We start from the raw sequence: 144,179 nt of genomic DNA on the forward strand, positions 1-144,179 counted from the left end.
GAATGATAATCCAAGAGGGATTGCCGAAAAACCAATGTACCCACAAAGAGTGACTGTTTGGTGCGGTTTATGGGCCGGCGGCATCATTGAGCCGTATTTTTTCCTAAATGTGGCCGGTCAGGAAGTCACTGTGAATAGTGTTCGCTATCGTGAGATGATAACGAACTTTTTAGGGCCCGAATTGGAAGATATGGATGTGGACGATATGTAATTTCAACAGGACGGTGCCACTTGTCACATAGCTAACGAAACAATGGCTCTTTTGCGCGAAAAATTTGATGGCCGAATAATCTCACGTCGCGGCGATGTCAATTGGCCGCCAAGATCATGTGATTTGACACCGCTGGACTTCTTTCTTTGGGATTATGTGAAAGAAAAGGTGTACATCGACAAGCCAGCAACAATTCAAGAGCTAAAGGATGAGACAATTCGGCACATTAACGGCATAGATTCTCAATTATGCCTTAGCGTCATCGAAAATTTGGACCATCGGATGGAGGTGTGACGTCGAGGCCGCGGCGGCCATTTCGTCGATATTTTGATACGTATTTGGGCCATACCAATATTATCATAATAAAGAAAAGTGACAATAATTTCCTAAAAGAATTGTATTTTATTCAAAATCAACGCCGGCCCTTGAAACTTAACCAACCTTTATTTAGCTATTTATGAAAGTTAGTGAGGTGGTGTGACGGGAATATGTCGAGTTCGCAAAACTGCAGGCGTGCGTAGTGTATTAGACGAATGTTTCGCGAACTAGGGTTAAAAGTAGCTCATTAGGTGGAAATATGTCTTTGTAATTGCTTACTTCTTTACTTTGAAGCCATTTTTCTGCCATTTCGGTTTTTGTATCATGACACTCTTGCAGTAAAAGAGCGATATAAGCACCAACAAACATTTTTTTAAAAACATTTTATTTTATAATAATAGGGGATAGTGATAAATTTGATTATTGCAAGGTGATAGTAAGCGTTCTAGAGTTTTCTAGCAAAAAAAGTACTCCAATTGGTTGAACCATGTGTGATTTGTTGCAGTTAGAAAATTAATTTTATGACTTTTTAATAAATTTTGGCTTATAGACACGACTTTATCGTAAGTTTAAGCAGTTTATATAGGAAAAAGCCTTCTAGGAAAGACTAGCAACGAAATAAAAAACTGTCTTCGCAAATCGAAGCATTCTGTGCAAGTTTTCTAGCGGATGTAAGTGCATATGCTGGGACATTATTTTGTAAAATGTAGAAATATGCAAATTTATAAAATTTTATTTTTTAATCCTGGCATAACTCTGCATGTGCATGGCTTAAATTATGAGATCCTTTAAAAAAAACAGTACTAAAATGTGGGTGAAGAACTAAAAATGCACACCTACTACAACTGAGCTCTAGTATCGCGCGCAATGATGTCACTCTGCTATAAAATACTTTTCGTTTTCTCATCATTGTGTTCGTGTTTGTTTATGGGTGTGAGTGTGTGCGTTTGTGAAGAGTTTTATTACTACATTGAAACAACATTTTTCTACGGTTGCACTTACCTGCTTCATAAAATCGTAGTAGTAAAGTTTCAAGAAACGTAGTAAACATTAACGTAAACACGTAACACTATAGGAAACTGGAAACCTATGTATGCAGTTAGTTAGTTATTGAAGTGGAAAGTTTGCTTGCTTTATTTTATTGTTGTGAGATTTTTATAAACTATTTATTACCTAAAGTTGCAATGCACACCAATTTTTATATGATTTTGTTTTTGGCTACACAAAACTTTTATTTGTTGTTTCCCCTTCATTCCAACATATCTCTAAAAATAGCTCCTATACAGTTATTGTGAGTTAAAAATTTTAACTCCTAGTTCAATAAATATCCGCCTTCTCCTTCTCCTTTTCTCATTTCTCAATATCAACTACAGGGGCTTGTACGTGCGTGTGTGTGTGTTCATTATCACACGGTACATCCATATAAGAATAGTATATCATCTAAATCTTTATAGAGATCCATTTATAGAGAATCCGTTAGAGAATTGGTTTGTTGTAGTTATAATGGTTACACTTACATACACATATATGCATACATATACAATATATTGAAACTGTACATTTACTACTTTTTAAAAAGCTTTGGGATTTGTTTCGTTCTAAGGTACAAGAGTTCTACGAGAGAGTTTTCCTTTTATTGTTATCTCTTTTTTTGTTTCTTTTTCTTTTTGTTTTCTCATTTTTAGTTTTTGTTTTCATTTTAGCATTATTGTTTGTTCTTATTGTTGGTTCCGTTTTTGCAAATAATCTTTTTAAAATATTTATATATGGTATTTTGTCTCTTTCTTTTGGATTGTTTTGTTTTCATTTATTTGGAGAACGTTTATCTATTTTAAATACATGTATGTATCGTTATTACAATATATTTTGGCTGCGGAAGACTACAATGTACACACATACAAACATATACATATTTATATTACACACATTACATAAAAACTTACATTTAATTGTTTGCAATATGCAAATTTGTTTGGAAGTCTCTTAAGGACATAAAAGACTATGAAATTATTGGGGTGCCTACTTATGTTCTTAATATTTGTACGAAATTTTAGTTCTAGTACCTACCACTACTGCGTTAATATATGTAAGTATAATAATTAGTAAAGTAGAAGATGGGCTGAAGAGGCTGGCTAAGTAAATGTAAGGGTTTTTATGCATTAAATTAAAAAAAATAAAAAATAAAAAATGTATAAAACTTAAATATTATATCAAAATTTTAAAAAACCACTTAAGTAAAATTGAAAAAAAAAAAAAAATGCAAAACCTTGAATCCTTTTATTAAAACAGATATCTATCTACATACATAAGTTATGGCAGGTTTGGTTAGGCTTACGATTGATTGGCTGGTATGAGTTATCCATGAGCAATAAGTGTCAAATAAATAGTATTTGATAAACTATTTTCTACTACATAGACATCTCTTTAATTTGAAGGCAGCTTAACGCCTAACGCTTTTTTGTAGTGCCAGTTACTTCATTTTATATTAGTTATTACAGATTTTTCATTTGTCCTTCCCAAATAATAAATTTTAAATAAGTGAAGTGATCAAGAAGGGAATGCATGTTTTTTTGAAATTTTTCAGGACTACTTAAATTAAAAATGAGCTACTGACTTTGATTTTTTTAGCTTTAACATTACTTCGCTCAATCATTTTCTATCAAGTGTGGAAAATTTATATAGGCCTGTTTTAATTTTTCTGTTGCTTGAGATCGCTTAGTAATTTTCTATACGTTTCGGTACGCTCATTCCGCATTTGGTACTAGGAATTTCGCATAGTTTTAGAACTTTTAGAAAATTAGTGCTGAGACAACCTTACAGTCTCCTTAAAAGATGCTTACAGTAGCTTTACAGTATCCCCATAGTATCTCTATAGTATCCACAGTATTTTTACAGTATTCTTACAGTACACTTACAGCAACTTTGCAGTGAAATTTGATGCCCGTAAAAATCAAGTTATTTGACATAATTTGTTGTTGTTTGAAATAATGCTACACAGTAGCTAACTAAAAGAGTAAAAGTTTATAAAAATGTTTAAAAATTTAAGTTTTGGAGGTGTAATCAGTTTTCTAAATTTGTGGCGTGATGAAAGACTTTTATTGCCAGATTCGGGTTTAGCGCACCAACGCCCTTAGAAAATTACTTGCTTATATCAAAAAATATTACGAAAAAAATTCCACGCGTGAGAAAATAACATTTGTTTCACAATAATTCGAATTTGAATTTGATATATTTTATTTAAAACATATCCATATACGAAAAATAGCAAAATAACAGCAAAGGCGCAAGGCCATCGGTTTGTTTCTCAATAATAGCAGCGAGGCTATGGTAAAGTTTTGACAATTCAGTTATTTTTTATTTCATTTACTTTATATTTTATTTCTTTTTAATATTTTTCACACTACAATAAACACAATTTAATCATAATTTTCTTAATTTGTACAAAATTAAAAAAGAAAAATTAAAAAAAAATTTCTTTGAAATTTCAATTTTTTTAATCAGAGTCTTTGGAAAAGTTCAGGGTATGCAGTTTTTTTGTCCATTTAATTTTTTTGACGATTTGCTTTCTTTTTTTTTGACGGCATTATGCAATTTTTTATACAATCAATGCTTGAAAGTTTTTTATTTGGAGAAAATTCACAAAATCGCAATCTATGCTGCTTCAGACTTTCACTTCATTATACCAAAATTCTGATTCAAAGCATTGAGATTTTGATGAAACTTTTTTGAGCTTTTTTTTAATTTTGAAACATTAGGTTATTTGGTTTTTGTTGTAGTACTTTTCTAAATACAAAACTCAAAAATAATGTAAAAGTGGCTCTTACAGCCCGAAAACTTTTGCGTGCCATTTCTGTGCTCACAATTTCCCTTAATGGCTTTCTATAGCAGCTGATTTTTCGAAAACGTAATTTGTTATAAAATTTCGATAACAAATCCGCTTTAAGCATAAGTATATTTTTGTGAATACCCTCTAATTCATTGTTAATTTTACCTTATAAACCGTTCGGATTTGTTTATTTGTAAATTCATACAGTTTTTAGGTATATGACGCTGCCCTTCCTCTCCAGCCCACTGGAGCGTGTAGTTTCAAATTATTTATACAGGTATAAACCAGCTATTAGAGAAATTCACTTAATTTTTTTAAATCACATTTATAAACTTTGATTAGTTAATTTCTTTTCTGCTTTTTTTTGTTCTTTCTAAGTATAAAATCAAAGTAGTTTTTCCCATACTGCCTCATTAGCGATTTACTGCGGTTACTAGTTATTAGTTTGATTTCTGCAATTTTTTTGAATTTATATTTAACTAATCCTATTTTTAGTATTAATTTTCAACTTCAATTTCAATTTTAAATTTAAATTTTAGTTTTTGTTTTACTGATTGAAAGTCTCAATACATCAATTCACTGGTTGCTTTTTCGTTTGTTTTTACAATACTACAATTAATTTTTGAAGCTAAGTTTAAGTACTGGAAAATATAATATAGAACAGTAAAGATTGCAAAGATGTTTAGTCTAATTTCAGATTAACAGTAAAATTTCTTATTTGGTTAGAACGCATTACCCTCACTTCTCGGTACCCAATTTTAATTGCTTTGGCCCGGACAAGAGACTGGTTGTTTTATGTGCTAAGTAAATTTTTAAGCTTTTACCAGAGTGTCAATAATGACTTCGAATAATTAAGCCAATTTTGCTTTACCAAAGTTGTAGCTCTTTCGACAAATAATAAGAATGGAAAACGTCATCATTGGCTCACCTGTTAGTCAATATAAAATTTTTTATTTAAACTCTACACTGGTTTAATTCATTATTTCAGTGCTTTAGACATATTTTTTACCCTATCTCCCCATTTTGACTTAGCGTTTTTAAATACATTTTTGTTATAGAAAAATCCCAAGGTCAAAAAGACTAAAAGCACTTATTTATTTTTTGTTAATTGAAAGAAGTAATTATATATATTTCAAGCTCTTATTCAAAAAAATTCACTCACTTCTAATAATTTAATCAATTTGTGATGCATTTCCGTTTGTAATTTTTATTTATTCGTAAAATTTTTTTATTTTAATTTTAATTTTTATGAACGTTTAAATGATAATAAAATTATTAAATAAACTGAAAAAGAAACTCAGCACTAGCAACGGATGCTTTACTATTTACGGGAAATTTACTATTTAAGTAAAAAAATTAAAAGAAATTCAGCTCACATTCTACTTCCGCTTTCAGAAAATGTATGTATGTACATACAGTCTGTGTCAGAAAAAAGGAATCGAAATTATTCATGAAATATAAAAGATATATATTCAATTTTTTTTTACATGAAAGAATGTACAAAACTACGAGTCGCATTTACTCAATAAGCCGTGTAGTCTCCATCGTTGTAGAGTATAGCCTGGCATCTTCTTCATGCTTTGAACCAGCTTTTCCGCGTAGCTCGTCGACAAACAGGACTAGATTTAGCGAACTTGACTTACGACTTGACGACTTGCTTTAAATCATGGGCTGGCCCTCCGGCAACATGCGTTTTCATAGTTCCCAACACATTTTCAATGGGGTTGGCATTTGGGGACTGGGAAGGCCAGTCTAATACTGTGACGCTATTTTCTTGTTATGATGTTTCTCAATGTGTTTTTCTGAGAGCAGTGGTTTTGATGATGTGGGACGGTAGGATATGTTCGCCTTCTTCAGTCGTCGTTCGATGGTGTTGATACTCACATCTATTCCCTTTTTAGCAAGAACTGATCGTGCTTTGCGAAGTCACAAAGAAGGGTCCCTCTTAAAAAGTTTGACGATCTCTTCATCCTGCTTTTTTGTCATCACTCGCTTCAAGCCGCGCTCGGAAAATTCATCAACATTTTTGTACGCTTTATACCGCTGATTCCATATCACAACAAAATTTTTTGATTTTTTAATTACTTTTGCAGCCGCGGCGTAAGATAATTTCGGACCTTTCGAATGCGTGCATAAAAATACCGCCTCAAAACGCTTCGCGTACTTCTCACTCACTTTTGTTTGGTTGTGTTTACGGGAAAGTTTCGAACGACACTAACCTGAATTAGCACTGGCGTCGTAGCCCTTGCGTGGGATTATTATGCATCAAAAAGCAGAACGAAATATATCTTGAGGTTAAAAGAAAAAAACCCGTTCTTTTATTCCGACACAGACTGTATATGGATATAATTGGCGTTTTTACTCTTTTGCTGGGGGTTGGGTGGAGTTCCTCCTCCATTTGTGGTGTACCTCTTGATGTTTTCCCCAAATGAAGTGACCTACAATTCCACACCAGCTACGAACGGCTGGTGGCTTTTTATGAGGAACTTGTTCATGAAATCAGAAATACACTTGGAGGTTTCCCATTGCCTGCCGAGGAGCAACCGTCATTAGAAACAATTATTTCTATCGCTTTGCACTTCAGAATGGTAGTAACGCATCCACCCATTCGGCCACGGCCACCACCGTAATGTTTGATATTAAGAATTGCAAAGCTCGAATAATAACCACACTCACGTACCATATAACAGTAATATTTAAAACGGCGAAAAATGTTATTTTGACAAAACAAATACCAATGGAAAGAATGACATAAAAGAAAAAAATAGCTACGTAACAATTAAACAAAAAGAAAAAATAGTTTTCAAAACTCTCTAAGAGTTTCGTCTTAAAAAACAAGTAGATTTTTAATGAATTTATAACAAAAAATAACGACGTATTATTAAAGTACATTCAAAAAGTGACCTATTTCTTTTAGGTGGCATGTTGACAAATTAGTAAATCTGCACTTCACCGCTAAGGAGTTTCTCCAATTGGTAACAAATGAAATGAGTTGAGATGAAAAAGTTTTATTTTATATTGTGATTTAAATTAAGCTTTCATTTAATCAATATTTTCAAATAATTATTTAGTTTAAACATTAATTATATAAAATTTTTTGTAATAAAAGAAAGTATAGGGTGGGCTATGTAAAATTCGCTTTTTGAATTGGCTATAAAAAAAAAACTAATCAAAATTTTTTCAACTTGTTTTTTATTTTGAAGACCGAACATTGCCATTTATGAATGAAGAATAATATCGTTCAAATAACTGCCACGACTGGCTTTACAGTAGGCCATTCGATCAACCCAATTTTTAAGCACATTTTCGATTGTTTGGGCTCCAATTTCATGAACTTCAACTTCAACTTAGATTTCGTGTTTTAAAGCATCAATCGTCTCTGGATGGTTTGCATAGCATTTGTCCTTAACGGCTACCCGACAAAAAATAGTCCAACGGGCCTAAATCACAGCTCCGAGGCGGTCAATTGATATCGGAATTCAAAAACGGTAGCCAAATGTTCGATTGTAACTTTGGCAGTGTGACAAGTTGCATCGTCCTGTTGAAACCAAATGTCGTCCATGTCATCCTCTTCAAGTTTTGGAAACAACTCGTTGAGCATGTCGCGGTAACGCTCGCCATTTACTGTAACCGCGGAAGAAGAAGAAGACTCCCCACTTTGGAAATAGGTTTTCAATATTTCCCAATTTTGTTCAAGCGTATAGCGTCCCATTTCGAAAATGTCAAACCCTTAGGTAAATTATGAATACATTTGACATGTCATTTGTGTTACCACTTTCAAAAAAATAGGTGGTTCAAAAAGCAAACGCTATGTGTCCCACCATGTATAACTGCCGCCACAAAGTTATTAATGATTTCTTGAACTATCGTCAACTTAAGCACAAACTGAAATAAGGTTTTGAGAAGTTGGTTAATGTCAAATAATAATATTAAATGCTCAAAGTCGACTTGAGAACTACGAGTTTATCAAACGTTAGAGAATTTGTTTTTTGTGTTTTCCGGGAGTAACCAGGAATTTCTAAAGAACTGTCTTCACTTTTGCCTTCAATTATACAATTTTAGGTAAGAAAATTGTTCACAGAACTGATCTATTTAATTACAAAAGATGTGCTTTTCTTTGTGTTGGTAAGTAAATTAAAGACTGACCGATACTTATAGTAAGTGTTTCAGTGGCTTAGAACTTCAAAAGAGATCTGTTTTAAAGAATTTTTTTTTGTTTAATATTTCAAAAGTATGTACTTTTAGTATAGCATTTTTGGAAGAGAATGAGCAGTTGTCTAGCATGCAATACAAGGTGGCGCAAAATTAATCATCGAATTTTGTTTTTGAGTAACTTTTTTGTTGAATGCAAAAAAAAAAATATTAAGAGTGATGGAAACCTTGCTTTGATCTTTACGCGCTCCAGTGCTTGTCTGTTTGTATACTATTGCTGCCAAATATGGTTGGCGTACGATGACATTTCCAAAAGTTGTAAATGTTGCACATTATACGGCGGAAGGAAAAAAAATCCTTTAACCGAATCATCTCTGCCTTTAATACGAGTATATTGTTCTGTTTACCAGTGATTACGGTCAAGAGAACAAAAAAAAATTCTTTTTTAATAACTCCTTTTTTTACGCAAGAATTTAGTAGAAACTAGGTTGTTTTATGGGGGGATGGTTCCATGTGTAGAAGTCCACGCAAGTGGGGAAAGTTACTGATCGCCATTCACTTGGGAGTGGCCAGGACGATTCTTCTACATATGGTTCAAGCAGCTCACAACGTCCGGGATTAGCCCACGTATCCTCTGGTTAGCTTTCGAACACCCGTTCGGGAGTGAGCTAACGTGAGAAGGCGAAGCATCCCAGCATAGCTGGTTGTGCGCTGGGTCTGGGACCCGCCACTTAAAACCGCCACCGAATGGATACAAACGCTCCGGCTTTGAAAGTATTCGATGCGGTACCAGCTGGTGGTAGTAGAGGAAGAGGAAGGCCTCCTCTGCGTTGGAAAGATCAGGTGGAGAAGGACTTGGCTTCACTTGGTGTGTCCAATTGGCGCCGGTTAGCACGAGAAAGAAACGACTGGCGCGCTTTGTTAAACTCGGCCAAAATCGCGTAAGCGGTTATCGCGCCAATTAAGAAGAAGAAGGAGAAGGTTGTTTTATGAAGTGCCGGTGATAGCTATGTAACTCTTATGTAAAGTAATTATTTTTTTAAATTTTTTTTATTTGCTATATAGTATGAAAAGGGGTAAAAACTCATTCACCGTGAATTAATATTTTTTTAAATACTATTATATTCCTGCAAGGCTTTAATATCGCTGCTACTCGTATCTTTTTGTGATCCTTGTTTATATTTTATAACTTCCTTAGTGCTCGCGTTTGCATTAAAATAGGTGTCGAAAGCTACCCATTATTTCATATATTTTATATTTATATGTACACATATTGGCATATACTACATCAATAAGTTCTCATACTTTTCTGTTTTCTGTAGGAGATACCGTCACTGCTCACTGAGCTATCATCGATGCTAAACAAATAAAAACTGAAATTTTAATTGTGAATAAAAAATAAAGTGGAAAATATAGAAAATTATTTTTCTAATAGTGGTTTCACCTCGGAAAACTATTGTAAGCCTCCGTGTGTATTTTTGCCATTGAAAAGCTCCTCCCAAAAAACCATCTACCGTTCGGAGGTCATATACAAATTTAAGTCCCCCATACGAAGAACAACAGCAAATCGCACACCACAAAATGTGAGAAAAGCTTTGCCAAATATATTATATGCTTACATAAGAGGGCATAAAGTTAACCACCCTCATTTGTTTTTGTATAACTTTTTTACTAATTAAAATATAAAAAAGATTTTGAGTGACGGAAATTATTATTTTGACCTTTACACGCTCTTGCTGTTTACTATGATTGACGACAAAAATTATAAATCGAAAGTTTTTTTTTATCAATTTATTAGTTTTCCAACATCAGCTACTTTTTATAAAAATATAGCTAATGTTTATAAAATATAATGAAAATGTGGTCGGCCATACTAATCTAAGTTTAAAACAGTTTCATAAATTTTTTTTTTTTGTAAAACTTTGGTACACAGTTTTATAGCGCATTAAATTCTAGTATAACAAAGTGCAAGTTTGAAGCAGTTAGCAATCCTCGCAAATTTTTTATAATTTTTTTTCCTGAAGCCGTTGTGTATTTTTGCGAGCCTTTTTTTTATACGGAGAAAATACAAAACATCGTCAGAAAAAAATGATCACAAATCAAGAAAAAATGTGAGCTAGTTCTAAATTGCACTTTATTATACCAAAATTAAATGAATTATTAAACTGCGTATCCAAACTTAAAAAAAATTCTGATAAAATATTTAAAATTTTGTTGACAATTTTTTGAATTTTTATATACTTTTATAAAGTTTCAAACTTGAGTTATTATGGACTTTGTGAAAATGTCATCAAAATAAACTACATATTTATAAAAAATAATTTAAAAAAAAATAAAAAAAGGCCTGACAATATGTGGTGGGGCTTTTGTATTTTTATTTTATATTAACCTTAATACATTTTATATTTACTACAAAAAACAAAAATAAAAATAATACTAATAATTAGTATTGCGTTAGAATTTATTACGAACTTACAATTTTAGATTTCTCTCTGAATTTATTAAAAATATTTTTATTTTTCAAAACACCCAGTCTTTTATACCCGGCCAGCTGCAATTCTTTTCATTAAACCAGATTGGCTTACATCCTGAAAATAGTCGTATACACAGGTAAATAGCTTTCTCGCGTTATCAATTTCACACAAAGTTCAATCCAATCAGTCACATAGCCAAATTATGTCTAATCTTACCTCTACAAGAACAAATTTGAAACATAGTAGCTCTCGCTCTAAATGTGAATAACCACAACTGCTTTCACTTGCAATTTAAAACATTCGTAATTCTTCTGCAGCTTGAACCTTTACAAATGACTAACAACTTTAAGTTACTTTCCTTATCATTCATGGCTATTCTGGCTTCATTCGAGTAGACAATTAAATTTTTATATTTTGCATTTATTCTATTAATCAAAGTTTTGAAATTTATTTTCTCATTTTTCATTTTAAACAGCTAATCATAGGTATATTATTCGTTACTTTTCTAGCTTATTTTTTATACATATTTTCTAGTGTAGTTTTTCTTCTATTTTATTCAATTGTAAAGCTTTCGTTTCCTCAGCGCATTCATTTCGTTAAAGTAAAGCATGTCCAACACTTTGCCATTTCAAACTTTTCTCTTTCAACAAACTTTTAACATTTTACACATTCTACATTTTTTAGTGAAATTTGTTTGTTTCGTTTTCTTTTTTTTTTTGGTTCCTCTTTTTTTAGACGCAGTCCGATGCCACAAAGGAAGTGGTTGGAAACTTCTACTATGGCATTTGGCACAAAAATGGTTCAACTTTTTCACTTTACACACTAACACAGTTGCACAGATTCTTCTTGTAGCTGTTATTAGAAGTCATTGTGCAAGCCTAAAAATATGCTTGTACTTACAACGATTTTGTGTATATATAGCCCGTTTCACTTGAATAGGCACAGCGTTTCTCTTAAGGTTTCAGAAAAAGATTTTTTCTTGTTAGTTTCAAATAAACTTAGTTTAGGTTATCTTTTCGAAAAATTTTTAATTTCGAAGAAATGTGACGAAGAGAAAGAAAATACCTTGAACAATTTGTTTTTATCCGCGGTTTTAATAAATTATATGAATCATGATTATAGCGCTGCGCAACACTGGGTGCTGCTCAACATTAATAAACGCGAATAATCATGAAAGATAATATCTGCAAGATGAACTTGCTGTAGGCAGTCCTAGTACAGAGGTTAAAGTTTTAAAATTTTGGGTAAAAGTGCGAATAGTTTACCAAAAACTAAAAGGAATTTTACTTTATACCCCTGTTTTAAAGAGAAATATTGTGTAGCATATTTTAGTCCTATATCTCATACCTGAAAGGGCATTTTCACACGTTCTCCAAACGTATACAATGACAGTTCACTAAACCGGCAGTTCGAGGATTAAAGTGTCCCGCAGAAACTTTAAGCAAGCAAAAATCTAACTATGAACATAAGGGTTGATCAAATTTCAAGGAAATAAATGTTTGCCTCCCTACAATGCATAGGTTGATATAAAAGTAAATTTGAAGCAATTTTTCCTAAAAAAATGGCTTTAGATCGACGTATTTTTATTTTTTTTTGGAAGCCTTAAAGTGCGATGCTCATATTGCGAATTTATTATTTGGCCCTTTGACTAATTTATTATTTCGCCCTTTCTTTTTTTTTTTTTTTGATTTTTTTGTTTTGTCGGGACAACTAGCAGGTGTAGCACTCAGACATTAATTAAGTCCATTGTACTACACTTGGATTCCCTTGTAATTTTCTTTAAATCTGCCCGATCTCCGAAGAAATCTGAGTAGATCTTGTGGTGCCAAGGAGCCAAGATGGTCGCTTCTTAACACATCAGTGCCAAAGACCTCAAACCTGATTCGAGCGAAGGCGGGGCAGACACACAGGAAGTGGTCCGCCGTCTCATCCTCTTCTTCACAAGCTGGGCAGAGTACACTGTTTGAGATGCCCAACGTTTCCAAGTGCTTTGCCCACAGAAAATAGCCCGGCATCAGCCCAACCAGCCGTCTGCACTCCCCTCTGCTTAATGACAGAAGGGTTTGCGACAGTCGATCAGACATGACAGGTAACATCAGTTTAGTCCATCTGCAGCCTCTCTCAGCCTGCCAAGTTCGCCCTTTCGCGCCTGACTTCACTATGCTTAGCTGATATCACAGATCATGATCAAATTAATTTAGAAATTTTTTATAAAATTTGTTTGTGATATCAATCAGAGAGTTTTTCTCTCTAAAAAGCCTACGAACTTGTCGGAAACTATATATCAAATCTAGCATCACCTTTATTCATCATTTTCCTTCTTCTTCTTCGTTTTTCTCTAATATAGTTAAAACATTGTTCCGCGCCTATTATTGGAATATTTGAATAGAACTTCACCATGGCAGAGTAAAAAGCTCATTGCTGTGAAACAGAGTTATAGTAGGTAGAGATATGCTTCTTCTTCTTCTTATTCTCATGAACATTTTTTTGACATCTATTATTATTGGGGGGAAAATATTAAGATGCGAAAAAGACATAGAGTCGATTAGTTCAGTTAAACACCCAAAAAGGACGTACGCGCCATTTATTTATTTTTATTTTTTAAACGGAATAGAAGACTTTTGGGTGTCAAGTTGTTCCCAATAGACGAATTAGTTCTTTATAAAATATTTTGTGATAATCAAGGCACATTAAACAGGAATCAGCAGTAAAGCAAACTCAACCAGAGCAATGTATCCTGTTTTTGCCTTTACTCTCTGGAACGTCAAAATCTGTAAACAAAGTTTGCGGAGAGTAAATTAAACCAAATTTAACAATTTGGAGACGAAGTAAATAGAAAACAATTACAATTGTTACCCTACTGTTGTTGTCTGTTGAATTTGCCTTTTGTCTGGGGGAACCAAAATTTTAAATAAATAAAATTTTTTCTTTCTACATCCGCCTCTTACTTAGCTAACGCAGACGCTCATATTTACAACTTTTTACTTTATTTGAGAATATTAAAGAAAAAGTTTTTTTGCTTGTGTTTTGTTTCGTGTTTTTATTTTGCTTATGAACTCTTCGAATGGTGTACGAAGCTTTTCCCTCGATTGAAATGGTTTGAGTTTCTGGGCTCTTGTGGAAATATCAAGGCATACCAGTTAGGATAAAAATCTCAATTGTGATCGTGGTGAAATATGTCATCTTGTAAGAGCAGAGGTTTTTATATAAAAAATAAATGAATAATTGGCGCGTACACTTCTGCTAATTGTTTGGCCGAGCAACTCTTCCTATTTGAGGCGTGCGTCTTGATGTCGTTCTGCAAATGGAGCTTTCAATATATACCAACGTATTATTCATCTTCCTGATTTGCGCGATAATCGTTAAGATAACTTTGACTGAGTATAACGAAGTGCGCCAGTCGTTCGTTGTACTAACTGGCATAAGTTAAGCACACCAAGTGAAGCCCATTCAGTCTCCATCTGATCTTTCCAACTCCAAAAAGGAGGCAATGCTTTACCTTTGGTACCACCAGCAGGTACATCATCGAGCTATTTTAGATCTGCAGGATTTGTATGCACTCAGACGACTTGACTTAACAAGCGTAGCCGGTGGATCTTGATCTGGATCGCAGTTTTTTGTCTATGACCCGACGTAAAACTCATAGAGCTCGTTGTTTCTTCGTCCGTCTGAGATATACGCCGTCGACAACATGCAAAGGTCGAAAAATCTTTGACAGAATCTTCCTTGCCAGCATTCCCACGGTAGACTCCGTGCATTATACAAAAAGACGAGTGTGATAAGAGACTTATAAGACTTATAAAGTGTGATTTTTGTTCATCGCGATAGGATTTCACTACTCAATGCCTACTTGCGCCAAATTAGCACTTTCTATATGATTTCAAGCTTTCATATTCAAGTAACTCAAATGTAAAACTTCACTAAAGTGTGGACCGAAATAAGCAATGCAAGGTAGGTATGCGAGTATTCTTTCTTTCCATCACTTTTTCTCAAAATTGCATATTTTTCCAGATTAAATGAAAACTAGGGTTTTTTGAAACATTCACGTAAAGGTAGATGTTTACTTCTCGAATAGAAACACTGTACCTATTCAAATGGAGGGGACTGTATGTGTGCGCATAGTGTAGATTTGTGTATTTGTGTTTGCCTTCGGGTTATTCTCGAGACCCATTCTAATGACCTATTGCAATGCGTGAGTATTCGTGCGCATCTGAGTGAGTTTCATCGTTTATGCGCTATATTATTTCTACTACAGTTATTTTCGCAAAATATTCTGCTTCAGATGAAAGTTGAATCTCTCGCATCAGGTTTATTATCTGCGCTGCAACTAGCCGGAATGTAGCGCTAGAGTTTCTGCATTCCATGTTCCAAGTATTTGTGTGGATGTATAGGTATGTGCATGTGTTGGTGAATTATGGTTTGTATTGTTTGTTATTTGTGTATGTATGTGTACGCACATATGTGTGTTGTTTGGTGTTTTTATGCATAATTTAGCACAGCAGGATATAAAGCGCCAAAAATTTGTTATTGTAGTTGTGGTGGTAGTTCATTTCGTTGTAGTTGTTGTAGATGAATGGCAATGATAGCAATTTGAGTAGCATTGAAAGCAGCCAAATTTACAAGCAGAACAATTAAAATACGTAAAAATTAAAAAAAATATAGTTAAATTAAAAAAGTAGAAAAATGAGAGAAACAGAGAGAGAAAGAGAAAAAATAATTAAATTATGATTTATTTGTTTGCAGTTTTTAGGATTATGTATTGAAGCTTATTTTCTATTCTTTATTTTTAAATTATATTCGAGCTGTTCTATTATATATGCACGTAATAATGAATTTACTATAAATAATTATATATATGTATGTATATTGTTCACTGAAAAAGTATAAATACTCACAAAATAAATTAAGGTTAAAGATAAATACACGCATACACTCACGCACATATCTCTAGAAACGGAGACATTCATATTTTCATGGCGTTTCGTTTTGTGTTCATGTTGTAATTGTTGTTGCATGATACCCAACGAAAAATATTAGTAGGCTCAAGCGGTCATTTATAGTAAAAATTCAGGGCGAAATATAATTTCTCTGCAGTATGTTCACGTTTGTAAACCACTTTAAGTTATTCAAAGATTCAGTTTTTAATATATAATAAAATAAATAAAAAATACAAAAAAGCAGAAATACCAATATTAAATCAATTTTTTGAATTATCTATTTTCAGGTAAACACTTGTTCTAGCCTAATTTCGGTTTTCGTAAAAGGAAAAAAAACTAATAAAAAAACCGGTTAACCCTTTGCGATCGGCAAAATTTCACTGATGGGAGTGCCAGCTATTCGGAGTTAATTTAGCTTTTCGGAGTTATTTGTCCCTTAGTGCTTCAAAGCAAATATATGGATATGAGAAAACACAGAATTCGTTGAAATAGTATAGCTTTCTACCGACCCCGGGAATATTTCCTTTCATTTTATTGGCATCTTAAACCAGAAGATCTTACTGGACACTTCAATATTTTGAACAGGGTTCAACATGCAGTATGCATAGCCCTGGCGAATGACCACACGGAACCCGTACTCAATTTTATAAAGAGATAAAAGGTTATCTTCCCGTTTAGGGAAGAGTGGAAAATTAGCCCAAAATGGCTAAATGATGACTCGCAAAAATTGTACACAGATGGTTCCCCAACGCTCCAAGGAGTAGGAGCAGGAATAGTGGGGCCCAGACCACACAAATCCCTAACACTAAGTGCAGATAGCACAATTATCCATGCGGAGCTCTTCACTCTAATGGAAACAGTGGAAATCGTATCCAAAAGAGAGTTCGAGAAAGTAAAAATTAAAATACTTTCGGACAGCCAATCGGTTATCAAAGCCTTGAATAGCTTCACATTCAAGTCAAAAGTCCTAATAAAGTGTAACAATGCACTCAGCAAACTGGCCACTCATAATCAGGTCTCACTGATTAGGCTACTAAGACACGGGGGACACGAAGTAAGCGAGAAGGCAGACTTTTATGCCAAAAAGAGGCAGAAGGGCTATTTATTGGACCAAGCCCATTGGATCCCAAAAAATGGATCCAAACTAAAGTCAGGAAACACTGGAACGGCGCGCGCAAATAACATTAATCACTCAAAAAGTTTTTGAACTTTAATGCCAACAGAGCAAAATCTGCTCTTACCCTAGATAAAAAGGGTCTCAGATAACTTTGTGGAGCTCTTACAGGTCACTTTGCCTATAATAAACACTTTAACACAATGGGATTATCTAGTACAATATCGTGCAGGTTCTGCTGTGATGAAGAGGAGTATATGGAACTCTTAATCACCAACTGTGAAACATTAGGCCACAGGAGACACAAAATCCTGGGCTCGTATATAATAGAGGAGAAAGACCTACAATTTCTCCCTCCTTAGGAGCTCCATTTCTCGGTATACTAAATAATTATAATTAAGTAAATAGGGGCGCACAATAGATCAATCTGGTCGCAGTGCATATAGGCCTTAACCTAACCCGTACAACCATTACCATTACCATTAGCATGGTATCTTGCCGCCAGACTAACGTCACTGACTTTTTCAACGACTTGCCACTGTGGCGGCATCAACCGCAAATCTACATATCTTAAAGAGAACTGGGAAACTGCATATTTGCTATTTCTGTTTATGCAGACTTTTCGTTCCTTTTTTGCAGATTTTGTGTAAGAAGATTTTTAGTGAAATTTTCCAAGGATTAATTTCGGGAACACTTTAAGCCTATGCTAACCTTATACATGAATTATTTTTCAAAATTCTGCAAACATGATTCAAAATGACCCTATTTTCGAGGGCGCTAATGGGTTCATATATTCTACAAAAATATTGCTTGTGAAATTTTGATAAAGGTGTATAAACTGAGTATTTCCCTCAGATAAGCAGTTTCGCCTTTCTCACTTTTTAGTAAAGCGCTTAGGTACATAATTTAAAAATTAATTAGGCTATCAAAAAAAAAATGATTTGGGAATGCAAAAAATTAGAGTTGGTGTCATTGCGCCCCCAAAGTGGCTGTTGCACTGTGTTATTCAGTGGAAATTATATGATTTACGATCAATTTTCTACTATCTTTTGTACTGCTGAGAGAAAGTAGAATCATTGCTCTTCTAATATTAGAACCAATTGCTCTATTAGCTGGCACTCATCTAAAGGATTCCTTATCAATTGAGATCTAATGGAGTTCCAGGTAAATCCTAATGGTTATACCTTCAGCTGGAATAACATTGGAAAGTTGATATTATGATACTCAACGGTTATCCAATGTATCGTAAAAAAAATTTTTTTAAAGATACTTTCTAACTGTTTCTACAAAAATATTGCTTGTGAAATTTTGATAAAGGTGTATAAACTGAGTATTTCCCTCAGATAAGCAGTTTCGCCTTTCTCACTTTTTAGTAAAGCGCTTAGGTACATAATTTAAAAATTAATTAGGCTATCAAAAAAAAAAATGATTTGGGAATGCAAAAAATTAGAGTTGGTGTCATTGCGCCCCCAAAGTGGCTGTTGCACTGTGTTATTCAGTGGAAATTATATGATTTACGATCAATTTTCTACTATCTTTTGTACTGCTGAGAGAAAGTAGAATCATTGCTCTTCTAATATTAGAACCAATTGCTCTATTAGCTGGCACTCATCTAAAGGATTCCTTATCAATTGAGATCTAATGGAGTTCCAGGTAAATCCTAATGGTTATACCTTCAGCAGGAATAACATTGGAAAGTTGATATTATGATATTCAACGGTTATCCAATGTATTGTAAAAAAAAATTTTTTTAAAGATACTTTCTAACTGTTTCGTGATCGATTTCTGAAGAGTACCTTTTAACAACCCTTTCGGAGGCATTTGGCGAAAATAATTTCTTTGGCTACGCGCGATATACACATGCCCCACAAAGTCTGCGTTCACCCGAATAGCCTTCTTAAATTTATTAAAAACAAAATAGAATATTATGATTAAATTGAAATCTTTACAATTTGTTTATTCACTACATTCCCAGCTTTTAAGGGGGGGAAAAAACAAGATTCCCCACTTCACTTCTTAGATAACGGGAAAATAATTTCAGCAGCATGTAAATGTGGCTCCAAAAAGTCTGCGTTCAGCCTGTTTATTTTAATGATACCGTTAATTTTAAGATATTTTTCCTTGTTTATATTAATTTTTGATTGCGCATTACTTCGACTGAATGTTAACAAAGCTTAGTTGAACATTTTATTTATAACTGGAGATAATTAAAGAACATGGAAGGAAAGGGAAAAGAAATAAGCGTTTCTGAGAGGAAAATATTGTATAATAATTATAAAAATGTGGAAAGACGGAAAAAGTTTCCGAAATATTGGAAAATGGGAGAACGTATTCCTCTATTCAGCGAGTTGTAACAAATTTTCGGCAAATTGGAATTTTTACATCTAAGCCCAGGTCAGGGCGTCCGAAAAAATTATCGACCCGGGAAGAGCGTTCTATAATCAACTTGCCAAAGGTTAACCCCCGGATTACAAACTCAAAATTAGTTGAAAACATAAATCTAACATTTAAAAAAAGTATTTGCGCTGAAACTGCCAGAAACGTTCTACGTCAAGCTGGATACCATGGTAGAGTCGCCCGAAGAAAGCCTTTCGTTTCACTTGTGAACAGACGTAAACGCATTCAGTTTGCTAATGAGTACATAAATAAGCCTTCTGGAAAAAAGTAATATTTTCAGACGAAACTAAATTTTGTAAATTCGGTATAAAAGGCCGTCAAATTGTTTGGCGAAAACCTGGAGCTGCTCTTGAAAAGCAAAATGGATAAATGGGGATACTTGAACATACTAAAACGGAATTTAAAGCAATGTGGAGAAATTCTCGGCTTGTCAAGAACATTTTGGTTTCAATAAGATAACGACCCGAAGCACACAGCCGAGATCGTTAAGCTTTGGCTCTTGTACAACACCCCAAAACAGCTTAAAACACCGCCACAGTCCCCAGATCTTAATCCCATCGAGCATCTGTGGGATCTATTGGAAAAAAGAATTCGTCAGCAAGCGATTACTAGTAAAGAGGTTTTTCGGAGTGTCATGCAGGCAGAATGGAGGAAGATAACAGCAGAGGAAACAGAGAAACTAGTAAGTTCAATGCCAAATAGGCTGAATGAAAACCTGAAGCAACGTGGATATCCAACTAAATATTGGATTTAATTTTTGCATATAGCATATCATGTTTTTGTATTAGATTTTAAGACTGAAGGACTTTATGGTCGTTTTATTTACTTGTTGCAGCCATTATTCACCGTTATCTAAAAACTTATGTGAGGAATCTTCAAATTTATTTTTGTTTTTGAAACTTAAACATATAGTAAACATATAAATATATACAAATTTATAAAAATTATAAAATCAGGTTGTGTGTTTCATTCACTAAAAAGTTATTGTAGGGTGAACGCATACTTTGTGGGGCATGTGTATAGCAGTACACGAATTATAAATTGCTTAAACAATTATACAACATATCCAATATATATTTCTCATTGCCGCTTAATAAGTGCAGTTAACACATTATTTTTTAAACATCCCTTACACCAATTTAGACTTTTGTAATGTTTAAATTCTCGGAGATCTCTCTAATAAACGAACTTTCTAAAAAAATGTAGCATACAGTTTCTAAAAGTAGATTTTTTTTAAATAAATATTTAAATATTTTTAGTAAACGAAATATGCATGTTTGCAGAAATTTGTTTCTGAAATTCTTTCAAATAATTTGAGCGAAATATTATGTAGTAAGCTCTTTTAGCGCTTGTGTTCTTAGTTTGGGTTGCTTAAAAAATTGCTTGATTTTATTAAACCAATTAGAGACTCGCTAAGCTGTCTTGCCGACAACCGAAATTAATAATTTTGCGTTTACAGCAATGGCGCGCTCGTACACACATAAAAATAGGCACAAGCATGTAGGCAAAAGTCATTGCATACATTTAGGAGTAAAATGCAAGATCTTTGGCTATTAGCTTATGTTTAGTTTTTTGTTTGGAAAATTATCATACGTCGTGAAAATATATAAAATGAGGTCAGCTGGATTGAAAATAGAGAAAAGTATACCTTTTTTGTATTTGGTTGGTTAAAAAAACTTTAGGAATCTTTAAAAAAATTCTTTCATAATCTTATTTTTCAATCTTTATATAATATAAAGAATTTGTAAAAACATATAAAATATAGTCCATCAATCAAAACGGAAAAAAGTAGGTCTACTTTTACTATAATTCTCAGTTTTTGCTAGTTAAAAAAATTGGATTTTTTAATTTTTGTTTGTTAAAAAAAAATAAATATTGGCAAGTTTGGGATGTGGATTGTCTTGTTTAGTGTTTTAACAATTTTTTAAATTTTATTTACACATATTTACAGAAGCTGGTTCGATTCTTCGCAGAACTAAACAATTAAAATTAAGCACTTAGAGGCGCCTATAGGCCTTAGCCTAACTCTTTAACTTACTACGGAAAGGTTCTCACTCCTATATTTGTAACTTTACTGAAGAACCTGCTGGGTTCTTGAAGGTTTATTCATTATTATGGCATAAGTATACTGAAATGGGAAATTTTTCTGAGGTTTAGTTGGAAAATGCTCTTTTTTAACTTTCCTCAAGTGATAAAAAAACATATTAATAATTTATATAAAATTGCCAGTATTTTTTACCAGGTAGTTTGAAAGAATGCCACAGCTTGAGTACTGTTTTATGTAATCTAATTTAGAATTATAAAAAAAATTGCTAAATGTTGCCGTTATTACGCGATCTGCAATGTATTATCACCATCTAGTATTGCTGATCGCCGGAAGGAAAAGTGCTGAAAAGGATTTTGAGCTAATTTTGTTAAATAAATTTTAACATACATACGTATCTAAAAATTTGGTTAGATTTAGTTTAGTAACAATGGTGATTTCTCTGAAATAAGCGGAAAAATTAATAAAATAGAAAACAAAATTGTTGTTGTTGTAAAAAATGTGAATATCTCATGAAGACTATTAACCCTTACTGGCCGATTGGCCCCGCTACGGGGATATCAAAAAAACTCAGTTTTCATTTCATTTATTTATCATCGCTGTAGTTTTCTTTAACAAATATTACAACTTTCTACATCCCTAGTTGGTTGATCATATAAAATTATAAATCAAGTAAATTTATTTAACATACATATATATCGGACGCCGTATCCGAATCGATTGGTGCGTGGCTACCGTTCGGAATTCACAGAGGGAACGCTGGTTCGAATCTCGGTGAAACACCAAAATTAAAAAAAAAAATTTCTAATTCTAATAGCGCTCGCCACTCGGCAGGCAATGTCAAACCTCCGAGTGCATTTCTGCCATGAAAAAGCTCCTCATAAAAATATCTGCCGATCGGAGTCCGCTTGAAACTGTAGGTCCCTCCATTTGTAGAACATCAAGACGCACGCCACAAATAGAAGGACGAGCTCGGCTAAACACTCAAAAGGGTGTACGCGCCAATTATATATACATATATAAATATATGGAGTTTATATCTTAGTTTAAGTTTTAATCCTTGTAAACGTTTTAGAATTTCGCCTAATTTTTCGTCGCCTTATGGGCGAGTATTACAAAAAAACTCTAGGCCGTTACGGGTTAATATGCGATAAAGTTTAGATAAAATTGTGCGGAAAAACTTATTCTTCCAAATAAAAAAAAAATAGATTCCATTCATCGAATTCTTCTAATGTAAATAAAAAACGCTTGACTTGATTCACCTATTCACGTAACTGCCTTACCGATGATCGCTAAAATAAACATATGCGCTGCACCCGGAAGTGCTGCTCTCAACATGTGATGTTTTTGAAAAATCTGTTGCATACATTTAGGCAACATTTTTCGTAAATAGTTTTATTTTTTGCACCAGTTTTGTGTTCTTTATGGAACGTGATGGATTAATTCATTACCATTTATAAATTCATTGCCTACATTTAGGGGCCTATAATAATTTCAGCGCGAAACAAACGATTGAGCATCAAGATTTTTAATACTATTGACTTGTTTTCTTAATTTTCGTTTTTTAATATGCATTATTTCTTTATAAAGTTTTTACTTAATACAAAATTTAGAAAAGTAACACAAAATCAATTTCATAATTAATTAATAATAATTAGTAACACAAAAGTAATTTTTTCCTTGATTGTTGCGCATTTCTTCCTTAACAAACAAAAAAGCAAATGTGCATTTCTTATATGGAAAAAATTATGTCAAGAAAAGAAAGATTTTTGGTAGGCAGCTGGTTTGAAGTTGTTAAAAAATATTATAATTTTTCTCCTTCACGTTGTGGCATATTTTTTCCATACCAAAAGAATTTCGTGCATTTGTTATAAAGAGAAAATTTCCCATACCTTCAAGGAAAAAAATAATAAAAAACTAATGGAATTTCGCAGCAGCTTCCAACCAGCACTTAATTATACTAAAATCTTATAAACTATTGTATTAAACTGCATACCAAAAATTTTCCCAGAAATTTTCCTTAAAAGTAGAAAGTGGGAGAAAAATTTGTGCAAGTTTGCTAATATTTGTAGAAAATTTGCTATTTGGATTTATATGGTTTTTGTCAGGCAATGAGCTGCAGTTTTATATAAAAAAATGTTGATGAACTTTCAAAAAGAAAAAGAAAAAGAAAAAAAAACAAATTTAAGTTAAGCTGAACAAAATCCTGAGTTGCCATCGTTTTGCCCCCTAGTGTAGGTGGCGCTACTTCTTGACGCTCGCTGTCACAGATTACTGCGTGCCTTCTCTAACATAAATGATCCATTTATGAAATCCAAAGAGGCGCAAAATTAATGGAATAACTTTTTTACTAAAAACAAAGTGATTTTGACTGACGGAATACATTATTTTGACCTTTACGCGCTCCATTGCTTGCATGTTTGTATGGTGCAGCAGTCGAGTTCACAAGTGTTCGTAAATATGATTTACGTACGATGCCGTTTGCAAAAATTATAAATCTTTCGTTAGGGTGAATAATTTTGCGCCACCTTGTTTATTGTGGAATCAATTGAATGTGAATTGCATTTTTTCTTTTATTACAACAAAATAGTTTCTAAGTGTAAGCAATTCATTCACGATAAATTCTCGGCGGTTTGAATAGCAAAATATGAGATTGCCTTTCATGACCAATATTTTTCGTTGAGTTTCAAGTGTTTCATATTATATTTTTAGGCATGCAACGGAAGTTCCATATACCGTTGTGCCAAATGCATCAAGTTTGCTTGATCTAATATTGCGCGCAATTCCTCGTATTTACAAACAGTCCAACCTACTTTCTAAGTACTTCGCTGCTCATCATTCATTTACACAGATTCTTTGAAGCTCTTATAATTCCTCCTTTTATATTTAGAGATTTTTTACAAATACCTAGTAACACGACACATAATTCAATGGTTTTTGTCTGTATACCTTGGAGGTCTACCTAGGAAAAATACTTTTTGTCACAATAAAGATTTTTTTTTAGAATTAGTTAACAATTTCCATAAAGCATTTACGTTTTTTTTTCGCATTCTACTCTTACGTTATCAAACCATATTTTCAACATCAAGTGGCCAACCCAAAAAGGCGCGTCAATCTCAGCCATTTTTCTAACGCAACTAAGTGGCAAAAAAGGGTGGACGCGCACTTTTGAAAAGTAAGGAACTTGTAAACCGTGACAGAGAAAACTACTTTCATATGTATCTTCATGCGTGTTATGCACACACACACTTCAATAATATGTATGTTTACATATGCATGCACTCGGACAGCTGTTTGCATTTAATTAACAACAACAACAACATTCAGTTAAAGCATTTCCTATTTACAAGTGTTTTCTTTTTGTTTGTCTTTTGCTTTTCGTGAGAGAAAATAAGGAAGCGAATATAAATACAATACATGTACAATACATACATACATACATACATATGTAGTCGAAAATCAAAAGAAAGAAAATAAAACCGAAAACATAGATGGATAAGGGAGAAAATCGCTAAACTTATGATTTTTATAAAAAACATTTACTTTTTATTTATTTATTTATTCGCCAATTACTACTTTTACAAATTTACCGGATTTAGTATTTTTTTTAACTTTACTTATTTTTTTAAACTAATTATTCTTATTTAGGCTAATGAATCTCGTTTATTTATACATAACATTTATAATTGGAAAACATCGCTAATTACATATTAATTTATATTTCGAAAGGCAAGAAAATATTTTCCTAATACTCACATTACAGGTAATTTACAAATAATTTTCAATGCAAAATTAAAGTAATGCAAGATTTGTTTTACAATTAATTGCTTACATGCACACACACAGAAAATTTTAAATACACACAGATTTTCATGAATTCATATATGTCAAAAAAAAAAAATTAAATTGACTTTAACATTGAATTTATATACAAATTGATACATAAATATCTAAATACTTACTGGGACAAATCATATTTTATACTTTTTGTTTTTATTTTACCCACCAAGACCAGAGTTAGTATGCGCACACATAAAGTTCTAAACCAAAAGTGCTTTACTAAAGTTTTGAGAGTCAAAAAACAAAAAAAAGAAAAAAAAAATATTTATATAAAATAGTTTTTTAAACCTTAAAGAAAAATATATTCTGAATTTCAGCGGCGGACTGCAAGAACCAGCGATATGAAGTGGGCACACAGTCATGGGAAAATTATCCATTGAGAAAAGCTAGATACAACAAAGGACCCAATGACCTAAATAGACAGTCAACAGTCAGTTTACAGTCGATCAAAAAATAATCAAGAACGATACAGTGAAATCATGGGTTAATCTAGAACTCCATACCAGTCTTTTCAGAAGTAGTCGTGTGGTGAAAAGAATTAGCCGGAGTAGCCGTACGGTGAAAAGAATTGAGAAGGTGAGTCCAATAACATACCGTTATCCGGCTCTCAGCGAATCTGACAGAATCAGCGGAAAGTCTGACGTTGCCGGGGTTATGCATCGGTTTAGTGATATACGAATAAAATAAAAAAAATATCACTTCATTGCCGTCTGAACAACGACTGATTAGACTACATAGATTGTACATATTCACATGTGTGAAATGATCATGGGTTACTTCTTAGTATAATTTTACATCTTTACTCATTAAGTACTCATGCTAAAATCTAGCCACCAGATCCTTTGGCTGAATCCTGAATCCTTTGGTGTCACTTTGACAATGGACTTCAACATTCTTTCTAGCCGGATTTTTGTCTTGATGCTGCCATCAAGTCATGGTTTGCGGCGGGGGTGGTTAGGACCTATTCACAAGTTATTTAGAAGCAAATTATTTAGAAGAAAAAGTATGAAGGCCCATGAAAAATTACTATTCGAAATTGCCTTCATATATATAAATTATTATTTTAACTTGAATAAAAAACTATTGTTCGTGTATATTTCAGAGGAACATACAGTATGCGTCAGAAGAAAAGAGCAGGCTTTTTCTTGTAACTTGAAGCTATATTTCGTTCTGCCTTTTGCTGCGTAGTAGTCGCACTCAAGGGCTACGAGGTCAGTGCTAACTCAGGTTAGTGTCGTTCGAAACTTTCCCGTAAACGCAACCAAACAAATATGAGTGAGAAGTACGCGAATCGGGTGGTATTTTTATGCACGCATTCGAAAGGGCCGCGGCTGCAAAAGTAATTAAAATATCAAAACAGTTTGTTGTGATGTGGAATCAGCGATATAAAGTGTACAAAAATTTTGATGACTTTTCCGAGCGCGGCTTGAAGCGAGTGATGACAAAAAAGTAGGATGAAGAGATCGTCAAACTTTTTAAGCGGGATCCTTCTTTGTGACTACGCCAAGTACAATCCGGTCTTGCTACAAAGGGAATAGATGTGAGTATCAACACCATCGAACGACGACTGAAGAAGGCGAACATATCCTACCGTCCCACATCATCAAAACCACTGCTCTCAAAAAAACACATTGAGAAACAATAGAACAAGAAAATGGCGTCACAGTAATGGGCTGACCTTCCCAGTCCACAGACGCCAAAACGCATCTTGCCGGAAAGCCAGTCCATGAATTAAAGCAAGTCGTGCTTCAAATTCGCAAAATCTGATCCTCTTTGTCGACGAGCTACGCAGAAGAGCTGGTTCAAAGCATGCCGAGAAGATGCCTGGCTATATTCGATAACGATGGAGACGACACGGTTTATTGAGTAATTGCCACTCGTAGTTTTGTACATACTTTACTGTAAAAAAAATATCTTTTATACTTCATCAATAATCGGGGTTCCTTTTTTCTGACACAGATTATACTTGTTTTTCTATTTTCTGAGGCTTTTATACTTTTTGGCTTATACAGGGCCCGCCATCTATCGTTACGGATTTGAACTAGGTATTATTTGAAGAATGGTAACACTTAGCTGTCATCTGATTTGACAGGAAATTAGTTTTATTCTTCCGCTGAACGAAAGTGGTTGTGTATACGCTCAAAGAACGCCAACAAGATGGCGCTACTTGGCACACAGCGAGTGCTACGATCAATCTTTTGCGCACTGTCTTCGAAAATCGCATTATCAGCCGAAATTCTGATATCGTTTGGCCGCCTCGGAGCTGCGATTTGACGCCGTTGGATTATAATCTTTGGGGTGCCAGTGTTATGCCAACAAACCAGCAACAATGGATGTACTGAAGACCAACATACGCGATGTCATAGCTGAAATACAGCCGCATACAATCGAAAATGTGTTGAAAAATTGGACCGATCGTATGGGATGGTGCATGGCTAGCCGAGGTAGCCATATGAATGAAGTTGTGTTTCATCATTAACCGGAAGGATTGCACTTCAAAAAAAAAAAAAAAACAGTTTGGAAAAATATTGAGTAGTTTCTTTTTTATAGCATTTTTAATTCCGTAAAGTTATATGGCGACCCTTTATATCTTTTACACAAAGATTTTGTCTGAGAATACCCCTATTGAAATTTTACGTCAATTAATTTTTTACAGCATCAAAAAACCTCTAGCAAACTCCCAAATCCTATTCTGTTAAGGTTTTCCAAAAAAATGAGCCTGAACGACCCATTCGTGAGAGAGCTAGTGAGTTAGAATGTTCTACAAAATTACTCCCAGTGAAATTTTACTATATGTAACCAAACTGCATATTTCGCTCCGGTATGAACTTTAACCTTTTTTCACTTCTTCTAAAAACCTTCAGGCATGAAATTGCAAACTTAAAATTCTATGGACAAAAAAGTTACACCTACTAATGTAAAATTTAGAGGTTTAACTATATGAGTCTAGGTCTTTCATCTGAATAGGAATCATAATGCCTCCAATAATACTATTGCTCCGTGTAGTATTACAACCAAATACGTACTCTTGCGATTCTCATTTTGCATGACCCGCTCTCTACTGTGCATACATTGGGGCTTTAGCATTTTGGTGCATGCTGAGTGAGAACAATTAGACAATCGGTTCATTACTAATAAAAAGCTGTTAAAAATGATATTATTAGTATATGTGTAAGCTTTGATAAAACACTTTTGATTCGACTTAAATTTAAGTAAAATGCATAACTTGGTCTTAGCTTTCTAATTTGCATACCCTTTTCATTGGCTTTTTCATAAATATATCGACAATTCCTAAAATTTTAAATCTTTCATTGATCATTAAGTATATTTTTTTATTTAAGTATATATTTTTTAATTTATAACAACTATTCTGCTTAAATTACATTTGTATTAGTATCTCATATCATTCGCTGTTTTTAAATTTAGAACTGTTGCGGCGATCTTAAAGACTTTCTGCGTATTTAAAATACTTTAAAAGTGAGTGTTGCTGAGAATAGAGTACAAGAAATAATAATTGAAGGTCTCTGTGAAACCAATGCGAAATGGTGGCCATTGATATTTAACAATATTTTTAATAAATAAATCTAACGTTGAAACATTTAAAACAGCTGGTGTTCTAACAGCAACAGCAGAAATAAGCAGGAGTATAAATGAATAAAAAGGTGTTACGAGAGAAAAAGTTAGATGACCAGGAAATCTCCTTCTTCATGTATTCTCACGAGGTCATATAATTTGTGGGATTTTTTTCAAAAGTAGCGCAGGTTCAAGAGTACTGTAAAAAAGGGGAACTAACTTCTCAATATTGAACTATCGACGCTTACATAGAAAGTAACTAAAACTTATTGCAATTGCTTTAGGTTAAAAGGTTGCTCACGAGAGAGCACATTTTCACGAGATATCAGACTCATCGCATGTGATACCATTGTAGAGGGGAAAAAGGGCTAACAACATTAAAAAGAGGATACGGTAAAGGTATGGGGATTGAGGGTAATGAAAAGCAAGGAGAGTACGCAATTAAAAGTTTTAAGCACAAATCGAATTCAGGTGTATAAATAAAAGCTATACTTTTATGCGACTTTTTCAAGTTGACTTACAAATGGCAAGTGCGAGGTATGTATAGTGTGCTATGACTTTTACTCATCAACTTTGTACAACTAAATTACGTGAGATATTTAAGGGGGGAGGGGGTCGAGTCAAATCTCATCTAATCTTACGTTGGAGAGAGGGGGCGGTCTCGGCAAATATCACGCAATTTTTTTTCTGATTGAAACAAAAAACTATACTATTTTGGTCCATTATCCAGATTGTACATGCTTAAGATTTAATCTTAAGCGTAATCGTAGTATGATTAAGATCATTCACTAATTCGTTCGAAAGAAAATAATTTCATTCATACTTCGACGTTATACATTTATTTGCTCCATTTCTAATACACCTACCGATTCAACCGCTGAATGCCTTTATCAGTACGCCTTATGATCTCTATTGCCCAAGTATACGCATTCTGCAGTACATGCGGTATTTACTTCGCATCTATCATAAGAGCTGCAGTGCACAGGCGAGCAGCTCACATTGCACCAGTTAAGCAAGCGCGTATGTACCGCAAAGTGCGACCCTCATGGATTGTCGAAAGACGAGCTAATGAGTTACTGTGCGCAAGCGTCAACGGTTTATAGTGGATAGATCAGAACGAAGTTGAAGGAGCAGATGATTTTACTGAAAATTATATGGACATGTTGGTCCCAATAGTCTCTCTTGAAACCGCGCATGATTCTCCATGGACTGAATTAGAGTAGATATTCTTTTTTTAATCGCAGTAGTTACGATTTAAGTCTTCTACGAGTATTGTTAAATTTTTATTACACTTATAACTCTCAGCAATATTGATTACTAGTCTTAACTACAATCTAACGCGTTTACATAAGAAACCCACATTTTGAAAAATCTCACGTGAGATTGGGGGATGGGGAGGGGGCTGAATAAAATCTCACGACATCTCCTCAGGGGGGAAGGGAGGTACAGAAAATTGAAAAAAAAAAACACCTCACGTAATTTATGGACGTCCCTAAGGTCCACAAAACAATCTCGGTACTTGTTTGAATGGGCTTTGGTCGGAGATTTTTGTTTGTTTACGCCAATTTCCGGCCAAACCTAGAATATTGACTGGAAAAATTTCAAAAAATTGATATATGTGTAAATTTTTCGGGTTACTGAGTCCGAATTCATTATTCATTTGTCCTTGCGGGGTCAAATTGAAGGGCATATATATATTTATATCAGGCACAAAACCAACGCAGATAAACATTTTCTACGAAGGTAGATTTTTTACAGAAACCGGATCTGATGTCTTCTCCTATACAACTCTCGCTGTGAGAAATTTACAAACTTCCAGATTACTGTAGTGTTTTTTAGGCTCAGATTTATGCAGTGGAACTGGCTGAAAAAGTTGGTAAACATGGCGTACCTAGCGCCTTTAAAACTAGGCTGCGATTCAGATTTTTACGCTCGCAATGACTAGGCTCAGGCTGTTGAAGATCCACTCAATTTTTTCGTCAGCCAAACATCAATCTATATAGGTTCCCAGAACACAATGGCGATGTTTCGGAAAATGCGGAAGCAGATGTATGGGCGAGGAAAGCTTCTGAGGCATAGACTGCGTGACCTATTCCAAGCATGATATCAAATCTAAGACATCTGCTAGATCAGATTTTAGCAACAGGTAGATTTTTATATTTTAAACTGCGGAGTTTTGCTTTATCATCAGCCATCATATCCGGGAATACTACAGGGCTATATGACCACTTATATGACCAGAAGCTGTAGAGATAAAATAGGCGTAGAATCCATTCGGTACTTCTTGTGAAAATGCCCTGCATGTCAAAGAATGTATTTCAGTTTACAGGGGGACCATTGGGTCCATGGTATTTAGGCTCAGTTTCGTTGGAACTTATTTTGGAACTTTTTGCGTTCATCAAAATATCGCCAAAATGATATAAGTATATAGCAAACCATTAGTATTTTGATTGTACCGCCACTTTGCTGATACCACTTTGAGGGAATTGAGGAATCGACTCTTGTTGATCAGGTGCTCGGCGCACTCACTTAAGGCTACAAAAAGCTAAATAGCTGATATCGTGGCACATATCTGGTTTTTTTTCGTTCACCTTACACTTGTAAAATCCCCTAAAGTGTTGCTGTGTACTACAAGAGTACTCTTTAAGTACAATACCATTATTATTATTTCATTTTTAAGAATCCCTAATTGCACCCCATTTCGCATGATTTGTTAGCAGATTTCTCAAAATAAATTTAAACAAAACCAAATACCAGAAATCCTGTTAAGTGAAAAAAGTAATTTCTAACAAGGATTTCTAAGTAAATATAGAGCACAGTTGAGTTAAAGCCGGAAGATTGAGAAGTAAAATTATTATTAGCAAGAAACACCCTGTTTAGCCACTGTATACCAGGCGCGTACCTTCACCAGCGACGGTGATTCGGATGTAGTCGGCTGATGCTGCTGCAACTGCAACTCACTGTCGCTGACTGTGCCTCTAGTGGAGCGGCCAGGGTGGGCGAAAAGAGCGCCCGGCGCTCTTGCTGTCACCACCGTCATCCCGCCTAAGCTGGTGTTACTCGTGTAGCCATTTTCGCTACACCCGCTCGAAGTGGCAGTTTTGATGGTTGTTGTTGCTGTGGTCATTGCGTGTAAATTTTGATTTATTTGTATATTTTGATTTCTTTGCTGTTGATCCAGCAATTGTTGTTGCCTTTGTGATTGCGATTGCGATTCACATTCAAAAGTGATGGTTGCCATGTTGGCTGCAGTGGTGGTGGTTGTGTTGAAATCCAAATTAGTATTGTGTAATGTTGCTTGCCTCTTACAAAATAACTGTTGCTGTTGCTTTTGTTGATAGAACGTTGGCGGCACATAGTCACATTGCTGCAGCAGCAACTGCAGCTGATATGCATTGTGTAGTTGTTGAGGATGATGGAAGTGATAGGGTGCGGACTTGGGGCCCACTTGCGGACAGCGATAACGCACCGCCGCACTGACATCGCGTCGTGACCAATGCACACCGCTTGTGCAGGTATTCGTTGGTGAAATGTGCTCGCCTGCTCCGTAGCCACCAACTCCAACAGCAACTGCGCCACCGCCACCGACACCACCGCCACCTCCACCACCACTCCTTCTCCCGCCTTCGTTGTCATCCACTCCGCCACCACTCCAGCTCACCTCTTTGCGCGATTTACTATTGTGCCGCTTGCTACGCTGTTGCTGTAGTAATCGGCTCCATTGTCGTCGCTGATATGGACGCAGATATCGCAGCTGTAGTTCGAATTGTGGCCGCAGGCAGTGATGACACATAGAAGAGAGTTTTTCGCTAACTGCTTCTTCGTTGTCGCTGTCACAGGAGGCAGTGGAGGCGTCGCTGCTGGAAGTGTGCCATTTGGAGGCTTCGGCACTGTGTGCAACGGTACGCCGCTCAATTTTTTGGCTGTTGTTTGCTAAATTTTGACTTACAAGTGCATCGATTTGTTGTGGCTTCAGTTGTAGTTTTGTCTGTGGCTGTGGCTGTGCTTTATCTGGTAGTTGTATTTGTAGGGTTTTCTTATTCGACTTACGTTTATCGGGGTTTTTACATTTGTCGCGCTCAGCTTGCGCATCCAATGACGTTTGTTGTTGTTGTTGCTGCTCCAGTTGTTTCTGCTGCTGCTGCTGCTGACGTTGCTGTGATGATAATGATGATTGTTTGCGCCTATTGCGACTACTACGTGTACGACTATGATTAGTTCCGCCGCCAGTGCCTACCTTACTTCTACCTCCTGACGGTTGTCTGCGTTGCCGGTGACCGCCGGCGCTCTCGTCTCGTTTCTCCAGCGGATATGGTCAGAACGCTGAGTCGAAGACGGACATTGACCGTGATATAGCTTCGTCACTTCGACACGTCTCCAGAAACTCGTCCAACGTCACAACGCCATCGCCATTTTTATCCATTTTCTGCAAAGAAAGAAGAAGAAAGGCGAAAGATATTATATTTATAATTTTTTTATTTTATAATGATGATATTGTAAAAGCTTTTTTATGTATGCAAATAAAATTTAGCTCATGTCGATGTGTAGCTGGAGCGCAAAATAACTCAAAAACATATGCTCAGCACTCTATAAGAGGGAAGAATTCAAAATAGAGTTTGTACAGTTAATATTTTTTTACGGCAGTTCGACTGTTTATGAGAAGCTTCTTCAGATCGTCACAATTATTATTATTTGGCTTTTCTAAGCTCGACGTTAAAAAAATTATAAAAGAACAATAATAGATTTTATAGGGGCTTTCAATAGGGACTTATCACAAACTTTGCTGACGTCAGCAAAGCTTCGGCATTTCCAATTATCGAATTCATAACCGTTCAGCCCGATATAACCGATATAAGGCTTTGCTGATTACCTGGCATCCTCGCGAGAAATATGAATGTTCTAAAAGAAGTATTCCATACACTCCAAATAAAAGCAACATTCTTTGGATTAAAGATCAATGAAAGCAAAACGAAATACCTCGCAAGACTTAACATGCTGAGAAAAGCGCCAGATCTTACAATTGGTGATCATAAATTTGAAAGCGTGGATAAAATTAAATATCTAGGACTCTTTCTTAGTAGAGCGGATGGCACAACAATTGCTATTCAGGACCGTGTGCAAACTGCAAACAGAGCATATTTTGCACACGTTAAAATGTTAAAAAGCAAGCTCTTGAGTGGACGAACGAAAATCAATATATAATATATAAAACACTAATTAAGGAAGAAAATTGTCTCTGTCGCATCAGATATAATAACGAGGTAGAAAAATTCCTACAAGGCAAAAACGACGTGCGGTTTGTTAAATCGCAGTGCATCCTATGGTTTGGACATGTTTGCAGAATGCCAGCCGAAAGAATAACTCGAAAAGTTTTGGATGCACGCATGTATGGTGAAAAGCGAAGAGGCCGACCACGAAAAAGATGGTTAGGCGACGTTGAGGATGATCTATGAAGCATAGGAGCGACCAACTACAATAGCATGAATATGGGCCGAGATGCATGCAGAAAAGTAATGGAGGAAGCTAAAGCTCACACCGAGCTGTAAGGGTTCTGCATGATGATGGTGATGACAAATCGTTCAGTCCAAGATTTTTACCCAAAATTTATCCCAATATGACTGAAAGATACCCAGTTTTTAAGAGCGGAGTGGAACTGGACCTGTTATGGTACTAATTTTTGGATAGGTACTTGCTGCGTTATCTCACTGCGACATCCATTATTGGATATATACGTTGGCTCGTCTTTATTTACAACCCGGTTTACTCCTTTTTATAAGCTTGGCCTAAAAATTGTAACTAAAAAAACCCACGACTATCCTAAGTTAAAGTTAAGCTTAAACAATTAGCACAGGGACTTATTGATAAGTTTTCATAATTTTGTATTTGTTCCCCACTTGCGTGTAAAAACAACAACAGTTTAACGACGATAAAGTGACTTTTTGTAGCCGCTTAGCTGATTATACAATATTTTGCAGACAGTGGAGTTAGATGACAGTTTGAGCGACATGTGGTTAGAAGGAAGAGGATAGTCTTTTGACTGACCTACGGTGGGACAAATGGTTTTGAATACTTTTTGCAAGGATGCTTGGAAAAGCAGTGCAATTTGATAACAGTTTGTAAAAACGAAAATAGTTCAATTCAAAAAAAGACAAGAATGCGGCATAAAAGCATTGTTTGAAGTATTTAACCATCTGAAAAAGAAGCTAGAATTAGACCAAATTATATCTGGAAGTGTTGGTGTAACACGATATGCTGCAAGTGTGTGGGGTGTCATTACGAGATACATTCGAGGCATCATTTATCTAATAAGTGATAAAAAATTCAACTGGAAAAAAGGTCTGAAGGTTTGTGAGTATTTGGAGCTGATTGAAAGAATATCGACGATATTTCGATTCACGCTCATATTGGCGTTTTGATTTTGAGCGGAGTGTAGAGACCCAATGATGATTGTATTGCAAATCTTTAGAATGTTGGCACAGGAAGGCCAATTTTTCGCTCTACCATGCTGAAAGATTCTTGGAAATTGTAAACCTGTTTTATCAAGTACTAACAAGTTAATACCAATTAGAGATTTATGAGTCAAATGGGCTTTGAAACAAAAATTATGAATGTGTGCTATATAAAAATGTGGCCGCCGATGAACAGCTATCGACCTTTCGTCGCGGGTGCCAATTCAAGCAATATATGGGCAAAATATGCGCTTAATTAAGCACCAAAATTTGTTTTTGAATATTTTTTTTTACTGAACACAAAAAAACAAAAACATATTATTTAAAGCAATAATGGATTTTTACAATTTTTTCTGTTAAGTAGAGCAAATTATATCCATCCAGTGTTAAAACTTATTTGTGCCCATTTTATCACATTTTCCATGATTTTTCGCAAGATTTCTGGTGATGACCCTTCGCATTTCTATCGAATATTCTCCTTAAGGTTTAGGATTGTCTGAGGCATCTTGGTATAAACCCACGGTTCCAAGTACCACAAGGAAAGTAGTCTAGGATCTTACTGGAGATTACGAGACCTGAAAGCACTTCATTCATAATATCCATTGTGGTTCGAGCTGTGTATGCAATCACTCTTACCGTGCGAAAGCCGCACCACATAGTGGCTTTGAGTGGCGCCTCGTTGCTCATCATGATTTTCGACACAAAATTGTTCTATTTGTTATTGAGACTGAAGATGGCTTGATAGTAATTTACATGCGACTGACGGTAAGTGGGTAACGTATGTAAGAATTTGACTAAAATTCGCTGTAGGGTCGGTCTGGTGATGCCCACTTGCGTGGCCCGTCGCATGGTTGATGTTTCTTCGTTCTCAGCCACAGTCGCGATATTCTCGGCCGAACGTTCAGACCGGTGGCGTCCACGCTCTGTAAGTTTCGTATGGTTCAATTCTGTTCGAGTTGAGTAGCTAAGCCGCGGAGTGTTTGACCAGTTGGTGCGACACGTTTAGGAAATCGACGTCAATATTCTCGCTGCGCTCAAAACCACCGACCGATTATTGGCAAAAAATTTACATCTCATTCCACGCCCTTGCGGAGTGCCTTGTTTGTCTATTTGTATACCGCAGCTTAACAATTCATGAGTGTCAAATATAATTGACGTACGATGCTATTTGTAAAAATTGTACCATCTTCCAGTAGGAAGAATTCGGAGCCATCTTGTACCATCAGAGCCCGCCCAGTACGGTATAAAAACATGGTTACTTTGTGGCGGTAAGATCAACATTGGTTTGACTGTGCAGGTTGATACAGACATACATGGTTTATACAGTTAGAATTTTCAAAAAATTGATTTTTTTTATTTTACTTTCTTAATGTAAATATATTTAAGAATGCACACAGAAAATTTTAAAATCGTTCCGGTGAATATTTTCGAAGTTACACGCAAATTTGGAAAAGCGTTTCAGAGTGCTTGAAAGTGCTTTTCATACTTTAAACGCTTTTTCCTCAAAATGGTGTTTTCAAAGTCGGTGACCAACATTACTCGAATACGGCTAAACCAATTAGTCTCAAATTTTAAGACGAGCTTGTTAAATATATTTTTTAGTAATTATTCGAAGATTTTTTCTCACCGATAAATATTTTTTTCTATACACAATTTAAGGCCGACATTTTGGTCAAAAATCGATATTTTTTTTTTGAGGAACCGCCATTTAACATTACTTTAACGAAATCTGTTTGGTTTCTTAATTTCAGAGCATCCAGTTAAGAGATATAGTGGCTACCGCAAATATCTTTTTTGAAAGGAGCTCTCTAAGATCAGCTGCAGCTCATTTCCAAATAAATATTTACATAATATGTGTACAAATTTTTGGATTAATAAAGAGTTTTCTCAAAAAAACATCTGGAAAATTCGCTTTACTACTAAAACTAAAAACTAAAAATTTTTGAATTAACTCTGCAAATTTTTAATACGTGAAATTTCACCCATGAGCATCTTATGTGGGATTTTTGTTGAACATCGTCTGAGGAATAAATCCGGTCGCAAAACCCAACAAACCTGGCCCACGATTGCCTTATCAAAAGGTGTGAGTGGTAAATGTATAGCGAAAAACTTTCATTGCTCAACAAAGTAGCTTAGTGGGCCAACAAAATGAATAGTTACTTTTTCTAATGCCACTCAGTTCTTCAGATATCTGCTTTGTACTGGAAAATACAATTTAAAAACTCATTAAATAATTGTACTATAATCTGAACTTTGTGTGAACAAATTCCATTCCATTTTCAAATCTCGCTGCATACCACTTTTCACGGCATGTTTATATTATATTTGAAATATTTTCCCGCTAGACACTAGCGGAATATTAAAAAGCGATTTCTTTTTAATATTAGCAGCGAGTTTACCATTCATAATTCACTAAGCCCCGAAGTCATCAAATCTAAATCCCATCTACCATAGAAAATAATTTATGACACAATTTACCGCTGTTGCTCGCAAATAATAAATATGTATGCAAACAAGAAAAGCCAGCCAATTAGCGTGAAACGAGAATGCATAATATAAAATGAAAAGCTCTCAATGTCAGCTCAGACACGATTTTACTCGAAACGGCAATGAGATTGAGCATGCCAATTCGACGCTTCGTTGGACGGCAAGCCGCATTGGTCGCCATTTCCACAATTCACTTCACTTTCTGTTTTCGCTGCTAAAACTTTATGCTTTGACTTTTTTATTTATTTCGTTTATGTTTTATGCTTTGTAAGCTCAGGCAGCCTTGTCTGCAGCATTTTCAACAAATATGGTACTGCTGCTCTACACACTCACCTGGAATATGTGGTCGACTTTGCATTTGATTTTCTCCTCTTCGGGACACTCGTCCGGTAGGCGTCCCATCAGTTCGTAAATGGCAGTCACAATATCAGTCATTTCCTCCCTCGTTATGAAGCCATCGCCGTTGATGTCGTACAACGAGAATGTCCAACGGAGTTTCTCCTCCACAGAGCCGCGCGACAATATCGAAAGTCCTTGAACGAAATCCTGTAAACATAGGAAAAACAAAGGCCAATGGATAATGAATAAGCGCCAAAAAATACTGTAAAAGCAAATAGCAAAGAGAAGTGAGAGAAAAAGCATTTGCGTTCAGTAAAAATTAAGTTTTTCTTTTGCAGCCAGTCGGCCCTGTCCAGCATTTGTGCTATTCGTATTGGTATGAGCAGCTGCTGTATTTTAACCACAGATGTCTGCTATTCATTATCAACATTTCTTATACTTCTTTAGTCTTCCCGCCTGCAGTGTGGCCGCTGGCAAATATTTGGTTCTTTTTCTTTGTCGTGACACTTTGAATTGCGTCATTTATTTTTATCGCTTAGAAAATAGCGAATTAAATTACCGCAAACAGACAAATTGAAATAAAATGGGCTTTAACGTATTTTGGGTGATATTGTAAGTAAAATACGAATTGATGCAAATATTAGAGTGTTAGTGGGATTGCAAAAATAATGTAAACAAGCCTGCAGATGTTACAGCCATTTTGTGGGACTACGAGCCATAAAGATGGAAGATTTTGTGTACAAGTTAAATACTGTTACTTTTTGCCTTAAAACTTTTCCTTGGCTTCGAGGCGCTGGATTAAATGCATTAAAATAGAAACATTTGATGTCACCGATGCACATGAATGAAGATAATGATTCGAGAGTGGTGAATGAAATACCGCGCATGAATGAGAAGCAGAGCGATGTTTATATTTAGTTCAACAGTTTATTAGCGATTGAATTCAAAGTATTGCATAAAGTGGATTACCATAGTCTTCTGTACATTTAACATTTAATTTATACAAGTTTTCATTAAAATTTAAACCTCGGAGTTAAAGAAAAAAAATTGATAGACAATTTTAAAGCCCGTGCGTTCGTAATATGGAGAAAATTAAAAAAGACCGCCTAAAAAAAATTATTATATTAATAGGATGTTTTAGCAACATCAAATTTATTCTTTATTGTATTGAAATTAAATAAACTATAAAACTGCATACCAAAAACCTCTCTAGAAACTCTAACAAAAACAGTGCAATTGGGATGGCAAAAGAATGGAATTTTAAATTTTTTTTAATAAAATCTGAAGATTGAATTTATATGGTTTTTGTTAGACCGTCTAAGAAATAACCATAAAATATTAATAGGATTTTAGAAACAGCAAAATTATCCTTAGTTGCCCTGAAATTTAATAAATTATACAACTGCATACCAAAAACCTTTCTAGAAATTCTAAACAGTGGAATTGGGATGGAAAAATGATGGAATTTTTTAAATTGTTTTATAAAATCGCAAGATTGAATTTATGTGGTTTTTGTTACACAATAAACTATAATTTACAACAAAAACTAATAAACAGTAAAAAAAAGAGACCCAACTGATCAAACTGTTCTCCTTTCCTTTTGCCGCAACATCAGTGCATTAAGAGTTACCTCTTCAAATACGTTCTTCAAATAATATTCAACTGCTACGAAATTAAGAGAAAAGTTATGCATGGGATAAATCTTAAAAAAGGCAAGAATAGCTGAATGTTTGGCTGGAAAAAGTATTTACGCTGCAAATACGAACCAGTCAAAAACTAATGGTTTCCCCATATTTATGGGATGTTGCTATATACATATGCTATCACAAAGAATCTAAAAGGAAAATATCGACAAGAAAACTTTGCAATTTGTGAGATTACATACTTATATACGTACATAAGCCCTTCATTATATTTTGTATGTAAAGGGTGGTTAAGTTTCAAGGGCCGCTATTGATTTTGAATAAAATACATTTTTTTAAGAAATTATTGTCATTTCTCTTTATTATGATAATACTGGTACGGCTTAATTACGCATGCTGGCACACCTCCATCCGATGGTCCAAATTTTCGATGACGCTGACACATAATTGAGGTTCTATGCCATTAATGTGCCGAACTATCTCTTCATTTAGCTCTTGAATTGTTGCTGGCTTATCGACGTACACCTTTTCTTTCAAATAACCTCAAAGAAAGAAGTCCAACGGTGTCAAATCACATGACCTTGGCGGCCAATTGACAACGCCGCGACGTGAGCTTATTCGGCCATCAAATTTTTCGCGCAAAAGAGCCATTGTTTCGTTAGGTGAGTGACAAGTGGCACCGTCCTGTTGAAACCACATATCGGCCACATCCATATCTTCCAATCCGGGCCATAAAAAGTTCGTTATCATCTCACGATAGCGAACACTATTCGTAGTAACTGCCTGATCGGTCGCATTTTGGAAAAAATACGGCCCAATGATGCCGCCAGCCCATAAACCGCACCAAACAGTCACTCTTTGTGGATTATCATTCGCCCAAATGCGGCAATTCTGCTTATTGACGAATGCACTGAGGTGAAAATGTGCCTCATCACTGAAGATGATTTTATTCAAGAAGTTCGCGATATGCACTTTGATTTGAACGCCCGTTATCATAATGAGCCTGCATAACTTTAACGCGCTACTCGATTGTGTATCTTTTCATGGTTTAAATTGAGATAGTCTGAAATTGAAAAATATTAAATGAAATACAGAAAACAACTTGATGTTTAGGTGTGGTTCACATTCAAAATCGGCCCTTAAAATTTAACCACTCTTCATGATGTTAAAATTTTTTCTGTCCAATAATTTATTCGATTTGAACAGTCGATATGACTCCACTAAATTAGTTTTTGAAGGGCACCTTTAAGGAAGTTTTTGGTACGGAGTATTTTAAAGTCAAATATCTTCGTTGCTTTTAACATTTTTATAATTTTTTTCTTCAATTTCTTAGAACAAAATAAAAGTGTATTAGAAAGAAATTATTTGATAAAATATTTTTATTTTTTAGTTGAACATTTTTGCGAAGCTTTTTTGTTTCCGTTATTAAAAAAAAATTAAGTAAACTTAGGAGAGGTATTTTCCAATAATCACAAAACAAATTCTCCAAATTTTCAGTAAAAAAATATAACTTTTTTCCAAATAAGTATAGCCGCTTTTAATACATTTTCTATTTGTAAGCCAGTCGAAAAGATGTGTGGAATGGTTTATGCTTTTCTCACATCTATCAACTTTTCTAAATAGCTGCTATGCACGGGACCACACGTCATGAGCTCAATATGCCTTTGAGACGAAACCAGCGCCGCAGTTGCGAACTTTATGCTCTTAGCTCTAAAACCGTAAAGTGTTGCTGTCGAAGTAGTCCATTTAACTTTCGTTGATACAATTTGTAAATAAGTTCCCATTTGCGGCCGTTTATATATATATGTATATATATATACACCCTCTTTGTGTGTTTGGCCAAGCTCCTCCTCCTATTTGTGGTGTGCGTCTTGATGTTGTTCCACAAATGGAGGGACCTACAGTTTCAACCCGATTCCGAACGGCAGATATTTTTATGAGGAGCTTTTTTATGGCAAAAATACACTCGGAGGTTTGCCATTGCCTGCCGAGGGGCGACCGCTATTGGAAAACACTTTTTCTTCATTTTGGACTTTCACCGAGATTCGAACCAACGTTCTCTCTCTGAAATCCGAATGGTAGTCACGCACCAACCCATTCGGCTGCGGCGGCCGTTTACTAGAAGAAATTTTGAGTTTTTTAGAAGTTTGATCGAAATCCACCTTTAATTTATGATAATCGCTTTTATGTTGCTTTACAAATGAAGGGACCTACAATTTTATACCGCTCCCGAATGGGAGAGGATTTGTTATCAGAGGTTTTTTTCGTGGCAGAAATATATTTACCGTTGACTGCTATGAAACTGCAGCTATTAGAAAATACAAATTTACGATTTTGTGTTTCATACCGACAGCGGTTTTCGAACACGAGCTCTACTGAATAATAGTCACGCACGAACCCATTGGGATACAGCGGCCAGCAGGACAGTAGTTCATTCAAAAATATCTCTCTAACTACTTTAGCCAAAATTTAATGCGATAAAGTCAAAGTTGGTCCATCAATTATTACAAAAGACGTTATGCTTTTGTGCCAATAGTATCATATAAAATGTTTGACTGGAAATCCCAGTATAAGTTCGCACGAAGCCGAACTTTTATATACTCTGATCAGTCCTAATACAAATTTGGCCAGATTTGCTAATTGCTAATATAATATATCGTTATTTTGACATTTTGGAAAATAACCGTTATATCGTGGATGGAGTTGAATAGCGTTCGATTTTGATCGTACTCAATACTAACCTACCTTGTGATAAAGAATATGTGCATTAACTGTTCCACCCTTGTGCACGCAAAGGCGAACGACAGTCTTAATTTTTGTCATGATAAGTTTACCACTCTGGTGTGGCATAAAAGCAGTTAAAAACCAAAGAAGACGAGTCAACCTAATGCACACACATAAATAAGTATTTGTTTATGTGACATTGACGCTTAGGCGGGCTCATATCTACTAGTAAACTGCCGTTACCCTAAGGCGGTACTGTACAACGAATCTCCCTTTCCAAAACGTCGAGTGCTGTCTTTACTATGGACAAAGTGCTTGTCAGACATTGTTGTATATTGTTGTTGTAATAAAATGTTTTTTTCTTATTATCGCTTTTACCACCACATTTTAGACATTGCTCCTTGGCGTTGTAGTCTCTCTTTTCATTACCTACGCCAAGCTCTGAAGGTGAATGTTAACACTGCCGCTTATTTTTGTTCTATTTGTTGTTGCATTTATTATGACATGAAAGTATATTAAATTGAATTATTTAGGAAGTACTTGAACATTATAAAATGGCAAGGAATTATTTGTGTTCTTGTCGCAGTGACGTCAGTGAGCAATAGAATATCAACCTTATCCACTCAATATAAACATTTTGTTCCTATAACTACGCCAATTACAATTATTTTTAGAAGTGTACTGTAAATGGGAGTTCGGGAATGTTGATACAAAGCTGATGAATACTGTAACTGGTGCATATTTTGTAAAAATTGAATATTACACTTATACTGCGTGCGAGTTCGTCTAAGTTGTTGCCTAACAGAGAATCGTCTTCAATTACTGAAAAGTATCACGCAGTTTACCAGCTGGTTCAGTAAATTGAATAAATGCAGGAAACCTCCATTAGAGTACCAGGCTAAAATTCGGCACTTATAGAAGTGAGCACTATAGAAAAACCAATTGAACACAAGCAAGAAACTCTGCCAGAGTGATATGGAAGGAGCTTTGAACAATGTTAGGCTAAGAAGCAGTTCTGAGTAAATGGATTATTTGAATGTTAAGAACCGGGAAATTTATAGCTGAAAATGGTAGTCGTACCACCAGGAGGTCTGCTAACAGAGGTACCACGCAATGAGGCGTACTGTCGCTCCTGCTACGGCTTCTGGTTGTCAGCAACATTCCCTCAACCTTCAATAAAAAGGGAATTAGAACAATAACGCATGCGGACGATGTGGTGATAATAGGGATGTTCCGGAATATAATTAGTGCAATTATGAAGGAAGTATTGGAATGGGCTGCTACGTGAGTATAAGTCCAAAGTAACCGGGCTTGAAACACCAATTTATATATTACAAAAAGTTTTTCTCATAGCGGTCACCCCTTGGCAGGCAATGGCAAGCATTCGAGTGTATTTCTGCCATGAGAAAGTTCTCATAAAAAAAAAAAATCATGTGCAGCATCGTACACGTGGTAGAAGTGAAACTTCTGTGTGTGAATGAGTGTGAATAAGAGAGAGAAAGAGCGAGAGAGGAAGAGAAGGAGACAGGGATAATTTCAAAAGAAATACAACAGTATAAAATTTGTGTAACCAAAATTCGATTTTATTAACTATATATGCATTATGCTATTATCTGTTGGTGGTTCAATTGGTAATACTGATATAATTGATTTGTGATAGTTGAAATATGAAATATATGTACGTGATTCAATATTTTCTAGATAACTTGTGAAAATTGCATCTAGTGTAGTTCCGGATTTTGTTGTTGATTCTTTAGGGTTATTGTTTATCTGCAAACCGAATCTTTCTCGAAGAAATTGAATCAACGGCAAATAATCATTGGATCCGAAATTTACGTTGAAATCTCCCCCGAGAATCAATGGAATTTTGTCTTCGCCTTTTCCAAGTGCATTTGCACCTGCGTGGCTGTAAACCAGTAGTGAGCGGTGAATGAAATATATTATGTCATCAAGATTTTGGTTCGGTGAGATATAGATGGCGGCTATGGCAATAGTTTTTCCATTCAGCGTTTGACATTCTGCAATGCAAACATCGCCAACTGGTGTGACTGTTGATGAATATGACTGAGACTGCCTTGCAGTCATTTCCATGTTTGGTGTGACGATATTTACGCTATCATCTTGATTGTGGTAGATTGCCATACCACCAGCTCTAACATTTAGTCGCTTATATTTGATGACGCAATTGAAATTTGGTATAGGTACTAATATCCTCGTTATCGTTTAACCAAGTTTCGGACAAAAGTACTATACTCGATTTGCGGATGACAGAGTATATTAAATCTGCAGAATGTGCTCGTAGGCTCTGAAAATTAAGAGTATATACAGATAGCCCTCTTCTCTGAGTCATGAAATCGATGATTTGTTTATCCACAGTTTCCAGTCTATTTAACGAGACTATCGTTACGTACCGGAATTCATCTTGTAAATGAGACATACTGACTGATGCTCGTCGACCATAGTAGAATCTAAAATCATTTCCGTTCGTTATAATCCACAAGCCTTCAATATGAGTGACTCGGGATAAAGCAACGTAAACTAATGATTGCGAATGTTTTTTATCACATTCGTAAACAACTTCAGAATACGTGCTTCCCTGAGACCATTCGTCGCACAAGCACAAACTAATGGTAAATGTGATCGTTTAGCGTTAATCGTTTTGTTGTTGTTAAGCGGGATTGTTGATGTGCGTCGTCCGATTGGTACCGCTGTTTTACTGATATTATGCGCTGCAACATGACCAGCAACTTTTTTTCTGATTTTTTTTCTCTGTCGCGTAACATTATGATGTATAGCTCTCCTTCTCTTTCTCTCTATGTTATATATCTGTATACTCTGTCTTACAACTCTCTGTATAGCTCTCTTTCTCCTTCTCTCTACGTTGTATCTTTTTTTCTCTCTTTCGCGTAACGAAATCTCTAAACGTTACATTTTTTCCAATTCACTCTCCATTCTTAGCGTAATTTTTGACACCAAATTTAGTTGTACATCCAATATCGAATATAGAGCTAAAAAAGCAAATATAGCGCTACATACCTGCAAAAAAATACTCTTGCCAACTCAACCAAAAATCTTATTCTGGTCTTACATTGCGATTGTGAGGCCTTTTATTACTTATGGTTCACGCGTTTGGTGGTCTGCACTCGATAAAAGCTGCAACCATACCTAGCTCGGGAGAAAGATAAGGTTTGCAAACATCGGGTGTATTTTGCTCGAGTCCAGGCAATGCACTCAACTTACTCACCCATTTATTACAAATAGATTTCCATATTGAATGCACATCTAGTACGCGTGGTTTGGTTGAAATATATTAATTTTTGTTTGAGTTATCGTGCGCGCTGATATACAAATATGAATAACTCCATTCTTCTCTTCATTATCAGCATTTTCGGGTACATATGTCTATATCTATCTCGATTCCTTTATGCTGTTACATACTCTATGATCAAAAAGTACCGGAAACGGTACCGCGAACCGCACACGTAGTCCACTTTTTTTCTGTTGGTAGGACTGTAAGACATACATCTGCCACTTATGGGAGATGCTGTACGTTGTAAACAACCGGATATGTGGGCAAAACATTCTTGGATTTTGCATGATGATAACGCGCCATCGCACCGAACCCAAATTGTGCTGGATTAACACCAAGTAAATACCATCGTGCAAGCACCGTATTCACTTGCGCGACTTCTTTTTATTTGCCAAGTTACACTTCCTGGAAGGAAATTTCAGTCGGTCGGTGATCAAAGAGAATGCGACGAAGGAGCTGAAGGCCATCCGTTCGTCGGGCTACCAGGGGTTCATGAGGGACTGAGTTAAACGTTGGCACATATGTGTTGCTTCAGACGGGCCATATTTTGAAGGAGATAAAATAAATTTGCCTGAAATTTAACTTTGCTTTGTTTTATTCAAACATTCCCTGCACTTTCTGATCATAAGGTATACAACAAAATTATAATATTCCTTGGCATAAGTAAGTAGGTATGAAAAAGATCAAGGAAGAGCGTCTTTTTTGTTTTTTGGTTTTTGATACAAAATATGTAGAAAAATTTCATCAAAAGCAAAAATGTGTAGAATGTGTGATGTATATGAATGTATAAATTTTTGGAAATTTTATGTTTTAGCAAATTGTAAAAATTTTGGTGGAGAAAAAATTTATCGAGTTGCTTTTAAATCTTGGCGGTTGCGTATCAGTTGCAAAAAGTGTAAAAAATAGATAGCTAACAAGAACGTCTTTTAACATTAAATTTATGTTGTTGAGAATCGTATGTAATGAAAATTTACAAGGGCATTTTTATATTATATTTATTGTATGATAGTCAACAAAGCCGGAAACCAGAAACAAAAACCAAACACGTTGACAAAAGTTGAGACAAACTTCAATATACAATATTATATAATATTTTTCTCCTATTCAGTAGTCATTATTTCTGTTTGTATTCCTTCCCCCTGGAAGTGCTTTCATCCAATTTTTAACGAGTTCACAAATGCTTGTTTCTTTTTATTTATTTTTAAACGCGACTCTTTTCACTTTTCATTCTCCTTTTCTGTTTACACTTTCATGCCACACCAAGACTGTTTTGAATAATGTCTTTACTAAATGATAACAAGACATGGACATAAATATTTTGATGACTGTCAACACTTGAAGTTTGCGGTATACTCGTATTTACAGTCACGGGGATCTCAGAGTGGCTATGCGCACACACACTTGATTCAGGTTGACTATACTAGAGTTGAAATTTATGTGGGAAATTGCATGACTTTAAAAACGATACGTATGATTGATGGTGCTGGGGACGCTATAAAAGTAACTTTTAGGTGAAAACTGCTTGACACCCTTAAGGCATAACTATATCTATGAAAAGTAATTATTTCATGTTTGTAACCAGTTTTAGGTAGATATATTTTATTTATTGAGGTACGTGAGCTACCCAACTCGTTCTCCATTGGTAATAAAATATTACAAACTCTAACTTCGTCTAGCAATGCAAGCAAACGTAATTTGTGTATGTAAAAACAAAAGCTGATTTAATTTTTCTATATGTCATTAAACATACTTTTTATTTTTATGTGTACCTTTTATTAGTTTACTACGAATGTATGCAATTAAAACTCTCAAACTAGAATATCATTCATCTTAATTAAGCTTACAAAATGAGATTTACAATTTCACTTTATTATGACTTCTGTATGCAGGAACTGTAATGAGTAATAAATAGGAGAAACCTTCGACCATTTTTATTGCTTACATCCCCCATATCGTTAAAAGTATGACCTAGGCGTTTGACGTCTCTCTTTTTAAGTACCTACCTAAATGACGCTTCAAAAGTAGAACTGAAAGAATTGTTAAAATTCACGGAAAGCTTTGGTATCTTAAATGATTTCGATTTGAAGTCATAAAGGAGCGGATCAGGTATCACTAGAGACCAAACGCTTTATGAGTGGTTTCAAGCTCGCTGAATTTATTTAACATAACCTAACTAATACCGGGCTTAAAACACCAAATTACAGAAATAGTTGTTTCCAATAGCAGTTGCTCCTCGGCAGGCAAGCAATGCTATGAAAAAGCTCCTCACGAAAAACCATTTGCCGTTCGGAGATGACTTAAAACGAATTTCCTTTATTTAAGTTAAATCTTTGGCCGTTTACTTTATGAGACAAGCGTAAACATCTTGTGCCTTATCGTCTCCGCAGGTATCTTGTGCTTTATCGTCTCAAGGGTTAACTATTTAAAAGTTGTGTTCAGAGTGTCTATACTCGTATAGCAATACTTCGACTGACTTTTTCAATTTATTTGTGAATTTTTTTTAAGAGGCAGCTATCTCTAAAAAATATAATATATCTATAATAATAATTTGTAAAAAAAAAATATTTCGAATAAAATTTATAGCAAAACATATCTACAATAATAATTTATAAAACCAATTGATCAATACTATAGTAAAATGGCTTCTTTTCGTTTGATCAGAAGAGTAATTTTTAGTTTTCCCAAAGCTATGTATTGGCCTATATTTCTGAAAGCTCTGAATCAGTAATACTCGTACACAAAAATTAAAAATGTCTTAAATTTACATGATTTTCAACAGAAGCTTCCGATTCACAACTTCTTTCCTCGCTGGAAAACTTTATATGCAACTTAGAAGCGACATGATTAGGCCAATGTTTCCAAGTACGAGGGTTGACTTTTATATGTCGGGATTAGAGAACAAAAACAAATTTTAATCATCGAAAATCTCTTTATTGTTTTTCAAAATATTCTCCATGAAGATCTATACACTTTTGCATGCGTTTGAACCAATTGTCGAAGCACTTTGCCACTCTGAATGAGGTACCTCCAAAACATGCATTCTGAATGCCGCAACCGCCTCTTCAGGTGTCGAAAAACGTTGACCTCTCAGTCCGTTTTTTACGTACGGGAATAAAAAGAAGTCATTCGGTACCAAGTCAGGACTATACGGCGGATGACCCATTAATTCGATGTTTTGGGTGCTCAAAAATGCAGTTGTTTGAGCCGATGTGTGAGAGCTCGCATTGTCCTGGTGAAGAGTGATCAGTCTTTGGCGATTGGTTTTCCTAATTTCTTGGAATACAACTGGCAAAAAAATGGTTGTGTACCACTCAGAATTTACTGTTCTGCGTTGTTCTAGTGGTACGGTTGCGACATGTCCAGTTTTTCCGAAAAAACAGGCGACCATTTGCTTGGAAGTGCTTCGTGCGCGAGCAACTTTTGTTGGATTTGGCTCATATTGAAACACCCATACAGTCGACTGCTGTTTACTTTCGGGCTCATACGCGTAAATCCATGATTCATCACCTGTCACGATGTCATAGACGTGTTTCGAAGCCCCGCGATCCTATTTTTTGAGCATTTCCTTCAACCAATCGACACGAGCCTTTTTTCAGCGATTGACAAATTGTGTGGGATCCAACGCGAACAAATTTTTTTGACAGTCAAATGTTTATGCAATATTGAATGTATGCTGGTCCCACTAATGCCTAAGATTGTCTCAATCTCACGATAGGTCACATGACGATCTTGCAATATCAGTTCGCGCACAGCATCAATGGTTTTCGGAACAACAACTGATTTTGGACGACCTTCACGAAGTTCGTCTTGGAGTGAACTACGACCACGATTGAATTCACCATACCATCGATAAACACTGGTCCTTGATGGAGCTTCATCGCCAAAAAATGAATTAAGTTCATCCATGCAATGTTGCTGAGTTAATCCACGTCGAAAGTTGTAAAAAATAATCGCACGAAAATGTTCACGATTTAATTCCATTTTTGGACCAAGATGAATCTTTTAAGTTACTATAAACAACACAAGTAGCGCTGGTATTTCAAAACGTTCTATGTACGTAAAAGCCAAAAAATGTCAAGCTTTGCGATACAGCTGTCAGTTGCCAGATTGCAATACCAGGGTTGCCAAATCCCGACATATAAAGGGCACCCCTCGTATATCATAAGTAGGGTTATTTTTTTGCTATATATTTTTACCAAATGTAATCGTTTCGTGGCCAAATGGGTCGGTGCGTGACTACCACTCTGGAGTGCGTAGGTTCGAATTCCCGTGCAAGAAACAGCAAAATTAAAATAAAAGTTTTTTCTAATAGCGGCCGCCGCCGACAGGCAATGGCCCACCTCCGAGTATGCTTCTGCCATGAAAAAGCTCCTCATTTTCCGTTCGTAGTCGGCTTAAAACCGTAAGTCCCTCCATATGTGGAAGAACATCAAGGTGCTCGCCACAAATAGAAGGAGGAGCTCGGCCGAATAACAAAAGAGTACGCACCAATTATTGGTTTTGTTTTAGATAGGCCAAATGATAAATGAACAAAATATCATTCACAAACAGCGACATTTAAGTGACCCAAAGCAGCAAAAAACTTAACAAAAAATTGTACTAAATAGATGATGAGAAATTTGTGTCTAGAAGAGAGAGAAGATAAACTCACTAGTAAACTTTTGAACTAGCCAAAAAAAAACAGGTAAATATCAGCAGTAGCGGATTTTCATAAAAAAAGCGAATACTCTATAAAGCAATAACTATGCAAGACAACAAGAAACAAATGGAAAATAGATTGTGCAACATTTTGGCACTGGTGCGCTGACGATTTTATTCAAGCAAAAATTTTGTGTGGCAACATCATTAAGTGGGCTTTTAAGGCAAAACTAGAAATAATAAAAAAATAGAGCAAATGAATATGAGAACGCAATAAACGTAGCAGCCTTAAATGACAACAAAAGGGAGAAACTGCAACAAAACAAAACAAAAAACCAAAATAAATACTATATATATATATAATATTTGCAAAAATAACGTCTGGTGTACTGCACGTATAGAAGCTCCATTAAAGGACAGCAGAAATATGTAAGATAGAAGAGCCAGATGAAAGTGAACTTATGGCAGTTGAAAATGTTTACTTACGCATGTAATGCCTATATTTGTACAGCGCAATATCATAACGGCTCTTGGTGCCATGAAATGGCTCCCCATATCCCATTATGGCTTATGTTGACGTAATGCAGGGATGTGTGGCGCATTAGCATTGATGACTTCTGAGGCGTGGGTCCCTTTAGGCTAAGAGGCTACACATTGTTGGGATGTAATGAAGTGAATGCTTACGTGTATACAAATACTTGAATACTTGGATTGTTGTTTGTGTATGAAGCAGCTATGTCATGACAGTTGACCTTAAATACTAGGTGACAGCAAACAACGCACAGCAACACTAAACACCTAATCGAACCAGCGAGCTTAAAATATCAATACTACATAATGTTGCAGTGGTATTTCTGGTGCTTCGATGGTGGCATAGTATGCTTGAAAATGGAGTAGGAGCCACATATTAGAATTTCCAAATTTTAAATGAAGCTGTCTTAAATTAATACGAAGCTTTGTAGAGTTATAGTTTCTGAAGTACAATGAATGTTATTTTTTTATACAGACTTGTACTCGGGAGTTTTTTGGTACAAAGAATTTTTGTATATCTAATTTTTATTTGAGGAACGGCAAGTAGCACTAAATGCAAAGAATATTTTTTTCTTTTTGATTTTTTGGAAGTTTTATAAGGTGCGCAACTAAGTTCCCGCTGTTTGTCAATAGATGCCGCCAGCAGTTTGTGCTAGTCGATTCTAACATAACTTAAACGTCATAAACCAAGCTTAGACATATGGTAAAGAAACTGTTTCGACACATTAGTGATTTTATTTTGGTATCATATTCTTTTCGTTTAGTGAAAATGTCTGATTTTGTGCCGAATAATCGTCATTTGCGGGAAGTGTTCATTTTCCCCATTCATTAGAAAAAAAAAACGGCGGCTGAAGCGCATCGAGAGCTACAAAAAGTTTATGGAGGAAGGAGGACCAAAAGGAGGACCAAAAACCTTCGAAGACGCTTAATTGGAGGCATTGCTCAATGAGGATCCGTGTCAAACGCAAGAAAAGCTTGATTCAGTATTAGGAGTTACCCACCAATCCATTTCCAAGCGATTGCATGCTTTGGGAATGATTCAGAAACAGGGGACTTGGGTTCCTTATGAGTCAAAATCAAGGGATGTTGAACGTCGTTTTTTCGCCTGTGAACAACTGATCCAGCGGCAAAAAAGGAAGGGTTTTCTTCATCGCATCGTGACGGGTGATGAAAAATGGATTCATTACAGCAATCTAAAGAAAAGAAAGGCGGCCGCTGTAGCCGAATGGGTTGGTGCGTGATTACCATTCGGAATTCACAGAGATATTGTTGGTTTGAATCTCGGTGAAATACCAAAATTAAGAAAAACATTTTTCTAATAGCGGTCGCCCCTCGGCAGGCAATGGCAAATCTCCGAGTGTATTTCTGCCATGAAAAAGCTCCTCATAAAAATATCTGCCGTTCGGAGTCGGCTTGAAACTGTAGGTCCCTCCATTTGTGGAACAACATCAAGACGCACACCAGAAATAGGAGGAGGAGCTCGACCAAACACCTAACAGAAGTGTACGCGCCAATTATTTATTTTTTAATTTTTTTAATTTCGCTTTTTAATTACGCATTGGGAGATCAGCTCGAAAAAGTAAATAATATGGGTATATGTGAACCTGTTATTAGCTGCAGTTGCTAGAAAGAAGTATTGAAAATAATAGTAAATTTGTTTCTTTTTAAACTTGTGAAAGATAGATTTCCTATTAGTTATCAGTTATCCCAAAGGTGTGGTTATTTCTTTTGTACGAAACAATTACAAACTAAAGGGCATACAAATCACAGCGATTCTGATAAAATAAATAAAATGCCAGACCCTTTCCTGGACACACCATAAAAATCTCTATTATTAGAAATTTTATGGCGATATTAACGTCTAGGATCGATTTTCAATTTCTCGTTAGTTAATGGGGCTCTTCGGCCTCCACTGCGTATTGTTTTTTTCTTAATATGTTTATGTAGAGTTAGCCCCAGAATTCACTGCTGGAAGGTGTAGTTGCAATTTTCCGAAGAGGAACCGGGTAGGTGAGCTTGTGAAAATTTTCTAAAATACAAAATATTACAAAACTAAATAAAAATGAACTAACACGACGGAAGGGAACAATAAAGAAGCATTTAAATTTGCAAGTGGCTAATTGAAAAAATAAAAAACAAATTGCTGAAGGGCAACACATCAACGCAGATGTTCGAATTCAAAATTCATTACGCTGAACTCTTAACAAATAGTTCATCTTTTTTTTTAAAGCACCGAATTTGCAAGACTTGATATACTAAAAACATCTTCTGTATTTCACATGAAAAAATAATTCGAACCCATCTTAAAGAAACAACAACAAAAAAAGAATAACTGCGACAAAGAAAATCAGCATAATAGAAAGCTTTGCACGTGGGCGATGGCGAATATCGCAAGCGTTGGAACGATGAACTGTATGAGCTTTACGACTGCTTAGACAAAGCGCAGCGAATAAAGATCTAGCGGTTTCGTCTTCGTGTGTCAGGCGCCGATTAGCACAATAAAGAAACAACTGCTGCGCTTTGTTAAACTTGGCCAAAATCGTGTAAGTGGTTATCGCCCCAATCAAGAAGAAGCAGAAGGAGAATATAAAACTAGTGAAACAACATTATACTTTAACTGTTTTATAAAAATTTATCTAAATAGAAATAACATACAGTTTTTTATAATGGACTATGAATATGGCCTGGGTTTCCGATCAGAGTAATTTCAAGTCAATGACTATGCAGTTCTAGTTCCTTTCTACACTGTAAAACTATTTAGTTACATATTACAGGGTCGCCAATATTCGACGGACTCATCTGGCAACCCTGTATCTTTAGATCGCTTAATGACATACCGCGTTGGAAGCGTCAGTCCAAGCAGATTTTTACCATGGAACAGTACACGCCACGCAAGCGCTCCCAAATTGTTGAAATTTAGATTCAACAAATGAAGTCAATTGTGAAAACTCAACGTGCGTATTAAAAATTAAATAATGTGAAAAGTGCGCCTTCTAAAAACACCATTAAACGTTTGTACGAAATATTTTCGACTGGTGATGCTCTTTCTAATCCAAAGAGGCCATCGTATGAGAATATTGCTCTTGTACGGGCCAGTATTGAGACTTCGCCAAGAACATCTCAAAATCTCCGTTCTCAGCAGTTGGGCATTGCTCGGACCACTTTACAACGAATTATTCGCATTGATTTGCATTTATTCCCGTATAAGATTCAATTGACGCAAAGATTGTTGCCTGCGGACAAGCCTCGTCGATTGAAATGGACCCAAAGAGTCATGGAAATCCGTCGGGTCCGTCGAATATGGGCAATCCTGTGTATTAACTGAATGTTATTATTTTAAGAAAAGTTGGATTTTGTTGCGCGAGGTGTGAAAATATTTCCTTAAGAACTTAGTTTATATGACTTTTTGTGTTATTTGTGGGTTTCTCGCTCTCACTTGTAGCGCGAATTTAATTAACTTTGAAAAAGAATCTCGAATATTTAAATATACTGTTATAAAATGAATGAAAACTTACAAACTACCACTACAAAGGATAAAACCACTAGTATCTTTTAAAGCCTATGCAAATAATTGCTTGTGTGTGTTTGCGTTGATGTCCTTGCATTATGCAGTCAAAGTGTGGAATGCTCTCAGCCTTGTGCATATTTCTTTACTTGTACATATGTATGTGTATATGTATATGTATTTGTATTTCACCACTTACCTCAAAGCTAATAATGCCGCTGTGATCCTGATCGAGTGTATTGAAAACGTAGTGCGCATACAGGGTGGGGTTGGCTGTTGTGAATAATTTGTAGCATAGTTCGAGAGATAAAATATCGTTGAGTAGCAGCAGTTTTGTTGTTAAAATATTCGAGGTTTTGCAAAAGAAAAGAAAATTAATTAAACGCTGGGTATTTTCAAAAGCAATTCGTTATTGTGTGTTTATTTGTTTTTCGGTGTGTTTATTGTTCGTGGTTAGCAATGCATTTTTTTGGTAATCAATTATTTTCTTAATTGTTTGTTAATGCATACAAATGAAATTTGCCAATAGACACTTTCAGTTCCAATAATTGTTAGGAAAATTACATACATACACATACATACATACATACATACATACATATAAACATTTGAATGCCTATTTTGCAATGAACGTCAAAAGGAAGTTTACACATGGATTTAATTTTTATAAATTGAGTGAATACATTTTTTATATATTGGTTTTTTTATTATTGGTTCGTAGAAATGCTCGTGGAAAGTTATATATATTTTATATATATAATTGGCGCGTGCACCATATTTGGGTGTTTAGCCGAGCTACTCCTCCTTTTTATGGCGTGCGTCTTAATGTTGTCTCACAAATGGAGAGACCTACAGTCTCAAGCCGACTTTGAGCGGCAGATATTTTTTATGAGGAGGTTTGCCATTGCCTGCCGAGGGCGACCGCTATTAGAAAACACTTTTTCTTTATTTTAGTGTTTCACTGATGTTCGAACCTACGTTCTCTCTGAATTCCGAATGGTAGTCACGCACCAACCCATTCGGCTACGGCGGCCGCTGGAAAGTTAGAAAATGCAAATCTTAGCCTTTGTAGAAATTTCAAAGAAAAATATTTTTCAGAAAAAATTGTTTTGCGTAGCTGATGTCTGAATATCTTGCCCTACTCCGATAATTAAGGTGAGAAAAATATCGGAACACATCAACAGAGGGGGGCCAAATTGCTATACTCAAAACATTTTTTGTTTACTGTAGAAAGAGTTACTACCATCGGCTGTAGGCAACTGAAGTTGTGATTGCTGCCACAGTTATTTATTTGAGGCAATTGTTATTATTATTATTATGAAAGATCCGCCATGAAGATCTACCACCTGAAAGATCTACCATATTGTACCCGCTTCATGGCTTCAAATTATTTCTCTGAGCTGAACGTCCTTAATAAATTTTATGGTTACATAACATCACAGACGCAGTCAGCATTTATTTATTTGTATTAAATCTACATGAAATATACCCTACAGAAAAAATTAAGAATTAAGTTAAGATTAGATTAAGCATCCTAAAAAAACCGACTTAGATAAAGAAAGTATTAGCTGATATGAATTTAAGAATCTATTAAATTCTCGCAGTGCCTGAGAAATCGATTCATTTCTTACAAAATTAATTTTGAAGCTTTCTCCAACATTTCAAAGACTTCTTTGTGAAATATTAAAACTTATCCTCCCAAGTAAAATTGTGCAATCACTGATGACGGCAGTTATATTTTAAGTAAACCATAAGAAAAAAACTGCTCTTCTATTTTTATAAAGCACTTCAGTTGATCAAAATTAGCTTTGAGCCATAAGGTGGAACAGGATCTTCAAACCATAGTGAACGTAATGCAAACTTCAAAATAACATTTTGCGTGCATTCAGTGCATTAGAGCTTTCCAGCAGGGCAGAAGGTCGACTGCATTTACACGGATTTTCTAAAACTTTCGACAAAGTCTCTGGTATCATTTTATTATACAAATTATCTTCGCTTAGTTCTTACTTTGTTTTCCCGTAGGGGGTGAAATCGTATTGATTTGGAAGTTGTTGTGTGGTCAGAATTGTTGGTATATCCTCTGAAACATTAATTATCTGCTTTAGGTCCCCTACTCTTTGTGTCATTTATGAGCGATGTTAGCGATTGCCTCTCATTTGCTAAATTTGTGTTTTATGCTGACGACTTAAAAATATTTTCAGTTATAAATAACAGAACTGACGTAACTAGGCTTCTAGCAGATATAAAGCAATCAATAGTCACGACTTTCTTTAAATACCGAAAATTGCTTTCATGTTAAATTTTCCCAAATCCCTAAAGTTTTTCATACTTCTTACAGCATACCTAATATTATACTTGAATAGGTCCAAAAATCCAAAGATGTAATGTACAGTCTGTGTCAGAAGAAAATAACAGTTTTTTTCTTGCAACTTCAAGGTATATTTCGCTCCACTTTTTGCTGCGTAATAGTCCTACTCAAGGGCTACGACGCCAGTGCTAACTCAGGCTAGTGTGGTTCGAAACTTTTCTGTAAACGCAACCAAACAAAAATGAGTGAGAAGCACACAAAGCGTAAAATCAGCGGTATGAGGTGTACAAAAATGTTGTTGACTTTTCCGAGCGCAGCTTGAAGCGAGTGACGACAAAAAAGATGGATAAAGTGATCGTCCCACTTTTTGCTAAAAAGCGAATAGATGTGAGTATCAACACCATCGAACGCCGACTCAAGGAGGCGAACATGTCCTACCGTCCCACATCATCAAAATCACTGCTCTCAGAAAAACACATTCAGAGACAACAAAACAAGAAAATGGCGTCATAGTATTGGACTAGCCTTCCCACTCCCCAGACGCCAATCCCATTGAAAATGTGTGGGGAATTATGAAAACGTATCTTGCCGGAAGGCCAGATTATGATTAAAAGCAACTCGTGCGTCAAGTTCGCAAAATCTATGTTTATTTATCGACAAGCTACGCAGAAAAGCTGGTTCAAAGCATGAAGAAGATGCCTGGCTAAACTCGACAACGATGAAGACTACACGGCTTATTGAGTAATTGCGACTCGTAGTTTTGTACATACTTTCATGTAACAAAAATTTTAAATATATATCTTTTATACTTCATGAATAGTCGCGGTTCATTTTTCTGACACAGGCTGTAAAAGGTGTAATTTGTGATGGTTGCTTTTCATTTAATAGCAACATTAATTTCATTTTTTCACAACCATATTTTGTTCTAGGCTTTGTTCGCCAGAATAGCTAAAATTTTACTACTGACGCGCATACCCTGAATAATTTTGTGCATAACTTTTTTACTAAATGAATTGTTTGATTATAAATTTTCCGATAGGGTGATTAATTTTACGCCACCTCGCAAAATTCGCAAAATATGTTTATTTTACATCCATTACATAGGTTTAAATACATTAGGAATTGTGGCATTTATTAGATGCGATTTCTCTTAGCGTTCACTCTAGACATTCGACAGACACTTTGCACAATGTTTCGAATACAACAGGTATCTAATTCTAGTGACAAATATTTATGCGATACTGTGAAAAATATGCAAAAATAAATTAACTTAAAAAAATTGTTTAGTACAGCGATTAATATCAATAAACACTACTCAAAATGCTCCAAGTAATAAATACATTTAACTCATATAAGAGTGCATATCAGACTTCCGCTCAAAAAGTACACGAAATTTCTCATTTTAACGAACCGCGCCTGACATGTTGTCAAAAAAGTTATGAATTTTTTTCCCAGCTTGGTACATCCGTCAATAAGTTAGGCTAACTTGGCTTATCAACAATGATTTCACATAAGCCAGAAAAGATTTCTTGTCTTGCCATAATTGAAGCTTATCTATGAAACTTATTAGCAAAATGAATAAAAAAAATTGCTTTGCCATTTCTTATAATTTTTTTCTGAAGTTTATTGTTTTTTAACCCAGTTCTGCTTTAAGCCAATCTTACATCGTCCAACGGTGTTGAGTGTTTTCTTTCATTACGCAGTAAAAGAATATCGAGCATTCGTTAAGCGGAAAAATTTCGTAAGACGGCCAGCAGATAAAGAATTGTCAGAAATCAACGCAATTTTTGAGTCACTTGAAACTTGCACTTTATTATTTTTACTAAAATTATAGATTATGAAACTGCATAGACGAAATTTTTTTAAAAATTGTTAGAGAGTGTGAAAATTTGTTGATTTTTATTTTAATTTGCACAAAGTTTTGTAGAATAGTGAACGTTGTTTTCATAAAAAAAAAGTATTAAATTAAATGTGAAACAAATAAATGGTAAAACCTTGTCAATAAGTCTTAGTACTGTTGCTATTTAAGGCAATGGGTTTTCCATCAGCTATCATATAGGTATATACTTATATATAATTTGTGAGAAGTTTCTCTGCTGTATATGGCTGAAGACAGGAACGATTATATTGAACTTTGGATCTAAAGTTAAATATTTAATATTTACTTATACCAAAAATTATTAATTTACTTCTGAATGCATTTTGAACTAAATTCTTATTGAGTGACGCATGCATGTGTGTCATATTAACTTTAACATGAAATAATTCTTCGATCAAATACAAGTTTTCCATGCTTTGAATAAGAAATTAATGAAATTAATAATTAATAATTAAGAGACATAAATCTGAACAACTACAATAGTTTTCTTTGTGAATATGTTTTATTTATAAGTTCAACAAATTTTTAATAAATAAAAACAAAAAAATCATTAATTTATCATGCATTGAGTGGTTCTTGAATTACGCTGATGACTCAGAAAAAATAGTTTCATGAAAAACGTGTTTCCTTGGTCATTGAGGGTCCAAGACAGCCAAAGTATCGGATATTTCGGAAACTATTAATTCAATTGATTTGGATTTTTCAGGTATTATGCTGCATATACATACAACCTGCTTCAAGTAATAGCACAACAAGATTTTAACTAGTTTTGATGATTTTTGGTTTTTTGTTTTGAACGTTCATTGGTGTTGTATGAATGCAATGCTCATTGTCTAAGTAAAAAAATAATGAATGTAAATACCCACAATTTTTTTGTATGAAGGAAATGCTCAACTCCGCCAAAAAAGCAAGTCATCAGCTTTAAACTGGCGCTTCCTTATAGTGAAATTTAATAAGCTATAAAATTGCGCACCCAAATTTTTTCCAGAAGTTCTAAAAACATGAAATTGTGATGGATGGTTTGTGTGGGATTTCTAATTTTTGTAAAAGGTTTTAAAATTGGATTAATTTTGTTTTTGTTCAACAGTGAGCTAGGATTCTAGAACATGAAGAACAATGAAAATAAAAAAAAATATATATTAAATAAAATTATAAAAATGGTCAAACTGATCAAAATGTTGATATGCCCTCGCTTTGCCATGAGGTTATCCAATTTTATTCTTGAATAAAGTTTTACTAAAAAAATGATTTTCAGACATGAAAATATTTATTTTGACCTTTGCCTGCTCCACTGCTTCTGTTTGTATACTGCAGCTGTATAGTTCACAAGGGTGACTCCATTTAAAAAAAAAAAACAGTCTAACGGTTAGACGCGATAGAAGTGAAACCTTCCGTAAAACAAACTGAGAGAGAATGAGACGAAAGCAGCATTAGGAGCGGGATAATTATAGGTTCATTATAATATTGCTATAAAGTTCATATTTTATTTTCTTCATTTTATTATTATTCATCCTCAATGTTTTCAATTTCAACAAATGATACGAGTGGCTTATGATAGCTAAAATCTGATACAAATGCTTTGGTTTCGATGTTGTCAACATATCTTTGAAATACCGCGTCAATTGTTGTTTTTGATCGTGTTGTCGATTCAGTGCGATTGTTACACATTTTTAAATTGAATGCCGTATTGAGAAAGTCAATTAAAGGAACCGCTGTGTCCAATGCAAAATTTACGTTAAAATCACCACTTAAAATCATTGGAACTTTATCGTAATCTTTTCTAAGTATCCGCGATACTTCTGGTGTATACTTTATTTTTTTTCTGTCGATATTCACGACATTTTTCTGCATTATTTTTCGGCATAATTGCGGTAAATATTTAAAAATGAAAATATTTACGAATATAAAAATACGGACGCAATACAGCACACGACGTTGCTATTATGAGCGTCGTAAGGCGTATATTACACAGACGTACTAACATACACACAAACATTCGTAGGACGCTTGGTCTAAGCAAGTATTAGGTAGTGTAGTATAGGTATACATAATGCCTTCTCGCTCATAGTGGCTCCGTAATACGCAAGCGCGCGCACACATACGTACTAGCATACATACAAACATACATACGTATGACGCTTGAACTAAACACCAAAGCAAGTAATAGGCAGTGTAGTATACATACTACAATACTCACTATACTAGCGTGGCTCAGCAGTACGCAGCCACACACATATACGTATATCAGCATATAATATAACGCTTCGTAGTCAAGAGTGTCGCTTTTTCGTTTCATCGAGTCTCCCAACGATTCTAAAGAAGTTTTCACTTCAAAAATTATAGATCTTCCGATTGGGTGAGCAAACAAATATTTTTTTTAATTAAATGACTACCACTAACCTCTAAAGTGCACCTGTATTCCAAATAAATTATTTCTTTAAATAAATTAAGAGGAAAACATATTAAATTGGTGCAGAACAACATAGAACATCTTTTCAGTACAATTTTTTAGTACATTAGTAATAAGAAATATTCCCATCATTTACAAAACTATTTTCATTCATACGAATCAATGATCAGGTTAGGGCACAACGCCATAAATCGAAGTGCAAAACTCAAAGTAAATTCTGGCGCGTACACTTCTGTTAAGTGTTTGGTCGAACTTCTCCTCTTATTCTTTGTGTACGTCTTTATGTTGTTTCAGAAATGGAGTGACCTACAGTTTCAACCCGTCTCCGAACTTCAAGGTTTTTATGAGGATCTTTTCCATGCAGGAAATACACTCGGAGATTTACCATTGCCTGCTGAGGGGCGATCGCTATTAAACACATTTTTTTCTATTATTTGATATTCTTGCACGGAGACTCGATCTTACCCACACCCGAATGGTAGTCACGTACCGGCTATGGCTGTCGAAGTGCAAACCTCCAATAAATCTCAATCTAAATAATCTGGTTTCACGGTACCACTTGCTGGTAAACCGATTTGGAAATACCCTGTTGACAGTATCTTGCTCCAGCTCACGAGCGGCGCGGATAAGATATGATTTAAGGGCTTTAATTATTTCTATCTCTGGATTTGTGTAATACAGGGTGACCCACGGGAATCTGACGTTTTTGGGATGGCTAGTACTCTGCCGGTGAGAGGAGTAGGGAGGCGAATTACAAGCCAGTAATCTCGCCATTCGATGCCGTTTCAGTAGCTATGGAGCGGTGGACGGTTGAACATCGCATGTTTGCGTATGACGCATTTGTGCAGAATGGTGGGTCTGTTATTACCGTCCAGCGACTTTTTCGTGTGCGTTTCAATCGTGGGCGTCGTGGAACCGTTCCAAGCCGCAACACGATTCTCAGTTGGGTTCATAATCTACGAACAACAGGATCTATTGTGAAAAAGAAGCCAACAGGTCCGACTAAGACAGCAAGAACACCAGACAACATCGAGCGTGTGAGAGCCGCGCTGACTCGTAGCCCTGGGCGCTCTGCACGTAAACAAGTGCGCGAATTAAGAATGAGGGTATCTCAAATCACGTGTATACTCTCACAGACCCCGCACATTGGCAGAACTGAAAGAGGCAATCAGGAAAGAAGTGGCTACAATTGATGTTGAACTGATGACTCCTGTGATGGCCGATTTTTGGAGAAGTCTGGAAAACTGCATTCAGGAGGATGGGCACCACTTACCCGACGTAATTTTTCACAAATAATATTCATCTTCAAATGGCATGTCATGACAAAGAATTTTGTGTATTAAAATAAAATTTTTCATTTAAAATAACTGTGTACTGTTCATTTCAAAAACGTCAGATTCCCATCGGTCACCCTGTATATTGATCTCTGAAGATACTCTACAAAAAAACTTGAAAAAAACAAGATTGCAACATTTTCCAATGCTGTTCAAGTGTTAGGCGCTCAATTTGCTATCGTTAAATGTATATGCAATACATATATATTTTTCATAGTTCTTAGGTTACGCACTGTATGACTCTGATTAAAAGTCAAAAGTCTAGTTAGAAGACGCTGGTAGCCCCAAATCATATGTATTGACTAAAAACTGCGAAATGTAAAATTTAACTACTTTAGTGAACTGTGAGCAACTCGCCCCTTTTCCCAATCGAAATACTTACTACATTCTTCTATTTATTTGCAGATATATATGTTTAGCCAAAAAGTTGGTTTTCCCTTTCAGTTATTTTCCAACACTTCTCCCCAAAGTCGACTGTCGTCGTAGAATTGCTGGTGATGCTGCTTTCTGTAGCCGTCACTACACGAAAATAATGAAGTAAGTGCACTTGTTGTATGTTAAATAAGAGAAGCAAGTAAGGCATAACGATATCTAACTAAACCAATAGGCAGTCAGACATGCAAGCTTTCTCTATAAAAGGCAACAAAAACCAAAAAATACTATGCTTGGTTTTTCTCATTTAGAGGCAGCAGACTATCGTTTCCCTTTTTGGCTTGAAATAACAACATTTGAAATGTGTATATTCCAAGAATAGGGCAAAAATATCGCCATTTTTTACACGCAGACTTTTGAATTTTTCAGATATCTTTGCCTCTTCTATTTGGCGTACAGTTTTGCTCAGTTTTTTTGGGTTTTTTCTATTCTTTTTTCAACCACGATATGCGAGTGAGTTGCTTTTCAAATTGATTTTGCTGTAAATGCTTTGCCTTCAGTTTGAATTTTTCGTATTTCAAGCGTTTCTATGCATCCGTAATAATATATGTACCTATATATATATACATATATATATGTATACGTTATATATATATACGTTTCTTTGTAGATACTTATAAGTATTCCCGCTTATTTTTTGTTTGCTTTAACAGCATTACGTCCCCTCACCTACCCTTCCCGCACATCACACACAGAATGACATGGTAAGCAAAAAGGAGAAAGTCAATTAAGGTTGCACTCGTACATTCACCTTTATTTAAAAATTGTAACTCCACAACATTCCTGATGGGCGCTTTGTTAGCACTCCCTGCTGTTTTTTATTTTTTGCTTGTCTAAATGGGAAAATAAGTCCTTTATGTTCGCATGTTTTTATGCGCCTGAGCGTGGATTCATTTGTCTTTCTTTGTAGTGCCATAAAAAATCACATATGTAAGTAAATTAAATAGATTTGTTTTGCTGGCTTTCGCTACTTTCCTCTTAATCCGTGGGGGAGTTGTTGGTGCTTGTTTGACTATTCGAAAAACTTAAGTTCTTGCATATCGTAAGTCCAAAATTTTGTTTTGAGGAAGTTTGGCATAGGAAACCAAAGCATACGCCTACATTTTCCAATGAGCAATTTTGGGCTCATGGATTCTGTTTTGTAATATTAAAGGAACACCACGCTCTGGAAGGGCAATTTTTGAAAATTACGATAAAATAATGGAAATTTCTGAGTCAAACTTGTCGTTGCACTGTAGCAAAACTTTGGTCAAAAACCCATTTGAAACCCCTTGAATAAGAATGCGTACATAGAGAAACTCAATGAATCGGTGTCACAAAAACTCATATAGACGGAATTTTCATCTACGACTCGCTGCTAAATCGCAATGAAATTGACCCATTCCTGAAGAAGATGCGCCGAAAAGTCGGTCTCTTAGACAACGCTAAGGGAAAACGAGTAGAAAATGGCTTACCAAATTGGTAGAAAGTCAAGATTGCCTGTCAGGAAAGTTTTGCCGTGCATTTAGGAGGATTGGTAGAAGAAACTGCTCTTCTACGGTCAAATTTTAATTCTTAATTCGTGTACTCGTATATAGTTTAAGCTGCGAAAGCCATAAAAATATCTAATCTGGGTCCCGGGACATAGGAGTATCGAAGGGGATCTGCCATGAATAACGCTCGCGGTATTCACACCACTAGGAGCAGTCAAGCGTGCAATTTCCCTAAAATACCTCCGAATCGCAGATTGTAGATGGAGAGACCAGACGAAATGCAAAATTAGCAGGACGCTATGGCCCACCTACAACCTTAAGCAATCGTCAACATCGATAAATATGAAACGACCGGACGCCTGGAGATTAACGGCAGTCATAACTGGCTTTTGGTCTGTGGGATAACAAGCAGCCAAAATGGGCATCCCTCACAACACATACTGTCACAGTTGTAAGCAACCGGAGAAAAAAAAACAATCTTCCATTTCCTCTGCGAATGCCCTGCCCTATGGAAGGACAGAATGTGGAACAGCTGTCTGGCTTAGATGTCAACAACCTGATAAGGTTCCTGCACCGCACAGACTGGATATAGTCAGGCTGTAAATAACTGGTAAATAAGTTGGTAACGAGGAATTGGCAACAAAATGGTGCGGAAGCGCTAGTTGGATTCTGGAAGAATCATCACTTAAACCAACCAACCAACCAACTCGTATATAATTTGAACAATTGGAAAATTATGAAGCACCCAACTGCCAAAAAGCGGCCAACTTTGCCCAATAGGGATACACTGTACACAAACCACCCATCGATAGAACTTTTAGCATCCCGAAGAAGCTTAATTGAGAGGTTCAGCTCGCGCTCCGGACCTGATACCAGGGGATTACTTCATATTCTTGTCTATGCTGAATGAGTTTGAAAGATTTGTCTCAAGCGACTAGCGAAGCTCGTGAAAATTAACTGTTCAAGTTTTTTATATAGGAGCCAAAATGTTGTATATTTTACTTAAATCGGGTAATTTCAACTATGCAAAACTAAATATCTTCAAACCATGAAGTCATGCAAAAATAATTGATCTATTAAAGTAATGAATGGAGTGTTACTGGTGATTATGATTACCACAGTAATGTTGAGAAGGGTTGCTAAAGGAAACCCGAAATAATCAAATTTTATAATCGAGTAAACTGCGAGGTTGATATTTTAGATACGATTTTGAAAGATAAAAATTGTGGATGAAAAACATTTTTAAATTTCTTTCAATACTTTTATGAAAGTTTTAAAGGATAATGAAGGTCAACTTTGAAGAAATTTTACGTAGTTTTTCAAAAAGGATAGTTATGGACGAAAAATATTTTTATGTTTCCTTCAGATTCTCTTACGATTTTATGAAAATTACTGGTTACTGAAGTATAAAATTTTTCATGACATTTTTAAAATTTCTCAAAAAGAATAATTTGTTCACGAAAAGCATTTTTAAATTAAATTTATAGTCCTCATATGATTTTGTGGTAATTTCCAACGACCATTCAATGATAAAATTTTCGAGGACTTATATAAAATCTTTAAAAAAATAAATTTGTGGATGAAAAACCTTTTTACACAAAATTACTTTTATGTATATTCTAGAGAAAATTTGCAAAGGTATTGAAAGAAACTAAACTAAACTCTTTTTCAAATCATGTAAACTTTAAAGATGAAATGTACAAAGCCATTTTTGAAATTTTGGAAAAAAATTATTGTGGAATTTTTAAATTTCTTTCAAATTCTTCTTACGCTTTCATGAACGTTTTCAAGGATATTGAAATATACAATTTACATACAATACACAATTTTTCAGGATTTTGGATTTTTGGATTTGGACATTTAACTATCACGCACACATAGCGATTTTTCCATGGGTGCAAATCAAGTTTAATTTTGTAGAACAGTTTTATAAGGGCCACATTTCAAAGGTGTAGTCTTACGAAAAATTGTTTAGTCGGCGATTTTACTATTATCAAATTTGATAATCATTATTTTTGATTTCAATTAATTTTCTATTGATACATAAGTAAACACTTCCGATTCTCGATAATTTCATTTAATTATTCAAATGTCAAAAACATGGAGTTTTAAATAGAATCATAATTCAATTATTACTCACTTGCGACATTAGAATTCTGACACTCCCTTACAAAAGGTCGTATTTAAGAAGGGCAAAAAATGTTTTTTTTTTTTTTAACTTAAATTATAAAGGGTACAAACGGAAATTGCCAGGAATAATATTACACAAAAAGGTTAGCAAAAGTTGGTTAAACCCAGATTGATATTTTGTGAAATAATTTTTAAATTGAAAGCTCATCATGAAGTTGGGAAGTTTCGCCAATATTATGCTATTACTTTGCCAAAGCATTATGACCCTAATGAAAGCCTTTCAAAGGAGAAACGAAGTCATCATAAATTTAGTTGACTAAAAACAAGCTGTGAATATACCCACGCCTTGCTTTACTATGCTATGCCCACGCAAGTTGGAAGTTTTGACTCCCTAGTCGTGATTATTCTTACATTCCCAACTACTTGACAAACTATCCTGGGCATGAAATACCAAATGATAGAAAATGTGCTTTGTAATAGCGGTGGCTTCTCGACAGGTGATGGTACACCTCCGAGTGTATTTCTGCCATGAAAAAACTTCTCATAAAAAACCATCTGCCATCCGAGGCTGTGGTTAATTACATATTGCTAAATGAGCTCTTGTTGGTAACTTATGTATCTTTAAAGTAACTTAGTAAGTACTTTCCCAACTTGCATTTGAAAGGCGCTCAAATTGTCAAAACGTTCATCTTTCACGTTCAATGCCCCAAAAAGATGCTCCATGACATCCTGATTTAAGCTGAAGTATGTCAGAATGTTTTCCATATCGCTTTGGTTATGAGCATGCCGATCAAGTGTTTATACACCCTTCCGAAAACGAAATACAGGGTGGGCAAAATAGCGTTTGCTTTTTGAAGCACCTATTTCTTTGAGAATGATAACACAAATGACATGTCTAATGTGTTCATAATTTACTTAAAGGTTTGACATTTACGAAATGGGACGCTATACGCTTGAACAAAATTGGGAAATATTGAAAACCTATTTCCAAAGTGGTGAGTCTTCTTCTTCTTTTCTGATTTTCACATCGGTGGCTACGTCAATCAGCAAAATTGTCGGATTTGGGGCTCACAAAATCCACACGTTACTGTAGAGAAGCAAATGCATCCACAACGAGTCACTGTTTGGTGCGGTTTTTGGTCTGGCGGCATCATCGGGTCATTTTTTTCGAAAATGAACGAGGAGCCGCGGTTACAGTAAATGGCGAGCGTTACCGTAACATGCTCAACGAGTTTTTGATTTCAAAAATTGAAGAGGATGACATGGACGACATTTGATTTCAACAGGACGATGCAACTTGTCACACTGCCAAAGTTACACTCGAACTTTTGGCTACCGTTCTTGAATTCCGATACCATTGGCCGCCTCGGAGCTGTGATTTAAGCCCGTTGGACTATTTTTTGTCGGGTAGCCGTTAAAGACAAATGCTATGCGAAGCATTCAGAGACGATTGATGCTTTAAAACACGAAATCGAAGTTGTCATTCATAAAATTGGAGCCCAAACAATCGAAAATGTGCTTAAAAATTGGATTGATCGAATGGTCTACTGTAAAGCCAGTCATGGCAGTCATTTGAACGATATTATTTTTCATTCATAAATGACAATGTTCAATTTTCAAAAAAAGAAAAAGTTTGAAAAAATATTGATTAGTTTTTTTTTTTATAGCCGATTCAAAAAGCAAATTTTACATGAGTAAAACAGAAAATTACCCATTCCTATTTGTCAGCGATTCCCCCTCGTTATATAATATTTATTGAAATTCCCATTATTCGTCAAGTACAACACAAGCCCTTCCCCTACGTATAGCAACAGTCAAAGAAAAACCGACACCAATATCCAATTGGTACTGATGGCATTGGGCTGATGAAATTGAGATATTAGCAACAGAAAAAAGCTACAATAAAAAGTAAATATACTAATACATAAGTAATAGCAATAAAACCGAAAAAAATTCAATTGTATTGCAAGTAAACAGATCAATTTTAATATGGTTTTTTATGATAAAATCGAAGAGCCTTTGGGTTGAAATGTGAACAGATGACTGTACACTAAGCACTTGTGCAGACATTACATTTAAATTATATACCTATAATTACGTGAGTATAACTTTTTTGTGTACATCTGTATATTGATACATGTAATTCTTTTTACGATGTGTATTTATTAATAGGCAATCGATTTGATGACAAGCAAATATTTGCTGACATTTTTTCTAGGCTTACAAAGGCTGTGATAATACAAAACAAACTCAACATGTTAGTTGTATTGCTTTCAGATATATTTAGCATAAATATTTAAGTAAATGAACGCCAAATATAATTCAGTGGGGAAATCCTTTAGTACCACAATGGTTAACTTTTCGTGTGTTACCGCCATGACTAGTTCACATTCGTTCTCTTTTCCATTTAAGCAACTGGTGATCTTTACATAGCAATAGCCTGGGAAGTAAATTTATTAATTATCATTCGATGCATTGCTTTTGCCATAGTTGCAATCCAGTGTTAAATCTAACCAATTGTGGCCATGTGGCACAGCTGCAGCTGTAGTAATAGCCGATAGCGCAAAATACTGGCCTACCTACCATTCAGGCAGTTCAGGGTTTGGAGTGACCAAAACAATTTTAACTTTTTATGGTTTTCAATTTATTGCGGTTCAGTTTTATATTGTTAAATTTATTTCTTGATTTGCATTTCAATTTATTATTTATTATTTGTAATTTATAAATTTTTATAAAAATTTTATGCTTTCTTTCATAATAGTTGAAGATACTGCACATCGTGCTGCCCGATTCGAAGCAATGGAATGATGTTTCGAAACTTTGGTCAGCACACAACGGTCGCCATGTGTGAGAAGGCATATTTTTTACTTTTACTTCTCTGATTCGACACTGAAAAACGTACAGGACCGAAGGTGTTACTCGCAAAATGCGTAGCAAAATGGTCCACAATTGGTCATATTTGACAGGGTAAGACAACGGCAGTATACCAATAGACAAGCAATGGAGCGCGCAAAGGTAAACAAAAATGTACATCCCTCATAATCATGTTTTGTTTTTTTTTGTCTTAATCCATTAAAAAGTTATTCAAAACAAAAATTGGATGATTACCACCTACTATCTATCATACAAAACTGGGGCTCTATTCTATATTTATATGTTAGCGTGCATTACTCAGCATATGAAAAAAAGTCGGCATCCATTGAAATTATAAAATCTATTAAATTTTAAGATTTCCGTCAAAATATTTTAGGAAATCCAAATAATGATATTTGAAAAAAAAACTCAAATAAAAAAAATTAGGGGCGTGAACAGATTAATGTAGAAGCCTAAATCGGTTAAGAATTGGCTGATCTTCTCTAGCTATACTTACCTATCTCCTCAAAAAAAGTCAAATATAGTAAAAAAAATATCATTATTTTGATTCCGTTATTACAATTTTTAAACATTTTCATGCAGACCTTTTAAACTTAAACTGTTCTATTATCTAAGATTATTTTCTGGAAAATGTATTGCTTAATATATAATAATAGTCTCTCAAATCCGACGCCTAGATGTCAGTAGTGAATAATTCCTAGACGGTACCTTTTGTTATGTTTGATATTTGTCAAGCAGACAGATGACCAATTTTCACGACAGAACAGCGCCTTAAAATTATTGAAACTTATTATGAAAACTGTGGGTTTTTATGAAGAACATATCGCGAAATTCGTGATTTTTTTTTTTTTTTTTTGGAAATAATGGTCCGAATGTTTCGACAATTGGTGGAGAAAGGTTGGTGGAAAACTTTCAAAAAAAAAGATTGCGTCGAGTATAGAAAACGGCTACCTAAAACGGGATATTCATTTAGGATTGTTGTTGGTGTAGCGCTGAACAACCGTCAACATCCATATCTCGACGTTCTCAACAATTAGTCATTCATGAATCGACTATTTGGTAGATTTTGCATAAAGATATGCATTTGCATCCTTAAAAAGTTCAATAAACCCATAAATTGAAGCCAACAGATCATTGTCCACTCAGAAATTTCGGGAATTCTTTCTTTGAATATCATGCTGGGTTTGCACTCAAATTATCGTTAGTGATAAAGATCACACTGGTTGAATTTCTCCACGACAAAAACTGCCGCATTTGAAGAGAAAAAACACTCGAGTTATATCAGAAAAATCACAAGCACTAAAATGTACTGTTTGGTGTGGTGTTTGGGCTGGTGGATCATTGGTCCGTTTTTCTTCGAAGATGAAAATGAAAGAGCTGTTATTGAAATATAGCCATGCCATATTTTGTGGCCCGAGCTTGAGACAAATTTATTTATTTTCAACTGGATGGAGCCACAAATCACACAACACCGTAAATCATTGCATTATTGCGATCTAAATTTCTCGGTCGATTAATTTCCCGTAATGGTAATTTTGCTGGGTTTTTTGAAAAGTAAAGTCTATTTGAATAAGTCAACAATGACTCTAGAGCTCAAGCACAACATTCAGAACGTTATTGTTGAACTCAATGCGATAATGTGTGAGTAGGTCCTTGAAAAGTTTAATTCTCATATGGCAGTTTGTTGCCGTGCTCATGATGGACACTTAAAAGATGCCAGGTTATGAATCTGCATTATTTCTATTTAACAAACAAGTTCTCAATGAACAAAAAACGAATTTATTACCTCGATCAACATTTGTATCAGTCGAATCAAAATTTTTTGGATCATTAATTGCTGACGTATTCTTATGTATGATATTTTTGAGGTGTGTTCGAAAAATAAGGTGAGTTTTTAAATTTCGCGGGCTACATTCGTTCGACTTTCGATTATTACTTTTTTTTAGCAATATAACATATTTAGTGTGTTTGTGAGAGGCATAAATAAGTCAAGTGTTTTGGGTTCAGTGATTTTCTGCTATCGAAAAAAATGGATCAAAGGAGTTGAATCAAATTTTGTGCAAAAAATTGAACTAAGTGCTCAAAAACACTTGAAATGTTGACAGTGGCATACGATGAGAGCACTCTGAGTCCAAAAAATGTTTACAAGAGGTACAAGCTTTTCACAGAAGGTCGAGAAGTGTGACTGACGACGCTCGATCTAGACGCTCCAGCACATCAACAACCGATGAAAATGTTGAGAAAGTGAAGAAAATTGTTATGGAGAATCGTCGAATTACAACTAGAGAAGTTGCTGAGGATTTCGGCTATCGGAATATCCGTTGGCTTATGCCATGCAATCTTTTCGGAAATTTTGACCCGAAATTGCTGAATTTTGATCAAAAACAAAGTCGCATAAGCATTGCACAAGAATCGTTGAATGACGCTAACGATGACCCACATTTATTTAAAAGTGTCATAACGGGTGACCAATCACGGGTATTTCGTTATGATATCGAAACCAAAGACCCAAGGGAAAACTCAAAGAGAGCCAAGACCAAAAAAAGCCCGCCCAGTTCGATTAAATGCCAAGGTTTTGCTCACTGTTTTCTTCGATTACCATAGCGTAGTGCATCAGGAGGTCTTACCACAAGTTCCTGCGGTTAATAATGAGGATTATGGAGTGAAATTATGCACCGTTTGCGTGGAGCAATACGAAAGAAACGCCCGGAATTGTGGAAAAAAATGCATGGCTTTTGTATCATGAATGCACCTACTTACTCATCTTTGCTTGTGAAAGATTATTTGGGCAAAAACAACACCGTTGTCATGCCTCAGCCACCATATTCACCAGGTTTGACCCTCTCCGACTTTTTCCTGTTTCCAAGATTGAAGAGACCCATGAGAGGACAGCGTTTTGGCGACGATTGAGGAGATAAAAACCGAATCGCTAAGGGAGCTCAAAGAAAAAACAAAAAGTGCATATCAGAACTACTTCGAGGATTGGCAAAAACGCTGGCACAAGTGTATTATATCTGAGGGGGACGACTTGGAAGAAGATGAAATATAAATTGATGAATAAATAAATAATTTTTGAGAAAAATTAAAATCCATTTATTTGTTGAACACACTTCGTATATTTGTTCTGCATACACCATTAGATTGTCGTGCAGTCCGTAAGGAATATTATGTTAAAATTATGCATCATTTGATATGAAAAATATGATATATAATGCAGCTAACGCGGCTTTGATTGTTCATAATTTTTTGATCTGCTGCTTCTGTTCGCTGTTCATAAAACTAAAATTACTTATGATTGACATGATTGAGCAGATAAAGTCCTGTATCGTTTGAAGAGCTCAAGGTCATACCAAAAAAGCGCCTTCATTTGCGGATACGCTTTTCTTTTACTGGGCTTTGATTTAATAATATTTTATTCTCTCTGGTTTAAGTAAATTTGTCCAAAATTAGTCTGCAAGATTATTTTTAATCATAGAATGAATAAAGAAGAAAAAGCAAAAGAAGAAGAATAAACTCTCAAAAATCAATGTGATCCTTTATCCATTTACTTTTTATATGAAAACTCAATCGACTGCATGCCCGGGAGTTTTATAAATATTCTTATTAAAAAGCTTGAAATTTTGCAGAATTTTTGAATTGGAATTTTTTTTTTAATTTGCTTAGATTTTGTAACTTGGAGGAGAAAATTATTGAAATTAAATAATAAATCAATAATGTGCTAAAACTAGTCAATAATTATTTGAAGCTGGTATTCCTGTTTTCTTTGAAACTCACCTTTAATACTTTTATTTTGAAGCGCGGTAAAAAAACCGGATTCCTTTCAAATTCTCTGTGTCGTACTTGAGATAATGTATTTATTTATTGATATGAGTATATGCATAAGTGTGCATACAGTATACTACATGCACATGTATTTAGCAATGGGTAATCTGCTAAGTTTGCTATAGATTTTGCTTGCCGATGCGTAGCGATTATTTTCTGGGAAACCACCTTCATATATTTGGAAATGTTCATATATACGCATTTTAGAGGGGTAACAAGCAAGCTTTCTGTTGCTTAAGTAGATAGAATTTTTTCGTGTGCTATCAACACAGTTACACACTTCCTCACTTACATTTGCCCAGTGACCAGTCGCGTTTATTATTTGCTTGTTTGTTAACATTATTTTCTTGTTCAACATGTTCGAGGTGTTTGTACCTAAACCAGCAAACAAAACAAAAAAAGCAAGTAATTATATGTACATACACTTATTTGGGTAGCAGACTTATTTACTTGCACTTGGCGAAAGGCTCGCCTCGCCTCAATGGAGAGCATTTCGAAGGCGCGCTGGCTGCCAGCGGCAATGAATGGAAATGAAATTTCATACAAAAGTGCTTATTAAAGCGAAGGGAAGCATGTAAAAAACATGCTATGGAAAAGGAGAGAGAGCGGTGGAGGGGGATTGATGGAGTGATAACGGGAAAAATACTAGGTACATCATCACTTATTTTAAGTAGAATTTATTGCCTGACATACATTTGGGCGCACTGACGGGTAAATTGTGTAGCTCTTTGTACCATACATACATATACCTATCTGTGAATGTAAGTAAATAAATTGTAAGCACACATATTTATATACCTCCACTTCTCCAGTTCTCAATATGTAATACGCATCAGTCCCTGGAAAAAATGCCCATTTGACTTAACATCTAAAAATAAAATTTGAGCTACGAGTAATGTAGCATAATTTAATAATAAAAGCAGGATCAGTAAAGAAGTGACTCGTTCGTTCTTGACAAATCAGCTCCGTAGCAAGAAACTGTGCGGCTAAATCTAGAAATTTGAGTAAAATTGGAGGAAGAGTAAAATTTGTAGGAAAAAATTTCGTTTTCAAAATGGTAAATCCACCTAAGTACGTGATTTCGATTATTTATAATTTCAATAAACGGATTTGCAGTAGTTCGTATTACATTTTAGTATGAAAACCTTAGAAATGTTGGGAAACTGTTTTGGTAAGGATACTTTAAAGAAAACAGTTGACTACGAGTGGCATGTACGCTTCAGGAGAGATCGTGAAACCAATGAGGTTAACAAACGTAGTGACAGGCCGTGACATCGAAAACTGATGAAAACATCAATAAAATGAAAACAATGCTGATATATAACCGCAAATCCACCATCAGAGAGCTAGCAGCATTTAGCATTTAGTTAATGATTTAGATTTCCGCCATATTCCTCCCAATGGACCTGAATTTCATGCAAGGAATATCGCCAAAGACATGATTTTTTAAGGCTGAATCCTACCAAACATTCATTAAATGTATTCTTACTGAGGACGAGACGTAGGATTATGAGAATGGCACGAAATTTAGATAAAAGGCAGGAGAGTGCAGAGCTCTGAATGAACCAAGACGAAAAAAATTTACGTTATTTTCAGTCAAAAAAAGCAATGCCGACTCTTGTTATGGATTACAACGCATTTTTGCCAGAATGTCAGTTAGTAAATATAGACTATTATTTGAGCGTTAAGTTATCATAACAAAACACCCACGTACTAAATTTCCGGACGTCGGATCGGTTGGCTACATAAATTTGTTCAACAAAGTCTTGATTAACTTTATGGTGGACGTAATGTCATATTTGAGCAACTTTACACTCCCCCACACGCGCCATATATGTAGAAAAAGGAATGTTAACTTGGACTCCTGTGCGAAATGCCTTAATCGTCACGAATTGAAACCAATGTTTATAAGTGATGTCTCTTATTGTGGTACTACCGACTGAGGAGTGAGACTGAAAAAATCTTTAGTTTGATTTTTTAAGGATCACCGTAATGTACACAAAAATATATATTTTTCAAATAGTCTGCTAAATTTACGAAGTCATGCCACTGTGAAACGCTACCTCTTAGAAAAATAATATTTTTTTTTACATCAGGTCAGTCCATAAGTTTGTGCGTATTTTTCCCATAATTTCACTTTTGTACGATTTTTGCATACAAAAAATTATTCGCGGAATATAACGGAACTATTTATATTTTCTTTGATATATTGTGCTATCAACAACTGTTCACGGAGAGGATACCGTAAGTGTAAGGACTGCGCAAAAGTGGTTTTGAAAATTCCAAAGTGGTAACTGCGACGTGGAGGATGCCCCGCGCGCTGGTCGCCCTGAAGTCTTTAACTCCGACGCCTTGCTCGAACTCGTGGAAGCTGAGCCAAATTTCACAGTCGATATGATAGCTCAGAGGATAAATTCATCGCATGGAACAGTTCACAGTTCACAGGCACCTGGTTCAGTTGGGAAAGGTTTCAAAGCTGGGAAAATGGGTTCCGCATAGACTTTCCGTCGTTAACCTTCAGCAGAGAGTGAATATGTGTTCTCAGCTGCTGCAACGGCTTGAAAATGAAAATGTTTTGAATTGTATCGTTACTAGTGATGAAAAATGGGTCCTTTCCAACAATCCTGTTCGCAAACGGCAATGGTTAGATAAAGATGAAACACCAGAACCGACCCCTAGAGATGGCCTCCACCCCAAGAAGATTCTCCTCTCTATTTGGTGGGATATGGCCGGTATTGTTTATTATGAACTTCTGGAAACAAACCAGACGATAACTGCTGATTATTGTTCCCATCAGCTATCAAACCTGAATGAGTCAGTTAACAAATATCGACCGTCTTTAGTGAATAGACGCAAAGTTGTTTTTCGCCACGACAACGCAAGAACACATAACGAGCTCGGATGGGCGCTAATGCCGCATCCACCATACTCTCCGGATATTGCACCTTGTGATTATGAGAAGACATTGTAAATAATGAGGGAAAATATATTATTGATTAATAAATACTTTAAACCTCTTTTTTATTAGTTTTAAAACCACCTTTAAAAAACGTAGGAACTTATGGATTGAGCTGAAATTTAAATGGGCTACTTTTATTTGTATAAATTTTACAAGATTTGAATTTAATAAGTAATTTCTCTGTTTGCTAGTGCAAGTTTCATTGCAAATACAAAGAAGCTTTTAAATTGTTTATACACAAAAATTCTAATATTACCTATACTCGTTAAGACTTTTAGTTTACTCTACTTTCTTCTTTCGATTGTGTCTTCTCTTGATAGCTATCTGTCTGTGTTTAAATTGCTAACAACTTAAGAAGTTCAAAAGGTTGAATAGCCTAAATAGGTTTTACAAGATTGCTCATAACTTTATGCAAACACAAATTTATGAAAAGAAAATGAATGAACAAGAATAGCCAAGACTTTAGCTTTCACTGGCTGTGACAATTTGCATTGAGTGACCTAAATATACACATACATACATAGATACAGTTGCGCGCAATGTGGGCATCCAAAAAGTGATAGATTTGATGCTTTTTTCAGCCGAAATATAATTTTCTGATATTATATCTGTTTAGGTTATCACGAAATCCATATTTGCCACGTAACCATTCAGTTTAGATCTGATTAGATGGAGTGCTTTTGATAAGAGTCTACTCGTTGGCTAGAGAGACGTATTGTAATTCTCACAAAAGACTTCCTCAGTCTTAACCGTACATTTAATTAAACCATGTCCGTCTTTTAGTGAATAGGATTAGCTTTGCCAGTGCAACTCAGCCTAGGCTGACCAGGTCTTTAAAGAAGGCTAAAGCGCATCCCACGAAGTGCGCGACATTGGCTCGGGAAGTGTTGAATGAATTATATTTTACTTTTCTCATTTATAGAAATTTTACAGACATCGTTATGCGGAGCTCTCATCCTGAAGATCACCAATGGTCCACCAGTCTAGTGTCTCATTAGCTGTCCAGTGAGAGCCTTATATTCGGTTCAGAGAGCCCCAGCAAGTTCAGTTTTCTTCATTCATTGAGTTCATCGACTAAAGAGAAAACGGTGCTTTGCAAGTACCTAAATTAATCTATCTAGATAGAATCACCCGACTAGAAATTTTGGTAAGGCGGTGATTAAGCGCAAATAAGGCAAACCGCATTCCAAATTTGCGCCTCATAAGGCAGCCAAACTAGGCCCAAGTCCCGAAAGGTATCGACACACATCTGCCTCATTAGGCGTAGGTACGAAGAACCGAGCTTCGGTAATACTCCGGATGCCCTTCTACAAATCAGTTAGGTATTCCAATTTATGCCTAAGTGAGACACTGTCACAGATTTTCGTGGCCACAACCAAATTTGGTATTGTTCTGGCATGCCAATCTTGGCCTTGCCTAACGTGGGCCTGGTAAGGTAATAGTGAGGCGTGCCTCAGTAAGGCCTGCCTAATTCGGGCCTAACTGATTCTTCGGCATGCCGCACTGTAATTCTAGTCGGGCAATTGACTAAATAATGAGCTATATATATTCCATATGTATATATGTATATAACTGGCATGTACACCCTTTTTGGGTGTTTGGCCGAGTTCCTCCTTCTATTTACTGTTTGTGTCTTGATATTGTTCCACAAATAAAGGGACCTACAATCTTAAGCCGACTCCGAACGGTAGATATTTTTATGAGGAGCTTTTTCATGGCAGAAATACATACACTCGGAGGCTTGCCATTGCCTGCCGAGGGGCGACCGCTATTAGAAAAAACTTTTTCTTCATTTTGGTCTTTCGCCGAGATTCGAACTTACGTTCTCTCTGTGAATTCCGAGTGATAGTCACGCACCAACCCATTCGGCTACGGCGGTGCGGAACCAGTTCGTGGCAGCAAACGGAGAGGAAAGACTTGCAAATGGAAAAGAAACGACTGGCGGGCTTGATTAAACTCGGCCAAAATCGCTCAAATGGTTGTCGCGCCTCAACTTAGGCATACTTGAAACCCAGACGGCAATTGTATCTTGGACTCAATTTCTCAACTTCTATGTATCTCAGACTTGTAAAATAAGGGCTATTTCGATTTGATCCCCCAATTTTCTTACTCAGACTGATAGTATAAATACATTTGTGCCAAGGTTTAGAGCTGCTCATATTTCCTTGTCCTCAACTGTAAGTGTGTGTGTACATACATATATACGCCCTCAACTCCTCAGCCACAAAGTGCCCTTCGTTGCGGCTTTGCATTGCTAAATTTAGCCATTTCGCTAAGATTAAAACAACTTTGTCTAGGTACTTTGCTCCTAAGAATGGGTTGGCTATATGCATTTGTAATTTACGTTTCATGCTGTCATTGGCCGAGTTGGCATCTTCACTCCACTCGCGAGCCATGGCGCTTTGCTTTGAACTTTCTTAAGTTTACTAAATCGCTTAGTTGTCGTTGCTGTTGTGGCGTCTTCTACTAAGATTACGGTTGTTTTCTTGTTGGAAATATGAAATTAGTTCATTGAGGTAGTTATGATTTAGTTTGCGGCAACACGCATTATTTCCTGGTCAGTTCCAAAATTTCGGTTGCTTTTGACTATTTCTCATTATTTTATAGAATGTATGGGCAATTATGGTAATGGGAAGATGTTTAGCTATCAGCTGTTTACGAATAAATTATATTTTATTAACGTATCATTACAACTATTGTTTTATTTTTGGATATGCTCTTAAATTTTATTTTTAGACATTTTTTGTATTGCCTATTTCCACCAAGAACTTAATTGCGGTTAACATTTTCTGTTAGGCCTATAAAATTTACTTCATTCTCTACTAAAAGTACTTGAAACAATAATATTTTCATAAGAATTTGCGTATTTGTGTAAATGCTGCGTTCACTCGGCAGACTAAAAACAGGACATTCTGTTGAGAATATTGCTGATGTATCACAAAGTGTTACTGAACAACCTACAGCATCGAAAGCTCGACGTTGTCAACCTATTAAGCACTCATGGCATTCATGAGTCGACTATTTCGCAGATTTTACCTATAGACGTGCTCCTTTTCCTACTCATGGCGGCAAAACAACCTAAACGAGATTTCAGAACACAGGATTTCATTGCCGTCTATATCTTACATACAAAAATTGTATCGCTGTTTCCTAAGATATTAATTTAAAATGCATTATATAAGCATTTTACTGGATTTAAAGTTAACCTTTTAAGTGGATAGTTAAGAAAAATTTTTTAAATATTTTAAGTTTTACGATGCTAATTAAATCTTGCTTACAAAAATCAAAATATGAACTTTTGTATGCATAGTAAAAATTTTGAACGACTCTAAAACTTAACAGAATTGGTATTATTTTTTTATTGTAATTTTCTTACATTTTATGATTATCTAGCAATACAAGGGATAAAAAACAAATACTAATCTACAAAATGTCAAGCAAAAGTTAAAGAAAATTAGGAGAATCAAAAACTTCCTGCCAGAAACTCTTTGGTAGATCAAAGTAAGACAACCGATTTCGACTATTTTTACTAAGCCTTCGACAATCACTTCACGGAACCGAAAATACTTTGAATGCACCGAAGATAATAAAGAAACGCCCATGGTGCTGGTAGAAGCCTACTTTTCGTGCTATATCAATACTGTGAATGCTGTGTGGATACTACTGTATTAGAAAACGCGAAGCTGTTATCACGGCCTACGATTGGATTTGACTTTGAAATTGAAGAAGAGAATAAACTTCAAGTATTTTCTGAGGTATAATTATGTACCGAAAACTTGGAGGTCGGAAGTGTACCTCGAAAACTATTCATGATATTCAAAACGCTTGAAAGGCTGTCTGAATCATATTTTAAGGAAAGGAACATAAAATTACCAACAAATGTCACAAAAATTCTTGACAGAGTCTTCCCTACTATGAGCCTTCAAGAAAATCGCTTCGGAAACTTGTTGTGCTGGCTAGAGAGACTTAACCGGTGTAAACCTTACCATACATTGCAGTCTGGCTTCTTCTAAACCTCAATTAGTTATTAATTAGATGCATACTTCAAATAGATGTCCCCCCCCCCTCTGGTGTAAGCCTTACCATACATTGCAGTCTGGCTTCTTCTAAACCTCAGTTAGTTATTAATTAGATGAATACTTCAAATAGATGTCCTCCCCTCTGTTTCTTTGTGCTAACTAGAACAACAGATGTGTGGTGCTGATCTGAAATATAGTTTCTGAAAACTAGTTTAACGTCATCATATCAGGTAGATGTCGATACTTCGATGAGTCCATTATTCGACTGAATATTCATATAAATCTACAAGAAATGTGGGACTGACTGCGAGCCCAGGCAAGACGACCTAAGTATTCTTTACAAAAAACTACGGACTCGCTATTCCATCACACTACGGAATATACCACATTTAACCTTAAAATATTTACAAAATATGCCTTGAAGTTTAACACCGTGGGACAATACAAATTTTCTAGGAAAAATTTCATATACACGTGAAACTACAAATTTTATCTTATTATTTTCTCAACAATAAATTTTTTAAAGGACTTTAAAGTTTCAAGGGGATAAGTTTGGAAAAAGGGTTTTAAATATATATACTCTGTCTATGATATTAATGGAAATATCAAAAGAAAGATGATATATTCAACTATTCAAAAAAATGTTTACTTTTCAACAGGACAGATAAATAAAATATGAAAAATGTATCCTTATATATTCTTGAAATTTCCTGATGTTTGTAAAAACGTTAAAATAATAGTTGAATTTTCCTCCTATGATATACAATATACGCAATGGATACTTTTGCTTAAATTTTCTTCCTAAAAAATTTAAAGTCTTTCGAAAAATTAAATTGATGAGAAAATTAAAAACCATAGTACCGCTGAAAACCGCTTTCATCAGGGAAGGGAGTTAATTCTGAGCTCAGAAACTGACCAAAATGTAGCAGGCGATCGGTAGAAGAGGCCAGAATATAGTGCTTCAGCAAGACGACATCAAGCCACATACACATTCTTAACGAGGCGCCAGAGACACTGAAAGTTCAGATAGGAGGCTTTATCGCATTCGCCATATATTTTAGACATTAGATCAATCGATTTAGAACTTTTGAAGAATCTGTGAAGTTATCTTGATGCTATCAACCTCATATTTATGCAAATAAGTGGGTACATTTTTTTTTCATAAAAAAGTGAGAACTACTTTAATAGCAGAATTATAAAATCGTTTTCGAAATGAACGAAAGTTACCAAACAAAATGGCGAAAATTCGAATAAATTATAACTTTGTTAAATTCATATATAAATAGAAATGAACTAAAAACATGCTCAGAACTTTTTACTTGGCTTTATATTAGAGAATGAGTTCTCAAGAAGTCCTTTTAACAAGGAAGAAATGCAACCTACTTCGCGTTTCGAATGTGACTCTCTAACAATCAGAGCTTATGTTTTATGTTGAAAGCTGTGAGTGGTTTTGACAACGAAGGCCAATAGTTCTTAGCTTATTTCTTAATTTTTACATACATTTTTTTCAAACATTGTATGGAACACAAAACAACTACATTACATAGCCAAATATAGGTACAGGGTGGGTCAAATAAGACCTACTAATGTTAAGCACTAATAACCTTTTTATTTTTTGACATATTTATTGTATTTTTCTCTTTTTGTAAGTTATAATTGAATTGTTGGAAATTTATTATGAAACCCTACAGTATAACACAACGCGTTAAAACTATCGAGTTTTTCTATTCTTGTCAACGATCAATTGTTTTAACGCAGCGTAAATATCAGCAACATTTTAATTCCAGATCAGCTCCCACAGCCTTCATGATTAGGAGTTTGGTCGGTCGTTTTGAGGAACTGGGTTCAGTGGCCGACCGTCCTGGACGAGGTGCCCATCGAAATACTCGCACTGAAGACAACGTGGAAACTGGGCGGCAGAGTGTTGCAGATGATCCATCTGTCTCAACTCGCTGTCGTTTCAGCCGATTGGGCATTTCCAGAACGACATTGCGTAGAATTTTAAAGTTGGATCTTAAGATGTACCCATACAAAATTCAAATTGTTCAAGCACTTCTACCGCAAGACCACCAACAACGACTACAATACGCTATTCGTTTTACACAATTAGCCACACAAATTGATTTTTTAAATAATGTTTTGATGTCGGATGAAGCGCATTCCCATTTAAATGGTTATATCAACAAACAAAACTGTAGATTGTGGGGCTCTGAAAATCCAAGTGCAACATACCGACATCAGTTGCCCCCATCTAAATGTACTCTTTGGTGCGGTGTTATGGCCACTAGATTTATCGGTCCATATTTCTTCGAAAATGAGGATGAAACGCCGGAATTGATTTCAGGAGCTTCTTAAAGAACATTGATTGAAAACTTTTTGCGGTCAATGGCGGAGCAGTATCCTAATTTGTAGTTTCAACAAGATGGAGCAACTGCGCATACTGCTAGGCAAACTATGAACCTGCTGCGTGAAATTTTTGGCGAACTTCTGATTTCCAAAAAATTCAGATTTCCCTTAGCCACCTCGTTCGCCAGATTTGACTGCGCCTGACTTCTTTTTATGGGGATATTTAAAAGACAAAATGTGTCTTAATAAACCAGAGACTATTAGATAGCTGAAGTAAAATATTCGAGAAGAAATACTGATCCTTCAACTAGAAACATTATGTTGTGTAATGGAAAACGGGGGAAAAAGAGCCAATCTTTGTATCAAGAAAAATGGTGGACATTTGTCTGATGTAATATTATATTTCATTCATAATTTCCATAAAATATATTCAATATATTAAAAACAATTAACCAAAATAATTGATTATTGCAAAAGTTATTTGTGTTTAATATTAGTAGGTCTCGTTTGGCCTACATAAACTATAAATTTCTCTACTAAGTGAGGTGATACATTTAATTTTCTACTTAAATTAATATTTAATACTATGTGGAATATATAATTTTCTATGTTGCTGATGAGTATCTGGTCACAAACAAACACACAAATAAACCGGCAAGCCAGACAATCCACAAAACTTATTAAGAAAATAAACGAAAGAAAAAAATGCAATTTCTTTTGGAACAAGCATTAGTAAGCTTTTTGTTATTAGCAAAGTGTTAGTAAAGCAAAATATACTGTACCGCACGAACCTCCCTGTGGGAAAAATTGCGAGTAGATAAGTTTGAATGTGTCCTCTTTGACGACGCCCGTCGGACACTCAGCCTTAAAACCGCGATAAATTCGTTTGATTTCATCCTCTGTGAAACGTGTGGTACGACTGAGGGCACTTAAGGAGTCGGGACGATAACGTGCGGGCGTCTCAAATTCCTCCAATTCAGAATCTGTAAAAAAGAGAGAGAAAAATAAACAGGGAGTGAGTGAGACGTACAGGAAGTGAAGTACAAATGTAATGCAATCAAAACAAAGCACGAAATAAGCAGTTTAACCCCATACATTGAAGGATAAAATTAAATTGAAAATTTGTAAGGCTTTAATTTTTTCAATTTTTCCTGTCTGTGGTTTTAAATGGTTTAAGGGATTCACTGCAAAAGCGCATATGGCGCTTTATTTTTCAACTCTACACAATTTGGATTTTCCTTCATCAATGCGGGTGCACAAATACGGTGTGTATGTATATATTTGCTCGGTGTTTGACACGTCAGTGCCTTTCAAAGGCTTACACTGTCAATTGCTGCCGCTGCCTGTGTGCATAAAATGTGGTTGGTGTCTTGGAAAAAATCTCTGCACGACAAGTCATTGTACTTGTATTGCCATATGAAATGAGAACTAATGTGTAGATGTATGAGTGCATGTATCTTAGACTTTTTATTTGCAATTTCTCAAACTTTCTACACAGTTTTTCGCTCAATACTTTCTTCTGTTTCTTATTCATTATATGCATTCTTGTGATTCTTATGCTACTGAAGGTCTACGCAAAATATAAGAATTGCCGTATTTATTCTTTATTTTATCCCTTACCATATTTGCGCTTCACTGATTCTATTGTAATAATACTTTTACCTTTTTGCAATTTTTCAATTTGTGCCCATAGCAGAATGTGTTTATTATTATTTAGTTGAAGTACACTGAAGACGCCTAACGGATTTTGTGAAGCATGCTTGTGATATTTTCTTAAGAATAAGTCTTTGGGTATCCATTGGCTCACAAGTACGTACGTAAATAGCGGCTGTCTAAATATCTCTATTTTCATTAGTAGAGTCCTTGATTGTACATTTACATTAAAACGTATACCAGTATAAATGCATCGAGTAATTTTTTTTCCTCTTTTTTCTGTTTTCAATTTGACTACCGTAAGGAATTAAATGCGTCTGTTCAAAAGTGTTCATGTGGTTGGTAGATAATTTGGTTTTCCACTAATAACTTTGTATTAATTAAACGCAACGAGTGAGAGCAAAGAAATACAGAAAGATAAAATTCACAGCTGTGGCCAACTAACTAGCAACGGCATGCATACCTCTGATAGCCCAAGTACGTAATTTTAAAGCAAACCATTCATTAGATTAAATTCGATTTGATTTGAGGTGTGCTCTTCGACGTCATGCTCCTTTGCATCTTCTACTCATCACAGGACCTCCACTAGACCCAGTTCCCTTATTAAACTTGAGATAGAGCTGGGTTGAGCTGAGCGACATGCCATTCTTTTGGCTGCAATCGGCTGAGATGTCTCAATTTTATCCACGTTATAGCGCTACATTCAAGGATAAGGTGCACTGGAGTCTCCGGGAACTGGTCGGAGAAACAACAAAAGCTAGTAGACCATATCCCGATCATGTGCATATAACTACGCAGTCTGCAGTGGCCCGTGAGAACGCCCGTGAGCATTCTCAGTGTATCCTTAGGAAGGGTTATGAGTTTAATAAGCCTCTTACCCCCCCCCCCCCCCCCCTCCCTCCAGTAAAGGTTTTGCCTGGCGTAGCCCCATAGTTTGGTGCCAGCTAAACTCCCTTAACCTTTACTCTTCACTCCTAAGCTTCTCCTTGAAGGTGTGCCATCCCATAGCAAGGAAAGGTTCGGGTCGTATTAATAACGAGGTCGCAGCCTCCTTTGTCAATGCGTCCGCTCTTCTCTCACAGTTAAACCCCTGTATCCCAGGATCCAAACTAGCCGGATGCGATTGTGGATAAAAAGTTGTATTTTAATAGTAAATCTAGTATTTAGTCGAAAGCCATTTGCTGAAAATAAACAAAATTATGGCCTCTAAAATCTTACACTTGAACTTTTTAAGTTTCAGCAACCCGAACTTTCACGAAAAACCCCTAATTCATTTAAAATGCAAAAAATTAAGCAATGACATAATTTTAAGATTTATATTTTCTTTATTGCTCAACAACTTATATCAAATAAATGATTAGTTAATCATATGTAATTAAATTTTTTTGCATAGTTCTCTTCAACATAATAACGGCAATACAACAAACAACAGGATTACCAGCTGCATGATCAAGTTGCCATAGGAGATTATATTGCTTTCTCTTCAATTAATGCTGTAGCTGGTTAACTGCACTCGTCACATTCAAAAATTATGATTTCAACAGTTAAGAAAATCCTCCGACTTCATATTCACTGAAAAAAATCATTGAAATCCATCCTGTTTGTTTGATGGCTCGTACGATCCTTTCCAAAATCAGGTTAAAGAAATCACACAACAGCAAGTCACCCTATCTGAAACCTCGTTTGGCATCAAACGGCTTGGAGAGGTCATTCCCAATTCAGACAGCGCTGCTGGTCTTGAGCAACGTCATCTTGCTTAGCCGTATTAGTTTTGTGGGGATACCAAATTCAGACATCGCGGCATTTAAGTAACTCCTTTTCGTACGGTCGAGTGCAGCTTTGAAACCGACGAAAAATGGTGTGTGTCGATTCTCCTTTTATGGGTTTTTCCAAGATTTGGCGAATTGTAAATATTTGGTCGATGATAGACTTTCCAGGTCTAAAGCCACACTGATAAGGTACAATCAGTTGGTTGATGGTGGGCTTCAGTCATTGACACAATACGCTTGCTAGAACCTTATAGGCGATATTTAGGAGGCTAATCCCGATGGAATTAGCTCTGATTGCAGGATCTCCGTGGCTACCTGACTTCGAAAATATGGTTTCGAGAAAAACGCCTTGGTAGTTTTTGTCATGACTTTGTGGGCTCGAGGGCTACTCACTAATTGTCAGACACACCGACGCACTTTGCAATATAATTTTGAATATTTATTTATTTCTTACTTCGCCTTTTTTAGTTTTTTTTTTTTTTTTATCTTTCATAAAATTATATATAATAAAATATGGATCACATTACAACAAAAACCATGTAACTCAAGTTTCAAATGTTGTACAAAATTTTATAAATTCATTCACATTACAACGAAAACCATGCAACTCAAATTTCAATCGTTGTATATATGAAGTTTCATAGCTCATTCAGTTTGGATAAAATATTGTGCCAATATTGGGTCTCAAAATCCGAGAAAATTTGGATTTTCGATGATTTTTTTTTCTTCTACGATGCTATGCATTTAATTATATGTCAATAATACTCGATTCTTGTTTTTTAAATCGGCAAGAAAAACATTGTCAAAATTTTCCGTTTCACCATGCAGTTATTAAGATTTAAAATTCAATGGGCTATCAAACTGCATATTCGAAATTTTTCTAAAGACTTTAATAAAAATGTTTGTGGTCTTGAAAAATATGTCTTGAATTTTTTTTAATTTTGTACAAAGTTTGAAACTTTATATAATATTATATGGGTTTTGTGTAGTATTAATTACATTTTTACTTTGTTATAAAGATAAAATTTCTTTTTTTTTTTATTATGCATACATTATAATTACACAAGGGTCTCGGGAAAGTTATCTCACACGTTTAAGGATTTTATTATGTATGTCATTTATATATATATATATATGTATGTATGTATGTCTACAAATATATATATATGTATATATATAGGGTTATTCAATAGGTGCGCTTCAACTTTTTTCCGATAGGGAGGGCGAACGACGCAATATTTTTTATTTTTCGCTTGTCACTTGTAAACTGCATTAGTATACATTTCATCATGGAACGCTACACACTTGAGCAACGATTGCAAATCGTGCAAATTTTTTATGAAAATAATCGTTCTGTTTCTGCTACTTTAAGAGCATTGCGGCCATTTTACGGTCCATTTAACAAGCCGTCCCGTTTTGGGGTTATGTGAAGTCATTGGTCTACAGTAATAAGCCGGCGACGATTTGTGAGCTCAGAGCCAATATTGAACGCGAAATTGCTGGAATTTCGGCCGATTTATGCAAAAGAGTGGTCGAAAATTGGGTTCAACGATTGGACTTCGTACAACGTGCACGCGGTGGTCATGCAAAAAAAATCGAATTTCATACTTAAATGTATATGTTCAAACTCGATAATAAAAAAAAAAATTAGTTAAAAAAGTCAAGCCGTTTGTGTTTTATTCAAAAAAGTTCAAAAGTTGAAGCGCTCTTACTGAAAAACCCGTTATATAAAGGGCCCGCTATATAACTTTACGGAATTAAAAATGCTATAAAAAAGAAACTACTCAATATTTTTCCAAACTGTTTTTTTTTATTTTGAAGTACAATCCTTCCGGTTAATGATGGAATACAACTTCATTCATATGGCTGCCTCGGCTAGCCATACACCATCCCATACGATCGGTCCAATTTTTCAACACATTTTCGATTGTATCCGGCTGTATTTCAGCTATGACATCGCGTATGTTGGTCTTCAGTGCATTAATTGTTGCTGTTGGGGTGTACGCACGGTTTTTGGTCGGTCACGCGTTGGTTTGTCAGTAAGCAACCCAGTTTCTCTTACTTTTTTCGCAAAGTAACGCACATACGTTTCATTCGGTGCTTTTCTTCTTCCCATTGCCGTACGTAATTTTCGTACACATTCTGCAACATTACCATGATTTTCAAAGTAATGTCGCAATATTTCCCAGCGTTCTTAGAGCATATACACAACCATTTGCGTTCAGCGGAAGAATAAAACTAATTTTCTGTCAAATCAGATGACAGCTAAGTGTTACCATTCTTCAAATAATACCTAGTTCAAATCCGTAGCGATAGATGGCGGGCCCTATATATATGTCTAATATATGAACATTAAAAATACAGTGTGCCAACATTAGCACATCTAGCGTTTTATGTAGGTGAAAGAACCTGCACCTTCTAGTGTTAAAACATTGTAAGGATCACGTAAGATTTATTCGTAACAACTCACCAAAACTTGATTGGAATGGTACACGGTGTTATATGCAGATATGACTAGTTTTTTATATATTAGAAACGTAAACATTATTAGTTTCGTTCAAACTTAAATTAGTTGCACCTACAACCTAATCATAGGTATAGCCATTCGCACACTTTGTGGTGAGAAGTACTTGTAAAACATTAAAATGAGTTCAAGCTTTGATGCGGCTTTTTAGTTTTATACGCAAATTTGCCTCTTACTTAGTTTACTGCACTTCCCAAATCATTTATAGTACTATTTCGTGACCTAAATTGGCATATTGACATTGGCATCGCCTTCGGTTGAAGTGCTTCCCCTAGCCAAACATTTCTTTATACCACAAAACTAACTATTTTATAGCTATATAATAAAGAAAGCCCCAATGAAAAGATATTGCGCGGGAGAGAAATTTTTAATTAACTGCAGTTGGAAAAATAGATAAGAAGAACGAGTGCACAAAGAAAAAAATTAAGTAGCAGCGTGCATATTATAAAAGTAGCGTGTTATATGTGTATGCGTTGGTAGTTACAACTAAATATATCATTGTGTAGGTGTAAACATAGCTATCATGTAAGGACCGCTTGAAAGCATTGGGCTTATGTACTTTCAGCGAATTTTACACAGCCCAATTTTAAAAGGGTTGTAAACAAGGAATTCAAACAGAAAGTTTCTTAAAGGGAATACTTTTGGCATGCCTTTTTTCTACTTTTTTGTATGTGAAAAAGTGTTTATGATAAAGAGGCGCTTCTGAGGGGCACAGCAGCAATAATAGCACACATTATAATATACTCGAATGAAAGAAGTTTGGCCAATAGACGATTATCGATAAAAACATAAAATGTGCACAATTTTGTACCAAACTACGTCAAATTTCAACCGAAGTCGAACCTAAACTTGGCAGTAAAATAGCTTAATTAGAGATGACCTGATACCAGCAATTAAAAATACTTACGAGCGAAAGCATCGAGACTTTTAAAATATCTAATCATTCTACCTAATCACGAGCATATTACCCTACAATCCTGCCAAACATATATAATTAATAACTTAAGTTTTTTCAATTTAGGACTTCTACGTTTCTAAATTTAAATTTTTTCTACAACTAAAGCGTAAATGGGGGATCTACGCAAACTTTGAGGCAAAAAGTCAAAAAAGGATACGTCCATGTGATTTAACACCACAAGAATATTTTTTTGTAGAGTTAAGACGTTGTAGTAAGCTTATGTTAAAAAGTACCAAATTTTTCGACAAAAATATCAAATTAATGTTCATAAGTCTTAGTATTGCAAAGGCGCAAAATATGGAAAGCAGCCCTCGTATTCTTTCTCTTTTAATTTTTGGTCTACAAAAGAAGCAACAGTGTTTATATTTTATTCAGAAGTTACTTAAATTTTTGAAAGACAGGTAAAATTTAGTTCTTTTAACTGTACAAGGACTTTTCTGCCTTTGAGCATTGACTCGTTTATTATTCTCTTGTTCCTTCCTAAATTAGGGAGATTGGTGAAAAATACACTTGTTGCCTTGAATAGCTTATTGACGACCCCGGTGATCTAGAAATGTCAAAAAATCGATTTTTTGTATTTCCGATGTTTCGAAAGTATGGTGTCTTAAAAATATACTGTGAAATTTCCATGCTGAAATTTCCAATGTTATAGTTTCTACAGCCCATTAAGTAGGTAGTGAGCGGTCAGAGCACTCGTCCCTCAAACTTTAAGCTCATTTATCTCGAAACGACTTTTTTCAGCCTGGTGTTCAACCGAATCGTCTGAAATTTTAATATGTTGTTTATGATATCAATGACTATCGTCCGTACTAGAATCATATTACTATTTTAATTACTTCGTATTTTTTTATTAAAAAACTGAAAAAAGAGTTTGACACTCCGTGTAACCGTGTAAAAAACAAATACTGAAAGTACCCTAAATTTTCGAGCTCTAGACCACCGGGGCCCCTTAACTCCACAGAGCTATTAAAATATATAAGTAAAATAAAAGAAGAAATATAAGGCAAAACATTGAAAATATTTGTAATCTAGTTAATATAAATGATAACGCTTAATCAACACCTACCTAAACATTTCCATACCCTTCATTGATTTAAAAAATACAGATAATTTAATTCAATTATCCCTATTAACTTTGTTGAGCTAAGCAAATTTCACTAAACGTGGAGCTCACACGAGAGTACAGAAAATTTAAAGTAGAACCAGCACTCAGCAATGGAGATGCCGCAATTTTTTATGGGCACTACAGCGCATGCGTATCGTGGCAAAGTCTCAGCAAGGGCCATTGCATTTTATATGCGCCTAATAAATGAGTAAAAGGCACTCATGTATGTCTGCATTGCTCAAAAAAGTGGACAAAAATAGAGAATAGCAAGCAACGAAGATAATAAGTGCACAATAAAGTAAAACATATCCACACCAACACTCGGCGGAGATGCATAAAAATGGCGAATGGTGAATAAAGCGTAAAAAATATTGAAGCTAAAAATAGTGCAAGTTTTTGTGCGCTCCAAGGTTCAAAGGGAATGCGAAAAGTGTGCAGTGAATAGTTAAATGCAGAATTAATATCAAAACAAGAAAAAAGATTTTGTTTGATATGGTTTTTTCCCACTTTTGAAGTTTTTTTATTTACTTCGTGCCTATCAACTTTCCGAGCTACATTTATTTATTTATTAAAGGCCTTTGCACTCAACCAACTAGCAGGAAATTTATATAATATTTCTTTTCGTATTCACTAACGAGAATTGCAGTCGATTGATAGTGCAAAATGATATTCATATTTTGTTAGTAATTTACATTGCAGCGGACGCCGTAGCCGAAAGACTACGATTCGGTGGTATAGAGCTTCGAAATCGCGAGCATGAAATACTAAATTATAAAAAAAGTTTAGTTTTTTCTGATAGCACTCGCACCTCGGCAGGCAATGGCAAACCTCCGAGTGCATTTCTGCCATGAAAAACTCATAAAAATATCTGCCGTTCGGAGTCGGCTTAAGGGATAACACCACTGTACACGCGTAAAATAAACACGATTTTTAAAGAATTTTTTTTGTATAGAAGGGAAGGGAAAACAATCACTCTGATTTGGGAAGTTATTACTTATATACTAAAATACAAAACTACAAAGTTTGATCGAAAAATTTTACAAAATGGCGGCATTGGAGACATTTTTGTAATGTGGTTTCTCTTGAAAGAGCTCCGCGGCACGCAGCACAGAGGGTGCAAATTTTAATCTAGAGCAAAGAAACATTTTTTTTCTTAATCTAGATAAGAATAGCTAGAGAAACACGTAGGGGATTTAAAAAATATTTATTTTTGTGGAATTAACAAGCATTTGAAGGAAAACACTCCATTTTGGACTCAAAAAACGGCACTTAAATAATTATAATAATCGTTTAAATTAATCTATCGAAAATCCCCTATGCTCTTCTCTTAAGAAGGTTATTATACAGACGTAGTGAAAAACCTGATTAAAAATATTTAAAATTGTTTGAGTTATGCTGCGTGCCAATTTCAGAAAACGTGTTTTGAGAAAAACGCGTTTAAAGTTTGGAAATTTGGAGAAGTCGTTAGGTAGCAGTCACTAACGCTTGGTTAAAAGCTTCAAATATTTATGAAATAAACTTCGGTAACGTATAAAACTTTTTGTTCTGTATTTTAAAAGGTTCAAAGAATTTTTTAAGCTTATAAAAAAAAAATCAATTTTTTGAAATTTCTACAGTGGTGTTACCCCTTAAAACTGCCTCCATTTGTGGAACAACATCAAGAGGCACACGACAAATAGGAGGTGGAGCTCGGCCAAAGACCCAAAAAGGGTGTATGCGCCAATTATATATGTATATATATATATTAAGTTAATAAATTATAAATTTATTTAGGTTTTTAAAAAATATCTAAGAGCTTAGCTCTTTATTTATTGAGTTATCTTTTTACACTGTGACTTAAAATTACAATATCTCTTATAAATAAACTTATGCTGGTCTTTTACATAATTCTTTATTGATCAGCATTTTAATTATTTGGCACAGTTCAGCAAAAGTAAGCAAAAATGATTTATAAGCATTTAGCTGCAATGTAAGCAGTCATGAAATCAGTACAACGAACTTAGCTAAATATGCTGACTAAATATTAAATATAAATATTAAAATATGACAACTGATATGAAATAACTAAATATTAATAATTGTAAATAAATATTGCATTAACTTATATAAAGGGAAACGGTTTCAAAATTTCCTTATTTTTTTCGCCGTCACAGGTAGGCGTATGGAGCAAAAGCTCTCAAAGGATTACAATTTAAAAATAAGAACTTAAAAACTCGTTTTTGTTAGGCAAAATACAACCAATACAATCTTTCGCAACCTAGGCCGAGATGTCCTTAATATGATGGTACCAACCTTGTCCTCCGGTATTTCGTTCTCTTCATTCTGCTCAATTTTCTGAACGAAAAATTCTATAATTCAAAATTTTTTGATATGTTCGGTTTCAGCTCCACACATTTCAGTGGAACGTTTAGTTGGTTTTACTTTATTATGCGAAACTTTGATTAATTCTGCGATGTTAATAAGTTTGAGTTTTGCGCCGCATTTATATTCTCAAAACCTTTTTGAGGCCGCCTAGTCGCATAACGGAAATAAACAACCAACTAGGGAACTCGTTTTACCAATGCATTGCCACTCAATGAGCTCCCCGAAAAACAAAAAAGCACTTCCAAATTAGTACCAAGAACTCTTTGAGAAGGCTAAAAGATTCAATACAATGAGAATGAAATAAATATATTCGCTCAATATCAATTTGATTTATTTGTATGTATATTTGCACATCAATGTACAATTTTTAGTGAAACTAATATACAATAATTTTTTTGTATTCGTTCTTTCTTCTAATGCTTGGGAATTCGTAATAAGGGATCGGTTCGTAAAATATCTCGGTATTCCGGTTTAATGTATTCTGCTACAGGTTTCGTGTGACCCAGAGTTCGTGAATAGTGCCTTTCTTCGAGAGGATAGTCCGTCGTGTTGATATATTCAGCACGGCTTGCTGTAATGCAAACTACAAAAATAAGAAAGATTGTCAATTTCATTCTCACTTAAATCAACTGAAAGCAATGGATGTGTAAAATTGACTGAAGCAATGAAGTTGGTAAGGATTGCCTTATATAGGCGGTGTCTAACCCTTAGTCATTGTTTTACAACGCTCTTTAGATTATTGTTGAGCATCGCTGCTGAAATACGTTGACTAAACAATTTGTGGTTATGAAATCACAAGAAATTTAACTTTAATCACATTTTTCTTTATTTTCGCTTTACATTGAAAGCAGCAATGTTAGCTGCAGCCAGTGAACTATAGGCTGATTCATTTTATTTATCGCAACGACCGATGAGGCGGGGCACTGTGGCCAAGTACAGAATTCTTGCGATTAATTCAAAACTTGAAGAAAATTTAATTTTACAATACTGATGAATAATTTTAAAATACCGATTGTTGCTTGAGTACTAGATTCATAATTGTACCAATAATGAGTACTGAAATGAAAAGTACTGAATGCCAAATATTAAGTTGCACTCAGTATGGTTTCGAAGCACTCAGTGAAAAGTTCCGAATAAATATTATTGTACTTGGATACAGTACAGACTGCAGCACTCACAAAGATGTTAATACTACAGGAGTATAGAAGCGATATGAATTTGTTTATTCTGATTCTCTAATTGGGTGACAGTGATTTACAATTTTCAACTTATTATTTATATTTTGAAGTGCTGTAAAGTCAAGGTTAGTTTTTGTGCTTTTAAAGGCACCCACTTCCTAAAAAATTCGCTATCGCAGCACTCGATTCAGTCGTCCTTCAAGTAAAAAATTCGTAACGCTCTTGAACACATGCAGCAATATAAAAACTGCTGAAATTTTTTGCAAAAATTGTATTTGGATATTTACATATGTATATGAAATACTATTACTTTTAATTATTGCTTCTAATCATTCCAACTAAAAAAATAATAAAGTTCACATACCTAAAAACTTAAGTTAAGGTTCCTTGCTACTGTACTGTATTAATTTTTTCGAGAACTTTTTGGTGTATATTTCTCGTAGGTTTTATTTCTTTTCGATAATCAGCAATCCAATGGCCATATGTACGGAATGCAGGTGCTTAAATAAAAAGTAGCTAAGGGTACTTTATTTAAAAATACAAATATACCAAAAACTTGCTTACCTTTTTTACTGATCTAGACCCGATTCTTTATAAAGTTTATTAATTTTGCACTCAAATATTTTTGCCCATTTAAATTAATATAATATTTTGTGTTTTCTTGTCGTTCAAAAATTGCACAGGAATTCACATACATTTATACATAGAATTCTTAATCACCAAAATACGTCAACATTGTGAATTTGCTTTTGCTGACTTCCGACTCTGTTCTACTTCGCACACATTTTACCTCAGTTCCCAGAAAGTCAGGAAAAGTAGATTATGGAATAGTTCACTTCTGAGACTATGAAAATTTTTACAGCAGTGCATAATTACATGCACACATAAAAATATATTCCAAAAGTGCATGTTAAAATTTACATCTGGCTATATGCGGTTGCACCTGGCCACATATGTAGGTAAATTTTAATGTTAATAGGCGCATCATTTTACGTTTTTTTTATTCAAATGCAGCTGCACGATCGTCCGCTTGTTTGCCAGATAATGTTTTATTCGCATCTCAATGAGTACACAACATGAATGTACATTTTTTTTAATTTGCCCGGATTTTCGGGATCTTATTACAATATTACAGTCCCGGTATTCCGAAATTTAGATATTCATTACTTTTCAACAACTTTACCCAGCTGCTAGGTTGGAAAGAGCTTAGGTATCTTAGGTGAAGGGACACGAATCCCAGAAAGATGCGAATGAGGTAAAGTTAAGGATTTTAACCTCTGGTCAGTGGTACATGACTGAAAACATATCCAAATAGCTGCCAAAAGCTCCTCGCGAAAGCTAAAGGATTCAATACAATCAGAATGGAATAAATATACTCGCTCAATATCAATTTGATTTATTTGTATGTATATTTGCACATCAATGTACAATTTTAATAACATTCTTGTATTTGTTCTCTCTTGTAATGCGAAGGAATTCGTACTAATGGATCGTTTCTTAAAATATCTTGATTTTCCATATTTATGTATCTTTTTATAGGTTCCGTGTGACCCAGATTAAATGGAACTCCCACAAAGCGTCCTTCTTCGAGAGGATAGTCCCTCATGCCGATATATCCAGCATGGCTTGCTGTAATGCAGACTACGAAAATAAGAAAGATTGTCAATTTCATTCTCACTTAAATCAACTGAAAGCAATGGATGTGTAAAATTGACTGATACAATGAAGTTAGTAAGGATTGCCTTATATAGGCGGTTTCTAGCCCTTAGTCATTGTTTTACAACGCTCTTTAGATTATTGTTGAGCATCGCTGCTGAAATACGTTGACTAAACAATTTGTGGTTATGAAATCACAAGAAATTTAACTTTAATCACATTTTTCTTTATTTTCGCTTTACATTGAAAGCAGCAATGTTAGCTGCAGCCAGTGAACTATAGGCTGATTCATTTTATTTATCGCAACGACCGATGAGACGGGGCACTGTGGCCAAGTACAGAATCCTTGCGATTAATTCAAAACTTAAAGAAAATTTAATTTTACAATACTGATGAATAATTTTAAAATACCGATTGTTGCTTGCTGAGCTTTGGTCATCCTTCCGTGCATTGTCAAAAATCATGTTTCTCTGTTGTGAATTGTTGAAAGCGTGAGGAGCGAATTTTTAGTAATTTTCATAGATACATTTTAGTGTGAAAGCATAAACTATACTTCAAATTTGTCACGGAATCTTCAACTTCACTTGTTTTGGTTTTATTTTTAGTATGAAATGTAGTGCATATATACGAATGCTTCTGTTTTAAAAAGTTGCGCTGATTATGATTGATTTTGTATTTTAAAATAAATAAATCTGCCTTAAAGCCAACAACTTCCTACTTATTCCATTTGAATTGAGCTGAATTAGTTAAATATATGATCTTCTGTCAACCACAAAATATAAGTAAGTGCACTTGTTTACTTTCTCGGATTTTTTAATCGAATTTTTTTCAACATACCATAAGCTACTTTATCGGTTATACACAGGCTAAGAAATTATAAAATGCGTATAAATTTAACTATTCTCTCTTGTTTTCTTACTAATGAAATTATTTTCAATTCAAATTAAAAAAAAAAAATGGATTATTTAATTATTATTTATTAATCTTCTACAATATTGATGCAATTTTTCGAGTGAAGTTGCTCCACAATAAAGAATATTTAAATTCCGGGGTTATAGCAACAGGATCCCGAATATTCCGTAATCGAAAAATTAAAAAAAATTAATTAATGTATAGTTATAAATCAAGCCCTGCTTCGCAATAATGGATACATCATACGAAACTAATAAATGAACGAGAATTTTAAACAGAATTTTACTACTTTTTCTCCCATTTGAAAATGCTTTGGGTTTAAAGTCATATTAGAAACGTCTTTAAAGCTCATACTGCCTTTGTTAGTTCTACTCTCCTTTCCATATTGCGTTGATAATTTTTGTTACTAGATTTGCATGGTTTGTGCTTCGTTCAGTACCAAACTGTTACGAGTATAATGGTGATAGATTGATAAATAAGTAATATGTTATTTGTTCTTTATTACTTTTTTCATCGTCATACTTTATCAATTTCCTGACAAGAGATGTACGAAATTACGAAAAACTCATTTGTCATAGTCATAGTCATCGTTCGTAATCCGCACGCTCCTAACCTTTCCATCACCACCTCTCCCCGCCCTCTCCCTGCACCTCATCGATCCTTCCCCTCTCCTCACTTCCTTGACAATGGTATCACAAAAGACGAATCCTTCTTCGTCCAAGTGTGCTCACTCCCTGGGCAACCATACTAACCTAACCTAACCTAACCATTTGTTTGTCGGTATCACGCCCTCTTAAGGTATATAACCCATTTATTTTCAAATATTCTGCTAGCAATCGAAATAAGTGTATTGTACTAAATTCCTACACTTTTGTTCGATTTAAGTGTAACTAAAAAAAATAAAAAAATATATAATTTCTTAAAATTATTATACAAATTTTTTCCCCCAACAAAAGTATTCGGGAAAACGCTTTTATTACTTCCATTAGTGCGACGGGTATTCCTTGAAATGCTTCTTTGAATAAATTTAACGTTTTCGAAGTTTAGCCCCCTGTACGGCGGTTTGTTGCGGTAAGGAAATATTAAGCAGATTAAATGACGCTGGGGTTGTAGCGTCGTAATCGCGCATGGCTTACCGTAACATTTGTTTCAGATGTATACTCATACCACATGCATTTTTATAATTACTCATCGTTGTAAAACAATTTATAATTTTGCATTATTCAGAAATTAATCCGAGAGAATTTCGTTGTGGGTTGTTATTATTATTATTAATTTTTTTTCGAAGAATTTACTCTTATTAATCTAAAATAAAAATTAAATGAAATCTGTAGCCAAATAAAGTAAGTAGCTGCGGTCAATGGAATCCAGTCTTCTCCACAACCCACACCTTTTTTTCTCTTTTATACCCTCAATAGTACCATAAGGTATGAAATTTGTGTTTCTCGTCCAAGTGTGCCCTTGCATGGGCTGTCATGTAACTTAACCTTCTTTCTCATACAAGCTAAAAATTTTCAATTGGCTTGTACTACCTGCAGCGAAATATATATGGAAACTCTTAATTCATATGTGGCTTAATTGTCAAATTTTTAGTTTCGTGGTCCTACTGAGGTCAAATACATATTGTATATAGAAATAACAGTTCATACTTAACCAGTAGTGGTGTTATTTTTGTTGTCCATTCTTGAAGATTACGAGAGTTTACGTTCCTATTTGATTTAAATACATCCGTATCGATCTTAACCCAGCTTCTACTGAGCCTTTTGCTATATACAATAATCACTGCAAATCGATTTATCTATGCAGGAACAGTGGCTTTGCCAATTATCTGTTTACGTCGGTACGCAAAATAAAAGGGAGAATTATATTTTTTTATTTTTTTATTTTTTAAACGTTAAGTAAATTCGTAATTAAAGATTTTAAAACTCAAAAATTGCGAAAATTTATCTAAAATATGGGTATGGGTACGTTTATCGACGGTTGATCTGCCAACGTCCAACTCTTTAGACATATCGTCAAAAGTTCGACACGAGTCTTGATCCCAATAATTGTTGCAGTTGAGTATATACGAATTTTGTTGGTGCCCCTTCGTGATCTTTATCACTCATCTCGAAAATGCCATTCTTGAAGAGTTGAATCCACTCTTCACAAGTTATATTTGATGAAGCGTGATTACCGTAAATATTGATCAATATACGACTGGCTTGAGCTGCACTTTTCTTTAAAAGGTAACAATGAAGCATCCCACAAATCCTGTTTTTCGGGACGAGCGTAGACATTTTTGACGTCAGATAAAAAAAGGGTATTTACGCTTGAAACGAATGTTAACTACTGCGATCGAGACCTCACATATATATACCTATTTTGATAGTAGTTTATATTGCAGCGGACGCCGTAGCCGAAAGACTTCGATTCGGTGGTGGACAGCTTCGAATTCGCGAGCGTGAAATACTAAATGATAAAAAAAGTTTAGTTTTTTCTGATAGCACTCGCACCTCGGCAGGCAATGGCAAACTTCCGAGTGCATTTCTGCCATGAAACAGCTATTCGTAAAAATTCATCTGCCGTTCGGAGACAGCACAAGGATGTAATCTACACCAGATGCATCTATCTGCGATTCTGTTTATAAGAACTTGTTCTACTGGCAAAAGAATGGCAAAATCTACTAAAAACATTTTGCCTTTAAACGAAGAAGTCAAATTTTTGCTAATATCAACCGGTTAAGATTTTTTTTATTTTTAGTTTTTAAGTACTCATCTGTTAATATTTTCGAGAAATTCAATTATTTTCAATAATAAAAATGAGTATCCATTAAATAGTTGGCATTGTTTTGACATAGTATTTCAGTGCTCTATAGTCATAAATTACAAGGAAATGATTAAAAATAATTAAAGGGGTACTTTATTTGATGCATTTTGCAGGAAGAATAAGTAGTTAATATGATTAATTTTTTAAGTCTCTGCTCTCTATTTTTGGATAACTTAGCCTTTTATAATACAAAGACTTTTTCGTACCCTTTTTAAAGGGTACAAATCAAAATTTAAAATGAACAAATCAAACCAATTTTTCGTTTTTTGTTTCTGAATTATGTCCTTAAAGGTCACACAGAAAAAATTTAGCCCGTACACCTACTGCTTCAAATTTTTTACAAAATATGTATTTGGCTGAACCACTGTATGACGTAACTAGATAACTATATGCCAATGATACAATGGCTGTTGCTCAATGGATATAGAAAAAATGAGGATATTTACATACATACATATCTATGTAGTAAGACAGTTCCAATTTGTGAGCCACTAAAAATACTTTTGGAATTAAAAATTAGAACCTATTAAAGTGCCTTTGTGCCCGTATGTATATTAATATTCAGGTGAAATTTGAGATAAGTTGCTAATTTTGAAATAAAATTAAAATGACCATATCGGCAAATATGACCTTTTCCAAAAACAAAATTTTTCTAACAATTGTCTAATATGACACCCATATTGCAATATGCATTTATGTCTACTTTGTAATATATTAAGTTTCACTTTTGAAATACAAACGACCCGTAATAGGCTTTCCATCGACTCTACAAACTTTATATTTTTCAAATTAAAAAAAAGGGTCAAATTGACACGGACGAATAAAAAATAATAGGATAAATTGTTCTATAAAAAATATGTAACTAAAATTAATCAAATTATCAGGAAAACTTCTATACCCTGAAAGAGAAATTGCGCTTTTTAGAAACAAACCGGCAACTATTCTCAGCTCTTTCTCTTTCATTTGTTTATTTTTGAAACTTTTTACACCAAATCCGACTTTATAAGTCTCTAACCATGCCCGCCATATTGAATAGTGCAGAAGCTTGGGCGATAACATCACCTGATGCGACGGTCCTTAGAGTGCTTGAGAGGAGGATTCTGTGGAAGATGTGTGGGCCTTTACACATTGGCAATGACGAATATCGATGGAACAAGAAGTTGTATAAACTGTACGCGGGCGTGAACGGAGTGTAGCGAATAAAGATACAGCACCTGCACTGGGTAGGCTATTTCGGACGAAAGCAAAGCTCTAGCACTGAAAACATTCGACACAATGTTTGAGGGTGCTAGCAGAGGAAAAGAAAGGCCTCCACTGCGTATGAAGGTCATTGGAAAAAAATTTGCGTCGCGGCATTTCAAATTTCTTCGGTTAACACATGAAAGAAACGACGGCTATAATGAAGAATTTTTTGACCACTTCTTACCACTGCAGCCATCTATCGAAACATGGCGGTAGAAAAGGTGTACAACAAAGGTGTAAGGGCTTATCGAAAGCTACGTAATGAAACGCTATATAAAATTTGTTGTACCAAAATGGTCACCAGCAGTCTTGATATAATAGCCACGGTAATATTACTTATATATTCATATCTACGATAAAATTTGGGAACCTTGTTTTTTCCCACAACGTCCAGAAAATTTTTTACTGTATGAGCAGTAGGCCGGGTCGATTTGTGGGGAGGAACGAATTCTGATCTCCCCGAATTTGGGTCGAACTTTTTAGTTTCTTTTCTCATGTAAAGGCCAAAAATGGTGATATTTTGAAATGATTGTATGGGGAACCCCCCAGGGGAGTTCCAGGGGGTGTGCCACTGGCATGGGTGGATCGGCCGTCCAAAGTTAGTGGGGGTCAGTCATACATTTGGACTCGATTGGAGCACTCTAAATGGGACAAAGTGGTATTTTTCGTTCGACCCAAATTGGGGGACATCAGAATTCGTTTTAGAGGTATGGTTCCTTCGGCAAAGTTTCTTATTTTGATCCCTAAAATATGATTTTCACAGAGCAATGGTCGATTTTTTTGCCTCCGCACAAAAGACACTAAAAGTTCGACCCAAATTGGGGGACATCAGAATTGGTTTTAGAGGTATGGTTCCTTCGGCAAAGTTTCTTCTTTTGATCCCTAGAATACGATTTTCATAGAGCAATGAGCGATTTTTAAATCGACCCGCCCTAATGAGCAGCTATTTTTGGGTTTCTTTCTGTTGAAAAGAAAATAAGTACCTACACTTGTGGCCCCTTAATTAAGTCGCTTCAGTTTTTCACAATATTCAGAATATGTTTCATTCTAAATCTTGTTTCGTTAGTTTTTTATAAAAACTTTGTTCATTGTATTACAAAAACCGTTTGAATGAAAGTTCCAAAATTTTTATATTTTCCATAAAAATTTTATAAGTAAAAATAAAAAAAATTATCATAAAAATATTTAGCTTTTTAATCTTTACAAAAATTCTGGATATTCAGTTTTATATTCAGTGAAATTGTGTGACAAAGAATATATTTAATACTTTTGTACATAAATATAAAGCAAATGTTCAGGTGATATTTGAGCATACGGATAGAGTATTCAAATACTCTGCAACTGGACAACATTCAATATAGGTGTCTAGGCGAAAGGTGTCTAACATCTCCCTGTTAGCTTAACATTACTGTAGAAAATTAACATTGAAATTTATTACTTTTTAAGTTTGCTCTACACTATCAAATTACTTGCTTTTTATCACACTTGGACATTAACTTTTATTTCTTATATAAAACGTTCGTAATATACAGCAAAGGAAATGTGAAATTGTAAAATAGCGTGAAAATATTCAAATGAGTTGAAGGGGCAGTAAAAAACGTCGATACGTATATTAGGAAGGCTGTTTTCTTTGAAAGTTCGTAAGCTTAATGTCGCCCACGTTTGGTGTAGGTGAAAAAAATAATAATAAAAGAAGGCATGGTATTATAAAGACCGTGAATATTTTGTAAATAAATTCTAGGTATATTTTATTATTTAATAAATATTAGTTCCAAAATATAATACAATAATATATACAGCAAACAAAAAATGACCCAACCGATTGAATTACTGGTTTTTACAACTTCGAAATGCTTACTATCGTTCCGCATAAAACAAACGTATCAGTTGATTCCTAATACTTCCAAGGGTTTGGAGAAACAAGGAAAATTCAAGGAAAAAGAACATGCAGTTCGTTGTGTGCCACACTTAGGCAACGCAAATGTTATTTCTGAATCCTTGGGAACTAGAAAAAATAATGTCACATTCAAGTGACTAATTTTGACATTTTGAAACCAGCTAGCACGAAGTAAATAAACAATTATTAGCTTAAAAAAAATTTCAAATAAAAAATAATAAATAATAAAAAAAATAATAAAATTTTTTTTACTCCCCTTGCGAATAAAATGAATTTTACTGAGAGTGCGCTAATAATGTTTTTTTAAAGAAGAAAGACAGTAAAATTTATGAGTATTTTGAATACTGCGGAAAACATTGAGAAATGCATTTAAACTTTTCCAAATAGATGGCACTTTGTAAAGAAAATTCTTGGTTGTTAAATAAGTTCTAAATTACAGATTTTGTATTGTACAAACCAGTATTAATGCATGCGCTTGAGGTGCTAGAAGAGAATAATTCAAGTGTTGTGAGGCGGCCATCAATAAGTGAGGTGGTTCCTGTGCCAAAACTTGTTGCTAATTTCTATAAAAAAAATTATAAAACTTAATTTCAACATTCTCACATATGAGAAAATTGATATGTGCGCTATGCTGCAACTCAATAGTAGCAAATCTGTATTTCTAGTAATTTCTATAACTCAGTAGTAGTAAATCTGTATTTCTAGTTTCTCATCATCACGTCAGGATTTTTTTAAATACTTCAAAGTTTCAGTTAGGACTTATAATTAAAAAAAAATTACCAATTCTATATAATAACGTGGCATAGACATATTGGTATCAAATTAAAGAAGAATGTCAAGAGAATTAAACAATTTTTCCCTTGGCAAAAAATGTGAATTTATTTTAGTGTTCGTTTTTCAATATCCAACAATTTTTATAATTTAATTAAGAGGTCCCGTTGGTCTAGAATTTTCAAAAACACCGATTCTTGGTTTTTTGATGTTTTGAAAGTATAGGGTTTAAGAAATATATTGTGAAATTTTCGGAAGGATATTTCCAGTATTTTCGATTCCACAACCGTTTTAGCAGGTAGAGTCAGATTCGTCACGTGGCCACTTTCAAAACTTTAAACTCAGTCATATCAAAACTACTTTTTTCGGGCTCGTGTTTCCAAAAAATTAAAACCGAATCGTCTGAAATTTTAATATGTTATTCATAACATCAATGGCTATCGTCCGTACTAGAATTATATTATTATTTCAATTATTTCGTAATTTTTTATTAAAAAACTTAAAAAACCCGATCTTTAAAATGTCAAATTCAAAACCGCGCCATTTTGTCAATTTGCTTTTTTTATTCTAGTACGGAACATAGATAGAGTCATACTGCTTAATAATTTTTTGGTTTTTGCGTTTGATATAAATAAAAGAGCCAAAAAGGACAACACTGTTCAGATCCAATTTTTCGGGAGGGTCAACTTCAGCTCCATTTTTAAAATTAAAAAAAAAAAAATTTATTTTCGTGTGTAAAAGAAGTTAAATAAAAGGCCTGAACAATTTAAATATCGTTTTTCATTTTTTATTGTGACAAAAAATTCCTAAAAATACCTTCATTTTCGAGCTCTAGGCCACCAGTGTTGTTTAGCTGCATGAGAACTATCGATATCGATAATTATGGGTTGACAGCTGAGAATGGCAAACTGTGTTGAGATTTCTATTCAGTAAGGTTTGGCAAGTCATCATGAATCGTGTAACTTCAGAACAAAAATCGTGTAACTTGAAAAAAAATCTACTTTCAAAGTTCATCGAGCAAAGTTTTGAAGAAGACGCAGAAATGTCGATTCGTCATCTTTCTTAACCTATTGCGCTTTGTCCTTCAACTACTTGGAAAATTTTCAGTAAGGGTTTTGGTTAACGTGCGTATAAAACACAGCTCGTGCAAGAATTGAAACCAAATTACTATCATTTGCTTTGCATTTTTGCTGATTGGACTCGTTAATATTTATTGGAATAAGTAGTCAAACTTAGATTGTTGGATATTATTGGAATAAGTAGTCAATCGAAGATCGTAGTCAGACTGAACGAATGGACTATGTAATTCGTAGCTGCAGCAAACATATGTCGCATATCATATTCAAAAAATATATATCATGAAACTATATACCACATTAAACTAAAAAAAATTCATTCGGTTAATATTGCTGTTTTGTACTATAATTTTGAGATCTCAAGCTTTTAAAAAAATACCCGATACATTGGTTAACTATGTACAGTCAATGATTAGCCAAACTTGTACTAAGAAATAAAAAGTGGTTGGTTATCATTAATGTAACTTCTGCTCAAATATGAACGAGACGTTATCAATAAAACGGTCCGCGGATGACATATGGCAAAAAAAAATTGTTTGTGTTTTGGTAGGACTGTTATAAGCTTACATGGCAAATTTCAGCGTGATATGCCACATAGTTTGTTTTCTGTGCTACTGTAAACAAGTCAAGCTCGAGTGTGTTCTTCGAATTCTCTTTTATGACTTCAATTGTCTCAAAATGTTTTCCACGGAGCGGCAACTTGAGCTTGGGAAACAGGAAAAAGTCACATGGAGCCATATCAGGCGAATACGGTGCTTGCGGAACGATATTAACATTATTTTTGTTCAAGTAATCGCGAACAAGACGTGATGTGTGAGCTGGTGCATTATCGTGATGCAAGAACCATGACTTGTTCTCCCACAATTCCTTCCTTTTAAGACGAATGTTCTCGCGCAAACGCTTTAAAACGTCTAAATAATATTCAGCGTTAATCAATCGGCCTTGCGGAAGGAACTCCAAGTGCACCACACCTTCGTAATCGAAAAAAAACAGTAGCATAACCTTAATTTTTGAGCGACTTTGACGTGGTTTTTTGGGTTGATGTACGGCCCTCTTTGAACGATTTGTACCACTGGAAAACACGTGCACGCGATAGAGCAGAGTCCCCATAGGTTGTCTGCAAAATTTTTAAGGCGTCTGAAGCCGAAATTTTGTTGGAATAACAAAATTTCAAACAAATTCTTTGTTCAACTTGAATTTCCATCGTTAAATTCGAAGAACACACTCGAGCTTATTCCAACAAAATTTCAAACAAATTCTTTGTTCAACTTGAATTTCCATCGTTAAATTCGAAGAACACACTCGAGCTTGACTTATTTACAGTAGCACAGAAAACAAACTATGTGACATATCACGCTGAAATTTGCCATGTAAGCTTATAACAGTCCTACCAAAAAACAAAAAATTTATTTTTGCCATATGTCATCCGCGGACCGTTTTATTGATAACGTCTCGTTCATATTTGAGTAGAAGGTATTACTTAACTTTTGACTATGAAGACGGTCCACAGTGATTTTTATTGCCATGCAAATTACCAAAGATATGGAAGGACATAAATTTCATTAAAACATTTGACACATTTTTGGACAAGGATTGATACGAAAAAAAAAAAACATTTTTTTGATTTCACTTTATTCTCTTTAACCGACAGTGTAGACTTAAACAAGCGGCTGTTATTATACTCGGATCGAGTCCTTGACGTTCGCACTAAACGTCCTTCAGCATTGGCGATCACCTCTACCCTAATGCACATATTTATAGACACATACATACATACTTACATATTACATTGGTATAATGAATAGTTTATGCGTTGAATTTCATTGCAATTAAATTGCGCATATTCACTTTTTAGGTGCGCTTCCTTTGTTCCTACTTCCGCAACACTGCAGCGAATTTCTAGCAAGACTGACGCTGTCACTGTGGCTGTCGTTGCTAATTAATTGAGAAGTGTCAGTCAAGGAGAACAGTTGACTGCAAGCCCTTTCGTTTTCGGCAAGCGGAGAACATTTAGTGGAAGAAGGAGTGGAGTAAAATAATATGTGAGACTGACACTATAAGGAGAAGGAAGACACCCTTTTAGCGCCATGAAATTTCAACTTAAAAGTATATATGTATATGTAGTTTGTACGCATGTATGCATACATATCCACCTATTTTTAATTGTCTTTCGCCAGTAGCTGCTGTTTTGCCGCAGTTGTATTGTTGTTATCCTTTAGAGTTATTTCGCTGGCATTTTAAAAGCATTTACTGTTAATTACAAAAGTGTTACTTTGTTATTTTAACATTCTCGTACTTTGTATTTATATACTTATGCTATCCACCCAACAATATTATTCAACGGCTAGCAGAAGTGCAATTTTTTTATTCATTTATTTACTTTTGAAAATATGCAAGTGACGGGCATATTTTTTCTTAAAAAAAAATATTTATTTTTGTATTGCTCAATAAATATTACCAGCTGTGATTCACAGTACCGAATATGCGTTTTTTTCAAGTGATTATTGTAATAGTGAATTCGAAAATCTGATAAAAAGGTAATGGTAAATGGTGAATAAAATAAATAATTTTGGAGCGAATATAAAGTACGAGATGTGGATATTAAATAAGAAGACGAAGCGTATTTACTTATTATTGCATTCAATGTATACCTTTCCCCTATCTCTTCAAAGCTTTCTGTGAATCTTCGAAACATGGCTTGAAGTATTTTTGTGTCGGCTTCTTCAGGACGCGTGCCAAATGCGCCAGCGACCGTCAACTGCTTAGCCGTGAAGCGTAATATTAAGGCAACGAATTGCTCTCAAATTTCATAGTCGAGAACCACCTATTGAAACTTATAATTTTTCAAAAAGCTATGCCTACGACGCGTACGTATTTTGAGTTGCTCAGCTGTTTTTAAACTCACGAACAAGGCATTAATGACTCACACACGGGCACCTTTTAAGCAATACAATGCAATGATGATTGTTTTTTCGGTATAAGATTACAATTTTGAATGGCATACTACAATCCAATACTTGATACGTCGAAAGTAGTTCTTCTACCGCAGCTTTGTGGTTGTCCAAAAAAATTTGCGACGCTTCTAAAACTAAATTTTTCTTCAAATATTTTAACTTTGAACGATTTCTTAATCTGAGCTCCGACGAAAATTCCTACCTTTTGGCATCATTAACCTTAGGAAACTCTATTTTAAAGTACCTCCATAAAACTGGAATCGATGCAATCCATATCTTTGGCAACATATTTTATTAAGCCAAGTGTTTACGTAGTGGTGGGAAAAGTACTTTGGTGGGCTCGATAAACGTCTAGATGGGCCTCGCGTGAGCTCAGCTAGCGGTGGGCTTGTATGCAAACGTACAAAGTCGCGAGATGCTTCTGCCCATGGGTACAATGGGGTGCTCGAGGGAACTTCTAAAACTAACAAAACCGCTGTTCTCAATTTTTTGAGGTATTCTTATCGGTGTCCATGCGGTAAGACTTGTCAAGTCTTTTCTGCAGACCCTGTCTGGAGGATGAGGTGCAATCATCTCAACATCTTCTTCTCCACTGCCCTCAAAAAGCGCTGGGACAATTGAATGGAATTATTCAAAGCAGGTGGAGGCAATCAATGAGTTTATAAGCATGAGACCGAGAGAATAGAATGATATAGAGTCCATAACGTTCAAATACTATAGATCAAATTTAAGAAACATTTCTGAACACGTTCAATTCTATAAATAGCTTGCACATAATGTCAAAATAAACTCACATATCCCAATTAGGTCATATTTAGAGTAAAGTGATGAAGAGAGGTTTGAAGAGGTTTGTTGGTTATGGAGTGGAGAATTTAGAAGCATTGAGTTTTAAAAAACGTTTTATAAGTTTATAAGTAATACAAATTGTGTCAACAGTGCCAGCTTTGAAATCTAACCTCCCTCTTGCTGGTGCCAGGTGTTACGTTCGACTAAGTATATGGTAAAATCCTCTCTCAAGTAGTAGTAAATTCCTCTCTCGACGAACACAACTAACACTTTATAAGGGTTTCATCATGCCCGCCCATCTTATGGCACAGGAGCTCGGACGATAACAATAGCCGAAGAGGCGCCCCTTGGAGTGTTTGCACATTAGCAGCGGCAGGTATCGTAGGCGATAAAGCGAATAAAGATCCAGCGACTCCACAGGCTAAGAAATGTCGTCTGAATGGCTCCAAATGCGCTTGTGCTAAAAGTATTCGATGCGTTACCAGCTGGTGGTAGCAGAGGAAGAGGAAGGGCTCCTCTGCGTGAGAAACATCGGGTGGATTAAGTTGGTGTGTCTAACTGGCGCCGGTTAGCATAAGAAAAAAACACGCCAATGAAGAAGATGATGAGGAAGGGCTAAATCCTATAAAACAATTTTCAGATTATATGAAAAAAAAAACCTTAGCTTCTCACATATCTTTAAGCTGAGTAAAATCGAGCAAGCACTGTAATTTTCTAGATCCCAGCACCCGCATAGCCAACACTTGAATTTAGAATTTTTTTATATATTGAAAACAAAGAAACCCATCACTGACAACGACAAGCCGAAACTACTTATTCTGTTATATCTGCACAAGTTCGCACCACTCAGCAACGATTCTTAATAAATGGAAAACGTTAATGAGAATATCTATTGCAATAAACAAGAGGAATGGCAGCAATATAAAAACAATGACAACTTAACCGGAAAGGATAATAAACGTAATGAAATGTTGAATTTGCTGACAGGCAGATCCAGCTTCGACTGCACACAGAAACCAAAAAAAGCAACGGAAATAGCAAAAAAGTTACACTTCAAGTAGCTTGGCGAAGCCATTGCAATGACAGCAGGCAACATACATACGTATGCAGGTTGTAGTTGTAGTTTGTGTTTGCACTATCTGTAAACGACTGCGTGCGCTGGCTTTTCAAAATGTGCAACATTCGGCGTTTTTGTTAATTTTTCTTTGTTTTCTACGCGCCATTGTTATCGCTTTGGGTATTTTTGTTCTTTCCCTCGTTTTGTTGGCTCTCGTTTATTTTTCGATTTCTTTATGGCATTGGTCCGCGTGCCAGTTTCATTCCTTTTGGCCATCGTTCCTTTTACGTTTGTTTGTAGTTGGCCGGTCTGTATTCGTAAAGGACATCCTTTTCGAGATAGTCGAAAAACAAAAACGCTCAAAGTGATGAAATGTTGACGTTGCTTTAGAGCTGCAAAAAATATAGCAGGAAATGCTAGCTCATCACGAAACAAAAAGGAGACGCGCATTGAAATGCAAGACACAACGCAACACTTTATGGCTTCAAAAGCTAAGTGGCAGCACACTAAATATGTCAAGGCTAGATGGCCATTGTAAGAATAACGAGTGTATTGCATCGACGTGAATTGCGGAAGGATGTTTGGAGGTTTTTTATTGAAATGGAAAATATGGAAACTTCCTTTGGCACTTCAGAGCAGCAGAGTTTGATGTGGGAATTTGAGCCAGTTACTTAATGAGTACTAAATGTTTCGCGTGAGTGCGTTTCTTGGTGAGGGTTACTGTTAATCTTCCGACAAGTGTGGTTCTGTTGCATGCTCCAAAAACGCATTAGTGAATTTAAAAGTTATGAGCGTTGATGAGTAAATTGGATTAAATCGGTACTAGAGGGCTATTTAACCGTAGATCAGCCCTACCAAAAACTTCACAATTCTATACAGTGTATCTTTTTTGATACATACTGAATTATTATTAAAAAATGAAACAAACCAATGTGTTTTTAGCTAGATTTTGAGATAGTTATAAAATTAAGTTTTCTTGAGTCTTTACAATAAGGTTTTTTGCATTTGCTGCAATATAAAGAGGTCCATTTGTTTTTATTTTCTCGGGAACTATAACACATACAACATCTTGCTCGATTCTTTTTTCCAAACTTTCCATTTTAGCCTTTTTTGATGATCCAGCTTCGTTCTCGTCTGCACTGTTGACGACGCCAGTAAAGAAAATCGACGAAAGCATGCCATTTTGAGTACGTTGGGATTGTTTTTCAACATAAGGTTTAGCTAATGAAATGGCAAGTTCATGAAGAAAACACTTGCGTTTTGTGTGCTTCCTTGTAGACTTCCAGTTTGGATCTATGTATTTCATTATATATAATATATGAGTTTAATGCTGAGATGTCAATCATATTGAAAAAAACTGCCATAGTCCAACGATTGTTTTTTCGCTTGCAACTGTAAAAGGTTAACATTTTGTCCACCGTATCAACTCCTCCTTTCGTCGAGTTATAAAAGGAAATTATATAAGTATTCCAAAACAACAATTTTTTATTTATGATATTTTAGTTTTTGAATATATGTATTAACGTACTTATATACACCAGCCAATATCAAAACAGCCAGAAAAGCCAGAAGTAGATCTTTATCAATTTCTAAATGTTTATCTCCATGCAATTCTTTCCCATACTTATTCGAATTTTCAATTATTATTTTCGTAATCGATGTAGGGAAAAATAATAGCATGGAATCTCGGATGTTTCCAACTCGGCTAGATGCGTTTCTTGTTACTCCTAAAAGAAGTAAGTCAGTATGTAAATTGAAAAATCGTAATATAAAAAAGCACAGTTAGTAACCTGGTCTCAAACTAATGACGTTTTCCGCCCTTGAACGACCGATGGTGTATGGCTCTGGATTCCATATGGTACCATCTTTTGCAGTATATAACGGATCAATATCAAAGTTGAGACCAATATTCTCAGAAATATCTGATAAAAAACTTTCATTTGAGTCATTTTCAAATACATAGTCCTCCGCCTCAGTTTCTGAATTGGAAAAATTTCCATTTTCAGATTCATCGTTCGAACTGTATCCAGAACTTCATTCACCAGCTCCTCTAAAGTTAAATATTGCGGACGCAACTTTCTTGAACCAAACTTCACTAACAATCACTTATTCACCAAAAAACGTCCGAATAATGTCAAAACAAGGATGAAACTAAAACTATTCGCACGAAAAATCATTAAAAATTTCATATGTATCAAATACAGGGTAGGCCATTTAAAGCGGGCCCATTTGTTTCTGAAAAAAAACATTGAAAAAAACATTTTTTTTTGTGTTGATATGAAAAATCATTTATTTTGATTCAAGGAGATTTGTTCCAGCTAGTTTTTGAAAATGATATCCTTCAAATGTTTGCCTCTGGCCTTGATGGCCAAATGTGTCCTTTTTTCGGCGTTTTCCATCGTTTTGGCCAATATTTCGGCCGGTATGGCGGCGATTTCGCGTCGGATATTGTTTTTAAGTTGAGTTAGAGTCCTTGGCTTGTTGATGTATACCTTGGATTTCAGATAACCCCACAAATAAAAGTCCGGTGGCGTCAAATCTGGTGATCTCGGTGGCCACGGAAAATCACCATTTTTCGAAATCAACCTTCCAGGGCATAATCAAGCCGTTTCGGGTAATCAGCCGGGTTTAATTTTTGTGCCATTTGAATTTTGTACGGAAGCATTTTCAAATCGATGCGAATTATGCGCCTGAGTGTTGTCCTGGCGATGCCTAATTCCTGAGAACGACGATAACTCGATGTTCGCGGAGCCTCCTCAACACTGGCTCGTACAGCCTCGATATTTTCAGCAGAACGTCGTGTACGTTGTCTGGATGCGTGGCTGGTATTGCTGAGACTACCGTGGTTAATAAATTTTGCGTATAAACGCTGTAAAGTGCTTTTGGATGGCGCACTTTTAACTTTATTTTTTTTTTTAAACGCACGTTGAGTTTTCACAATTGAGAAGTTATTTTGGATGTAAAGCTGAATTATTTCAGCGCGTTCTTTTGGAGTGTACTGCTCCATGGTAAAAATTGTCTTGGACTGACGCTTCCCACGCGCTATGTCATTAGTCGATCTGACGTTCCTGTCAAAAGTTATAGGCTTGCCAGATGGGCCCGCTTTAAATGGCCTACCCTGTATGATACAATGAGTAGAATTATGAAGTTTTCGTTTTTCGCGCGGCCTACTTGATTTTAAAATTTGAAACTCAGTTTAAAATGCTTATATCAACGGAACAAACAAAGTCATAAGAGTTGAGGTAAGTGTGGCCAACGTGGACGAATTTATTGGCTTCTAAAATATGAAATGTATCATTTTTGATACAAAGAACGATCTACGGTTAAAGGTGACATTTGGCTTCAAAACAGATATTTCACCATTTTGTTTTCGAGAATTCAGTTCAGGGTTACAATATCCCAAAATAGTGCAAAACAGTGACAAAAGAGAAAAATTCGAAGCAGGTGGCCTAAATAGTGTATGTTCCTTATGAACTCAATATGATGTCGAACGCAACAGCAAAGTTATTATTTCAAAAATTCCTCTCTGGTAGGTTAATCGTAAAAAAATATTGATCAAATCATTGAAAATTTCGAGTCGAACCGGCCTGCGAGTACTGGAATACGTGACCAGAAACAGAAGATTAGCCAGAAAACTATTTGGATCCATTCGTAAAATTTTGGTATCAACAAAAAATTCAATGTATTGGTGAAATCACATTAAAGATGCGAAGCACTATTTGGGACCTGCAATTCTTTTGTTGAGGCAGATGGTAACTGACGATGAAAGATAGGGCACATCATGTGCAACAGCCTGCAGTGGTGGTTGACTAACAACCTAACAACGACTGAGAGCACTTCTGTAATAAAAACCATCTGCCGCTCCGAGCTGTTATAAAATTGAAAGTCCCCCGGTTTACGAAAAGCTTCAAGGCGTACAACACAAACTGCAAAAGGAGCTCGGACAAATAACCGTGAAGGTTGTAAGCGCTAATTATTATTGTTATTTATATACAGGGTTTTCCAATAAGAGGTGTTATTTTGATATTCAAAGAAAAATGCTATTTTTTAATATAAGTGATCGTATGTTTATTTTATTACAAAGAGGAAGGTATGCCGTTAATAGTGGAAAATAAGATCTGGAAAATGACCATCACAACCACGCTTACAGGAAAATATCCTTTTCATGAAATTTTCCATGACCGAATTGCGAAGTGGCTGCCCTATGTCCTTGATAGCCTCACGAATTCTATCTTTGAGGTTTTGCATCGACCCTGGGCTATTGGCGTAGACCTTCTCTTTCACGTGGCCCCAAAGAAAAATGTCACAAGGTGTTAAATCTCAAGATCTCGGTGGACAATTGTGATCACCTCTTCAAAAGATAACACGGTCCGGAAACTTTTCCCGTAAAAGATCAATGGTTTCGTTGCTTGTGTGGCACGCAGCGCCGACTTGTTGAAAATAAACGTTGCCCAGATCAATACCATCCAATTCCGGCCATAATAAATCATTAATCATCTCTCGATAGCGCAATCCATTCACCAATAACACCTGTTATTTGAAAACCCTTGCGGTATTCGGTATATGCCTTAGAATCTTTCTCTCGACCACTACGAGCTGTGACTTACTGAATGTTGTCATCGCAAAAGCTTCTGCTTCATATGAAAGAACAGCCTATGATGTGTTATTCTTATATGACGTGGCAGGACTGTACTTCTTAGTTGTCTACTTAATCTGAATAAGTATATGTTGGTAAGAGTAATTCATCGTAGGATTTCAGGGTTGACAATGTCACGAGAGCCCAAATCGTTTTCACAGTAAACCAAATTTAGAACCACTTGAACACTTTGTGTATGACATTGAGGTAAAGATGCGAATGCGCCAACTATTCGTTCGAAGAATTTCGTTGCAGTTGTCTACACAGAAGGTGGCGCAAAATTAATCATCCTTTTTTTTCTTTTTCTTTTTAATACGTTTTTTACTACAATAAATAAAAAAAACGACGCAGTAATGCACTCGGAGGTTTGCCATTGCTTGCCAAGAGGCGACCGCTATTAGAAAAAATGTTTTCTTCATTCCAGTGTTTCACGGAGACTCAAACCTACGTTCTTCGAATGGTAGTCACGCACCATTCCATTTGGCTACGACGGCCGCCCATAAATCACCTTCGGGTGAGTATTTTGTGCCATCTTGTATTATTGCTCTTACAACACTAATTTAACGCTCATCAAACTTCTACTTTTGCCGGCTGGAGTTATTCTTAATGATTCCACGCGAATTTTAAAATGTGTAATTTAAAACTCTTTTTTTATTTTGCGATTTCAAGTAAATTTTTGTTTTTTATTTGACGAACAGTTTTAGGTTTCCAACTCCTGATTTTCAATGGTTTGCCAAGACGACTGTGCTTTTTGTGCTGAGTGGGCTCCATAAGGGTACTTGCGTGTTATCTCAGTTTAAGTTTTTTATTATTCAGAAACAAATTTTTTGTGGTGAACTAGCTTCTGTTGAGAGCGCGTCCGTGTGATTCCACTTCATTTTATTTCAAAAGAAAAAAAAAGCAGTTGAAGTCTTCTATTCTATCGTTCATCACGTGCTCGCAAAAAAGTTTTTCTTTCTCATGTAGAATTTATTTTGCTGCAACAGCGAAAATGATTTCTTGCAGCGAAACACCGCATTAAATATAGATTACCAAGAATACTCCTCATACACACACAAATACAAACACACACACACACACGGATACATTCTCGTGTATATTGAAGCCAAAACATTGAAAGTTTTAAAACGACCTTGTCAATTTCGTCAACGCTTATCTCGCTGTCCAAATATTTACGTGGATTTGGGTACACAGACGAAGAAAAAATAAAAAGCAAAGTGAACTGAAGATTCCGTAAAAGCGCGAAATTTGTTATGCAGAGCTTTATTAAAAAAGTTTGACGAATGTCGAAATATTTTTGGTGCTTCCAAAAAAGTCAGTAAAAATTTATCAGCTGAAATTAGAAAATGATAAAAGAATTCGAATACGCAGTCACTAGCAGCACACTGGAAAAATTGCAAATTCTCAGGTTTTTGACAAAATAATAAAGGAAGTGATGTAAGCACGGATGTATGTATTTTCATGGACATACCATAAATGCTTAATACATTCTTACATTATAGTTGGTTCACTGAGTGAATTTATCAAGCAAAACACTTCTGTATATGACCCATCCATATGATTTGACAAGACCAAGGATATGAGCATTACTCCTACTATCACATCATATCTGTTATGTAAAAATGATGTTTATCGACTTATAAAGCAGCATAGGCAAACCAAACTAGTAGCTGACTGGTTTCACTATAGCCACCATTACTCCAGGATTAATCCTAATCGTACTAAACCAACTTATCTATCATCCCTCCCATCTAACTATACTACACCATATACTCGCCTACGCATTGGTCACAGTGTAATCACCAATGCATATCTACTGCAAGGGAGGCAACCAAGCCTGTGTCCATTTTGTAATGCTCCAGTCAGTATCCTGCACTTGTTAGCCTTTTGCCCTTTACTAGATAGACCAAGACAGCAGAACTTTGACGGTCATGATGCACTATCGCTACTAATTAACCCGTCCGATTCCAACATTTCGAAAATCTATAAATTTCTTAAGGACTCTTATCTTATACGACTTATATAAACCAGGAATTCTTCACCAGCCAGCTGAAAGCCTCCGTTGCTAGCGCTGCGTTACCTTTTTGTTTATTTAGCAATTTTATTGTTATTTAAGCTTTAAAAAAAAAAAAATAATAAAAAATAAATATTTGACAAGAAAGCGCATTGGAATATGTATTTTCTTTATTAGAGTATCTTAATGAAACTTTAAAATTTTCTGATGGCTGGCTAGTTGAAAAGTAGACACGAAGCAATCTACTTTTTTTGTGCTATATCTAGAATGTGCTACAGGATCAGGTTTGATATTCGTCAGTTCAATTCAGCAGTTACCACTTGATATGACAAGTGTATGGATTATTTATGTTATGACATATAACACATCATTATTTTCATAAATATGGGTAAAGAATAATAAAGTGCCCTATATTGGATAAAATATGTAAACGAATACAGCAATAAAATAAAACATTGTGTATTAAATAAAGTATGAACTGCGAACCGTAAAAAAAAAAACTAAAACAAAAATGTTTATCTTTCACATGCCAAAAGTTAAATATACAAATTAAATAAAAATTAATAAAATAAGTATGCGATTAGTTTGCAAAAAAAAAGAATTAAACATTTTAATTCCAAGTGCCTAGAAAACTATAGTTAAGCCAAAGATGTTGCATACAAATCAAATTTCGGACGCTTAAAATTCATTTTAGGCCTATGTCGCTCACGAACTTTTTGTTCTTTTTGAAAACAGAAATCATAATTTCAGCAGCACGATATGGAAAAATTCTGTTTCATACAAATAACCAATACTTCATGTTCACGTACACCTATGTTTGGCCATACCCCCGCAACTAACGGTAGCACCTCAACATTTTGACCAATTTATCAAATTTTTTTTAATGTTATAATATTTTCATATAACTCATTTTGAGCTGTAATTAAATATTTTTATAGAAAAGTTTGGTCTTTTTTAGTGTAAACCTACATACTTATCACGTTTTCACTTAGAAGCTTTATTTCTTCTTTTTGAGTGATTTGAGAAATTCATCTCGCCCGAAAGATGGAATTAATTCGTAAACATTTTCATGCGATGATTTATTACGATTTTCGACATGGAATATCGCGACAGAAGTGCATTGATCAACTTACTTCATCTCTGGACGTTAAATCATCATATCTACCCCCTGTGAAACGCTAATGCAATGAATTCCAACGTGGCCATCGATCCTTGCGGGATGAATTTCGTGAAGGCCGTGCGAAAAAAACGGTTGTTGTGCCAGAATTGATAACGCAAGATCGTCTTGTGACATATCCTAAGATAGAGATATTCTTGGGAATCGCTAGGAAAAGCACACAGAAATTCAGTTGCGGTGATTGAAAGTACGTCAAAGTACGCAACATCTAACGAATCTTGGATCTATGCATTTGAGTCAGAAACGAATCAGCAATTGACAATATGGAGGAACCAAAACGAGTTTAGTCTAATAAAAGTTGATCGCGGAAGAAGCACCTCAAAGCAACTGGTTGCCTGATTCGAAAGTAGTTTGTCGCAATTGTACGACTAGAGAAACTTAGATTTAAAACAGTCCATTCCGAGTGGTACACAACTATTTGTTTGCCAGAAGTTTTTAGAGGATTAAGGAAAACCCACCGGCGAGTATGAACCATCCTTCACCAAGACAATGCGAGTTCTTACAAAAGAGTTGTTGAGCGCTCAAAAGATCGAATTAATGGAACATCCGTCTTAGAGCCCTGATTTAGTACCTAATGATTTCTTTTTATTGTCGAACCTCGAAAATAAAATGCGAAGTCAACCTCTGGAGAGCTGTTGAAGCACTTTTGTCAGAAGTGCTTGGGAAATTGGTCCAAACGGAAATAGAATCATATTGGCTTCCAAGGAGAATATTTTGAAAGCCATGTTTTGTATTATTTTACTGGCAACCCTCGTATTAGTACAATTATTATAAATTGTTTCGCCGATATTTTAAATACTATTCCCGAGAATCTTATGCAACAATCAGAAATATGGTACAATTGATGTTTAATTGCTTTTAAAATATATCGCCTTTTGGAATTGCCCCAAGGTTCGACGTCTGTCAATAATAATCCATCGTGATGTTAAAACTTTTTGAAAGACCGATAGTTATTTTTAAAACATCCATCATTCCTCAGTTTTGATGACGGGAACTTCTGCTTCACTATTGCTATGCTAAACACATGCACATACTAAACGTTTCCGCAGCCGAAATTTCATTCCGCAAACAAAATTTGATGGCACTTCTCTGCTCAATCAAATCAGACATTTTAAAAATCGAAAAATGCAGTATTGGTCGTTTGGTAAACACAAGCGTAAATATATTACTGATAATGACATTCACATGAAAGTTGGGCCAGATGTTATTAACAGCGCTGCCAACTCATGAAAAAAATAACTAGAGCGAAATTTTAATCCCGCGAAGTTTGACAAATAAATTCACCTTACTTTTTGCCCACAGTAGTATATGAGAGCGCGGAACTGCAAGCATTACTTTTGAATTGAATAAAACTTTCGAAACCTAATTCTTTTATTCATGTTTAAGTAGTAATGCATTTAAGATCACACCACTTTGTAAAACGGTACTCTGACTAAAGTTGTTGAATAGATCAGATACTATTTCATCTACATAGCGCAAGTTCTCTTATATTTACAAACTCAAAAATAGCTCAACAACTCGCAAAGTCATTTTTTTCGGGTTTATATTTTGCAGAACGTTCCATTATCTTTTTTTGTATCACCTAGTTGCGCACCAAATATTCACATACCTCCAAAAAAACTCAATCGCGCAGACACATTCAGGGTCCTATTTATTTGAAATTTACGACGTATTTACTTAAACTTTCTCCTTTATAGCAATAATAAAATACTACTCTTCGTAAAATCTGTAGATCTTATTTCGGTTTTACTTACATACATTGACGAAGTACAGCCGCTTAAATGCAACAATGTTGTCACACATGCTTCCTCTACAGCATCAACAAATTTGTGGCAAGTGCTCGTACCCTGCAGGGAAAAGCCAAACTAATATGGAAACATTTTCGTTCAAATGCTGTTATTTAGTAGAAAAATCATATTAGTGCGTCATTGACTAGAATAATACCGGGCCTAAAGTGATCAATTTGTCTTTAAAGTAGTTGATTTTTTTTTTTTTTTTTTTGATGAGAAAGTTTAAGATTTGCTATAAAAGCGCCAATGCATCGCGATGATTAGAGAATATTTGTTGGACACGATTCTACGGATGGGTCGATTAAGTTTTGCTTTCCTCTGAGCTCTACTCCAGTTTAATTAAGATGAACGAGAAGGTGATACCCTAAAACCTTGATATGATAGTGTGTATTGCTCTTAAGTTTCCTTTTGAGAGATTTTGCTAAGAAGGAGTCTGTTTCAGAATTTTATTATCAAAAATTATAAAAATGCCTTTTGCGCTGATATGCTAGGTTGTTCAATAAGTTTTGCGGTTCGATAAGAAAAATAAAATTTTTTAGCTACACTTCATTACTCAGTATAGTCTCCCCGAACATCAATTTACTTGTTCCAACGAGATTCCAATTTATGAATTCCATCCCTCAAGTGAGGATCTAGAAGGGCTGTAAAATACACTCCATAGCTGTTATGACCTAATCATTAGATGAAAAGCGCTTTGCATGCATGCATTTTTTTTAGGTCTGAAAACAGATGGAAGTCAGCAGGGGTCAAATCTGATGAATACGGTGGATGCTCCAACAATTTGAACTTTAAGTCAGGGTATTTAGCCATTGTCAAAATGCTCTTGTGCTAATGAAAAATATTTATTTTCCTTTTGCAAACTGGGTTTTTTTTACAATTTTCTTCCTTTTAAAAGGTTCAAGATAGAGTACGATATTTGAGTTAAAAAGTGAACTGGCAATATTCAAGTAGTTCTCCCAGCAGGGTTACTATGTACACACATAAGTACATTGGAAGCGAGTGCAGCGAGCAAGGCTTATTTTACTTGTTAGCGCATTTTCGAACCAAGTAGTTTATAGTTCAATTAAAATGGTGTTGCATTTAAGTGTAATAAAATGTGAGAGAGGGACTAATGAGAAATTCTCTCGTAAAGAAAAAGCAATATAATATACATAAATACAAATGTACACTAAGAGATAGCAGATACATTTTTTAGCAATACTTATACATACATACATATATATATAGAGGGTTTGATTGAAAAGTAATGAGCCTTCCCGCGCGGAGTGTCTCCCAAGCTATCAACCGAATCGGTTGGTGGGGGAAAATTATCGTTGGACCTTCCCCTTCCACTAGAAACCGGTCCCAGTTCGCTGGTAACAGCGGTTCAGTCAACATCGCTCCGCGCGTGAAAGCTGTTTTAAAGGTGTGTTAGGATTTTGCAGTGGCGAAAATGCAGCGATCGTTGGAGCAACGTTACTCGATAAAATTTTGCGTAACGCTAAACAAAACGAGTACCGAAACCATTGGGCTACTCAAGGAGGCTTACGGAGACCAATCTCTGTCCAGTGCCCAGGTAAAACGGTGGCACAAGTCGTTCAAGGAAGGTCGGGACGACGTCGAAGACGAACAGCGATCTGGAACCCTGCGAGGACGCAAACAGACGAAGATGTGAACCTTTGCATTGGCCAAGATGGTGTTCCCGTGCTTCCCCACCCTCCCTACAGCCCAGACCTGCCCCCTCCGGACTTCGTCTTGTTCCCGCGCCGGAAAAGAAAGCTGAAGGGGAGCTGTTTCGACTCCATCGAGGCGATCCAAAAAACTGTGACAGCCGAATTTAACGCGATTCTGGCGGATGAGTTTAAAAAATGTTTCCTGCAATGGAAGGAGCGCTATCAGCGGTGTATTGAGGCTCAAGGATCCTATTTTGAAGAATATTAGTTGTATAAGCCAAAAGGTTTAATAAAACTGCTTAAAAAAAATAAGGCTAATTACTTTTCAATCAAACTCTGTAGATTATTCATTTGAACGTCATAAAGCAACGATAAAAATAAGAAAGTGGCACGCTTTGTAAATTTGTATGAGTGCTGGCTTATCTGTAGAAGACATGTGCAAGGAGCAAGTATTACTGTTTAAAAAAATATACTTGGGAACCAATAAAATTTTGTACCAGAAGTACTTTTATGCTTTTGCTTATCATTTCGAAAGTTTGTTCCTGTCGAAAGTATTAACTTCAAATGTAATGGAGTATTAAAATGTTTGTATAAGTATATAATTATTATACTGATAAATAATACTTACAAAGCCCTTTGCAATGCTATTATCTACATGTAAATCTATATATGCAGGAGTCTACGGGAAACTTTGTTTCTGATTGTTGTTGTTTATAAGACCCTATCCTATACATCAATGCATTGGTATACCATTTGTGGCGAGTACGAATGTGGAATGCACAAATGCCGTGCAATTTGCTTCGAAGCGCCAAGTAGAACCAATCCGCTGCATATGCTGTAGTTGAGATATTAAGCGCAATCAAATAGATGATAAAATTGAGACAATAATCAGTGTATATATCAGACTGTCGTCCTTTATTACTGAACACAGTACAGATGATTTTTTTCTAATCCCACTAAAATATTTGCTGTGATTGGAAAAACTGAGCATGTTCCTATGTTCCAATCGTAAATTAATGCGTTCGTTCGCTGGCGCAGTAACTCTGGCGTCTCACTAAATGAAATGTTTTCATGTTACTTTCGCCAAAATTGAAAATGCCTTTCAATTATCTTAAAGAATTGCTAATACTTCACTTTAATCTGTTTATGAACTCAATCCTTGACTTTTATTTGATTCGAAATCACATGAACTTTTTGTATCCACTACTTTCTTAATCTGCGGCGTAAAAGCTAGAAGTTTTCGGACCCTTACACCCTTTCAATTACTTTTGACTTCCTGTGGTTGCTCTAGATTAGAGTATGCAGCATTCATCTGGAAGCCTTGCCACCCATTTGCGATTGAGAGAATTGAACGTGTACGGAAGGTGTTCCTTAAATATGCTCTCAGGTTGTTAAAACTTTCAAATCCTCTACCTTTCTATAAGTCCTGTTTGATTTTAATTAATGTAAAGTCTCTAGAGAGCAGAGAGAAGGTCAATACTCTCACTGACTTTTGCTTTTATTGTAGTATATTTAAAGGAGAAATTGATCATTCATCCCTGTTCAGAGGCGTTCCCTTCTATATCCTTACTGGATTTCTAGTCAATACTCACCGATTTCATTTTACATTGCTCTCCACGAATTTACGCGCATAATGCGCCTATTGCCCGCGCTCTAAGAGAATTCAATTCCACGTTATTTTTATGAAATTTTAAACTCTTTTTTAAATTGATTTATTTAAGCATCTGTGGTAAATTAAGCTCACTATGCGGTCTGTGAGAACTATAATTATGTTTTAGCCCTGACCTAAATGAAACGGAAAGTGTAGAGGCACTCCGTTTTCTTTCGCTACCATGAATTGCGTTTAGTGGTAATGAAAATAATTTCAAAATTACGCCTAGATGTCAATAGTAAATAATTCCAAGACGTGTTTTTATCAGGTCAGTCCATAAGATCGTGCGTCCACTTTTGTACGATTTTTGCATACAAAAAGTTATTCGCGGAATATAACGGAACTATTTATATTTATATTTTTTTTTGATATATTGTGATTTTAATCGTAGATAGAAGCACGTGTTGTTAAAAAATTAAATGGAATCTTCGAACCCGTATAAGAGGCATATTTTGTATTTTTTTTATAAAAGTGGTAAAAATGCGACACCTGCTGCTGCAGAAATAAACATTGTTCACGGGGACGATACCGTGAGTGTAAGGACTGCGCAAAAGTAGTTTTCAAAACTCCGAAGTGGTAACGGCGACGTGGAGGACGCCTCGCGCTCTGGTCGTCCTGAAGTCTTTAACTCCGACGCCTTCCTCGAACTCGTGGAAGCTGAGCCAAATTTAACAGTCGATATGATAGCTCAGAGGTTAAGTTCATCGCATGGAACAGTTCACAGTTCACAGGCACCTGGTTCAGTTGGGAAAGGTTTCAAAGCTGGGAAAATGGGTTCCGCATAGACTTTCCGTCGCCAACCTTCAGCAGAGAGTGAATATGTGTTCTCAGCTGCTTGCAACGGCTTGAAAATGAAAGTTTTTTGAATTGTGTTGTAACTAGTGATGAAAAATGGGTCCTTTTTAACAATCCTGTTCGCAAACGGCAATGGTTAGATAAGGAAGAAAAACAAGAACCGACCCCTAGAGATAGCCTGCATCCCAAGAAGCCTCTCCTGTCTATTTGGTGGTATATGGCTGATATTGTTTATTATGAACTTTTGGAGCCAAACCAAATGATAACTCTGATTATTATTCCCATCAGCTATCAAACCTGAATGAGGCACTTACTAAAATCGACTGTCTTTAGTGAATAGACGCAACGTTTTGTTTCACCACGACAACGCAAGACCTCATACCGCAAGGCAAACATTAGGCAAACTGAACGAGCTAATGCCGCATCCACCATTCTCTCCGGATATTGCACCTTGTGATTATCACCTTTTCCGTGGACTTAAACCCCATATGAGTAAGAAGAACTACTCCTAAAAAGAAGTGATAAAAAGGGATATCGAAGCGTATTTCGCTCTAAGGACAACCAATTTTTTGAGCAGGGAATTAAAAATTTGCCTAAACGTTGGGAAGACATTGTAATGAAGGAAAATATATTATTGATTAATAAATACTTTAAACATTTTTTTTATTAATTTGAAAACCACATTTAAAAAACGCACGAACTTATGGACTGAGCTGATATGTCATTTTTGAAATTTTTCAAGTAGACAGATGTATAGTTTTAGCTATGGATACCTACAGGATAGAACAACGCTTTAGAACTATTGAGACTTATTATGAAAATGGTTGATCTTTAAAAACAACATATCGCACGATATCCTGATTATTTTTGTGGAAACAATCGACCGAAAAAGTCGACAATTCTAAGGTTGGTGAACAAATTTGAAGAAACTAGTTCTGTTGAGGATAGGAAAAGAAATGGTAAACCAAAAACTGGAGAATATTGCTGAGAATATTGTTGCTGTAGTGTTGCTAAAAAACCTTCAACATCGATACTTTTACGTAAGGCAATCATGAATCGACTGTTTGGCAGATTTTACCTATAGACGTTCTCATGGTGGACATTAAAATAGTGAAACCTAAGAGTCCAAATCTTTTTTATTTCAAAAAAAAATCTAGGCACGTCTCTTGAAATACCCTTTATATTGAAAAGGATTGTCTTACAGTTTGCATCGACAAACTCCATGATATTGCGTGAACTATCTTAATAAGTTCAAAATAAAATACAATAATAGAAAGTAAATGGAAAGCTTTGAACAATATTTGCGATAAGTTATTAGTTTCTTCATGAAATAAATCTTCTTTCGTTGGCAAAAGGCAAAGTTTGACTATAGGGCGAACCAATTCGCCATGCGGTGTTTTCAGCACTATGATGGCATTTAATAACTCGTGCAAGCGTCCACTTCATCGGAGGATTCGGCTCGTTGAAAACCGCAACCACGTCACCATTTCAAGGTTGCGTGAAGAACGAAACCACTTGGAGCGACGTTGTATGCTCACGAGGTACTCGTCTCTCCAACGACGTCAGAAATGTTGTCCCAAGGCAGAAATTGCTTGCCATCGCTGACGAAGATTTCCACGGAACCCTTGACCTTCAGGTTCCGGGATTGACTTAAGCGGTTCACCGACTATGAAATGTCCGGGAGTTAGAACTTCTAAGTCACCAGCAGTTCCAGAGTTGTCACAGAGTGGGCGAGAGTTTACGCAAGCTTCTATTTCAGTCAAAAGTGTGTTGAACTCTTCGTCTGATAGTAAAATTTCTCTAAGTACGCATTTTAAATGATACTTGACACGTTTGACTCCAGTCTTCCAGTAACCTCTCATATGGTGTGCAGCCGGTGGATTAAAGCGACATTCGATATTTGAATCCGCAAAGAAAGAGCGAAGTTTAGTATCAGCCATGCACTGTTGAAATGCAATGCGCAATTCCTTCTCGGCTCCAACGAAATACCGTTATCTGATGTCATGACCTTACAAAAGCCTCTGCGATTTATGAACCTTTTAAATGCACTTAGGAATGCTGATGTTGACAGATCACCAACAAATTCGCGATGCATCGCACCAGTGCACATACAAATGGACGAGGAGATGTAGCCTTTGGTAACCTTAGCTCCTCTTCCTTGGATGAACTTGTAGAGGTAAGTTCCAGCGAAATCGACAGCAGTATGAGTAAAACAACGGGCGTAGGTTGTGCGAGTGACAGGAAGATCACCCATGACTTGTATGGTAAGATTGGGGTTCAATTATATGCATTTGACGCATTTATGGTACATATTACGGATCAAGATACGAGCGCCGACAACCCAATAACGGCGTTGCAAGACAGTTTGCATAATGCGGGGCCCAGCGCGCAAAGTGAGTTTGTGTATATTGCAGACTATTAACTTAGCAAGCGGACAATTCTTAGTCAAGATAATGGGATGTCTAACATCAGGAGCGACATGGTGGCCAAGTTCGTCGAAGCAGCCTTTGCTCTTATGAGGATATTAACCCCTGCAGCTGAACTCAGAGTATACTTGACCGATGAAGAATCGTTTGTGGCAACTAACAGACATACATTTTTCTCACTCTACTAATGGCACCCTCTTCCGATAATGGTTCGCCAGCTCCTTCTTTAACGCAGTTTCCATTGCCACTTTCTACTAACTAAATAATAAATTATTCTGCTAAAATTAATATGACTCATTTATTTATAATTTATTCGAGTTGAAAGTTAATAAAATATTTAAAGTTCTTAATAAGGTTGTGATTTCTTTAAATTGATGTAAATATAATTGTGTTAACTTATTTGATTTCTTTTACTTTCTAATGCGAAGGAATTTTTTTTAATGGATCGTGGGATAAATTTTCTGGATCTATTCCATGAGGTGTCATTCTGTCCTTGCCCGAGGAATAGTATGTGTCAGTGTCAATAAAGTAATGGAAAAATTACCATCGCCTTGTGAATCTTCAGCTGATTTGAAATGATCAAAAAAGCTCGCGGCGCATCCAGCGCAGCTTGCGATAATGCAGATCACGAAAACCACTAAAGTTTTTAGCTTTATTTTCACTTAACACAACTGAAGGCAATGGATGGCGAAGCTTGACTGTTATCAGGGAGTAGGTGAAGGCTTTTATATATAAGTAGATTTCAAATGTTAGCCATGGATATATTTTTTACCACAAGTTTGTTCTTAAAAATTACTAAAAAATTTGCGGTCATATAATCGCATTACATTCGAACTTCTACAACCAACTATATTGCTTTATAGTGAAAACAACAACTCGCGATAGGAACAAGGCAGTCAGTAGAACCACGTAATTGCACATTCAAGATGGTGCGAAATTAATCAAAAAATTGGTTTTAAATAACTATTTTACTGAAAAATAAAATTATTTTGAGAAATCTTAATTTGAGCTTCACGTGATCCACTGCGTACCTGATTGTATACAGCAGCTGTTAGTTCATAAGTATCAAATATGATTGATCTTTCGATAGGGTGATTTATAATAAATAATAAACGGAAATTGAAACAGGCTGAGTTTGAGTTATGCTCAAAATTTTAGGTATCTACCTTATCGATAAGATGCTTAAAAATCGACTGCCAAGCTCTTACTGAAATCTCGGGTCGGGTAAACAAAGTAATTTCTATGCAGTCCTTGGGAAAGAAAACGGTTCATTTGATATTTCATGCAACCTGTGCACTTTTGAATGGTAGTCACGCACCAACCCATTCAGCTACGGCTGTCGCCAGCTGGTATAAACGTGATAAAAAGCCAACCACTTTCATATGCAAGCCACCAAAGTGCCATCACCTTGTATGGATACGCCTTGGTTTTATGTGTGACTCCAAGACGATGAGTTTAGCTGGTGTTTTCGAGTAAATACTTATTCACAATTATCTCTTTTTTATTTTTAAACACTACTAATCAGGTCGCATGCACGCGAGGTTATGCGTTTTTAGCTCGGACTGGTTGTACAAGTATCTCAGTAAACTCAAGTAAAATATTTTGTGAAATTGACAAAATCAACGATATACTTTTCATTCTGATCTTTCGAGACAAATGCTTATGTGAACAAGCCGAAGTCCGTAAAAGTATAATATTTAAATACAACATTGAGCCGAAACGATGATAAATATCAAAAAAGCATTCGCTTTTGTCTTAACAATATTGCTGCCTACTGTATCGATATATTTTATATTTTTGGAAACTACAATAGATGAGAAAAATTTTATATACAGAAGCCAGCAAAGTAAAAAGAAAAAATATATATAAATTGTTTTAATCTACCGAGCTGTTTAATAACAGCCTGACCTAGTTGCAAGCCGACTGTCAGTTTCCTACGTGTCTGGTGGAAATTTTATATTCTCTATCTAGTGCCAAAGCTCGAACAAAATACTTCATACAAAATTAAATTAAATTTGCCACAAATGTTGTGAATACATGAAAACAGAATGTCAAAATGGAAAATGGATGAATAAAGTGAGTGCTGGCATTTGTCACTTTGTGTTTTTTTTTTGTTCTATTAATTTTTAAATTTTCACAAAAGCAACAACGCTGCATTCAAATGAGTTTAATTGGACTTTAAGCGAAAAGGCAGTACGGCTTAAAACATAAAATACCAATTAAATGAACAATTGAATGAACGAAAAAAACTGAATTAAAAATAGCGCAGTAAAGGCAGTAAATGTGGCAACATAAAAATATAACGTTAGAGGTATTGTATGTGCCAAGTGAATGGCAGCAAGTGCAACGAATGGGCCACACATGCGCAAAGCAAAAAACAAAAAAAAAAGCACAGAAAAACAACAACAAATAGCGAAAAGTGTAACACATTTATTGTGTGGCAATTTCTCTGGCACTTAGCTACCGGCACCAACAGCAAAAACTCGCCATGCGACACTCAACACTCAATATTCCGCACAGCAACACAAGCGCAAACACATACACACGCCCAGTTAGTTAATGCTTTCGATAGCTTCGCATTTTTGTTATTGTGTTGTCGATAATGAAGCAACGTTAAATGCAGCTGTGCAAAATGGAGTGTAGAAAGCGAAAACGGAAAATAAAAATAAATGTCCATTAAAGAGAGAATGCAATGCATTTATCTTATGGCCTTTACTGTTGTTATTGCTTTCGTTAGCACAACACTGGAATGCTGCACAGGCGCCAGCAATGTTAAGGCGCGCCAAGATGCCACGTTGCCACGACAATATCGATTTAAAGAAATAAATATGCAATTATTTTTTGTTTGTTATCCCGATTTCCCGATTTATTATCTCACAAAAACACTTTTTACTTCAGTCCATTAAATTCGATTAGCTGAGGGTGGCATTTGTTTTGCTGGCTTTTACTCTTTTCATTCGATTTGCTACTAATTATCAAGGAGAATTTCATGCGGCATCTCTTAATTAGTGAACCATTTCAGGGACTTGCAGTAAATGAAAGATGGAAAGTAGTTTTAAGCGAAAATATTGGTAACATTCTTTAAATCCCTTAACGGCTCCGCATATTCTTGAAAAATTTACACAAAATGCTAAATAGTTTAAGATTTATGGAGAGGTTGAATTCAAAATCCGCGGTCAGAGGTAACAAATTCAAAATGCAGGAAACTATAAGGCGACAATCTCTTAAAATTCGTTACTTCATACCGAAAATTATTATAAAGGCATCACAAGTTGACAGGTTTTGAGTATTTACTATTAAGTTTTAAATTTTTTCAATAATAAAAACAATAACAATCCAAGTTTCAAACTTTGTATTAGATTTTCAAAAATTCGACAAATTTTCATAAGATTTGTATTTACAATTTAAAAAGAATTTGAGTACGCAGTTTCATAGTCCATTAAATTTTAGTGAAAAATGCAAGCTGGATCTCACTCACAATTTTCTTTGATTTTTGATAAATAAATATTTTGAAATATTTCCTAGACAAACAAAAAAAATGTCGTACATTTGCTACATGGAGAAAATGTGCAACATTTTATAAGAAAAAATTATATTATCAAAAAAAAAATGTAATAAAAATTTTTGAAAATTCGATAAGTATTTTTTTAAATACATATATATATATATAATTGGCGCGTACACCCTTTTTTGGGTGTTTGGCCGAGCTCCTCCTCCTATTTGTGGTGTGCGCCTTGATGTTGTTACACAAATGGAGGGACCTACAGTTTCAAGCCGACTCCGAACGGCAGATATTTTTATGAGGAGCTTTTTCATGGCAGAAATACACTCGGAGGTTTGCCATTGCCTGCCGATGGGCGACCGCTATTAGAAAAATGTGTTTCTTAATTTAGGTGTTTTCACCGAGATTCGAACCGACGTTCTCTCTGTGAATTCCGAATGGTAGTCGCTCACCAACCCATTCGGCTACGGCGGCCGCATACATTAAATACACACTAAATAGTAAAAACTTATCAATATAAGATGATTTTATAATAATTTCCGGGGGGTGTTAACGCATTTCGTGGTTGCTGAGTCTAAACTTTAATCCAGAAATGTTTACATATTTAGCAGTATAGGCCATTGCAGACTGCACTTTAATGCACCTTCTCCTTGAGTGCAGAGCTATAGCGTCGTTGAGACATCTCGGCCATTTGCAGCCAAAATAACGACACATCGCTCAGCCCAACCCAGCTCTATCTTAAGTTTAATAAAGGAAATGAGTCTCAATTAGGTACTATTATGACAAACCTCAAATATATCTAATTTAAGAGTCAATATCTTAACCCTATGCGCCGATACTCGCTAATTTCTTGTAAGCTTGAACACTTGTTTGTTCCATGTTTGACTATCTAAAATATAATAATGAACGAATAATGCCCATTTGTATAATTTTTTCGACAAAATTTCAAAAACATATAAACTAATTAAGAAAGTAATACTGAACTGGGTCATAAAAAGGCTTGGGAGTGAAGCCTGGAAGATTAACATCCACATGCTAAAATGGTACATGAACGAATCCCTCACTGTGAGAGGTGCAAGGCCAGGTGTATGGACCTGGAAAAGTATACTCGGAAGCATTCGGCAAGAATGCAAATATTTTACAGCCGGAAGTCCATGGAATAAAAAGACGGCTCACTTTAACCTTGAACGCAACAATAACAACAGAATCATAGCTACAGGTATCCTTATTGATAGCCAGGCAGCAGCCACGGCTCTTACCTGTTTTTTTGAATATACCTATTAGGCAAGTACAACCAGCTACGTATTCCATGGCTTCCAGAGCACGAAATTGCAGATAAACTAGCCAGTAAAGAGGCGGCTTCCAGCTTTATAGACCCAAAGGCGATTTGTATTCTAGGAAGTTGTAACTTCTGCCTTGTTATTAAGGAGGTAGGGGAAATACAAAGAATATCACACTGATACAATCTACCGGGATCATCTCAATCAAAATTGAGGATTGTATGGAAATAAATTAGCATAATTTAAGAATCAACACAGGCAGTTTAACAGGGCATTGTAGATTGAATTGGCTCCTTACTAACCGAGGAATATATTCCAATGGAACTTGCATGTTCTGTAGGGTGGAAAATGAAACCGCAAAATATTTGCAGACATCGTGTACAGAACTGACCCATAAGCAGGACAAACACATTTCTCTAAAGGAAGAAATAAAATTCAATAAACTAGGACAAAGACTAAAATTTATTGAGGAAGTTTGACTCAAATAAATACTCTGAATCCTTGAAAGGTGCACCATAGATCTTATAGTTCCCAGTGCTAAATCGCTTTATAATAATACTAGAAAGTAATACCCCTGGCATGAAGAAGTTACGATTCATTTTGTAGCTGGGACTTACAGTGACGGTTAAAAACAAAAACAAAAAAATAGCAGTGGGTAATATTGCAAAGTTTTTACTACGTGTTAGTTTCTATTAATATGTAGTTCATGCTATGCAAAAATCAGACAACTCAAAGTTTCAAACTTTATATTTTAAGAAAACAAATTCTTAAGAAATTCAAAGTTTGTTTATCGAAATTTCATTTTCTACATAAAAAAAAACAGATTTCGAGCATGGAAGAACCTGCATAACGCCGTTAACAAAAAAAAAAAAATTGTCAAAAATCCACGCTAGTCTTGAGCTACTTCAAGTTTGCAAAATATTGTAACAAAATCGGAATGCTACAAAACTGCATGTCCAGAATTTCTCTTGTTTGGTTTGGAATTTTTCATTTAGTCAAAAACAAAAGAGGTGTAAAATACTTTCACAACTTCTTATAATTCAATTAGAAAAGTCAACATACGTGTGCATAACGTCCTCGCATAGAAAGCAATGTGCATACGTATAATGTTTGCAACGCCTGAATTGTTCAAGTATTTATCGGCCGCCGCTATTACCAGGATGTACCAATTACGCCAGTGCCCATTCTATGCATTCTCGATGTGCCACTTTAAGGTAGCTGCGCGCGATTTTTGCATGTTACATCCAACATTAACTTTAATTAAATCAAAGTGAAGTTTAGAGGCAGCATTCATCAACAACAATAACAACATCAACACTACGGTAACGGAGACATCATGTGGAAAAGCAATTCATCAGAGTGAATACACAAATACATTTGCGTGTAAGGAAAGGGGGTATGTACATATTTATAGGTGTTTGGATATATGCGTACCCTGCAGAGAAAATTGGAACTAGTGAAGCATATTTCTGGTTGGGAAATGGTAAGATTTCGGAATTCATATCTATAACAATAAGTGACATTTTTCTTCAGAGAGAGACTGTGTTTAGCAGAAAAGTTAATGCAAATAATCACTCTTCGCATACACTAGAACAGTGGCGTCCGTCATGTGATCACTACGGCTTTGGCCTCAATAAGCTGCAGGGTTGAGCCATATTGAAGATAGAGATAAAAGATAAGAGTGAGATATTATGACAGATCTGTTTTATAGTGTTAATTGTCGAACTATTTTTTGTTTTTATTATATTATTATCGTAGGAGCCGCCTAAGCGATTTCCTATTTTCGTGTTAACCTGTGAGTTAATTGAAAACCCAAAGTGAAGGAGGAGAATCCTGCTCCGCTTTGTCTATTCATCGCCAAAGGAATCATCTTTCGTTCTTCCTTCCTTCCTTCTTTTGCCACCCATCAGCATTTTTTGATATATAATCATGAAATGTTTACTATTACTCTGCACTAACCAGATTTCTCAGTTATTTTGTATTACTATTGAAATTCTGAAAACAAAAGCAGGAGCTTTTTAAGGGTTTTCAGTCAGCAGTAAATATAAATGATTAGTTACATTGCCTCTCCTTTGAAATCCGCTTACATGTGTTGATATGAGAGAAAAATAGAAATAACATTACAACGATCGAGGTAAAGTACTCAGTTTCTCCGGGTCTAAAACAAAAATGAGTAGTTTGGTAAGCACTTTCGTAAACATTCTTGGCGATAGTAAAAGTGCGTTCAAAAGTCACGCTTAGTTGTCAGTAGTGAATAATTCCTAAATGGTAAATTTTTATGCCATTTTTGACATTTCTCAAATAGACAGATGTTCAATTTTACCTGATAGACAAATGCGTTAAAATTATTTATATGGAAGAAAATACTAAACATTGCGCTATGGGTAAAATTATTCCATTTTATGATCAAAACGGCAAATTTTTAAGAGTTGCTTTGGATGGTTGTATAATATTGACATATGTGTAATGACACATTGAGAGTTGTTTTTGATTATTAACTGTCAGTGGGAAAAATAATAGATCTTGATCGACAATTAGTAAACCATTTATATCAAGTGATTGTTGAACTACGAAAGTTCGCCCCAGATAAGAGCAATTATTTTATTTAATATTTATTTTCACAAATGAAAAAAAGTGCTCTCAAGATGAAATGCTCTATTAATGAGTAAAAGGACTTGCACTGCAAATTTGTTTCCAACTGGTAAAGGATTAGAACAAATCTTATTTTTCAAGTCTAAATGCACATAGGATCCATGCACGCAGGTAAGGGCATCGATTGCTAATAGATGCTCATTAGTTTTATCTGCTTTTCTCTGCTTTTGCTTTTTCTTCTTTTTTGAAGATATCTACCAGTTAAAAATTACGATCTTTTTTCAATTATGGCACACTGAAAATAAAGAAAAGCACTCTTTTTTATTATTTTCTAAAAAAATATTGGGAATGCGAATATTTCGGATACCTACAAACAATTTTTGGTTAAAAGTCTAAGGATGTAGTCAAGAATATGAACATAAAATGGGGAAAAGTCGGAAGAAACTAGAAGAGATTTAAGGATATATTGGATGACTAGCTAAACCTGAGGCTTTTAGCGTCTAAGCTAAGTTTATTGCATTCATATGCATCATACGAAAAACGCCTTCAAATAGAAAAGCAGGTCGTTCAAGTATTCCTTTCTATAATACATGGTGAAGTCCAAAATAAACCAGACTGAGACCTAAAATAGAAACGACAAGAGCTTTGCTGTGATAACTTCAATTTTTTTTATTCAAAATAGTCCCATCTGGCCTCGATACACTATTTTGCGCGATTTAAAAGCTTTTCGAAAGAGTGTTTCAGGTCATATTCAACTCCAATTACGAACAATTTTGATGTGATTTCCGGTGATTACTGATTTTGGGCGGTTCGTATGTTCATTGACATTTATGTCCTCACAACCGTCTCGGAAACATGTAAGCCACTCATGAACTCTAGAACGAGATAGGCATCCACCGCCATAATCTTTTTTCTTCAATTCCCATTTTAAAGCAAAATTTGATATTAGCTCTTTGTTCGAAACTCATTTTTGTGCCGATGACATAATCATCCTGAAACTTTGGACGCAATAATTTCGCTTCCACTGAACCGAATGCCACAAAGCTTTCACTGGAACTCAGCTGGGGATATAACTCCCAAAGCCCTAGCTCATTTAAAGGATGGCGCCATCAAAAACATTTTTATGATGTCAGTCTTTTATATTTTGGACTTCACTTTATAAGAATGGTTATTCGAGCGAAGAGAAGAGAAGCTTCGAAGTCATGTGACCAAATTAGTAGCACTAGGATTTGAGAGTTTTGGCAGTTAGTACTTATGCACATGATAATGGATAAGCACACTTAGCTACGATCCTTAAGCTTTGCTTCATGAGTCCAAAACGTACTACTGAAATAAAGAACTTATGTTCAATAAAGAAATAAAGATTATTTGAAGTCTTAGCTCTTTTATTGGAAAATAGATTTGCCAAATAGCAGCACCTACTTGAATACGCAAAGAGAAACTAGAATACAGAGGCGCTATGATTTCCAAAATGACGACATAATAGGTTTGTGCTGAAAAAGACTCTTCCACGAGCAACCACTCACTAGGTTAGGTTAGGTTAGGTTTGGCAGTCGCATCGCACATAGAGACAACGAAATGGCTCCATTGTGAACCGCGGGGGCTGAGCTACATTTCCCTCTCCATATTAAACCTATTCTGACTTCACGACAGTGTACTGTATCTTCCATGTCATGCTCAGTAATGTCTGAGCAGCCTGGAAAATGAGTGTCGAGTAAAAGTTTTAAAGACTCTTTACTGGTTGTAGTGAACGTGCCATCACTTTTCTGTAGTAGTTCCCAATTTTGAGGACTTCCCGCTAAGATCTTACGAAGTCTGGAGGTCTCAGTTGCCCCCTCAACCTCTTCACAAAAGGATTTCCAAGATTGCCTTTGGGCCTTCCTGATTTCCGTCTTGTAGATTTTCAGAGCATCTTTATAATCTTTCCAATCTTCTGCGAGACGTGTTTTCTTTGCCTTATTAAAAGCACTTCTGCTTGTTTTTTGAAGCTTGCTTAGTTCAACTGTCCACCACTTAGGCTTAGGTTTACCCCACAGTCTTCTTATGGGACAGGCTTCCGCTAAGGCAGTATTCATGTTGTAGGTAATTTTGTGCACCAAATTTTCTAGTCCTTCTATGCTTTGCGGTACCACTGATGGACATGTTCCTAGGGTAACCCCGATACAATCTACATGCTTTTCCCAGTCTGTTTTCCTGATATTCCTACCAGGCTTAGGTTTCGTTAGATTTTTACTAACCTCGAAAGAGATATATCTATGGTCAGAGAAGGAATGTTCTTCCAAAACTTTCCAGTTCCTAATTCTGTTAATAACGGAGTCAAAAGCAAAAGTAACGTCTAACACTTCCTGTCTATTACTAATGACAAAAGTAGGTTTATTACCTTTATTGCAAATCTGTAGTTTAGTACCTATCAGATAATCAAAGAGACACTCACCTCTAGCGTTAGTATCAGTACTGCCCCATATCTCGTGATGCGTATTTACATCCGCACCAATAATTAGCTTTGCGCCAAGCTTCTGCGCCTGCGCTACCAGATCTTTGAATATTGATCTCGGTAGCTCCTCGTGGTCATGTGCGAGGTAGCAGGAAGATAGGCACATCCGTTCATTTCCCGACTCCAGGCTAATGGTCAGTTGATCGGTGTCCCTGTAATTAGAGAGCATGAAAGCATTTATCCCTTTTCTTATTAGTACGCACGCTCTAGGTTACCTTTGTTGCGAGCATACATCAGTTTATATTTTTGAGTCCTTAGTCCGCACACAAGTCCATGTGATACCCATGGTTCTTGAATCAGGATAATATGATGTCCACCTTTGGCCATTTGGATTATGAGGTTGGCGGACGCAACCTTTGAGTGGTGAAGGTTAATTTGAAGAACCCGTAACATCCTGGTTACTGGGCTTCCTCTCCACCACCGTTTTGTTGGGATCATCTGAGTCTGACGCCAGTAACTCCTCCTCATCAGTGAGAGTAGTATCAAGTACTCTATCTAACAAGGAAGAGATACTGCCGTCAGCAGATGCCTTTCTTAGCGCTGTAGCAGTATTAGGAATGGAGCCAGATTCCGCCGTGGGGGCTATCTCAGCTCCAACCGGGTCCTTTAAATTAAACGTCTTGTCTTTGTTATAGTCCCTCAGTGTTATGGACGAAAACCCATAGCTTACTACACTGTCAGATCGCGCCAGTGCGTCCACGGAGTCTTTGCAGACTACGAAAGTAGCGCTTCGGTTATAGATTACTTAGTTTGAGTGCTCATACGAATATAGACAAAAATTTTCTGAGTCACTCAGCTTAAATAATATCTACAGATTCCACCTTCTTGCAACGTCTGTGATTTCCTTGCGTATTTTGTCATCAACTGGAATATTCAGTTGGAATAATCGCACACCTCAATCGATGGGTGTAACATTGAAAAAATTGTGAAAATTTATTTGCTAATTCCAGCGGATATTGCAGGTTTAAATGTCACACATCTGGTGAAATTCATCAGCAGCTTGGAGCGGCTAACACATACGTAAATCGCCACTGTTGGCCGTCATCCTCTAATCCAAGCTCTGGATTCTGTCTCGTTTCTCCCCCTCTCCTAAATCAAATTTTAAATTTTGTCCAAGTGGGCCCCTTGCAATGGCAGCCATTTTAACCTAACCTATTAGCTAATAATTGGGGTATGTTGAGTTTTAAGTCATCCATTTCTCTGCTATAAAACTTTCACGCTTGAATAAAACTTGATCTTTTTGTCTTTTTGTTGGCCAAAACAAAATTTGTAATTTTTCCCGTAGTTCATCGCATGCAAAAACAAAAAAAAAACAGCAAAGAATTAAAAAAATCTATGCATGCTGACAAATTTGCCAGTTGCGTGCGACATAATTTTGTAAACAAGCCATTAGCAAAGTGAACGAAAAACTGATAAAAGAAGAGTTCAGTGAAATTATTTGTATTATTTTAAGATAAAAAAAACTATCCAGACATGCATCGAGCATATAAATTCGAAATAAAACAATTCTTTTATCTTTACACTCCATATCTCTGTGATGTCATGCGGAAAAAGAGATAATTTTGTATGCATTTATGAAATGGTAAATTGACTTACACTGATTAAAAAATTTAAAAGTTTTTGAAACTTATTTTTACAAATCATTTGTTAGATGTTTGTCCAAGCCTCTCCTCGCGTGTGTCCGACTGGATATTCTCCCACAATTATACAAAAACCCTCAAGTCTTCCGCCGTCCATGAATGGCAGGGAACTTGCGTGACCCGAGATCTCTACCTTGAATCATGTGCATAACGGAGATATACTTATGCATATCTATGTAGATACTTATAAGCAGTAAGTAAATTCATTTGTAAGCATTCATATGCTGAAAGGCATTTAAAATGCGTGTGACGTAATACAAAAGCAGATGCTAAAAAAAGCAGCAGGATTTTATCATGTGCATGCATGTAAATAGCAACTAGTTCACACATACGCACACATTTACCCGCTTATAAGCATGGGTGACTGCAGTCACCCTGCAGGGAAAGCTGAGCTGGCGAAAAAACTTTCTGATTCTGAACTATATGATGCTTTCCATTTCAATTCAACCGGGCTACTCGGGTCATGTTCTTCGATTTCGATGTAACTTAAATATGTTGCTCTCTGGTCAAAATAATGAGACACGTATTTTTTTGTTCGCCCGAAAAAATTTTTTTTCAAGAGTTATCGGCAATTTTGTTTTTCGGCTCAAACTCGATTTTTTTTAATTATATAAGAAAAAAATTTTTTGAAATGCCCATAACTTAGTCAAAAATGAACCGATTTTAATAATTCTGGGTTCAAAATGATCGTAATTACTTACACAAGCGACTTCATGTAGAAACAATTGCAAAAAAGTAGTTGAAAATTTTTTATTTAGTAAAAAAGAAAAAAATTTAAATTTTTTCAAAATTCAATATTTCAAAAAGTGCATTTTTTTTTTTTTATAACTTTTTCCAAATCAAAAAAACATCTCAAACTTTAATTGAGCTGCATGCCTAGTAGCTAAAATGCGTTGTTTTTGAGTAATGAATTTTTAAGTAAACACCCTGTTTCGCACTTTTTGTTTTTTGCAAAATAAAAAATTTTCAACTACTTTTTTGCAACTATTTCTAAATGAAATCGCTCGTGTAAGTAATAACGATCATTTTGAACCCAAAATTATTAAAATCGGTTCATTTTTGACTAAGTTATGAGTATTTCAAAAAATTTTTTTCTTATATAATTAAAAAAAATCGAGTTTGAGCCGAAAAACAAAATTGCCGATAACTCTTGAAAAAAAATTTTTTCGGGCGAACAAAAAAGTACGTGTCTCATTATTTTGACCAGAGAGCAACATATTTGAGTTACATCGAAATCGAAGAACATGTCCCGAATAGCCCTTTTGAATTGAAATGGAAATAATCTATATAAGAAAATTTTTTTTAATTGCTCATAACTTAGTCAAAACTGAACCGATTTTAATAGTTTTGGGTTCAAAATGATCGTAATTACTTACACAAGCGACTTCATGTAGAAATAGTTGCAAAAAAGTAGTTGAAAATTTTTTATTTTGCAAAAAACAAAAAGTGCGAAACAGGGTGTTTACTTAAAAATTCATTACTCAAAAACAACGCATTTTAGCTACTAGGCATGCAGCTCAATTAAAGTTTGAGATGTTTTTTTGATTTGGAAAAAGTTATAAAAAAAAAAAAATGCACTTTTTGAAATATTGAATTTTGAAAAAATTTAAATTTTTTTCTTTTTTACTAAATAAAAAATTTTCAACTACTTTTTTGCAATTGTTTCTACATGAAGTCGCTTGTGTAAGTAATTACGATCATTTTGAACCCAGAATTATTAAAATCGGTTCATTTTTGACTAAGTTATGGGCATTTCAAAAAATTTTTTTCTTATATAATTAAAAAAAATCGAGTTTGAGCCGAAAAACAAAATTGCCGATAACTCTTGAAAAAAAAATTTTTCGGGCGAACAAAAAAATACGTGTCTCATTATTTTGACCAGAGAGCAACATATTTAAGTTACATCGAAATCGAAGAACATGACCCGAGTAGCCCGGTTGAATTGAAATGGAAAGCATCATATTTAGATTTCGACAAACTGTGAAGCATAACATAGTACGAGTATACTTGGCTGGCCGTTTAGCGAGTAGCGACACCTGTGTATGAGGTAGGATGGTGTGACGGCGGAAAACTATCCCCACACTTTACATTTGTATATGTAAACAATCGCTTTTCGCCTCATGTGATGACTAAGACTTCTGATGCAGTAAGTTGCTGGATCAAATTGGGCTGGTAGATGATACAGTTTTGTCTAGTCTAAAAAAATTATGCTATTGCATCGCCTTTGAATATCAATAAAAACGATATTGATAAATCTGTACGTCATTTTTACGTCAAAGTATGAAATAAAAACAGCATTGAAAATTTTGTGGTTGATTCCGTAAAATCGCTTGAGTTGTATGTTTTTTCTATAACAGAAGTATAGTGCCAGGTCACATGTTTGATTTTGATATTTAAAATTTATTAGCATACAATTCCTAGAATTGAATGACTCAGAAAATTGGCCAGAAGCCCAAAAAAATAACATTTGTAAGGATGCTAATTACAAATCAAAATGTTTTTTTTCGAAGTTCAAAAAGCGGATACAATATGGGACTATACATATTTTGTTTGTAAATGAATAGTGTCAGCTGAAAATTGTTTCAAATATATTTTCAAGGTTATGTTAATGTTATAGTTAGATTTTCGAGATTGCTGACCTCGAAATTGCACATAAATGAATATAAAGTTTCCGACACTTTTCTTTTATGAGATGATAGATGATATTAAACGTGTGTCCCTTTTTGTTGATAGACAAAGCTATGGCTGAACGATTCCAAGATAAGTAATCAAAGCATTTTAGACAATGTTGCGATTTTTTCTGAAAATTAGTTTATTTTTAAACTTGAGTATAGAACCATAAGTAAATTGAAAAAATTTGATATAATGAATAATTTAATAATTTTGGTATAAAGTTTTAAATTTGAAATATTTTCGGTTTCCTTCGAACATTATTCCATTTTTTTTTTTAATTTTTTAGAATAAAATATACTTTAAAAAATTCTTTTGGAATAAAATAAATTTATTTTCTTCAAATTATTTATTTGGTATTTGTAATTTACTTATTTTTTATTTTATGTTAGTTGTCCTTAAAATTACATATAAAATTTAAGTAGCAATTGAATGTATATTATTTGGGTAATTTTCTTTTTTTTCGTAAATTATGAAAAACACCCTTATCAAAAATATTTCTCATTTTTCATTAACAGCTTAGTCTATACTTAGTAATCTCTGAAAGTTCCATAGTGGCATCCGCATAACTTTTCGAGACATACTCGTATTCAAATATACTTATACAGCCGATCAGCGAAAAATCATTGGAAAATACTAATCTAACGAACGGTAAACATAAGTGCTCGTGTGTTACGTCCATGTGTAAATCTATCGAACCGCCTCTACGTACATTAGTGAGCAGATACTCAGCTTTTGCTCACTGTACGTATTTGAAATAACTCGAAAAGTTATGAGAATTACTTACCGCTTATAAGAAAAAAATATGAGGGAGTGAGTTTGTCATTTGTGAAAAATCAAATTTTTCGGAAAACCCTTTTTTTTCAAATTATATTCCATCCTGAAAAATAAAAGTATCTACATTCTTTTTTCCAAAAAAAATTTTTAATTTTAATCCAAATATATTTATTAAAAAAAAATAGCAAGCACCAAAAATGTGGTTTTTCAAAAATGACAAACAAAAAACTGTTCCCTAAGCTCTTTAGTAAAAATAGAAGTAAGTTTTTCCGAAAAACAAATTTTTAAGAGTTTATTTCGTCCTAAAAACCAAAAAATTTGGAATAAATTGAAAACAATTTTAAATAAATTTAATTATAAAAAACAAAAATTTTAAAATGTTTAAAAATTATAGCAATATTCATATCTTAATGCCTATACTTTGGCGATCTGTTTTCTCCAAAAGAACTTCAATTATTTGTTATACTTTTTTATATTTGGGAAATGAGCATTCTTAATTTGTTGTTTCATTATTTATATTTTCGAAATTAATTGCTCTTCACAATTTTTATAGTTTTTTTCAAAATTTTCAAAATTATAAGCTCTTCAAGAATTGTGATTTTCCAATGGAAATCGTGAGGGAAGTCATTCTTGGGAAATTCGAAAATCTCTTGAACTCGCTAAAATTGTAAAAATTTATCTCTTTCACTAACTAAATAACACACAAAAAACATCAACATTACACTATTCATAATTTTAAAATTAATGAAAAACAATGTTAAAGTTTTCGAGAGCTTAATGGGTATGTGAAAGGAAACAATCGTCACTAAATTTACAAACATACGCGAATGTTGTCCTCTAGTTCATTTTGTCGAAATAAATATCAAAATCTACCTGATCACTTGGTTATCATTTCGAAGAATAGGCCACTGTGGATTGGTTCGAAACTAATATAAAGGATTTTCCAATAACAGGTGTTACAGATGAATGGATTGCGCTATCGAGAGATGATTAACGATTTTTTATGGCCGGAATTGGACAACTGGACAATGTTTATTTTCAACAAGACGGCGCTACGTGCCACACAAGCAACGAAACCATTGATTTTTTACGGAAAAAATTTCCGGACCGTGTTATCTCGCGAAGAGGTGATCACAATTGTCCACCGAGATCTTGTGATTTAACACTTTGTGATGAAATTCGTGAAGCTATCGAGGACATAGGACAGCCACTTTGCAATTCGGTTATGGAAAATTTCATGAAAGGGATATTGCCCTGTAAGCATGGTCGTAGTGGTCATTTGCCTGATGTTATTTTCCACTATTAACGGCATACCTTCCTCTTTATAATGAAATAAACATCCGATCATTTATATTAAAAAATAGCATTTGTCTTATTAAAAAACCCTATAGATGCAGAGCATACTGGTTCTCATCTCTCGCATTTAGAACCAAACTATTGCGCCGCTAGTTCTCATCTAGCCTGCTATTTGGAACTAACTCCGAACTATTGCAGTACACAACTAATACTTCGCAGTACAGCATCATGTTAATTCATAGTTGTTATATGGAAAAGGCAGGAACGCAACCGGAATTCACTACCAGTGCACCAGTTTGGTCGATTTTCCTGCATGGCAGCATACTATCTCATACTCATCATAAATGTCGGCTTAACCGTGTGCAAAAACAAAGTAACTAACGTGTATGCATTTGGCATTTGACAAACTGTAACACTGGCCTGGACTGTCATGGCTCAGGCTGTGGCCGAGGCAGTGGTGCGACTAGAATTTGTCATACCAACTACGAGAATAGTTATATTACATTGTAGCATTGTTGTTGTGAGAGAACGTGAGTTACTAGCAGCGAGTTTAATCTAAATTCTAAGAATTTAATACTCACACCACTTTAGCCCTCCGTTAACTCGTTAAATTTTTTATTTTTATTTTATTTTTTATTTTTTCTTCTCAACCGCAACGTTATGGAAGCTACGTACTATATACTCGTAAACTATACAACGAAGCCTTGCACATTCCTCTGTTGCTTGTGACTTTTTTGCAACATCAACAGCCATATGAAAAAGTTCTACTATGAAAAATAGCTTACGGCTAAACCTCAAATCTGCATCAAAAACTTTGGAGGGCTCTTTTCATCAGTTTTGCCTGCATATTGTGATGAAACCAAGAAATGCCTAACTTGAATGCTTATGCGTGTACTTTTAGGGCACATTTTGGTATGTAAAGGTATATTGAAACCTTGGTAATTTTATGGAAGGTAGAGCAGTTTGGTTTAAGATTATCATTAAATGGATAATTTGCCATACAGAAGTTAAATCATATATTATATTATATATAAGAAAAAAAAGGAATGAGATAAAATAAAAGCAAAATTAAAGTATTAGGAAATAAGTTTTGCAAATTTTTGATATGGTCACTGTTCCAAAACCGCAATTCAATTTAGTTTAAAATACCTTTGTTCGGAGCAGCAGCTAATCCCGTTCCACAACCTACAAAGTAACTGCTTAACTATAGCCAATATTTATAATTTATATAAGCTGGTCACCTTAAAATGTTATGTTAGTGGTCACCTTAAAATGTCATGTTATATTATTTTTCAGTTTTTATACATTCCTTACAATATTCCTTTTCGCTTAACGGCATACAAAAATACAAAGTATACGCAGGCATTTACATAGCATAAGATATGTATACATAACATTACTCCTCCTTTCGCTTGCCTAATACAGTTACATATGCACATATATATATACGTGCAAATATTCGCAAATTAGCATTAGCAGTTGAACTTTTTGTAAACACGGCCGCGCAATTAAATTAAAATAAATTATAACGTATTAAAAAACTTAGTTTTTATTTCGCAACATAGCTACCAAAAAATATTGGAAGCTCAACATTTGGTGACCCCGACGTGATCGCCGTGTTTTTTCGCGTTAATTTAATAATTTAAATTAAATAAATTAAAGTTGCATATTTTCCCGTTGCGGTTTCGAGCATTGTTTTTTGTTGTGTACTTAGTGCGGAGTGCATAAGACAGTAAATAGGAACTGTAAAATAGTGCAATAAACTTATTAACCGGTGGCGAAATTTTGGAAAACAGTTGTTCCGGCCAGTTAGATACGGTGCATTTATTTTTACCCTATAACATTGTCGTCTAGTATAACGCACCTATTTTTTTATACGTGTCGCGCAGCGTTTTAGTTAACCTATTTGTTCGCCATGCCATTCAGCCCGGCTACTGGTACACCAGCAAGAGACGATACGTATGATGTTGGTCCAACCAATGGGCCGACTATGGGTCCGCCTATGGGCCGAGTGACATTTCTGAAGATGAAATCGAAAGCTATACTTAATCGCCTTGAAAGTATAGCCACCGACTTGGATCCTGATAATCTGCACAGTAAGGATGAATATGCTCTCAACGCAATACTGGAATTATTGGTGGAGCTGAAATCCAGTTTTTCGGTCACCCACACAAGTTTGGAGGAACTGGACTTCGAGTCGATTACCAGTGACCTACCTGCCAAATTCGATACCACGCTAGTCAATCTCAGAGCCACTCTGCAACGGGAGATCGGGAAGCGCAGTACTTCACAACATTGCTCAACTTTTCGGATGAACACCGCGGACACACAGTCTATAATTGTAAACGCAAATCGTTCGCGTGTGCCACTACTAACGTTGCCCAAATTTAGTGGGGCTTACACGGAGTGGACAAATTTTTACGCAATGTTCACATCTGTAATCGACAAAGACAGTGAACTGACACAAGTGGACAAGCTTCAACATTTGCGGTCTTGCCTTAGTGGTGCTGCCCTGGACACCGTGGGATCACTCGAGATAAACGACACTAACTACAAAATTGCATTAGAACTTTTACAAAA

The 144,179-nt window shown here is 35.2% G+C and overlaps 2 protein-coding genes across 2 annotated transcripts in view; one reads left to right on the forward strand and one right to left on the reverse strand.

Annotated features, from left to right (window-relative positions):
• Positions 1-29,741: 29,741 nt before the first annotated feature.
• Positions 29,742-83,594, reverse strand: LOC129238163 (uncharacterized). Its single transcript, XM_054873198.1, has 6 exons — positions 83,528-83,594; positions 83,289-83,480; positions 54,712-54,785; positions 38,156-38,368; positions 33,211-33,312; positions 29,742-33,003 (listed from the first exon to the last, which is right to left on the reverse strand). The coding sequence occupies exons 1-6, from the start codon at positions 83,592-83,594 to the stop codon at positions 31,744-31,746; spliced, it is 1,908 nt and encodes a 635-aa protein (XP_054729173.1). The 3' UTR covers positions 29,742-31,743.
• A 59,920-nt stretch (positions 83,595-143,514) lies between these two features.
• Positions 143,515-144,179, forward strand: part of LOC129238164 (uncharacterized) — a 5,016-nt gene continuing 4,351 nt past the window's right edge. The window contains exon 1 of the mRNA XM_054873199.1: positions 143,515-144,179. This exon is cut by the window's right edge and continues 2,849 nt beyond it. Coding sequence (XP_054729174.1) covers positions 143,515-144,179 — 665 coding nt within the window.

The sequence above is a fragment of the Anastrepha obliqua genome, chromosome 2, assembly GCF_027943255.1.
Source record: "Anastrepha obliqua isolate idAnaObli1 chromosome 2, idAnaObli1_1.0, whole genome shotgun sequence".
Lineage (NCBI taxonomy): Eukaryota > Metazoa > Arthropoda > Insecta > Diptera > Tephritidae > Anastrepha > Anastrepha obliqua.

Excerpts from the sequence above, each read along its gene's own strand:
- LOC129238163 (XM_054873198.1), bottom strand. The coding sequence starts at position 83,594 with ATGTATGGGGTTAAACTGCTTATTTCGTGCTTTGTTTTGATTGCATTA. Across the intron at positions 33,313-38,155 it reads AAGTCGACCACATATTCCAG|AAAATGGATAAAAATGGCGA; the intron begins GTGAGTGTGTAG and ends CTTTCTTTGCAG. Across the intron at positions 33,004-33,210 it reads CAATGTCCGTCTTCGACTCA|CAACAACAACAACAAACGTC; the intron begins GCGTTCTGACCA and ends CAACTGGAGCAG.